We start from the raw sequence: 127840 nt of genomic DNA, 5'->3' as shown, positions 1-127840 counted from the left end.
ACAACAAGATTGGCTCAATCAGTTTGAGGTGGGATTATTTTCATTTAAAACTTGTTTGAGAACAACCATCATTTTTGTACGGAGCCACATGACATGCAGAAAAAAAAAAAAAAGATATCAACTTAATAATTTGTTGGCCTCGTTTAATTTAAATTGTTCTCACGATTTATTCATTTGTGGCCACATTGTTCTGTACTAATTCATCCTCCCTGTTTAATTTAGTATGTCTAAATTGTGGCAGTGATTTAAAGGGATACTCCACCCCAAAATGAAAATTTTGTCATTAATCACTTACCCCCATGTCGTTCCAAACACATAAAAGCTTTGTTTGTCTTCGGAAAACAAATTAAGATATTTTAGATGAAAACCGGGAGGCTTGTGACTGTCCCATTGACTGCCAAGTAAATAACACTGCCACGGTCCAGAAAAGTATGAAAAACATCATCAGAATACTCCATCTGCCAGCAGTGGTTCAACCGTAGCGACGAGAATACTTTTTGTACGGAAATAAAACAAAAATAACAACTTTATTCAACAATTCGGCACCAACCTCACCGTAGAGCCATTTTGGAGAGTATCGCTGCACACAAAATGCGTATGCTATTCCGTGTCAGCCGCGACATAGGGATGCGCTGTTTGCGTTCAAATCAAAGCGTAAATCCACGTAGAAGACGTATCCTTGTGTCGTGGCTGACATAGAAGAGCGTACGCATTTTGCGTGCAGTGATACTCTCCAAAATGGCGCTACGGTGACGCTACAGTGCAAAATTGTTGAATAAAGTTGTTATTTTTGTTTTATTTCCGTGCAAAAAGTATTCTTGTCGCTTCATAACATTACGGTTGAACCACTGATGGCAGATGGAGTATTCTGACGATATTTTTCATACTTTTCTGGACCTTGACAGTGTAATTTACTTGGCAGTCAATGGGACAGTCACAAGCCTCCGGGTTTTCATCTAAAATATCTTAATTTGTGTTTCGAAGACGAACAAAGCTTTTACGGGTTTGGAACGACATGGGGGTAAGTGATTAATGACAAAATGTTAATTTTGGGGTGGAGTAGCCTATCCCTTTAACTAAAACGAGAAACAAAGTGGCCTAGGACAATTTGGCCCCAATTTAGGTAAAATGAAGGAATGAAGTCATGAATGATCATTGCTGGGTAGTTACTAATTAGAGGTATTCGCCCTAATTGTTCTTTTTTTTCTAACTCTTTATTATTTAGAATTTCCTTTTTATAAAAATCTTACTGCTTATATACTTTTGAGAGAGAGTCACACAATTAGTTTAATTTGTAATTTTTATTATTTAATTAATTATTAGCTTTTTATCACCTCAGCAACCCCCTGCAGTTATTTAAAGGGACAGTTCACCCAAAAATTTTAATTTGATGTTTATCTGCTTACCCCCAAGGCATCCAAGATGTAGGTGACTTTGTTTCTTCAGTAGAACACAAATGAAGGTTTTTAACTCAAACCGTTGTAGTCTGTCAGTCATATAATGCCAGTCAATGGGCACAGAATCTTTGGGAGAAAAAAAAACAAAACATGCACAGACAAATTCAAATTAAACCCTGCGGCTTGTGACCATACATTGATGTCCCAAGACACGAAACGATCGGTTTGTGCGAGAAACTGAACAGTATATCATTTTTTACCTCTGGTAAACCTCAATGTCGGACTGTCACAACATCCGGCGCGTGACGCGTCAACCTGCTCTGGCACATAGATATATATACATAGATGCCTCATTAGATGTCTGTTTCTATGGGCTGCAATACGTAAGGATCTACGTATATATCTATGTATATATTGTATATCTATGTTCCAGAGCTGTTAACGCGTCATGCGCCGGATGTTGTGGATGAGCTCAGGAGAGTTGGACATTGCCTGTATCAGAGGTAAAAAATGATATAAATGCTGTTCAGGTTCTCGCACAAACAGATCATTTTGGTGTCTTAGGACATCAATGTATGGTCACGAGCTGCAAGGTTTAATTGAATTTATCTGTGCATGTTTTTTTCTCTCTCTCAAAGATTCTGTGCCCATTGACTTGCATTATAGGACTGACAGACTGCAACGGTTAGAGTTAAAAATCTTTGTTTGTGTTCTACTGAAGGAACAAAGTCACCTACATCTTGGATGCCCTGGGGGAAAGCAGATAAACATCAAATTTTCATTTTTGGATGAACTATCCCTTTAAGGAACCCCACATTGGGAAACCCTGGCATATGTTGGCTAATGTTTAATGCACTTCATGATGTTGATAACAAAAGAATGGAAACATTGGAAACATTTTCTTAGGAGTGAGGTGAAATGTAATGTACAGGTGCTGGTCATATAATTAGAATATCATCAAAAAGTTGATTTATTTCACTAATTCCATTCAAAAAGTGAAACTTGTATATTATATTCATTCATTACACACAGACTGATATATTTCAAATGTTTATTTCTTTTAATTTTGATGATTAGAGCTTACAGCTCATGAAAGTCAAAAATCAGTATCTCAAAATATTAGAATATTACTTAAGACCAATACAAAGAAAAGATTTTTAGAAATCTTGGCCAACTGAAAAGTATGAAAATGATAAATTATGAGCATGTACAGCACTCAATACTTAGTTGGGGCTCCTTTTGCCTGAATTACTGCAGCAATGCGGCGTGGCATGGAGTCCATCAGTCTGTGGCACTGCTCAGGTGTTATGAGAGCCCAGGTTGCTCTGATAGTGGCCTTCAGCTCATCTGCATTGTTGGGTCTGGTGTCTCTCATCTTCCTCTTGACAATACCCCATAGATTCTCTATGGGGTTCAGGTCAGGCGAGTTTGCTGGCCAATTAAGCACAGTAACACTATGGTCATTGAACCAGCTTTTGGTACCTTTGGCAGTGTGGGCAGGTGCCAAGTCCTGCTGGAAAATGAAATCAGCATCTCCATAAAGCTTGTCAACAGAAGGAAGCATGAAGTGCTCTAAAATTTCCTGGTAGATGGCTGCGTTGACTGTGGACTTCAGAAAACACAGTGGACCAACACCAGCAGATGACATGGCAGCCCAAATCATCACAGACTGTGGAAACCTCACACTGGACTTCAAGCAACATGGATTCTGTGCCTCTCCACTCTTCCTCCAGACTCTGGGACCTTGATTTCCAAATGAAATGTAAAATTTACTTTCATCTGAAAAGAGGACTTTGGACCACTGAGCAACAGTCCAGTTCTTTTTCTCCACAGCCCAGTTAAGATGCTTCTGACGTTGTCTCTGGTTCAGAAGTGGCTTGGTAGCCCTCTTCCTGAAGACGTCTGAGCGTGGTGACTCTTGATGCACTGACTCCAGCTTCAGTTCTCTCCTTGTGAAGCTCTCACAAGTGTTTGAATCGGCTTTGCTTGACTGTATTCTCAAGCTTGCGGTCATCCCTGTTGCTTGTGCACCTTTTCGTACCCAAATTCTTCCTTCCAGTCAACTTTGCATTTAATATGCTTTGATACAGCACTCTGTAAACAGCCACACCTTTCAGTAATGACCTTCTGTGACTTACCCTCTTTGTGGAGGGTGTCAATGTTCGTCTTCTGGATCATTGCCAAGTCAGCAGTCTTCCCCATTATTGTGGTTTCAAAGAACAAGAGATACCCGGAATTTATACTGTAGGGGTGGTCATTTATTCAAACTCAAATGCAAATATTCTAATATTTTGAGATACTGATTTTTGACTTTCATGAGCTGTAGTTTCTAATCATCAAAATTAAAAGAAATAAACATTTGAAATATATCAGTCTGTGTGTAATGAATGAATATAATATATAAGTTTCACGTTTTTAATGGAATTAGTGAAATAAATCAACTTTTTGATGATATTCTAATTATATGACCAGCACCTGTAATTAATTGTTAATATTAAAGTAACTTTAATTGTAAGTAATATTTACTTACACACTACATCACAAAAACAGTGTTTTGTTAACAAAAAAACCCACTATAAAATAAAGATATCTAGCTAACTGTGCCAGATGTTTTATCAAATTAGATAGCTTGTAAAAAGACACACACACAAAACATATCTGATCAATCTCTTTTTTGTAATGCGTTAATGATACCAAGGATACTCGATAGGCTACAAGTCGATTAGCCTATTACTGGCGACAACACGTTACGAAGGGTCACTTTGAGCTCAGCATTCATGAGCGTGACTATAACAACTGATGAATAGAAACATCGCCGGAGGTCATTGGCGTGAAAGCAGTAGAGTAGAGAACAAGCCAATGCGATGGTGCAAGACAGCACAGCTGCTCTGAGGGGCAAACGCAACAGATGAGCAGATAGACACAGCTGCTGCTCTACTGACTTACAAACGCTGCTCTGGATAACCGACAAGAATGAACACAAACGACGCGAAGGATTACCTCTCCAAACGACAGATCCCACACCTTTTTGAGGTAAGAATCACCTCCAGGCGAAGCCTTTTCATACATTTAATAGTAATATAGCAACGTCAATTAGAGAACAATACATCTGGAAACATCTGCCACTCTGAAATCTGATTATGTAGTCTGTTTTCAAGGTGAGCATATATATATATGTGGGGAAGCTTACTAGAGCTGTACATCAGATGTGAGATGATAGCATGAATTAATCAGAAGTCTGTGTCTATTTAGCATGCACAATTACATGGTAAATTAGATACTTCAAGGTGTCTCTATGGTGATTCTCAAGTAGGTTACTATAATGGCAAAGCGGAGGGTCTCAAGCTTGTCAGCAAGAGGGAAGATTCTCCTCAGACGGTGTCAACAAGTGCTTATGCTTGTGTGGGAGATATGTAGTTGCATACAAAATACTGTGTCCACAGAGGATCACAGAACACACTTCTGACAGGCTTTCCATCTCCAAATTGATCCTATATATGAGGAAGCTCAATATTGTAGGTCATCATCACCGTGTGTATGACATCTCCTCAGGCAGGACCTAAACGGTGAAGGTTGTAAACACGAGTTTCAGCACATCAACACTTTGACTGTCACCAAGGCAACAAGCTATGCACTTTATATTTACTTTATGTGACTCATCTTTGTAAATGTGGGCAATGGAGAGCAAGGGGGAGAAAGGGACTGAAACAATAAAATTCTTGCATGTGCCCGAACACGCAGTTTGCTGAGGAATGCAAACACACAGGTTTAGGTTCGTGTGCATTTCTCTAGACATACAGAACATCTCTCAAACTCCTCCGACTATGACCACATAAGGAATAATGGGTGAACTTCATTTCTGTGTATAACTATTATTTAAATTGTCATATAGCAAGTATATCAGCTATCCCATAGTAGGAGAAAATGGAGCTCTTTAGTGTCATTCAGAGGTCATTTGGTGCAGTTGCTGATGTTTATATGGCCAGAAAGTAAGATTAAGTTCTGTTAGTTTATAATGCAAATCAATAAAATCTTTATAACAGTATAGCAGACTACTTAAAATGCATATAAATGTCAGTTGCCACTCTATATGCCAGTAATATGTCTTAGTAAGTTAAAAAGCTGTGTAGTTTTTATTGTGAGTGCAAAACATATAATGCAATGCAATACTGTGACGATTGACTGATGAATCAAATTTTATACTCACTTGTAACATTTAAACAGAAACATTTAACATAAACAAAATGATCAAGTAAACTCAGCAGGTTACTAGTTTTAACAGTGTTTTTTTTTTATGTTCTTTCCCTGTTGAAAAAAAAACAGCATATGCTGGTTAGGTATGTTTTGAAGCATGGCAGCTGGTTTGAGCTGGTTTAAGCTGGTCCTTAGTTGGTCATGACTCGTGAGCTGGTTTAAGTTGATCATGTGCTAGTCCTTAGCTGGTCCTAAGCAACTAACTCCTGTTCAGGACCAGCTCAGGACCAGCTTGGACCAGCTTAAACCAGCTCAAACCAGCTACCACGCTTCAAAACATACCTAACCAGCATATGCAGGTTTTTCAACAGGGTTCTCCATATCGATACTGCATTAGTCCTTAAAAATGTTGTGGTCTGTTATTAAACTGATACCTCTAGCATTCAGGTTTCATGATACCTCATAAAATTCAGCCTTTTGTTTTGTTTCTGTTCGGACACTGTTGCTTTATTCAGGGGTTGAATGTGTCTTTAGCTGTTTGATACCCCTGAGGATTGTGATGTAAATTCTCAAGCAGTTTTATTTGCATCAAAAGAAGCAAACAGCTGATTATTTAGAGCTCAGATTTTCCATTCCATGTCCCTCTGAATGGCCCGCAGTATGAACTGCTAACACGTGTGGGATGAATAGAACAACAATTTGCAATTATTATTTTCTCCCCTGGATGTTATTCATTTTTTTCTCCCCGTCTTACCATTCAGAAATCGTTTAGCTTTGTTTGGCTAATAAAAAAAATATGTTCTTATATTCCTTGCCTTAAGATAAATAAGCAAAAAAAAAAAAAAATTGTCACAATTGTCAGTGATGTACAAAATTATGATGAACATAAGGTGAAAGAAGTTGTTTACACAAATAGATGCACTGTAATTCTACACCCTGAAATACAGAGTTGTATTTCAGAAACACTCAACTATAAGCATTTCATATAACAAAACTAAATGAATTCCGTGTGTATCTCACAGAGCATGTTAACAGGGCTGATGTACCACAGGCCCGAGGACCCTTTGGCATTCTTGGAGAGTTGCCTGCAGAAAACACGAGACCTCGGGGGTCCTGAATGTGTGGCCTGGGACACTTTCATTACATCTGATCGAAAACCTCTACCACCAATCACCCCTGCACAGGGAAAGAAAGCCCCCTGCAAACTTGGTAATTCAGCCAATTTGAAAGCACATTATCTTAGCAAACAGCAAAATGTCTGCTTGAAAAAAAAAAAAGTCTCGTCATACATAATGGATACAGTAAAATGACACTTTGCATTTTAGTTGCATTGGCTGTTTTAGTTAATGCCATTTTATTTAGCTTTTAATGATTCATAATTGCATAATGTCAAACAGAACACTAAACAAAATGAATTATATTAATGTGTTTTTATATTGGTCTCTTTCTTTAAATCACTAAAACCACATTTTCTAGATAAAAAGCCAGCAGCGAAGGAACCATTATTTAGAGTGTGAATCTGAAGGACAGCTGTGAAAATGAAAACTAAAGAGCATTGCAAAGAAATTTAGGAAGGTTAAACATGGTTCAATTGTTTTAAATACCTAAATATCTCAATAACGAAAATCTAACCACAGATGAGTGAATTAAGTGCATCTGAGGTAATAAAACAGTGAATGTAATCCGTTTCCTTCCACAGACAGTGGTCCTGGTCCAGGCCCCGGACCTTACCGTCGATATGACAGGCTGCCACCAATCCAGGCCCAGTTCTCCATAGAAAGTGACTCAGATATGACGGAGTCCTCAGGACTCATACAGGAATATGATGTCTTTGACCCATCAAAACCACGACCACACATCATATTCATTATAGGTGAGTGGTCATCACTGTCAGTTTGTCATTTTCAGTCTATTTCAATCATCTGATCTTTTCTGAATTCATCTTATTCTGAATTCCAACTCTTTGAGATAGATGAAATGCAGTTCAGTAGACCTTGACCTTAATTAATTTGAAGTTAGAATTTCCATTGTGCTATTTCTGTGTAAAGTGGGATTTGCTGTTTTATTTTCCAGGTGGACCGGGCAGTGGGAAGGGCACTCAGACAGCTAAACTTGCACATCACTATGATTACGAGCATGTGTCTGTGGGGGAAATTTTAAGGAACCAGTTGCTGCATCATGCTCCCAGTGACAGGAAATGGGAGCTGATTGCTCAGATTATTGCCAATGGAGAACTGGCACCTCAGGTTTGGCAGTTTGACCACCAAATGTGTGAATTTCACAGATATGGTGTATTTACAGCTGCTTAATTACTAAAATAACATAAATTACCATTCAAAGGTTTTGAGTCAGTATGTTTTTTTTTCTTAAATAATTTTTAAAAATTAAAATATATTTTCATATTATGTCTAAAAATAAAAGTAGTTCACCCCCCAAAAATTATTTATATATATATATATATATATGTGTGTGTGTGACCCTGGACCACAAAACCAGTCTTAAGTCGCTATTTGTAGCAATAGCCAAAAATACATTGTATGGGTCAAAATTATCCATTTTTCTTTTATGCCAAAAATCATTAGGATATTAAGTAAAGATCATGTTCCATGAAGATATTTTGTAAATTTATTACCGAAAATATATCAAAACTTGATTAGTAATATACATTTGGACAACTTTAAAGGTGATTTTCTCAATATTTAGATTTTTTTGCACCCTCAGATTCCAGATTTTCATATAGTTGTATCTCGACCAAATATTGTCCAATCCTAACAAACCATACATCAATGGAAAGCTTATTTATTCAGCTTTCAGATGATGTATAAATCTCAATTTCGGAAAATTTACACTTAAGACTGGTTTTGTGGTCCAGGGTCACACTACCACTCAAAAGTTTGGGATTAGCAAGATTTTTTATATTTTTTAAGGGAGCCTCTTCTGCTCATCAAGGCTGTATTTATTCGATCAAAAATACAGAAAAAAACAGTAATATTGTGAAATCTTATTGAAATTTCTAATATTGGTTTCCTATTTTAACATACTTTAAAATAGAATTTATTTCTGTGATGCAGTGCTGAATTTTCAGCATCATTACTCCAGTCTTCAGAGTCACATGATCCTTCAGAAATCATTCTAATATTCTGATTTATTATGAGTGTTGAAACTGTTGTGCTGCTTAATATTGTTTTTTGGAACCTGTAATTTTTCTTTGATGAATACAAAGTTAAAAAGAACAGCATAATTAAGAACCCATAATAGGGGCACTTTAAAAAACATTAAAAATCTTACTGATCCCAAACTTTTGAGTGGCAGTGTATACAGTATATATATATATATATATGGAGTAGGTTCACCCAAAAACATCCAAGATGTAGAGAGTTTGTTTCTTCATTGTAGCAGATTTTGAGAGATTTTGCATTACATCACTTGCTGACCAATGGGTCCTCTGCAGTGAATATAGCAGTGTTATGGATAGAATTCTCGTATTTTAGCTGGAAGCAATGGTTTGAAGTTAAAACATCGATAAGGGAAGATATCTTTATGATGAATTTGTTTATTAAAAACATGCTGCTTTTCATTTCACACGACATTAACTGATGGACTTGAGTCGTGTGGATTACTTGTGGATTATCGTGATGTTTTGATCAGCTGTTTGGACTCTCATTCTGACGGCACCCATTCACTGCAGAAAATCCACTGGTGAGCAATTGATGTAATGCTACCAAATCTCTCTCCAAATCTGTTCCGATAAAGAAACATACACATCTTCGATGGCCTGATGGCAAGTACATTTCCACTAAACTCTTTAAGCAGCACAAATGTTTTCAACACTGTGTGACAGTGAAGTTTTTTACTGCATTTTGGAACAAATAAATGCCTCAAACATCTAAGTTTGGTCCATAGTACTTTAGTCACCCTAGTGTTGTTCTGGCATGTTATCCTTCAGGAGACAACTATTGAAGAGCTGAAACATCAGTTTATCAAAAAGCAGGATGCTAAAGGATTCATTGTGGATGGATTCCCCAGAGAGATCTCACAGGCGTTCACCTTTGAGGAGCAGGTCATATATTCAGCATTCTGATGGTCTACTCGATACACTATATTATCTACAGGAAAAATTTCTTTGTACGCTACGAATGACACTCATACAGTATTCCTTCAGATTGGCTCCCCAGACTTGGTGATCTTGCTTGCCTGCTCCAATCAGCAACTCCGGCAGCGTCTAGAGAAAAGAGCATCCCAGCAGGGCCGTCCCGACGACAATACTCACGCTATTGAGAAGAGACTAGATACATTTAAACACAATATCACACTCATAGCCAAGTACTACCAGGAGAGAGGGCTTATTTTAAGGGTAAGATGCTGTTCTTTGCTTATTTTTATCTTAACTGTTGAATTCAGCTGGTTTTATGTTGTGAAACACAATTCTGTCTCACTGTGCTTGGTCAGGTTGATGCTGATCGAGAAGAAGATGACATTTTCACAGACATTTGTACCATTGTCAAGGAGAGACTGTTCCCTAGTGACACAAATGCAGTAGGTTTTTAAATAAAAGTTACCCTATAAGCCACAATTTGTACTTAAAAATCTATCTGCTTCATATTTCATAAACATTATTTTTCTCCCTGCAGAGCAGTACTGAAGATCTTTAGAGGAACGTCTAAACATCAAAACAGCTGCTGCCATTAAATCCAAAATGTCAAAAGCAGCAAACATTTTATTGTAGAATAATTTTTCATCAATAAACTTGTGGGTCAGAGTCGAGGATCAGGGAAAAGAGTAAAGAAAGAAATATAATATACTGTATATTTTACACTTGTTGTTGCCTCTATTTGTACTTCACTGCGAATCTTCTCTGTACAACTTTTTCAGTAATTTAATAAGAATGACTTTTTAGAGCAGAACATTTTTTCAGATTTTGTTTTTGAATTTTAATGTTTTGACTTGATATTATTAATGTATATTTGGAGCTCAGGCCAGAAATAATGTGAGCTGCTAAAAAACCCACCAAAGTATAAAATAATATCAAATGTTTTCAAACAACTTACCTTACCTATTCCTGCAAAAACATTAAATGGATTAAATAATTACTGATTAATAACTTATTCACTTATGAACACAGTGTTTCTTGTTTTATCTTACTCCACAATATGAGCACATTAAAACGAGACAGAGAGAGAGAGGGGCACTACAGACATGTCCTCTGGCTGTGTTCTCATTACTAGATGTTCATTCCAGCTGTGCCACTTTTTCACAGTAGGACATCAGTGAATTTAGACTCTCTGCCCTTGCTGACAGACCTTGACCAATCACGCAAGTGCCAAAATGCTGTTACTTTAAATATTAGTGGGAAAAGTAGTAAAGTCTATTAAACATCAATATCTGTTTCATGTAATCTCTACACTGACATTGCTTGAACATTTCCTGAACACAAATTCACAATTGAGCCACTAGATGGCAGGCTTTTATTCCTTAAAAATAATTTGTTCTATAGCCTCCCTGGTTAGAAAGAGTTCATTTATAGCCATCCAAAATTATACCCACTTCTGCCATTTTAAGACATTAAAATGATGAATTTTTAACTTTTGAGTCTGTGAACTGGTTAATAAAGAAAAAAATATTTTAAAAATGAGCTTGGAAACACATTAGTTTGAGTTTGCTTTTAACTACACTACATAACATTTACCATACAAAGACCATGGCATCTTTATTTTGTGCTAAGTGTGCTTAAAATACTGTGTTATCAACAGCATCACTGTGACAGAGTGCTGGTATGTGCTGCTTCTCAGAATAGAGCCACCCTTATCACCTGCCTGGCAAATTACTAGCAGCTCTGAGTGGCACGAGTAGGAGACTCCTATTGGCTTGCATATAATTCAGCTTCAGGTTTTCAGAAGTACAATTTAATTTACTGCATCTACACATTACATAAAATCTTCTCTTTCGTGTTCTGGACTAACATACAGAGCTTGAACCAAAAAAATATCACGGGACTCTAAAACCTTGGTGCATTTTTCACTTTTATTAACTCTGTTCTGCTGTATGTTCTTGAGCTTTTCCGCTCTTAATAATTATTTTAGTTTTCATATTTTCTTTCTTCTGATGAACATAAATGGTCACCAAAAATGTTACCAACATACTTCAAAACCTCTTCTTTTGTGTTCCATGGAAGAAAGAATATCAAACACTCTCATTTTGAAATTTGAAAAAAAAAAAAAAACACTTTGCACACGGTAGCTGTCCTTGGCATAGTTATGAGAGAAATAGCATTGTCTGATTCAACAAATCATTCTTTTTAGATCTTTTCAGTTGATCCAGTTTACAAAACTGATCCGGTTTTCAAGTTCAGTTCACTGGAAGTGAACAATATCAGTGAATAATGACTTACATCTTGGTCTGTTTCTCACATAAAGATATGTGAATAAACAAATTTTCATTTTTAGGTTACTCTAAGGTCTCTGCATGCTAAAATAATTTTCCTGTCGATAAAAAGCAGAAAAAAATAACAAGGTTTCATTTAAAATTGACTAGGGCTATTTAAGAACATTTATTGCATTTGTTCATTTTAATGAGATAACAGGGTGGTCAGTCTTGTTTTATCTACTGGACAGAAGCATTTCAGCATGGTATGAGCAGCACTCAAGTCTGTTCCAGTTCATTTCCTTATATAGTATGTCACTATTCCAGTTCTGATAAGGCTTATCACACTCTCTGACACGTCGATATAAAAGCCCAACAGGGGCTTTTACAACACACTTCCCAGCGTTTCCCATCTCCACTATTAGCCTCGGCATTATGGCACCTAAGAAAGTTGAACCCAAGAAACCAGACCCTAAAAAACCAGAGCCTAAGAAAGAAGAAGCCCCAGCTCCTGCCCCGGTTCCAGAGACCCCCAAAGAGCCCGAGCTGGACCTGAAAAGTGTCCCACTGGAATTTACCGCTGACCAGATTGAAGAGTTCAGAGACGCCTTCACTCTCTTTGACGAGACGCCAACGGGCGAGATGAAGATAAGGTATGCCCAGTGTGGAGACGTGATGAGGGCTCTGGGTCACAACCCTACCAATGCTGATGTCGTGACTGTGCTGGGGAAGCCCAAGGCTGAAGATATGAACACCAAATACCTGGACTTTGAGACGTTCCTGCCCATGCTGCAGCATATCTCAAGAGCCAAGGACCAGGGGACATTTGAGGACTTTGTTGAGGGTCTGAGAGTCTTTGACAAAGAAGGAAATGGAACAGTGATGGGTGCTGAGCTCCGTCATGTCTTGGCAACACTTGGGGAGAAAATGACAGAAGATGAGGTGGACCGTCTGATGGCCGGACAAGAAGACGCCAACGGCTGCATTAACTACGCGTCCTTCATCAAGCACATCCTCTCTGGGTGAGCCGGAGCTGCAAAGATTGCCGAATGAAATTGGAACTCTAAATGGCAACTGTCAAAACACTGGAAAGAAAATATGTCTTGTCTGTATGTCTTGGAAAGCATCAAATAAAAACCATCCAAATTTTGTTTCGTCTGAGATTTTTTTAGTTTTTTTTGTTCCGTTAATCTTGTTGTTGAGATGACAAACTCAGATGTGTGTAAAGAAGGAAGGTATTGAAAACATGATCTACAGTATGCACTCTTAAAAATAAAAGTTCGAGCAAAAACCAAAAAAAGGAGTTTTGGGAGCAATGTCCTTTAAGTATTTTTTTCTTAGTGCCATAAACAACCTATGCAACCATTAGTTCCAATTCTCGGATTAGCTTGGCTGTGTGGCGTATTGGCTGCATAAGAAATTGCATACTATACAGTAGGCCAGGCAAAAAAACAAAAAACAGTGAGTAAAAAGTCCCAGAGTAAACTATTTCTGAGATTCTGAAGTGTCTGATGGACACAGGAGAGCATTTTTAAGAGGTTTTGCTTATCTGCGTCTATCAGATATTAAATAATAGACATTTCAGAAAATGTTGTTAAGATGTTAATGATTTATAATGTACGTAAAACGTAGTTTTTAAAGACGTTTATCAGATGTTTGTACCCAGCAGGGTGAACGTGATTTCACTAAGTGCATGTACCTTTTAAGTAGTTATTAATTCAAAAGAAATACCTACTCAGAGATTATGCAATTTCCAATGCAGCCATCATGTCCAACAGCACTAGTTTTCACTGTTTGTATCACTGCGCTTGTCTATTTTTGTGCACTAATTTTTGCCACTAAATATGATATTATGGCCACAAATTAAGAATGTGTTCCCATGACTTTTTAATTGGTGGTCCATGTTTGATTAATTCATGCCCAATTTGTATTTTACTTATGTCGCGAATTCTTACTTCATAGTCAGGATAGGCCTATGTTTCTCACATGTCATCAGGGCTCTATACATAGTGCATTAAAGGAGACATGATGCCTCTCTTTACAATATGTAATTTAAGTTTCAGCTCAAAATACCCCATCATCACCCTCATCATTTATTATATCATTTTGAAAATGCCTATTTTGAGTGGAAGAAGAAACACACTGTTTTAGTGCATGTCTCTTTAAATGCAAATGAGATCCTGCTCCCCGCCCCCTTTTACAGAATAGAGCTGCGCCATTACAGCTTGTACCTGCTAAAAACATCTGTTTTGGTTCTGATTATCATGTTTATCGTGCGGAAACCATGCAATTTTAAGCCATATAAACTTTTGAAATACAGTTTTCTGAGTGCACACATCCAGAAAGCTGTCACAGCATGTGAGTACTAAACTAAGTTCTCATTCACACACAAGTTTAAGTTAAAAACTGTTGGTTATGTCTGTGAAGGTAAACAGCTGGGAAATAAATGGCATGTTTATTTTAGATCTGTGGCAGCAGCAATATACAGTAAATAAATCAATAAATGCACTGCTCTCTTGTCTCCTCTGAGACTGGGGACTCTATAGTGTTCTGTGCTCATCCGTGCAGCCCAAGGCAGAAAAGTTAGCATGTTTTGCTCAAACTTTCGCCATGAGTTAGAACTGGTACACCGCTGTCGCTTGAAATCAAAATGATGGCGCCATGGGTGGAAACTTACAGATAAGAGGCAGTAATATTATAATGAGATCCTTTTGCAACATGGCTAGGGGAGCGAAATCAGATGCACTTGTTTTTTCAGAGGCTTGTAGAAAAAGACTTACCAAAACAAAGTTACAGGGTTAATCTTTTTCACGTTTCTTTGGTTGGTAGATGCACCTGATTATAGCACTAAAAACCTGGAAAAGTCAGATTTCCATGACATGTCACCTTTAAAATAAACAGCGGAGTGATACAAACAGTTCTGGTGTTGTTACCTGATTAAACAATTAACTTAGGTGCAGACAAGTTTTCATGAATGAGTCTAAATTTAATTTTAAAAAATCAATTAATTCAACAGTACTATACCGAACAAGTCTTTAGCCCGATTTGTACGGTAATTATTTCTCATGTGGACATCAGTGATTTTTAGTAGGGGTAGGGGTTAGTCGATTGTATTGCTGCCCGAATCCTAATGCTGGTTTTTCTCCCACCACCCGCGTAAAAATCCCTGGCCGAATTAATTGCCGTTCGAATCCACATCTCTGAGTTTACAAGAAGAAATCGATTCAAAATTCAATGTCTAAATCCTATTTGACCATTGCAAACCCTTACGAAAAAGAAGTTTATTCAAGTGTGCTATTAGTATACTTCTTTTAAACTAAAAAAATAAGAAAGTATACTTTTAGTTTACTTTTTATGTACTTCTCAGAAATGGGCTTTATGTACTTCTCAGAAATATACTTAAAATGACATTTAAGTATACTTGACTTATACTTAGAAAAAGTCTAAATATATTTGAGCTATATTTTTGCTGCTAGAATCTATGTTTTCATTGTTATATGGTAGTACACATCTTCTGTACAGAATTTCCAAAAAAGCACAAGTGAAGAAGAAAAAGAAACAACAGATACTTCCACGTGTAATCTAACATGATCATCAGATATAAAACAGCATCAAAACTGTGTAACGTTATGGAATAAAATGTCGACCAGTGAAGAGGTAATAATGACTGTCAAGCTTTGGGGTGTTGATCGACTCCATCTACGTTTTGATTATCATTCTGAATCCAATTCAGTCTTTTTTCAGTTTTTTGTTCAAAATGTTGTTTATTCTTAGGAAACTTACCCACATTCAAGTGTTTAAAAAAGAATGCATAAAGCTAGAATAAAATGTTTTTGTTTACAAGCAGATACCCTGTTCTTTCTTTGGATGTTTTGTATGTTCAGATATTCATATAACAAAATATATACAAATTAATACCTAAATAGGGACATAGTAGTATACTTAAAATATGATGTAAAGTTCACTTACAAGAAAACTTACGAGTATTCTTGCAGTATAAAACCACTAAACTAGTAGTTTACTGAGACTGTACTTCAAAGTGTACTAAAAATGCTACAAGTATTTATTTAGCAAACTATCAGTATACCTATGAGTTCACTTTTAGTATAGTTGCAGTACAAGCTAAAAACATTGATGTAAGTTGTGTACTCAAAGTTTACTACTGTTATACTTAAAGCAGGGGTCACCAAGTTCGGTCCTGGAGGGCCGGTGTCCTGCAGAGTTTATCTCCAACCCTAATCAAACACACCTGAAGCAGTTAATCAAGGTCTTACTAGGTATGCAGGCAGGTGTGTTGAGGCAAGTTGGAGTAAAACTCTGCAGGACACAAGCCCTCCAGGATCAAGTTTGATGACCCCTGACTTAAAGTATACTTAAAGTATACTTTTATATACTAGAAAGTGGGCCAATTTAGTCCCAAGGAGTATTGAAATAGTACACTTACAAGTATACTACTAGTACACTGATATTTGTATACTTACTACATAAAGTATACTTAAAAATATACTTGAACTTTACTTAAGTATACTTAATAAAATAAACTTGAAGTGTACTTCTTTTTGGTAAGGGAAACACTGTATGGTAACTGCTGCACTTTGCTGTAATGTGCATGCTTATCACTGATGTTGAAAAAATACTTAAATATTTACGAGAACAATATTTCATAATTGCTCCACCACAGCAAGTATAGGAGCTGTTAAGAATAATAAGAAAACAGAGAAGTAAAGTATGTAAACTACTGAAATGTGTGATTATTATGGCAGCAACAGGTACGGAATTCAATTTTAAAATATGTATTATATAGGCCTACAATTACATACATAAAAATATAAACCGAGCAGCTTTATATTTACCTTTCAGCAGACAATCATGCGACTGGCTACATGGGCAGCGCGTTCCTGGGTTCAGAGGATCACAGAACTGGCTTCTCCATTGCGAATAAATCGCCATCCGAATCCATGAGTTTTATCCCTGAGGTGCCATGTAAATTTATTTTTACCGACATCCACATGACAAACAATCATTGAATCATTCGACCACTTACTTCAAAAAACACTTATTCATTCGTTGACGCTGTCTGTTTCTCGGAGTTGTTCAACTCTTCAGGGTTGTTTGGAAATGTCTCCATAGGTGGAGCGAAAGCAGAAAAAGGTAATGTGTGTTCAAGTTCCTTAATATCAACATTTTACGTGTTGCTTAAAAACAAGATCACAGTTGCTTTAACTCTGCTAGTAAATATTATATAGCCTAACTTTGATTATCGCAGAGTAAATTACAACCGATATTTGGAAAAACAGTGCTGTGGCGATATTGCTTAATTTTATGATATTAGAGTGTGAAGAATAGTTTTTTATAGTCAAAACAATAATTTTACACTACAAATAACCTTTTGTGCATAGTGAAAGTTCAAGTATACCAGTTTCTTTTAAGTTAAAAGCGATCAAACGTGTGAACTTTGAAAAGGTAGTATCGGTACAATACTGGCTATTTCTGCTATTGATTATTTTCCCATGCATAATCACTATGGTCTATTTGAAGAGCAGCACCATGTGATTAATTTTTGCAATCTTATTTTCTTTCAGATGATACATATCAAATTCATAAAATGCAGACCATCAGTACACATCCTCAAATAGGCACCCTAGGCTGTTCTGGGCCCTGCATTCAATTTCACTGTAATTAAGGTTAGGACATAGTGACTATAACATTGATTGCCTAAGTAGGGTACAAGTTGTACTTGAATCTGTATATATCAGTGTGTAAGGGGGGGGCTGGTGGGTCATATTACTAACTTTATGAGAGTCGAGCGATAAAGAAGGCAGATTTTGCAGCTTTGAACCTCCGAAAAATACCTGAGCCCATTTCCTCGTGGTTGTCACGCATCTTGTTCTTATAAATCCACCTTTTCCTCATTATATCAATGCTGTGAAAATAAACAAAAGTCGTTCATATCATAACATTATGTTTGGCGGGAATCCTCCACAGTCTTCCCATATCTGACATTTTTGTGATGTTCTCTGCATAACAACATTCTTTGTGATCTATAACTGCAGTAAATGAGTAATTTAGGCGCTTAGATGTTTCGCCAAGATTTAAATGCTTGTGAGTCCACGAGATTCGCTTTTCGTGCGATTTATATCTGTTTGCAGTTATGATGGCAGCTCACCAACCCTCTTTTGCTTGCAGCTTTGGCAGCTTGAAGCTCACTGGATTTTCCCCATCTATGCTCAATCAGGAGAGCAAAAACAGAACCGCAGGCAAGTCCAAGGAAGGATTTTATTTCATTGTTTATGAGAGGAGAGTTTGTTTATGGTGACAGGTAATGCCCTGGCAAGCCCGGTTGACACCACATCTGTACTTCCCCTCTGTTACATCCCAAACAAACCCAGAAAAAGCAGCCACCCATCAATCAGATACTCATTCCTGTCACCACACACATTATGTCTATCAGGCATGTGTCCTTTTCCATTTTCATATGCCACATCTCTCATGTTAAATATCCTGTGAGTCATTTAGTGTATTTCGCTTCTAGGTGGCCAGTTTTCCAAAGTGTGAGATGAAACCTCGGAGTTTGATTCTTATTTGTTGAATAGTTTGGATGAAAATGTCGTTTTGACAGGCCGCTCGGATTTGACCATCAGAGATTGATTCTTTAGGTTCGACTATAGGCCCAGAAGTGAATCTGTCCCACACAAAGGCTGTTTTCTTTGGCAGGACTGAGCTGTAACCATCCTTGTTTCTTTTCATCCCTAAAAGACAAAGGATGTTTTATTTTAGAGACGTGTATGGTTGTTTTTATACATTCTTTCAGGACATAAAGACCACTGACAGAGATAACAGTTTTAGTTGAGTTCGGATCCAAAGACAACGTCTGCCCAGCTAATGACTCTTTTTGTGCATGCATGTGGATATAGGTTCACATTGGGACGTACATATGGCAGTCGAGTTTAAGTTCACAAGAAACCAATGGACGTGAAACTGTAGTTAGTTCTGGGGGTTGTTGATCTTGAAAGACGTTTGGCACATGATCAAGGAAGCGTGGCCTTAAAGACTGAGCTTGAGCATCTTTATTATCTCAAACAACAGTTTATTATTCATTGATGTCCAGACGTATATTTTATTCTTTAAGTCTGGAGCGAACGGGTTCACTGAAAAACAACAAAAGGATCCTTATGTGGAGACCTCTCACAGGCGAGACTTTCTCCTCAGACGGCCCAAACGGAGATGTGAGGTGATAGGCTTAGTTTCAGCACGGTGCAAATATCATCCTAAATGTCAGAGAACTAAGAGTGCTAAGGAAGACTGATCTCTGAAGCTTACGTTGGGAGAGGGACATCAAAAGATATAAGGTATAAGATATTTCAAAAGAGTCTCCTTTTCAAGTCATCAGCCTTTGTTGTATTTCACTCACACATTAAATGCTCATCATATAGTTTATATGAATGAGGCATGAGTCTCTCTCTCTGTCTGACTCTTTGTAGTATTAGAGTTTTGATATTTATCATTAGATTTTACTAATTTGACTTTCTGCTTTCACTTCAATTTGGACGTTTTAGTAATTTTGTTGTGTTTTTGTAATACTGTAACTAATAAAATATAGCTTTTATTATTATTATTATTTTTTTTATTAGTTTTAATTTATTTAGTTATTTTAGCACTCCAAGTTAAAGTAAATGAAAATGAGAAATGGTGACATGGCAACTTTTTTAATTATAATAATATGTTTAATTTGTATAGCGCCTTTCCCAAGCTCAAACAGTAATTTCATACATAGAAGGTCAATAGACATTTGCCAAGTCCAAGACGTGTGTGATTGCAGTTGCATATCACAGTAGCAGTGCAAACAATCAAATATAGCAGAGAGCCATAACAGTTTAAGAAAAAACATATTGTGACTGGTTGAACAGATAGGTTTTGAGTTTAGACTTAAATTCATGCAGTGTGGTTATTGTCCGAAGAGTCCGGGGCAATGAATCCCAAAGTTTTGGAGCCATAATAGAGAAAGATCTGCCTCCCATAGATGATGGGCAAAATCTCAGAAATTAAATTATCATTTATTTTATTTCAAGAAGCAAAAGTGTTTATGGTTTTAGTAGTGAATAATAAAGATTTTGTGGAGAGTTTCCACAAAAATTTTAAGCAGCAGAATGCTTTTCAACATTGATAATACTAACAATGTTTCTTGAGCACCAAATCAGCATATTACAATGATTTCGGAAAGATTGTCAGAAATGTGTGACACTGTAAACTGGAGTAATGGCTGCTGAAAATTCAGCTTTGCCATCACTGGAATAAATTACACTTTGGAATAGAATAGAAAACAGTTCTTTTAAATTGTAATTATATATATTTGATTATGTACTGTATGTAATGTTTTTTTTGTTTTTTTTGTTTTTTTAATTCAGCCATGGTGAGCATACGATCATACTCTTTTGAACGTTAAAATATGTACAATTCATCTTGTTCCAAAGCTGGTTTAACTCTCAAAGATTGTTAGATAGAGAGAGAAAGCTTGGAAGAAATCAAAGCCTCCTTTGTCTCTTTAGAATATGTAGGTCTTATAAATGTATTTTGACATTATAGCTTAAATTTATATACAGCATATATGACGTGCATATTTATGACATTTGACATAAATAATCAAAATATAATGTCAAAAGTCATTATAAGAGCTCCGTGTGTATTAACGTCTTAAATAGTGTCTTTAAAAGAAATGCCTTTTGGGCTGAGAAAATGAGGAGAGGATGTTCCCAGCATACCTTAATCAGTACCATTGAGGTATCTCAGTGCACAAGCCCTCAAATCTGCACCGAATCTTCCTCACTGATGGGGGATGGGTCAGTTACAGATGACATCATCGGCTGGAGTTGTGTGCTGTGCTTGTGTGTTGCAGAGATTTTGCAGTCTTGTAAGAAGGACGAAGTCTCTCTCTGATGACCATGTCAGGACTGACTTGCAGCCACAATCGACAGTAATTATCATGAGACAAACGAGAACAAACACCCATTTGCATATTGAAAATGCACATATTAGGTGTTAAAATTGATGTGATGGCATGTGATATCACTAGAGGGCATTATTGCCCCAACACTTACTCTATATATGTCTGCTCTTCTTTATAAAAGCAACATACAACAGAATACAGAAAGTGTGATTACAGCCTAAACCGCTAGCTAGGAACGTACAGCACTAAGGTTGATCCTCAAAAAGATGCTAAAATGTCAATACCAGACAATTGTTAGAACATCACTATATCGATATCAAACTATTTCTTTATCTGTCTCTACGTAACATCTGGGATTGTGCAGGCAATATCTATTCTGTATTCACGTTTTCTGCAGTAGTTCAGGCATCTGGTCACCCGAATTGAAATGATTGAACCAAGATTGAACAAGATGTTTAGTCAGGCTGGACTATACCATTGCCTTCCCATCGAGATTTACAGTTTCCTTGCAGACCAGTCTGGTCATGACCTACATATATCCACTGTCATATATATATTGAGAAGCTATATTCAAACTCTGAGGAAATTATGACCAGCCAATTGATACAAGCCACACTGAGCGCAGTGAATCAAGCGTATTAAGACAGCACAGAGCGATGGTTGAAGTCAGTCAGATTCGGAGGCTAGTGTTGCTCCTGTGGGGAGATGAGCGGTTCGGCAGGCTGACTTTATGCACAATGACATGGCCACAGGAACCTGCCAGAGTCCATTAAAATCTTCCCCAGTCAGGTGTCTCCTCTGCTTCTCTACACACAGTCCTCCAGCTCACCGCCAATGCACTCTGCTCCTAGAACAATCAATATGTTAGGTTACGGTCCAGGATGGAACAGGTTGCTCCAGCCTGCTGTGCCATTTCAGCAGGTTTGGGTGGAGGTCAAAGTCAGTTCTTAAACAGATATGATGGTGCAGCTGTTTCCTTGAGCTTCCTGCGCTTGAGGGAATAGGGAATGATGGATAAACAAGCTTTGTTTTATGATAAAGTTTATGTTGAATCAAAACTTTTTGCGTGGCACATATGGCAGCTTTAAGCACCTCCAATGTGGGCTCGGAGGCGATTTTAGTGTTTTTGTGGAGTAATTCGTAACTTTTTATGTAATCAAGGACCCCACCTACTGCAAATGCCAGCTGAATATGGTTATTTGGATATAGTTTAGTGAATTAATGTTCGAAGGGGATCGAGAACAGATCGCAGTGTTTATTTTACCCCTTAAGCCAAACCATATGTGGACTTCCAGTTTAGTAGGTGTTGTATCCTCCATGACATAACATCCCACACAAGCAGCGCCAGATTGATAACTTACTGTGATGTTGTAAAAGCAGTAGAAAGAGCAGTTGGTGAAATTTCCATATTGAGAAACTCGGTTTTAGTTTAAAGGAATAGTTCACTTGAAAATGGAAATTGCCATCATTTACAACTTGCCCTGATGTCATTCCTAACTCAGAAGACTTTCATTCATCTTTGAAAGACAGTTTAAGATGTTCTTATTGCAATAAATCTGTCTAGCAGTAAAATGAATCAATCAGTTTAATTGAAATCTTCTAGAGAGACTTTATACGATGAACAGACTGAATTTAATTTAGGCTTTTATTTACATATAAACCAACGAGGTTTGTTCTTGTCTGTCACACAAACATGTTTAAGCTTCTGTTTGCCGTATTTAATGTGCTCCATGTGCATTGATGCTTATACAGTATGTGAATAAAAGACTGAATTACACCTGTTCATCATATAAAGCAATAATTGTTCTTCAGACCAAACTGCTCGATTCATATGGATTAAATTAACGAAGCATCAAAGTTTTTATTGGAATGGAGGCATAGAAAACTCTCAGGTATTATTAAAAATATCTTCATTTATGGTTGGAAGATGAACAAAAGTCTTATGGGTTTGTAATGCCATGAGGGTGAGTAAATGATGACAGAATTTTCATTTATGGGTAAGCTTAACTAAGTTAAGAAGTGCTCATTCCAGAAAGATGAGCCGTATTTTCCAGCCGACAGCTCGCCAGAAAGATTAGTATGCTAAGAGCTTTTAGGGCTTTAATTAATATAGATGTCAGTCATCCTATCAGATGTGTTGGTTTTGTAATTTTATATTTTTAAGTTCTGTCTTATAAGTTGTTATTCTATCCTAAGGTCTAATATCTGTTCTTTGTCCTTTCTATTAATCATTACATTACATTAATTCGCTCAAGTTCGAACAGGGACATGGAAATACAGCTTCTAAGAAATCTGTCTTCTCTCTGTCGTGTTTATTTAGTTTCATATTTCAGCATCTGTCAGATTTATTTTTCTTTTTGACAAGCAGGAAACCAATAACATAGTAGGTGTGGTAACAATGTCAAAATTGGAAGGATGTTGATGGGATTAGAAAACTAAGAAGACTGGAAAAACAAACTATTTTCAGATATTACATTGGAAACAATTCACAATTCATAAACAAATACCTACACTGTAAAAAATGATTCTCCAAAATTGTAAATAAAGCAGATCAATGGAGTGTTTTACAGGAAAATACTTTTTCATTCTTTCTGCTTCAAAATTCCATGTTTATTTCAATGGGGTTCTTGCCGTTTCTTTGTAATTGTGAAATTTACTAGCAATTTCTGAGTGGAAATAGTTTTTACACTTTTTTTTCAGTGTACGGATATAAGAGTGCTCTCTCTCTCTCTTTTTTTTTTTTTCTAACTAAATTTGCATGTAAGGCTCATGTCATGCAGTGCTTTGTTGTGAAGCAAAGAGTTGAATGTTTGCTAAAATTTCAAGCATTTGTTGGCATTTGGTCTGCAATACTTTGAAGTGCTTGTTTTGGTCAGTGGCTTCAGGGTGTGGGAGAGGGGACCCCTGTTTTGATGCATTTGTTTTGAACATTCAAGGTGGGCAGGGCCAGAAAGCATTGACTTGAAAATGAGACGTCCCATGTCAAGCCTCATGTCTGAGCGGAAGGTCATGGGGGTATGGAAAGAGCAGGGGCCAACACAGAGGAGCGGGGCACAGGGGTCAGTACTCTGGAGAAACACATGGGGTTGGGGGGTGTTTGAAGTGGGTGGTCTCATGAGAATGCCTGACAAATTAGGATGCAATCTATGAGTAACTATGGATACAACAACGCATGACTGGAATACGCACTGGAGCGACATTGACAACAACAACATACATTCTTCACTCCACTGACTCACTAGATGTTGATAAATGAAAGATTTAAAGGGAGCTAAATGGTCGTTGTTATAACATTTACTCAATCACATACATGCAGTATATGAGGAGGCATATGAGTGCTATAATTTATGACCATCTATTGTAACAGATTTCAGTTTGGACTTTTGAACTAAAGATAAAGGCTTACAAGATGCATACACTGTGATTATTGCAGGCAGTCCGTAGAATCTTTTTAAATCTGTGTTAAGTATTTGTATATTTTGACATCATATTTTCTTATAAAACAAAATAGGAATAGACAATATTATTTAGAATTTTATTCATTGAAGATGAGTAACGTTAGTAGTGAATCATGTTTGATTGCATTTGTTCATTATGAAGACATAATGTCAAAGAGTGTACTTTTGTTCTGGGGTCAAGTACTTAAAAAAGTTTGAGAATCATTGCTGTTGTCCACGAAAAATCATATTTAAAAATGGTTGCTGCACAAAAAGTCAAATGAAAAGGTCAGCTTAGGATGTAGAGGTCATTGGAAGAGTGGAGGAGGGGAGTGGGTGCATCTTGGGAGGTTGGAGAGAGATTGAGGAGGAGGTTTGGGGCTGTCACTACAAGATGAGTAACTTTTCAGACATTTTAAAGGGATAGTTCTCGCTAAGTTAAAATCTGTCATCATTTACTAATCGTTTACATGTAAGACTGACTTTTGTGGGACACAAAAAGAAGGTATTTTGAAGAATGTCCAAATGTCCATTTTGAAGGGGTCCAAAACAGTGTTGTAGAGGCCAAAATCTGAGGCTAGTCATACATTTCTTGGAATGACATGAGGGTGAGTAAATGACAGAATTTTCATTTTAAGTGAACTGTCCCTTTAACAGTTGTCCCCAGATACCCTAAACATTAAATGTGATGAACACTGAAGAAGCTGAACAAAAGTAAAATACAGAAAATGGGAAACACCTGACCTTACTCTGCAGATAATCACATAATGAATCAAAATATACAGCAAGAAAATGTCAGTGGCATTCGAACAAAGCATGGCGTATCACAATTTGGCATACAAACAACATAATGCAGGGATACACGAGCACTCAGGAGGAGTAGAAGGGACCTGAAATGCCATTTGCGGTGAAATGAATTCATTTATTGATGTCAACCTCTACCCATTGGCTTTGTCAGCCTCATGCACAATACCTTCAGGAAGAGCGAAGGAGATCATCGATTGACCTCTGTCGGGGTGGATAAGCTATGATCTCTATCCTCTCACTCACATCTGTCAGACATTGTCTCCTGCTGTTTATACTGTAGTGGATTTAATTCTCCCCCAGGAATAATCTTGTGATTTTAATTGAAACGGATTTGAGTAGTTTCAGTAAGATTTGTTTTGTGAGAACATACAGTATATGGGGCATGTTTACAGAGCTTGTTGTTGAGGCAACTGGATCACCAAAGGATAACTCTGATCAGGGCATTGTCCATTAAAATCTTTTTATGACAGTCTGAGAGTCGCTTGTTCCCTCTCATTCTGGATTTGGCTGAGGCCACTAGTTGTGTGTTGCTGTAAAAGAGCAACCTGTCCCATGAGCTCATTCATCAATTGATCAGTTGGCAGACTGAGCTCTTTCATCAGTTCGAAAGACAGCTGTATGAATTATCTTTATATCTCTATTCACTCCCCCACTGCCTTGTAATGCAAGACACAAATTAAAGATGAAGAACATCCCTTTATAAAAACCTCCATCTTCATCAGGACAATTACAGTAGTTAGATGGGAAAACCAATATTGTGTTCTTCTGTCCTTCTTACCTCAATACATCAATAAATGAAGCATAGATGACTGTGACTCACTTCTAACTGGTTTTCCAACTAAATTGCTTCAAATAATGCAATACGTACAAAACGTAGTCATTAAAAAATTAGGAAATCGCTCCCTGTCCAGGCGAGTTATGTTCTGGTCTGGCTGCTGTTTACCAACAAAATCTTCAACCAGTGTGATGATGGTCAACTTGCTGGTTAAGCTTTGTAACCACACCAGTATCTTATTCTGGAGTCCAAAATCCAAAACAGACTGGCCTTTTCAACAGAGATGCTCTGCCAGTTCCTCTGGCTTATCGTGCACAGTACAAAATTCTAATTATGGTTTTTAAAGCCCTTCATGGTGCTGCACCGCAGTATCTAGCAGATCTTATTCATCCTACTCCCCTGCTCAGACACTTAATTCCTCTGGAGCCAATTTATTAACAGGTCAAGATTGTCCTCCATGGGTGGTAGGTCTTTCAGTGGCCCCTAGACACTGGAATTCTCTCCTGCAGTATCTCTGTGAAATTTCATCTCTTCCCACCTTCAGAACTCAATTGAAAATGTGCTGTTTACTTAGTGTTGTTCAGATGTTTATGTGCTCTGCCTCTTTTTTTTGTGTGTGTGTGAAATGAATTGGTTGCACTTGTTTCGCCCCTTTTCTTTTTTCTATTTCTTTGTATCTTTGTTTGCTATGTTGTTTAAGATATTCTTTCTTTTTTAATGTCTTCTGTCATGTGGCAAGGATTTGTGAAATAATAATAATAATTATAATTTATTATTATTATTATTATCATCATCATAAATGAAATGCAAAATTATATTTTTCTGCTTCTTTGTATATTTCCCATTTGTGTCTCTCTTTTTGATATTCCTACTTTTTCAGCTGTTTTTCTGTCATGTAAAGGGTTTGTGAAATGCACAATAAATAATAATTGAAAAAAAACGTTATTATTATTGTTATCATTATTATTATTATTTGCAAAATTTATAATAGTAATAATAAACTCCTATGTATTATTGTTATTAGATTTGTGAAATAATAATAAATCATATTTATTGTTAATATTTATTATTATGTGTAATGCATACAGTAATAATAATAATAGCCTAAGTATTTTAAAGTATTCTAAATATTATTAATAATAATTATTATTAATGTACTACTACTTCTACTAACAACAACAATAATAATTGTTTTATTAGTTTTATTTATTTGGCGCTTTTGTAATGTTGCTTTTCAGAATAAATCAAAGCGACTAAATCACAATAACAACATGAGCTGTCTGTAGAAATAAAATCAATTTTTCATCCATATGCAACAATTAATGTAAAATCTTGTAGCCATGAACATCGTCATAAACGAATGAGGTTGAAGCTGTGAGGACTAAGTAAAGGGAGCAGGGAAGGAGGAACGGAGGGGGTTTAAAGGTGAAGTTAGTAGCAGGGCTAAGAGTGTAACAGTATCTCTTCCCTCAGCAGGCACAAATGTTTCCTCACATTGCCCTGTTTGGGCTGCAGAGCTGAGATCCATCTGTCTGCGAAGGGGAAACTGTTTATTTGAATTAAATGTCATTCCTGGGGTTCCATATGGAAATGGTATATCCTTCATTTTTATGTGGTCTGTTTGATTTGCGAAATCAGGAGCTGTCCTGCACTGCACTCAGGCTGAAGGCTTAGGTTAAGGTCTTTACAGTTTCCTATAGGTACACTTTCCAGACCACAGGGGGGAACTAACTTTGTGTAAATTGGCTGAGGTCCATCATGCTGTCTTCTTAGGGTTGGAGAAACAGACAAAGTCTGTGCTGCTGTCTAAAAGGACCACTTGTTTGTTACGCTTGAGTATGACCCTCATTAATACCGGCCACTTAAGTTCTCATGGATTCTGTGTGAACTACCTGGACCCCAACTTTAAAACAACATGGTTTCAGATTTTAAAAGTCTACTTTCCATTCAGCAAATAAATACATAACTAAAGCACCAATGTTAGGGAGAGATACTAGTTTTCCTACGGTACGGCTCCAGTTTCCACCTCTTTGGTTCATTGTCTGAGAGGAAAGGCTTCAGATCTGGTAGAAAGGTCAGATCCAGACTTCCGGGAAAAAGAATCACTCTAAACTAGCGGTTATGTGAAATATTAATAAAAACAAAACACTTTCACTGCAGTTATGCTAGGCTGCATATACTGCATTTTATTGGTTTATTCTTGGTTTTTGTGATGCTTCTCATTACTTCATGCTCACTCTGCTGTTAAACAGAATGATTGAGTAAATGCAAACCAATATTGCTAAACTCAACTTTCATGCCGATATAAAATCACTTCTTAAGTGCATTAGATGTACAGTTAGGTTTTATATTGATGCCATTGCAAGGAACCAAGGCTTCAAGTGCCTAAGGATAGGAAAACACCAGAATTTTAATGATTCTGTTTCAGATTCAGTTCCTATTAATGATTACAGTTCTTTTAACCTTTCATTTTGGACTACAGCATTTGTGCTGTATGTATCATACACTACCAGACAAACGTTCAGAATAATTAGGATTTTGATTAGGATAGAAGTCTCTTGTGCTTACCAAGGCTGCAATGGACAACACTATTTTCCTGTTTAACACTGTAAGGCTGCTTTGACACAATTTGTATCGACTTGATATTTATTTGATGCATAATTAACAATAATACAGTAAAACTGTAACATTGTGAAATATTATTACAATTTAAAATAACTGATTTCTATTTTAATATATTTTAAAATGTAATGTATTCCTGTGATGGGAAAGCTGAATTCACCATGTCATTATGTTCAAAATCATTATAATATGCTGATTCGGTGCTCAATTATTATTGGCAATGAATTATAATTTATTATTGGTGTTCAATTAGTAATCATGACTCTTATTATCAGTGTGGAAAACCTTTTTTTCTGTGGAAACTGATACTTTTTTTTTTTTTGGAAGAATAGAATGTTTAATGAAACAGCATTTATTTGAAATAGACATTTTTAGCATTATAAATGTCTGTACTGTAATTTTTTTTATTAGTTTAGTAGTTCCCTGCTAAAAAAAAGTATTAATTTCTTCTTTATTTCTGAATGGTAGTGGATCACGGTTTCCGCAAAATTATTAAGCAGCACAACTGTTTTCAACATTGGTAATAATAAGAAATTTTGTTTGAGTACCAAATCATTGATTTCTGATCATGTGACACTGAAGACTGGCGTAACGGCTTCTGGAAATTCAGCTTTGCCATCACAGGAATAACTTTTTAAAATATATGTATTCAAATATAAGTCTTAGGCCACTAAAATTTTCACCAGCTAAAAAAATGGTTTAAAGTCAGTTATTTCTATCTTTTGCTGTAGTAGTGTGTCAGTAGGAAATATCAGTTTGCAATTCTAAGCATTCATTTTGCCATTAGTTGTAATAATCCAGTGAGATTTTTGTTTGCGCAAGGAGTCTGACAACAGCCATCAGACGTCTGATGTGGAACACTGGCTGTTGTCAGATAATATTTCACAACATTACTGTTTATACTTCATTTCTGATCAAATAAATGTAACCGTAGAAGAGACTTCTTTCAAAAATATATATATTATTATTATTGTTTTATTTTTTTTTAATCTTTTAAAAATGTTTGATAATGTATCTGTGGTGAATAGCCGAACAGTAACACTAAACAGTAGCCAAACGATTCATGTTTTAAATCATAGATATAACCAACTGAATATAATTTGATCAATATCATTCTGTATTTTTTTCTACCCGTTCTTGCTTCCCATCCATATACAACTATATGCAAAATGACAGCTGATTTTAAATCTAATTGCTGCCTTTTACAGTTTTCTGCATAAGCCAGTAAAGTGGCCTAAATTCTGGTTATTTGTAAATGTCCTAAGGTCCCTGTGTAATAGGCATAGGCTGTTTTGAATTAATGTAAGACCTATTTTTTTAAAATCCTAGGCTGAACTATTAAAAATAAAAACACAAAACTGGTTTGATCGGCCTGTGCACTAACACACCATTGCATGTGTTGCCATCTGACCACTGGGAAGCATTTCCTTGTCCTTGACCCAGTTATACAAGTATGCACCTCTTGTGTCAAGGAGCTTCTTTTTTGTCCACATTGTTTTATCATTCTCTGATGTTCTGTCAATCCAGGAGGGAGATGAAAAGACTGTGTGATTGATGAATGAGGGGTATTGACTGCTGCCCGTGATTGCCAAACGTCAGCATCTTTGACAGGCTAATGTATCGTAATGTACTTTAAAGGGATCAGTCATAAACAGTAAGAGGCCATATGAAAACAATGAAGAGCATTTTTTTGTAGTTTCATGGTTCATGAAGAACAGTTCCCCAGGGTACTAGTTGCGTGGAAGATACATAAACCTGTGCATCAAGCAAATGTGCACACACCTGTTCTCCTCTTGATCAAAACCAGGACAAATCTGGAACTAACAATTATGTATGAATTATGCAAACTATAGGAATGCAGGTTATTTATGTGGATGAAAGTTCATAGTAAATGTTGTATGTTGAATTAGTTCTACGTCACTGGCTCTCAACTGCTTTTAATTCACAACCCAGATTTTAGGGAAACCAGGAAAAAAATCATTATTATCATTATCATCATCATTATTATTATTATTATTATTACATACCTTTATTTTTTCAGCAAGGAAAAGTTGTGGTAAAAATGTATGTTACAGTACACTAATAATGGTAGAAAATATTTCTATTCAAATAAATGTTATTATTGTGTACTTCCTATTAATCAAATAATCCTGAAAAGAAAATGCATCACAGATTTATAAAATTGATAACAATATTGGTAATAATATACTAAATATGATAATAGTAATATTTATAAATGTGATATAAATAGAATATTTATATATAATTTGTATCTTTAACACCAATTAAAGCTGAAAATTCAGCTTTTCCATCACAGGATTAAATTAGGCCTATATTTTAAAATATATATTTTTAAAAATACAACAATTCTGTTCAATTGCATTATTATTCCACTTTTTTTTTAAATATATTTTTGATCAAATAAATGCAGCCTGGTGAGCAAAAAAGACATTAAAAAATCTCACTGACCCCAAAGTTTTGAATAATAGTGTGTGTGTATATTTTTCTCTTAGTCTAAATGGTTTCCTTTCTATCTCTTTTCTATCTCTCTACAAGGTACTTAGCTCACTTTTTCTTCAGGTGCTGGCTTGACTTTTTTCAGTCAGAATCTGTGTGTTGCTCAGTGCCGGAGCTGGCACTATACATCACAGGGATGCGCTCTTTACGGAAGGATAACCTGTCACCCGCGCTGCAGGGTGACCTGAGGGAGTTGGGCTCTGAATGTTCCCACCACGCTGTACCCAAGCAGTATAACTGTCACACAGAGGAACACGTCCTGACTCATGCGTTCTCTTACGTCTTCCAGAGCAAAGGACACAGGTCTCTGAAGTGGGGACATCTAATGCCCTCGGAGGGATCGTCTTATGTAAAGAACTGAAATATTCATTTGTCCACATGAGGGGGCTTTTCACTGCAAACACCTTAGCTGTGCGCACACACACAATCTAGGTCAGCTATGTTCTACTGTTATGTCAAAAAAAGAAACAAACACAAAAACATTTATTAAGCCTAATGCCCATCAGAGACCTGCCATTATGGCCAGTGTAGTTATTGGTAATAAAAATGAAGTGTAACTGGAAAACTGTACTTAAAAGTAAAAAAGATTTTCATGACTATAAGATGAACTGTAAATTTAATTTGAAGAACTTGCAATAGTTCCACTTTAGCACAATCAAATATAATTAAGTATAACTTTAGTTGGACCTCAGCACTACTTCTGTGCAATTAAAGTGCATGAAGTACAAAATTAGTTGTTCCAGTTCAGCAGACTTTAAATATACCAGTTTATCATACTAAAAGTACAACTGCAGGGTATTTTTATTAAGCTCGTAAATATGTAAATATGTTAGTATAGTTAGAAGAAAATAAATTTCAAACACATTTTAGTATATAGCCTTTTTTTCACTAGGGTATTTGAACAGGACTAAATGTAAATTGAAGTAATTAAATTAAATTAAATTAGCAACTGGAAAACTGTACCTATACAACAACAAATATTTTCTTGACTACAGTTTATTTTATTTTATTTTATTTTATTTTATTTTATTTTATTTTATTTTATTTTATTTTATTTTATTTTATTTTATTTTATTTTATTTTATTTTATTTTATTTTATTTTATTTTATTTTATTTTATTTTATTTTATTTTCAGGCCACAAGTGTATTTCTTATTTTGTTTTAAAATGGCATTAATTTAACACGACAAAAATAAAGTATGTTAAAACATAACTGGACCACCAAATTAACAATTCAATTCAATTAAGTTTTAAAATAAAAAAATAATTTACAATTTAAAATGAAAGACTTTAAATCTTTAAAGTCTTTAGTATTTTAAAGTCAAATTAAGTTTAATTATATCACACTTTTCAAGTGTATTATTGTAATCTAGCAACCCGATCTCATGAAAGTGCGTATAAATAGTACGCCAAATAAAAATGAAAACTCGTGGTATTGATACGCAAAAATGGACTTTGGCGTGTATATGCTACGCGATGGGTAGGATTAGGGTTGAGGCGAAAACTGCATATCATATGCTCGTCAACAAATGTTATATCATATGCTCGTCAACAAATGTTGTATCATTTGCACGCGAAAACTATACGCTATTTTTGCGTATAAAAATACCACGAGTTCTCATTTTTATTTGGCTTACTATTTATACGCATTTTCGTGAGACTGGGCTCAATCTAGAGTATCTTTGGGTCTTTTCAGCAGTTATTATCATGTCCGAAACTAACTGATGTAGGAAATCAACACACCTACTATAGCACAGTGTGAGTAAAATGGGAATAGTGCATTAGAGGCAGAAGGGAGAGGAAACAGGCCCTAAAGAGGAGGGATTTCCAGGAACTGGTCATAATCTCACTGGTCTCCTTTATCAACTTTCCTCCCTCAGGGCTGATTGACTGGTCTGGTTGTGACATAAAGCAGAGTATAAAACAAACACATTCACATGCTGTACACCAGTAGTCACCAACCTTTTTAAGCCCAAGATCCCTGACCTCGGCTTTGATGAAAGACAAGATCTACCTACTGAAGAATTGAAAATGTACCTTCAGTGACACATTCATGGGGAAATGTATTTTTTGTAATTACTTTTGTGTTATTTTCGGGATGACGATCGACGGGTTGGCGACCACTGCTGTACAGCCATGTCTATACCATGAAGTGTCCCTGGTGAATTAAGGGTTTGTGTTGCTGCTCTATCAAAGTGTGCATTATCTTATTCTGGGAATCGGTGTTGATTGTGTTTTTAGAAAGGCCACATGGGTGTCCAGACTATGACACAGAGGTGTGCTTTTTTTGTCACTTTGAGAACTTTCCGTCTGTCAACGTGCCATAGCTTAACTTGTTTATTGACCCTTCGCAAAGAGCTTGATTGACAGGTGATCTGATCAATCATAACGCCGAATCGCCCATTTTGTCTGACAAGCAAATCAGACAGAAGAGTAAAGATTAACTTCAGTGGACTTAAACTTGAAAAATGATGTGTATTGACATCTTTCCGTGGTTGAAATAAAACACGTTCTGGCATTCATTCATGTTTATTTCGTGCCTTAAGTAAATATAAAAAGACGATCGAAGCATTACAGTGATCTGTCACGACATAAGAGCCACAAAATGTTTTTTTTTTTTTTTTAAATGACAAAATTTGAAAGCTGAGACTTGGCTTCATAACAGAAGTAATCTGTTCTGTCTTGTCTGTCGGTGTGTTGTCAGTTTCCTCTTTGTTCCGCAATGTATTTTTTCACTGCGTGAGAACATAATGTGTGGTGTGAGAGCAGCATGGGTTGTCGGACATAGCAACAGTAACTAAGGAGGGCGGGTTTTTGTGAAGGGTCATTGTAACTTCCCACACTAAAAAAAATTGATTCTTCAGCGGTTCTTTGTGGTATTTGAGGTGCTATATAGCACCTCTAAGTGGTTCTTTGGCTCGTAATCATAGGGGAACCAATTTAAGCGCTACACAGCACCTATACAGAACCTGTAATGGTTCTTCAGCAGTTCTTTGGGATGGTTAAGGTGCTATGTAGCACTAAGTGGTTCCCCATAATGATTACGAACCAAACTTTTACTGCTATTTAGCACCATTTTTTTACATTAAGTATTAGTTTTAAAGATTTTGTTTTTAAATATTTTTTGTCATGTTGGCTTTTATTTGGAAGGTTTTGTTCTTTGCATAGCCATACCCTGATGAGTGTATACAGTATAGTAAAAATATAAAGTATTGAAAATTGTTTTTCCTTTCATTAAATTGTGAACAAAGTATTATCTTAAACATACATAAAAAATACGTAATAATAGTAAAAATGGGTGATAGTCTGGATGTTGTCACACTCTTTACTGTTGTGAATTATTTCTTGTTTTGGGTTTATCAAATTCTCAATCAATTTTAGTACAGACACATACCTTAAAATCCAATGTGACACTGAAATACCTTTTTTCTAAGAACACATTTCAACCGTTGCATTAAGATTAAAATAAAAAACCCAGATATTACAACAATATGATAATATGATGATAAACCAACATACAAAACCAGTGCTCGTGTAAGCTATGTACACGCAGTTGTGTAATTGGACATCTTGGCCCAGTCTATAAAAGGTGTTACTTCTTCTTGATCAATGCTGCCAGAATGAATAAATGTTCTAGAAACAAAATGATGTCATATGCTGTTCTCTCTTTTCCTTCCTCTCCTTCCCTATCCAGAGAGTAAATACAGATCAAACTTGCCAACTTTGCAAAAGGAAATGGGTGGAGCAGATGTTTGTCTCAATGGCTCAGTGGTGAAATATTGATTCAGAAGTTGGGAGAAATTATTTGATTCATTAAAAGCTTTTGTTGCTTAGAAACATGGATCAATTACAGCAGTAATTAGAGACCCAAGCAAAGCCACTGTCCTCTGGGGAATTCTGTTTTTGTATCTTATACAGTCAGAATGTGATTATGAAATGTAAGCTGGCTCTGCTAAGCTGAGTCAGAATCGACACAGACTGATTTCGGCTTAATTTACAATGACAAAAAAGTCATTGATCATTGCTGATTTCATGCAAGCTTCATTCTCAACAGCATCAATATGAGGATATCGCTGCCCACTTTAACTGAGCTCTTGCCTTGGGCTCTGTTAAATATTCATCTACATCAGATGCTTGAGTTACAGGTGGCTGACTTTGTCCATCTCTGCTGAATTCAGCTTGAAGTGAATGAAATTAGGTAGCTGTGTAACGGGCTATGAATATGAAAACCAAATAATTTATCAGAAGATTCTGAGAGGACACAAATTGGGAGCTTTATTTCAATGCTTTGTACTTTTCAATACTTTCTCCATAGGCAATCTTTATTTATTTGTTAAATGAAGAGCAAAGCAACATGCAGATATTCAGATCAACATTCCACCAGCTGCTATTACTCCACCATTAAGATCTTCCGTTCAGTTGATATGAACCAAGTTTGCCAACAAATATGTGGACTAATTGCCGAATGTTCGTTGCGGTTATTTTGCCAACACCATCGTAATGACAACCGCTTCATACAGCTGAGATTAAATTAATACGTTGTTCCATCACTCATTACTAAATGTTGCATTGGCCTTAGTACAGGGTTTTTCCAGAGTCTCCCTAACTACAAATTGATCTTTTCCGTTGGAGGAACACCTTGATCTCTGGAATGAATGAGAAATGCCCATATTTTATTATTGGATCAGATACAATAGATGTCAGAACATGCATCCCTTCCCATTTTTGTGATGGTTATCTTTTTGAAAGATGGGTACAATAAACACCAGGTGGAATTTCCCCTACTACACGCACACAAACACTTGTTCACGCACGTGCTTGTTCACACATACACACGTGTTTGACTTGCATAAGATTCGGTTGCAAGCTTGTTTTTAATTACCATCAACGACAGACCTATTCATATTCATGAACTGACACGCTAATTTTGCATTACATTTGCTGTGATATTAGGAAAGTTGTTTGTTGGACAAGTTTCTGCATTTTCTCTCTGTACTCCCGAATTGCAATTCATCAGTAAATTCTGCTGATAAATCAGAAAAAGAATTCATTTCACAATTGTCATGGGGGATCACTTGCATTTTGCTTTTGAGTGGACAAGCTGTTCTTTTACTGCCAATGAATAGCATACCTCTTAATTATAAGTTGTTTTTTAATTTTAGTTGTTATTACACAATACTGTGTTAAAGCTTTTATCCGACCCAGCCCTGTGTGCAGGTGCTGGAAAATTCCATAAAGATTATTCATATGTATTTGCAGTTAAAGCAAAGGCAGTGTTGGTGTAAAAGAAGATCACGGTCTTGTAAAAAATTCCAGCGTTGAGGGAGCATCAAATACGTCACAAAATCCTTAGGCCTCAGCATCAGCAGAACGATTAAGTGTTTGGGTAATTGCTCTTAGACTTTTAGTTGTAGCAGGTCTTCAGGTAGGAGGCAAGCCAGGATCAATTCAAATGAACTGACTTGCATTTCCTGATTGCAGATGAGGGAGCAAAAACCAGGATGTGTGCGTCATTGATGACATCTTCAGCTGTCTACGCAACCTGCTATTAATCACAATACAGGACTAGTGCAGAGCTCTCTTAACATTATCTTTGAATGATTTGTAAAGTTTAATTTCTTTAATGCAGTGAGTACCCCACTAAAAATGCTGAATGTAAGGCAGTGAGTCAGTGTTCTATAATGCAATAGCAAAACCAAAGCAGATATATGATAAAATAATAACTGACTGCGCAAATCCTGTCGCAAATCCTGAAAAACCACCACAAACCTACATTCCTTTTTTTTTTTTTTTACACATAAATATTTCTTGCACTATATATTAACATTGAAAAAGGGGTGATCATAATACTGAATTTAATGCAAGAAGTCAAATTTGTAACCCTTTTGGGCAATTAACAAATGAATCTATATCTCACATAAGAGGGCACAAAATAATAATATAATTAATTAATAATAAAATATATTGACTGAAAGTATATTGACTATATATGACTAATCGCAAAGAAATAACCAGATATTTTAATGGAATATTTTTATTCACATATTTTGGATGTTCCAATAGGTTTACAATTAATTTGTGTCAACTTTTTGCCAACAGCCCAGAGATAAAAATAGATATAGCATCAGAAAAATAATGACTTTTTTATTTCAAAATCCGATTATTTTGCCGATCATTTCTCATGGTATGGAGTCAGATATGGAGAGAACTCTATTTAGAATATGCTAATATGATTTAATAATGTAGTGTTAAATGCAGCAAATGTTTTTATGCAAAGCACCATTGTGCACTTTTATAAATTCGATTTTTATTTGCATGTGTCCTGAGCCAATATTAACACTGATTAAAACACTCTTGCAACTATTTTGTTTGCTGCCCTTTGTCTGTTGTTGTCATTCATAACAAATAATGAACAATAAATGCAGCTTTCTTTCTGCACAGTAAAACCAATCGGTTGCTTTGTCTGAGTTCGTTAGCAGGGACAATAAACATTTTACCAAACTAGAAAATCGTGTTGAAACGAACTATTAAATTGGTTTGGACAAGTATGCCATCATTTAGACAGGAAGTATTATGCTAAAGCGTATATGCACTCTGTTTGTAGTTCATTGCTTTGCCTCCTGAGTTTTATTAGCAAGCCTGCATCTATTTTAAGTGATAAGAGATGAGGTACTTTGGAGTATCACTGTAAAACCTTCCTGAGCAAAGGGCTTAAAGTGATTTGGACATCCTGCTGAATAAGAATGGTTGAAAGTAACTTTGAGGTAAGAACCTGCCGAATGAGGGGCTCTATAGTGGCTCACCCCAGGTTTCCCGCTGGTCCTTTAGCACCAGTGCCCATTGATATTCAGCAGTATTGACGTCACATGTTTGCAAGGAGTCCCTCTGCAGCTGTGAGAACCAGAACACTGAGATCAGGAGCAGACAATGTAGGAAGTGCATTCAGTCATTTTCCAGGCTCCCTCTGCTGCTGGCATTCAATAAGGAAAAGCAATAAGAAGAGTCTGGCTGGAAATGCTTTGATACTCTTCTTGTAGGTGTCACATGTGTAATCAGATCTGTCACTACTGTCTGTATGCTTCCTATTATTCATCAGCGCTACAAAATATCCTACCTAAACTAATCTGTGTACTCATGGGAGGGTTATTTCACAAAATAAGTGCTTTAAGATTTTAAAACCTAAATTTATTCTTAAACAAAGAATGTCTTCAAGTGTTAAGTGTTTTACTGTTCATTTATCCATTATCTGTGTATTTAAGGTCACGACAAGGTGTTTATTAGAAAAAGAAGTTATAATAATAATAATAATAAAAAGAAACATTTACTTTAGAGTTCATCCTGAAAGGATGATGTCATTTGTGAGTGTATTTATTTATTTATTTAGCCTATAGAATTGCAGATATAAAAAAATATGAAAAATAAATCGAAAAATATGAACTGGAGACTGGTCACAAAGGCATCCTTGTGGAGAAATAAAACTAAAACACTTACCTTTTTATTTTATTATTATTATTTTAATTAATGTCGTTTTTGTTCCTTAGTGTCAGCTTTTCATCTTTAAAGTCGTTATTTACACATGCATTATCATTAAGCATTTTCTTTAAATCTTACATTCATACATTTTGTCTACTGTACCTTCTCGTTCTCTGCATCAGCATGCGTTTGGCTTTCTGTCAGTCTGCCTCCTCAGCCAGCGCTGCGCACGTTAATAGGTCGATGTGGACAAAGGAAAGAACAATAAAAATATTTAACGTGCCTGACCATATATATATATATATATATATTTTTTTTTTCTTGTGGTTTTTGTTGAGAGTTCATGGTGTAGCCGCTAGAGGGTTCTCAACGCAGCGGTGCGCAAAATAAAAACACCGTCCCGGTTCAGACACGCACTGAGAAACAAAACAGCACGCAGGTTACCTGCGACTCCTGTCAGAATGAACCCTGCTATTCGCACTACATGCTTTCTTCCAGATAAAAACAATGTGACGTAACGAGCGAGAGTTGCCCGAAACATGTAGCATTTGACAAATCCTGTCTTTTTCTTTCCAGTCTGACTGTTCGATTGAGCCGGGGATGTGAGGTGTTATTTCAACTTTAGTGCAGGCTATACGCGAATCCCTCGTAAGAATAGAAATGCACGCCGGTCTCGCCACTGACCCCCTTCAAACACTCATCCATGTACGCCTAGAGTCGTGCATGCGATATGTTTGAGCAACGCGTTTTTGCCAAGTTTATTTGAAATGCGGATGAAGAAAAAGTGAAAGGGAAATGATTTTGACCTCTCCACACTGATTGATTACTCAGTCATCCCTGCAGTTTAATGGGATCCATTCAATTGGGAAGGTGGAGCACTTGGGTGAATTAACATATTCCTTTCCCCCCTCAATCTGTGTTGAAGTGTCTTTGAAAGGGGCAAGGAAAGGGGGTCGTGGCTTAACATTATAAAGGAAAAAATAAGACAGCATTGCCGTCTTGGTTGGTGTTGAATACGCGTCTTGACAGGCTTTTGTAAAAGCAAAAGACCGGGAGAGATCTCCAAAGACGAGCGCTATTTAGTATTTTGAAATCATCAAATCCCCTATCCATTGACAAAAATCTCTTTTCTCCACTTGAAAATGAAACTTTTGCCCATTTGCACTTGGCTCCTATGCCTTTTGCTTTTTATCGTGTGCTTGGGATCTGAGTGTGGGACTCCACGGCGAATTGTAAGGTCTAAAAGAGACTTGGTACGCATCAGGGAAGCCAGAAGTACCTTCCCAGGACCTTGTGCCACACGCCTGCCTCGGGGCAAACGCTCACTTCCCGGGATAGATCGGCGCTCCCCTCGCCTGTCACAGGCGGGGGAAAGCAGCCCAGGTCGGCGGAGGGCTGTTTACTTTACCGGTCGAGGAGACCAACTGCGTCTGAAACCCAATGCAGAGGTGCCAAGGGGTAATTTCACCCTGGAAATGTGGATAAAACCTGAGGGTGGGCAGCGCTCTCCAGCTGTTATCGGAGGTTTGATTTGCTTAATTATGACTTGCATTATATTCACTGCAGAAATCATTTCATAGTGCAACTGCAGCATGCCCGCGCTTCATAAATCACCTCCAGTGTGCGAATAGTTGCATAAACACTTGCCACTGGCACTTCTTTATATCACTTTCACTATTTATGAGCTAATGCGAGCATGTACCGAGAATAGTTAACAAATAACCGATCTCTCTAGAGATGCGCTTTTGCTCTTGTTGTTTACTAGCAAAAACTCTCATGGGTTTTGCATGCGGTTGGCAGGTTATCGCCACCCAACTTTTGGTAGCATCTTGTAGTTTTAACGCTGCCGATTTAAACCGCCTTCCTAGTTATTCATCTTTGAACGGTTCGTGGAGGTGATGTGGAGTAAAGCAACTGCAATACCTCAAATATCGTGTTTGTTGGTGTGCTGGCGTTTAAAGAATTTGATTTGTTTATATATTATTGATTGACTTGTTTTATTTATTAAAACCTTTAAAACTGCATTTTAAAGTGTCTGCAAGAAAAAAACACGATAGCGGCGTAATCTGTAGATTTGTCTGTATGATTAAGTGTGTGTGTGTGTCAGAAATCGCTTAAACAAATACGTCATCCCTTTGATGCATAGGCTACAGTGCTCCTTGCTCTGCTCTGCACTAAATAGCCTACTACATATACACCCTATACACCAAACTGAACACTACAGCGGGTGCTTATTTTTCTTTAGTCTTTATGTATGCCTGTTTATAATTATAGGCTATTTGATTTTAAAATGTGCTTTGAAAGTATGCACGTACCACTAACGAAGCGCTTGTAGTTTACAGTCGTTTTTTTTTTTTCCTTGAAAAATCTCTGCTTACGCACATTACGCATTATTCTTATGGGGATGGAGTAGCATAGGTGGGCGTGTTAGTTGCTCGGTTGTATTCTCTTTTTTTTCTTCAAACAAATCTATGTGATTTCTTTTCCCCCCATCCCTTTCCCAGCCAACAGAGAGCGTAACACCCGTGGAGTCGGTTTATGAATCCTGCGTGCACCCCGTGAACCCCTATAGCATGCAGTTTTATGCGAACATAAACGAAAATGTACTGTAATGATATACAAATCAAATCATTTTCATTATCTCTCTAAAATGCTTGGGGGTCACTAAAAGTCTAAATAAAATGCGAACCCACGTGTAGTTTTTGAAAATAGCCTATTAGGTAAAGGGATAGTTTTGATAACTTCAGTTAGTTACCAAACTCCCTCCTGGTTTTTCTAACATGGATGTCACTAGAAATCTACAAAAGAACATGCTTAGTTCTTATTTTCTCAAATATTAGACAAAAAGTCTTACATAGATTCAATGCAAAATGTTCAATTTATATCCAAGATAAAATATGTGGCCCTGGACCACAAAACCAGTCATAAGTGTGACTTTTTTTCAAAATTTAGATTTATACATCATAAATAAGCTTTCCATTGATGTATGGTTTGTTAGGATAGGACCATGTTTGGCCGAGATACAACTATTTGAAAATCTGGAATCTGAGGGTGCAAAAAAATCAAAATATTGAGAAAATTGCTTTTAAAGTTGTCCAAATGAAGTTCTTAGCAATGCATATTACTAATCAAAAATTAAGTTTTAATATATTTACGGTAGGAAATTTACAAAATATCTTTGTGGAACATGATCTTTACTTCATATCCTAATGATTTTTGGCATAAAAGAAAAATCAATAATTTGTACAATGTACTTTTGGCTATTGCTACAAATATACCCGTGCTACTAAAGACTGGTTTTGTTGTATATATATATATACAAAATAATTAGTTAGTCATGCACATGCAATTCAGTGATAGATTTCAAGATGCATGATTTAAATTGCAAATTGTAGACTCAGGACATTGCAAATTAATGTAATTATATACAGTTGGGTACGTAGTCTTTAAATAAGCTTTATATCTCCAGAGAGCTGCATGATAATGGATTGATTGAATACATCTTGTCAGTGAGTCATCTAAAATTAGTCCACTCCTCTGTCCTCAAAATGATCTCCTTAGTCACAGTAACATTAAGAAGCAACGAGGGGGCGCTGGCAGAGTTTATATAGCTTCTCCAACTAATAGTGTTGTTCAGCAAATTTCGTTTTAAACAAAGCATTAAATGTTTGCGGTCCGTCTAAGTTGTGGCCCTCGTGTATCTGCTGTCAGGTTTTAACCCACAAATATGTGCTGTTTTGGAATCAGGATTCTTCAGGTATAGGATTATGAGAAGGAAATGCTTTAAGTGTCAGTCCAGATGGAGGAAGCTATAAAATTAGTGCCTTGTCCATCCTTTCTTCAAGTGGTTTTGTTATTGCTTGTTCTTGTAAAGATATTACAGTCCTTGCCACAAAACATCATGGAACGAACTCCTGCTTTCAGTCAAACAGATCCTCAGATGCAAGAGCACACAGAGAGGCGCTGAGCCTATTCTCAGACAGATGACATTTTTACTAGAGGTTTTACAGTATGTCTGCTGACGTAAGGCGGCAACTGTTCGTCCGAAGCTGTACGCAATCTGATTTTAAATGTAAATTCGTCCATTTTGCTTTTCATTGTTGTCATTGAGATCTCTGTGTAGTACACAGTGGGATGGGATATTTTATGGCACATTACAATAACCTAATAAGCACCTCATAAAACTGTCAGTAGCACCACTTAGAGGTTTGTAATGATGGCCATAACAATTTAAATATTCAATTATTATGTTAACAGGATGATTTATGATTAGTTGTTAACAGATATTTCATGTTTCTACAATGGTAATAGATACTTTGTGAGAAGATGTGATTTATTTTCAAATATGTTAATAAATATAGGCAAACAAAAATATAGTAATAAATAAAAATTATATATAAATTGAAAATATGTATGTATGTATACAAGATAAATTCATCTTTGTTAACATTAGTAAATAAAAATACAACTGTTCCTTGTTAGTTCATGTAAACTGAGGCCCATAAAATAATATTAACAGATACAACATTAATACATGTTTTAGAAATAGTTTCATTTTTTGGTAGTCCTTGTTAACTAACATTGGAACCTTACTGTAAAGTGTTACCTGTTGTACTGATAAATAACATTTTGTCTTAATAATACTGTGTGAGTGGAAATATAATTAAAAAAAATATATATGTTTGCATTTTAAACTTAAGAAAATTCTGTCTATCCTTACAGATGTTTTAATAAAAGTATAGACAATACAGGTGTATATCAATTTTTCCAAACAGCTGTTGCACTTGTCTTTCATTTCGTAATGCTCACTTTGTAGTGCACTGTCCATGGTGCTGGATACTGAGATTGAATGAACTCAAAATGGATGCTTTCTTGAAATATTGGAAAGGATTAGACGAAACGCCATATTTGGCATGAGGAGCCAGCTGCATTAATTTCCAAAATTACATTTTAACTTCAGCATGTACTTAGTTTAATGACTGGATTGATTTCATAAAGTAAGTTCATTTGCAAAGCAAGCAGCATTTGTATTTGCATGCAAGACGTTTTCTTGACGCTGTTGATCATACATTAGTATTTTATGCATTATCTCAGTTAAAGCTGTGTACGGTATTTATTATGCACTGATGGTTTTAATGAAATCTCAGTTGTGATCAGTATAAAATTTGCATTTTCTAGTGCATCCATCATTCATTGAAACCCATCCCTTTCCCTACACTGAGCCCCTTGCATGTCTAAAGTTTGGTGCTGGCAAGAAATGTACCTGTTTGTTATTTCCCACTTAGTGGTCTCATTCCAGGATTTCACAGATTGTAATTTCCTCAGTTTTATGGCACAATTTATTTTTATAGATGCTGGCAGCGGTTCTGCTGGCAGCCTAGAAGTGAGAGGGAAGTACATGCTCCTGTCTGCTCTTTAGTAAGGCACTCCCGAATGAATGATCTCTTTAAAGTGGTCAGTCCTAGCGGTCAAAAGATCCTCGTGCATTCAGCTTCAGTAAATGAATTGAAGCAGTTCGGTCCAAATGCGTTTCCCTGTTGCAGAGGCATGTGTAAATTTGGAGTTATGTTACATAGTGTAAGTAGTAATCTAGCATAGTAATATTTTCCTCTGCTACCCCGGTAACGCTTTACTGCTTATTCGCCCTAACCGAGTTTCACCAATTACCTCTAACAAACACACTCCTCTCCGCTGTGGGAGACGAGAGACTTCCTCATGCAGAAGACCGAATGAGGGTCACAGATCCTCACTTTCTGTCTACGACTTCAGGTTTCATTGCTCAGCAGCTCGCTGGATTAAGCAGCACTGCTCGTGTGGATTTGTAGGACTTAAATTTAAATGAAATGTAATACTTAAAAATTTAGAATGTGCCCTATATCTGATTTCTGCAGTATTGAAATATTCTACAGTGATTCCTATGAAATCCACTTTTACGCACTCGATTATGAAGGACGTGTACCCATTAAATGTTAGAATACGTTTCCTTCTGTAGCTCAGTGCATGGTTTCCAAACGAAACAGGAAGAAAGGGTTTTAGAGCCCCTATCATAATACGGACTGTGCCGAAAAAGGACCATTTTTGATTTCAAACATCCCTACTGCTGAGGCACATTTCAAGAAAATAGACTAAAAATTCAAGTAACCTTTGCTCTGTTGATACAAGACCACACTGTCTGGGCCTGATTGCTAGCAGATGCTTTTTCTTAGGCCTGTAGTCCTTGGACTGGACTGTTGCAATGATTTGATCATGGGAACCACGTTGTGTTCCTCATTTTTCTGGACAAACACATACAGTTTTTCGTCACTCTCCACATCAGGCTGCGGTAACTTACGTCTGTGGTGTTGCATCAGTCAGTTTGCTGAACTACTATTGTGCACCTTTCATTCTGGATAAATCCAATATGTGTTATTTGTGTCAAGCGTTTATTGAGCAGAAAACCTCAGGACTGATAAAAGATATAGGGAAGTCTAAAAGAACACAATGATAATCTGCAATTCAAAGTCAAATTAACTGTAAGTCTGAACAGAGAGGTTTATTAGGGATGTTTTAAAAAAATATATTTTTTAAAAACATTTAAACAAAGCTTTTTGAAAGAAATTGATACTTTTATTCAGCAAGGATGCATTAAATTGATCAAAAATGACAATAACGTTGAATTTTCTACTCATCAAAACCCTAAAACATATCACAATGTATTTTCAAAAAATATTAAGCAGTTGTTTGCAATATGATAATAATGAAAGATGTTTCTTGAGCACCAAATCAGTATATTAGAACAATTTCTGAAGAATCATCTGACACTAAAAACTGAAAATTTAGCTTTGCCATCATAGGAATAGATTACATTTTCAAGTGTGTCAAAAAAGTAAATAGTTATTTTAAACTGTAATAATATTTCACAATACCCACTGTGTTTACTTTATAAAAAAAAAAAAAATTAAATGAATAAGAAATATATACAATTTTGCACTATTTTTGTCACTAATTAGTCAGATGTTCTTGTTTCAATTGGGATCTTTTTGGATCATCTCAAAACATGCTGGAGAACATGAACATGTGGAGTTGGCAGAGCTTGAAAATGTCTGTCATTAAAGCAACACTAACATCAGATACTGTAAAATCCTAAAATTCATGTAAAAATTTTCATTTTCACTCAAATTGTGGGTTTTTTTGGACCGCACTGTACATAATTCTCTGCTTGTTCTTGTATCTAAAACCTGTCATCTTTCCGCAGGTCTCTATGATAAATGCTTCTACGCGTCCAGCGATAGAGGATGGTTACTTGGCATCAAAGCAATCAGCGACCAAGCCAACCGTGACCCTCGTGTCTTCTTCTCCCTCAAGACAGACCGAGCCCACAAGCTCACCACAATCACCTCCAATGCACCCTACACTCCTAATCAATGGTCACACGTGGCCGTCACCTACAACGGTCTCTTTATGAAGCTGTATGTAAACGGGGCGCAGGTTGCTGTAAGTCGAGATCAATCCGGTGAGATTTTTAGCCCCCTCACCAAGAAGTGCAAGGTGCTCATGATCGGTGGCAATGCATTAAACCACAACTACAGGGGAACGATGGAGCACTTGAGCTTGTGGCATCGGGCTCTGAGCCAACGTGAAATCATTAGATACATGGGTCACGGGTTGAGTCAGTTGAGTGACCTCTCTCAGCTGGTTGTCCATGAGAACTTTGAGAACATGTCAAGACAGTGGCTGACGGTGAAAGATGGCAGTTTCCCCCGGTTGGAGGACTCAGACCGGAACCTGGCGGCTGTCCTCAGCGATGCTGCACTGAAACCTCCACCTTGCGGACAGACTGTGTGTGACAATGTGGAGGTGATTACAAACTACTACCAGCTCTGGAGCTTCCGCAAACCAAAGACGGTGCGCTACCGAGTGATAAACGTTTACGACGATGATGGACGGTGGCCGACGATTACAGACCACCAGATCAACCTTCAGCACCAGCACTTGAACAATGCTTTCCGCGTCTACAACATTTCCTGGGAGCGCACTGTTCACAACGTCTACAACTCATCCTTACGTAACCGCCTAATACTGGCCAACTGTGATATCAGCAAAGTGGGAGATGAAGAGTGCGACCCAGAATGTAACCACACTCTTACTGGCTTCGATGCCGGATACTGTAAGAGGCAGAGCGCACGCTGCCCTGAATACAAGCAGGGGAACGGGGTTTGTGACCCTGAGTGTAACTGGGACAATTTCTATTACGATCATGGAGACTGCTGCAACCCCAACATCACTGATGTCACCAAGACGTGCTTTAATCCTGCATCACCCCACAGGTAACTCTCAACCGCTATTTCAGACTAATTCAGTGACGCACAGAATGTTGAAACTGATTAATTAGTTCAGTTATTCACTAATCATGCAAGTAACAGACTATATCCAATATAGCTTAACTCTGTAAAGCCAGACATACAAAATAAAAGTCTTATTTCAAGGAGCGGTTTATTTAAAACAACATCTAATAAAGATTGCATGGCTCATATAGTATGATATAGGAGAAAATGGAGCTAAAACTCAATTTTATTCAGAGGCCCAAACTGAGCAACAATATGTAATTTGGTGCAGTTGCTGATATTTATATGGCCAGAATTTATTATGAAATTGTGATAACTCATAATATAATTCAGCCTTTGCAACAGGCTAACTACTTAATAATAGTATTCATAATAATATCAATTGTTGCTCTATATCTCCCGATAATGTGTGTTAGTAAGATGCTGTTTAAATGCTTTATGCTGAAGTTTTAATCGTATTGCAATATATAATATAAATATAAATAAAACAAATGCAAAGATATTACAAATAAACATTCCTCAAAAGTCTTTAGTATCATATTTGTCACTTAATTTTTGTCAATTAATTCACTTAATTGATGTATGGATAATCAAGTAAATGTAAGTTGCTTCAGTCCAGCAAGTGCTCCGCTTGAAATATTACTAACGATATAAAAGTTATTCTTATGTTAACTTTAAGAATGATTTCACAGCAAAAAGACACGAACCACGACTTGCAAAAACAAAAGTAAAAACGATTAGTCAGACGACAGAAGGCATGTTGTCTATTGTGTACTACAGGTTTTTCAGCAAAGTTTTGATCATTGTCATAATTTAGAGACCTTAGAAATTTGTGTTCTAAATATCAGCTTAAAATGCTTTTAAATTTGTTAATATTACCTATTAATTTATTCAAAAATACTTTAAAATGCAGTTTTTTGGGGCCATAAAGTCAAACATTTTAGGATGATACTGTCCTAATATCATAATGAAGAAAAAACCTTGTTAAAAGGATGACATTATTAATTACTTCTTATGGCAAGGCTAGATTATATCAGGTTGTAAAATATAATGTGGTGTGATTCCCCAAAATCTGATGATGACATTTATGAACTAATCATATACAGTATAAAAATATTTTGCGTACCGTGTGTACATGTAATTTAAGGTGTAAGCAAAATACACTCTTAAAAATAAAGGTTCTTAAAAGGTTCTTCACAGCGATGCCATAGAATAACCATTCAGTCAAAGGTTCTTTAAAGAACCATCTCTTCCTTACCTTTTTATAATCTGAAGAACCTTTTGTGAAACAGAAAGGTTCTTCAGATGTTAAAGGTTCTTAATGGAACCATTTAGACAAAAAGGTTCTTCCATGGCATCGTGAAGCACCTTTATTTTTAAGAGTGTATGTTAGAACTTTTTACTTGATGGTTACACCACATGACATTTTAAGTCAAAACCATACGAATCCAACATGAATTATATATTCTCATTTAAAGATAAATTTTTCTTTATCTTGGGACACTCTTATTTCTCATTAACCCATATACAACATTTTTTTCTTCTTCTTTTGAAGCTCAAGGTTAGAAGTTCATAGCTGTTTAAAGATTTTGGAAGTACCAGACACGAACTCTAGGGCACTATCATTTTCATTCCTTTGTGTGAAGCTTTCAGCTATTTTAATTCTGTTCCATTAATGTATTATGACGTGACGTCCTGAAAACATCTTAACTGCTGAACCGGAGTCAGAGTTCTGGAGCATGATTTAACGTATACAGGGAAGGATGCAGTTTGAGGGACAATAAAACACGGTGAAGGATGAGCCTCGGCCCTAAGGTTTGGTGTATCTGTACTATGAGTCTCAGGCCTGTTCTTATGTGTTTCATGTGTCCCTGGAGTCTGTTTTGGCACCGAATCAGAGCTCGGCAACCAATCACGTTTTACTCTTGTGGGTGAAATGAACTACTCTCGTGACCAGATGTGAAGACTGAGGAGATTCTAGACATAGTTCTCCTTTTTTTGTAAGCTTATAAAAGTGATTTGATAGAGAGTAAGTGGGAATGGAAACTATGTCCCCCTGGACAAACAGAGGAGCCAATCACAGCTTAGAGCAGAATCTCCAACACTATTACTTACAGCATTAGAGACTCTTCTGGGAGTCCTGCTCAGGAAAAAGAACCTTCCAGAAATATGTTGAGGTTGTGGGGGCACTGGATACTGTTGGGGTAAAGCTCTGTATTTGTTCTCTGGATGGTGGGACAAATCAAAGATCTCTTTTCCACTCTTCTCAGCAACAGTTCCTGTAGCCATACGCACTCTGCAAGTTTTGTGACATACAGTGGTGTTCAAAAGTCTGAGATTACACTGACAATCTTTGTGAAGAAAAAAAATGTTATAATAAATATTTATGATTCTTCACTTCTTTTGTTCACTTATCAAATAAGTACATTTGTGAAATTGTGTTACAATCATGTTCTTTTAGTTTCATTATCATGGACTTTTAGGTTGTTTCACATCACCTTCCTGCTTGCTTTGTTCTAGTTTCCCACCACTTATCAGTATCATAGACATTCATTAATCAGCACACCTGTTCACCTTTTGGTTTATCTCTGTGTATTTAAGTTCCCCTGGGTTCACTTCTCGGTTTTTCGGTATTGTTTGTGCTATGCACACTGTTTCGTAGCTTGGTGTACATTTTGAATTACCTTCTGTTGCTTTCTTTAATCAACTGTGTTGTTTTATTTACTTTGGATTCACATGACTCAATACTGGAGTACATGATCATCAGGTTTGACACAATCTTATGCAGGTCAAGTGCTGCATGTTTCTGCCACGGGATAAAAAAAAAATACAAAAGGTAACTGCAACATTTTATCTCACAATTCAGACTTTTTTCTAGCAATTCTCAGAAAGTCAGAATTGTGACATATAAACTTGCAATTCAGAGAAATGCAAGACAGAATTGTAAGATAAAAGTCGCAATTGCTTGTTTTCTTTTTATTCCGTGTCAGAAAAAAACACAGAATTGCGAGATGTAAACTTAATTCAAAGGGGGAAAAAAGTCAGAGCTGCAAGATATGAACTCAGAAGTATAGCTTTTTTCTCTGTAAATTTCAGTTGGTTAACTTTACTTGAAAAAATCTTCTGCGTTAACTTGAATATATTGAGTAACCTTAAGTAGATTCTTTTGAGACCATAAGTTTGTAATATTTTTTCATGTAGCATTAACATATCGAAATGTCCAGTGTTCTCATAATTCCCAATTTACATTAGAACTGTGGGAAAATAGTATAAAATAGTGAAGTAAAAAAGTCGCAATTACCTTAAATCGCATGGTGGAAACAAGCATCCATTCAAACGGTTATAAAGTTCATGTTACGTTTTCCAATACAACATATCACTTAAATTGCTGTGCTGATAATGTGTTTGTAATTAAAAAACTGTTTTACATAAAGCATCTTCACCGGTGGACTTTTGAAACCCACTGTATGTCTGCAGCAGATTCTTGAAAGCAAAACCGCTGATTATCACTTAATGCGGTTTAGTGTATTTAATCAGAACAAACAAGGGTATTTAAGGACAACTAGGGATCTGTGCCAGAGAAAAAAAAGAGAGACATGTCAAGGTCCAAGATGAAAGTTTTATTCTCAGGAAACAGAAACTGAATATGGTTGAATGATTGCATATTCAATATCTGTAAATCTGAACAAATTATATATAAAAGGCATGACTTACCTTTGAGAGGTTCTATAAATTAAAATATTGGTTCCAGGTTTGTAACCTCATTGCATTGTGGTACTGTTTGCAAAATTGCACAATCATACTGCTTCCTGTCCGTCTGTGGTTACAGATCCTTAGTTCACTGTATTTGTTTTTTAGTTGCCATAATTGCAGTTTGTCCTATTGACGTTTGTGTGTGTTCGTGTGTGAGATGAGACCAGAGCGTGTGGTCAAGCGGAGAGCACTCCAGCTTGTTGCTTGTTTTGATTTGATTATGGTATGTCTGGAGAGCTTTGCCGAAGGCTGCATAACGAAGTGATTTGACATTCCTTTTTGATTGTACAAGAATGCATGAACAAAGAGTTGTGCAAGAACAGAACAATGAAATCAAATGCTGTGGTGAATTTGTTTTTGCCTAAGACTCATGCAGATGTTGCAGTCAACTTTAAAATCTGCAATTTTCAACAGGTTTTATTAACCTATTTTTTATATCTGTATTCTTTCAGCAATGTATGTCAGATATTGAATAGAGTTTTAGCTAATAATAATTTAGTTGCCTTTATCTTAAAGCAAATAGCTCAGAGACAGGTTGCTTTTATAAAGCAGTGTTAGTTCTAACGTAGTCTTGCATTGCCAGACCTTCAGACTGAAGGCAGAAGGTTCAGACTCCATAGCTGCTTTAATTGGCTAAAAAAAAAACAAAAAAAAACAAGAGAACATCTGACAGACATGTAAAAGCAACCAATCACTGTTCGCTTTGTTTAGTGTCATATTTACGGACGTGAAACTGTCAAATGTAAAGTAGCATATTTCAAATGCATTTTAGTATATTTATTTTTCACTAGGGACCACTGACCAAGACTTTAAGCTGATGCATTTAAATGATACTTTTGGGTCACCCCAAGACTGCAGAGCTGGTGAGAGAAACGATGGTAGAGCGAGACAGTATAAAAATGAGTCAAGTCTCACTCTGTATAATTGCATGAGTCAAGACCCGTACATCTGGCTCATTTTCAAGCACTTCAGATGAGCTATCAGTGTCAAAAAGAGAGTGACATCATCGCTTCTTTAATCGGTTTTGGTTCAGACATTATGCAGATTTTATATAAACATAGTCGTCTCTACCTGAATTGACATGACGTTCAGGATTTAGCTTAGGTGCAGTGCTTTCGCTGATCACTGAGGATTCAAAGGTCACAACACTGCAGGGAGAAAAAAAATAGCATTGCTTTCCTAACAGCATATCTCGAGTGCATGCTTGTTTGCTCCTGCTTTGCTCTCCTGCTTTGTCCAGGGCTCTCTTGAAGAGGAGATCCAACTCTACTAATAAGAGTATCTCTATTAGCCCTGTTTGAGACTTCACTCTGCAGCATAATCTAAGCCACTCGGCTTGTAAACTAAGCTGGCTATTAGCTGGTTACCTTATCAAGGATTTGGACAGGAAAAGCACACTCTTAGCACCTTTTTTTTATTCTTCTGGAGGCTTGAGAAACCACCTGTCTACACAAGTGGCAACCTAAAAAAGCGATGGAGATCTGTCTCGCTCTTCATTGCATGCAACGTCAGACACACAACCACAAGGTCCAACCCCTGATGTTCAGAAGTAGGTTTGGATAAAGAGTTAAGCCCGGGGGACAGAAGGATTTCCTCTTTTTAAACTGCAGCAATTAAATAGTCCTTTAACATGCCGCTGTGAGGCCAGCTGATTCATTTGTGTGTAGAGCCCTTTTCATTGGGGACTTCCACTCCACCGCATTAACAGCGCTGGACACACTTACTTGCAGTGAACTAGTTTCAGAGCTTTAATTGTGTTTCAAACATATTTGCCTTCTGAAATAAAGGGAGAGATTTATGAGGACCAGATAATGCTGATGTTTTGTGTTTGTGTGTCTGGCTGTCTGCATCAAATGCGATGGTACACAGCTCATGTTGAGTCAGTATGAATGTAGGCCTGGGATACAGCTTTCAATATTCAGTATATCTCTAGATTTATGTAATTGAAATAGCTCAAAGGGCTGATTTTTTTTTAAATCCTTTTTTTAAGGATAATATTTTTGAAACCGCCAAATTTATAGATTTACAGTGTTTACGGCATAACACTAAAATTGTCAAAAATGATCAAAGCGTGTTTTTTTTAGATTTTATATCAGTTCTTTTTCATTTGCTTGCATTCACTCACAAAAACAATGAAATATTATTTCCATTATAAAACTTTTGTGAGCTAACACAAGATTTGCAAGAATGTGAAAGCAGTGAAATATAATTTTCTCTCCCAACTAATTTTTTATTTATTTATTTTTTCCATGACCATGTCCCTTTAGAGGCTCCATAGTTTTTCACAAAAAAACAAAAAAAACAAGGAGTAATTATATTTAATCTTTTTATATACACATATATACACATAACAAAGGAATAAACAACAATATTTATATCCAAAAAAAAAATTACAATTAAAATACACTGATAATATACATGATTCATTGAAGTAGACAGTTTGAACTGATTCACTGTTTGAATGTGTATTAAAGGCACAGCAGAATTTTTTTTTTATATATATATATATATATACTATTATTTTTTATTAAATGTTTTGTACTATTATTTAACCATCAGAAGTTGGAAAAAGTTGCATTTTTGGTGCAGTAATATTACTAAGCTTGTAAGTAAACATCATGGGGGTAAAATAAAAATAAAAACATCTTTTGTTTGAACCATATTAGCCATATTTCTGAGAGGGTAGTATAACAGATGACAGAAGCTGGAAGTAATGGAGGACATAGGAATAGACCGTTCAGAAATGAATGTTTTTAATGACTTTGGGCAGGTGTTTCCTGTGGAAAACAGTCTCAGATGTACATAGGAACATCCATACTAAAGCTGTAAATTTTTTTGGAGAGTGATTGTTTACTGTATATTTCAGTACAATATTTCCCATGTTTTATCTACTTCAGTTCTAGTTCTCTGTAGACCTTGCATAAATGTGTCTTCCTCTCTTCTAGCCCCTTTTATGGTAACTGTCTGTGAATTATATTATTCCTGCAGAGGTCAGCTACAAATTATCCCACGAGCCTGTGAACTTCACGCCTGGTTGTGCACGATGCTAATTGTATAGATGATTGATCACTCCTCTTATGTACTTGGAGCTGATGAAAAGATCCATGAAAGGCTGAGAAAATTATAGCCCTCTCAGCCAACTGGTGAACACTGCCATGCCAACCCGCCCCGAGCAGCTCTACGCGAAACCACACTCGGTACATCTGGATGTAAGGCCGTCTTTACTGATTCAGATGAATAATACATGGGTGTAAATGGATGAAGCCATAATCACGCATTTAATAGGCATTAAATATAAATGCGTCAACACACCACTTGGAGCACTCTGAGTGCAGCCAGGCGGAACTGATCAGCAGTGACGTCTGTGCTTTTTTCCCCCTTTTTTTTGCTTGTTTAATGGACAGCCTTCCCATGACACAAGCCTGTACTCTACATGTGGAGATGAGAATGGACTGGCTTCTTTTAAGACATCCTAGAAGACTATTTTGGCATTCTTAAAGATGATCACCTCCGAATGTGAGCCTAGTGATTCATTATGTGGCTTCAAACGTTGTACTGCCAGTGTCACCCACTTCCCTACTCAGCAGAATCAGGAGAAAAAAATGCCTCAAATGATCCTGAGCAGCATTGTGCAATACATGACCACTGATGCCTGCATACTTTGGCTGGACAGATGCATTTTTTGGCCTGCTGTTTTTGTAGTAGGCCTACGTCCACATCTGATTCGTGTTGTGTTTTTGTAAGTGAGCCAGTGGATTAAACTTAATTGAACTCAGATTATGTGGCTTTGACCTACAGTAGTGGAACTTTTATTAAAGCAGAGGCCTGCGTTTTAAAAAACAAGTTCTTTTTGCACTTACTCTATAGCTGACTTATTTATCTCACCATGAAACTCCCTGACCCCTTTTTCCCCTTCTGTACAGCCAAAAAGCCAGCCAAATATTTTCATAGGAAATAATGAAATTCCTGAAATTATTAGGAGGGAAACCTTATATCATCTGTTCTCCTTAGATTTGTCCCCTGAGCTGGCTTCCACGGTTTCACAAGCGAAACTCTGCCGCCTTTTGATACTGCCCAACAGTTTCTTTTCTTTTTCCATTTTTGACTTTTTTTAATTTAAAAATGATGATGTCATTTCAAGTATTCCGCTATATAGGTTTACTATGGTGCATTCTCACTAGTCTGAGTCAAGATAAACCAGTAAGGTGCATGCTTATAAGTCAAAAAGTGAATGGTTCTTTACTGTGACCCTCACAGTAATGTTGCTTGTAAGAATATCTATTCTGTTATGAGTTGTTTTCTGAATATGTGTGGAATGAAGCAGGTAATTTGAGGTCTGTACCACACAAGATGTTTCCACGCTGTGCTACATCTCATTGGCAGCTGTGTTGGCTTGTAGCATCACCACCACAACTAATCATCAATGTTCTGCCTAGAGAACATCACACCCTCTGCCATGTTTTTTTTTTTTTTTTCATATTTGTGCAACATTATCACGTCCCTGTCTTTAGCTTTCAGTCACGGAGTGATAGATGGGTCAATAAAATGACAACTATATATTTTTTTCAGATCTAGTCATTTTTTCAAAAATATGTAAGTAAAATACATTATTTAAAAATGCATTTCATACATATACTAACTTGAATACACCACTTCCATAATGAGAATTAAAAAAAAACTTAAATTTTGTGTTAGAATTTTTAATCCTGTGTTTTTAATCTTCAGTTATTAGAATATTAGAATGATTTCTGAAGGATCGTGTGACACTGAAGACTGGAGTAACGGCTGCTGAAAATTCAATTATTTATTTGAAAAAATATATTAAAAGAAAACAGCATTTTTAAAATTGTTTTAACATTTCACAATATTACCGTTTTACCGCATTTCTGATCAAATAAAGTCTTAATAAGCATAAGAGAATTCTTGCAAAAACATTACAAATCTTAATTATTCCAAACTTCTGTAGTATATAAACAGTATAACTGCCTGATTGGTGTTGGGATGTACAACAACCACCATGCTTTAAAAATAAATTGTGTATGATTGGAAATGTAGTGCAAAAGTGTGTTTACTAGACGAACTCTCCTTCTTTTGAACTGTCATGAGGCTTCTAGTGTTTCTCTTTTATGACGGAGAGTGATGACTTTACAAGACGTAGTGCCACAGTATAAGGCTTACGAGAAAATAAATACCAGGAAATGGTCATCCTGTCTCCTTAACCCGCATCTTCCTTAGAAGGTTAATACATCAAGAACAACTACAAAGTAATACATACATTTCTAAAATGTCTCAGCTAACCCAGGGCTTAGCAGCATGACAATAGATACCGTGTTTGATTGGCCCTCATGGTGAACTAGCTAACAGATGTTGCTCTTAAGATGAGGAATGAGACCTGGCTGGGGTTTTTTTTCTCAATGAATAGTGGAGGTGGGTGTTTACTACATTTAAAAGCGTTGGAGTTAGGGACTCAGCACCGCTTGTGTTCATTTTTGTTCCAGCATTTTTCAAAACGGTATGTTTTGAGAGAATTAAGCAGGGCCTCCCGTAAAGACAGAGAAGGTTAGCGGAGAGGCGCTATGAAATACTATACGTCTGCACAAATATGAATATATGCATGGTTACATGCTGTTGTACTTATGGAAATGTATGTCTCCAGCAAGCCAGCATTCATCACTCCAGAGAGGCTTGTCTTTGTTTGACTTGCATGACAGTTATCACTGCAGGGGAAAGGCTTGCATGGGAATAACATGCCCAGTGTGTTTGAGGTGAAATAATAAGCATTTTAAGGGGGCCGTGTTTGGAACTATCCAAATGACACAATGCATTCCTAACTAGACAGGGCCAATGACCTCTGACCTCAGCGCTGGCTGCAGAGCGGGGCTCAGGTTTCCTTCCAAATACAAACTCTGTGTGACAGCCTCACTAGAGCCGTTAAATTACAGAACACTGCTTCTCTTGACAAACATTTATACAATCACACATGCTCTTTGTGTACTTTCTGTATGTACTTTCCCATCAATCCTGACTGATGTATTTCATTAATAAAATTACCTAAAAATTTGGTAATTACCCTAGTAAAAAATAATATATTTAAAATGCATTTATTTCATACTAAGTAGAGTTCAAATCTATTAACATATTTACTGACATATTGCTTGACTTACTGATATAAAACTATAATTAAACTTTATTTATAGTACTACTTGTGATTACTGCACATTTCTTAATATCAAGCCCAAGGACTGTATGGTCTTAATATCGGTCTTTAAATGCAAGATATTTAAAGTGTACCTGAAGTATACTATAGTATATATATATATTGAAGAGTTCAGGTGCAAACGCCTCTAAGTGCCATCTGAAATTTTCTTCTAAAATGAGCATTTTTTTTATCAGGCTTCTATATTTATGTTTAGTTATTTCACTTTAATTGCATAGAAAAGGAGATATACATTGCCATTAGAATACATTTACTGAACCTAAACATAGGAGCCTGATAAAAATGCTTATTTTAGATGAAAATTTCAGATGGCAATTTGTGTGTATATGTGTGTGTGTGTGTGTGTGTGTGTGTATATATATATATATATATATATATATATATATATACACTGTAAAAAAAAATTCCGTAAAATCTACGGTAAAAAACCGGCAGCTGTGGTTGCCAGAATTCTACTGTAAAAAAATACAGTAACAACATTTTAGGTTTTACAGTTTTAACTTAAATTTACAGTTAAATACCGTAATTTCATTAACTGACATAATGTTAATATACCAACCTACAAGTACTGAAATCTGTTTTGTACCTTTGAAATACACTGATAACCAGCAAATGCAGGTGGTGATGAGAAAGTCACTTGATGAACCAAAGCCCATCACAAGCAGATTTTAAATAATAACAGGTGCACAGTGTCATTCACACAAGCACTAAACACCATCATGGTGAGACTCATTAAACTGAAATATGCAATAAACATTAATTTAACAACATTAGATGTAACATTAACATACGACCCTAATAAACATAACTGATAAGAAAAAAACTAAGAAGAAACATAGTTATTTAAAAGAAAAAACATCAAATTCAAGAATTTTGGGAACGTCAGTTTACAGTTTTTCCCTGTAAATTTTACAGGAACTTACCGTTAACCATTTACCAGGTTTTTACCAGTGTACACATATACATATATACATATACATGATTCAGTTCTGACTCATAAACTCTCAATTCGATTCCAATTCATTTGGGTATGTTTTTTCATTTCGGTGAAATGTTGTGGGCAAAAATGGTCCATTGTATATTGTCGATAGTATAGAGATGTATAAAGCACAGCTCATACAGACGTTAATTTCAAAACAAGTAGCTTTCTGTTGGTTAATGTAGCAATTCTGTAAAAAGTCTGTGAAATGTGTGTGGGCATATCTTTCGTCCTCACGCAAAATTCTCGATTGTGTGAAGTTCTATTCAAACGACTGGATTTCATCCACCAAACAAATTGCTGAACAGTGGTAAATGTGACCGCATTTTTATGAGCAAGTTATTTTTTTAGTGACTCAGAAACACAAGTTGCGTGACCCAACAAATGACTTTAAAGATGTGGTCACAAGAGTCATTTGTTCGTGTATCAGCCAATACTGGTTACTTCTTGTTTGCATTTGGGTGCTCAACAGAAAAACGTTTTTGCATCACGTTCACAACCATGATTTCTTTTGCCATGGCACTTAAGATTCAACAGTGGGGGAGCAGTGAAAATTAATGAAGGCAACTCTTTCCTGGTACATTACAAACATTGTAAATGGGCATAAGAGATCAATATTGCCATTTTAATAATCATGATGAGTGAATGTTAGATGGTCGGAAACATAAAAAACGAAAGGACAAGCAACAGCTCAGTTAACTGGTCTGAAAATTATTCTATGTGTGATTGTAAGGTCCGGTTTACAGTATATATGATTTTGAAAACAGTCTGTTTTGAATATTTCATGTATTAAAAAGTCTTTCTTGTTCTATAGGGCTTACATGAACGTGAAAGAGCTGAAAGAGGTTTTGAATTTGGATGGATCCACACACTTGAACATCTTCTTTGCTAACTCATCTGATGAAGACGTGGCTGGTGTGGGCACTTGGCCCTGGGATAAAGAAGCTTTGACACATTTAGGTAAAATACATAAATGCATCACTACAATACACATAACAATCATTGGTTTAGCATAGTTTTGAAGAGTATTGCATATCAGGAAAGAAAGACATTAAATGGGTACCATAAAGGATGATGTTTATAATACCTGCTCTCGCTCTGTCTTTTTTGAGGTGGGATTGTATTAAACCCTTTATTTTATGGTACTTTCGGCCACACTCACACCATGATCCATGAGATTGGCCACAGCCTTGGACTGTACCATGTCTTCAGGGGAATCTCAGAGGTGGAGTCCTGTAACGATGCCTGTTTAGAGACTGAGCCATCTCTTGAGACGGGGGATCTGTGTGTAGATACAAATCCCACACCCAAGTACAAGTACTGCAGAGATCCTGAACCAGGCAACGACACCTGCGGCAGATGTCATTTCAAAAACACTCCCTTCAACAATTACATGAGCTATGCTGGTGAGACATACAGTATACAGTATCAACTCTAAATGTCTGCTGAGTAGAAGACTTCTGCAGACTCTTTTAGTATTTTCTGTGCTGATTTGGACAGGAAATCTGTGAAAGAAATTTAAAATGAGTGTAACGTCTGAGATTTCTTTGTTCGGTTTTGTTCCCATAAAGATGATGACTGCACAGATTCCTTCACGCTGAACCAGGTGGCCCGGATGCACTGTTACCTGGATCTGATCTACCAGTCTTGGAGACCTGGCAGTAAACCTGCTCCTGTTCCTCTACCTCCTCGAGTAACAGCGCAGGACCAAGACTCTATTACACTAGAGTGGTTCCCTGCCCTCACCGGCCATTACTTAGACAGGTGAAAAGAACTAGAAGCCAAGGCTGTTCCTAGATAGATTATTAATTCATTTTATTAATAAAATAATTATTTAGTGAAATATTTATTAAAAACTAATACAATAATAATAATATAATATATAATATGTATTAAAATGTTAACCATAATGAAAAATTTTTACATTACTTAAAATTGTGAATCCCAAGAAGTAACATTATTTGTATTGCAAGTTATTGAAGAAAAAAATTAAATAAAATGAATTAAAATGTATTAAGAAAAAATATATCTTGCAAATAATGACAAATATTTAGAAAATGATAGGTTGTACAACATTTGATTTCAATTTGAAAACCTGTTATCCAGTCTGGTGTAGTTTAAAAAATAAATTTTATTTTTTAATTATTTTTTAATGTTACAGTTTATTTTTGATTTTATTTAATGTTTATTTTTAGAACATTACAAAATCAGGATTTTAAACTGTATGTAGAAATCCCCCAACAAAAACATTCTTATATAGCTTTCATAGAAATAAAACATAGCCTTATCAAACTAATTCAAACTAAAGGGCAAGTTAAATGTTATATAAATTTTATCTACATAATGTGTAGTGTATTTTTTAAATAAATCTAATATTTAGTTTTAATTTAATATTTAGTTTGACTTATATGGACAGCCAGCATTTTTTGCTTCTTTCATGAAACATTTATTTAAAAGAAAAAAGTAGTTTTAGGCTCTTTTTTGTACAAACTACAATTGTTTTGTATTGATGTTGTGAAGTTTTGAGTGTCTTTAAGGCTTGTTTCAGTAGTTAATTTGTATGTTTAATTAGGCTTTATTAGTTCATTCTAGAAATGCTTATATAATGTAAGTACCCCAATAAAAATTTACGGTGAGATGCTAAACAGGTCAAAGTCAATCATGTCAATAAAGATGAAAGTTTATGTAGTGCAGTAGTGCATATGGCGCCCACAGGTCGTAGTGGGGCGAAGCTTGAGTCATCTGAATCTGAATTTCTCTCTCATAATCATAGAAACCGTTTTATCCATTTATAAAGGCATCAAGAGGTTATTGTGGTGTTGCTGTGTCTAAGTTGCTACCTTGGCTGTCTGTTGATTTCCTAGAGAAGTGGGATCAGTTTGTGACAGATGTACTGAAGTTGGGGTGATCCAACAGTATGCCTCGAACTCCTCTTCTCCCAGACCCTGCGCTCCCTCCGGCCACTGGAGCCCTCGTGAAGCAGAAGGTAAGACTCAATAATCCTGCTGAATCCTTAGCCTTAAATATTATCCATAAACCCCACAAGCATCGGTTTTATGGGGTTTATGCTTCAAAAATTGAAAAACGATGTGCCAGGGGTACTTGTAACACTGATTCCAGGTATCCTGAGAGGATAGGCAATATCATTTATTTTATTACATTTCCTGAATCCAAACAAAACAGAGCAAAATGTCCTGAATATTTTTGAAGTATTCACCCCAATACAACTGAAGACAACAACGTTCATTTTCTGGTTGTCACACACTCATTAAGATACAGTTTTCATCTGCTCAAGCAGAACGTTAATGTTATCTTGTGCTTCAGCAAGGTATCTCTGGCTAAAACTAGCTAACGTTAAAATTAGTGAGTCCATGCTAACGTACAAACCTAAATAGCGGACTGTTCTCGCATCTTGTACAGTGTAGGTCAAAAACACATAAACAAAGGTCTACATTTTAGTGCCTCTCCATACTAAATTGGTTAAATGTACATTAATTTAATCGTAGCCTGCGATACATGAACAGTGTTGGTCCTGCATGTTGTCGTCCTCGATCGTGATGACCGACCGTAATATGAGACTTCTCCCGCTTGCATTGTGATCTATAAACCCTCGCTTCGAGTTACCCACCGTATTTATTTTTAAATATTTTATAAATCCCTCCATGGAATATTTATTTCCCATTTGGTGGCCTTCTGTGTCCAAAATTGTGCAAAAACCGTGGGACATGGTTATCAAGGTTGTCCGAGGGAGCAACAGTAACTAAGCGGGGCGGGGCTTACTGATAGGTCAATTGAGGCAGTTACCAGCTCCTCATAGGACCCCGGGTTCAGGAGTCGTAGCACATACACACACAGAGAACGTAAACGTCGGTGGCACCATCGTTGTCTGTTGACAACAGTACAGCGTGTAGTGAGAACGTGGGTACAAAGTAATGGTGACCGGTAGATTATTATTGTGCGTCATCCTGCGTCTGCCCCGACCCGATTCTGAAGCAGTGGCGGCAATAATTAATGGTTCACGATTTTGCCAAATTATGTTGATATTTGAAAGCATCAAAACAAACACGCCCATACCCCAACAGGACCTTGCCATATTTTGCTATCTTCGTCCCACACGTACATACGCAACCATGGCAACGACGATCGCGGAAACAAGTGAAGATGACACACAAGCATATTCAAGCAAAAGCCAACACGGATAAGTTCTGTGAAACAAAGCAAAATCAACGTTACTCACCTATCAGAAAGAAACAACACAACCTCGGCGTCCGATTCGAGCCCTTCCCGCTCTTTGAGTTCTCTCCACCACTGGAAAGCTGCTCCAATATTTACGCGGGTCCTACCTCTTGCCTGATCGTAACCCTTCTTTTTAATGTTTTGTTTCTCTGATATTTTCCTCTTTTTTATCTGCCATTTCTCTCTATCTGTAGTCGATCTGCTAATATCCATCCTGTGCACTCAAATTGAGCACTCTCTTCTCTCTATCAGTACAAGATACGCTCCCTGACGGCTGATTGGCTACAAGTGTGTTTTGTGACTCGGTCAGACACTGCAGTCAAAAGCGTTTTTCAAAAATCGCTTAGTGCACGTTTAAGGAGTGGCGGGCCGGGCTTCCACTACTTAGGCTAATGTACATAGCGGAAACCCTGATTAATCCTCTGTTTACCGATGTCGCCTTTAGTAGAGACAGTGAGGGGGACGGATCGGGTCACTATGAATCTGGGGAGTCAGATGTCATGTTTATTACAGCAGCACCTTAGTAAAAAAAGTAAATAATTTAATATGCATATAATTAAAATCAATTAGCATATTTATTCACGTATCGCCTAAGACTTACTGATATAAAATTAAACTTTATTTGGAGTATTTCTTTAATGCACAATGCGCATTTATTAATGTTATGCCTAAAATGTGTTTTAATATCATAATAAATATGGATTGTATGATCTCTGTATAATATCAGTCTTTAAATGCAAGATATTTAAAGTGTACCTGAAGTATACTTGCAATAGTTCCATGTTAGCACAATCAAATATACTTATACTTACAATATATCCTTAGTTGGACCTCAGCACTACTTCCGCACAATTAAAGTGCATTAAGCACAAAATTAGTTCCAATTTAGCAGGCTTTAAGTATACCAGTTTTATAAGTACAAAAATATGTAAATATATTTGTTGTATACTTATAACAAAATAATAGGATCTACTTTTAACTATTTGTAATGATTTAAGCCCAGCACATTAAAGGCTTTTTATCTTACCTCGTGAGTGCCTTGGAAGTATTTTGTCTACACAATTTGATATTTACCTCTAATATACCCAATGAGCACCAGAGGCTTTATAAAGACACCTGTGTAGCACTCTCTGCTTCTGTTTCCTGAAATGTATTTTGAATTTGAATCTTGAATTGATCAATTACTATAAGTTATTATTCCTCCACCTGCGCATGATGTCATTAACAGCAGTCCTGTATCATTGAACCAATGTGGTTCAAATGTTAGAGGTTTGTGATACTGTACGGTTTCGTGAAAACAGTCATAGCCAGTTGGTTAGTTTCTCTAAAGATGCATTGTACTGTGGTAGTTAATCAATGAGTTACATTGTATAGTAAATGCACACCAGTCCAAAATCGTAGGTAGAACCTAATTTTAAAGGAACAGACGCTTTATTGATTTAACTAAAATTTTATTGCAGTGCTGTCCACGAAATGTTCTAGAACATAGCAATATGGTTGAATTGACAATCACGTTAAGTTATAATAAATCTCATTGCATATGATGAGACTTACAGGCCATTTAGTGGTTTTGTTAGTGGCCTACTTGAATCCTTTTAGGAGGTTTCCTGTTTGGATTTAAGCTGGCTACTTTGGCAAACTGAAAGAGACCTGTTTCTGTTGACACTTGGAAATTGTGTTCAATTGGTGAGTGCAGTTCAAAACCATTAATGTGCAGTTTTATTGAGTGGGATAAATGATTAAAGCATTGCACCCAATTCAGGTTGCCAAGTGAGGCCAATATTGGATGGAACAGCAAAGTAATCTATGAGGAGAAGAACTAAAAAGTGTGGAAAAAATTAGTCATAGGGGTTGTCGTAAATTTCGATTTTCTCATGTGTTTATTTTAAGGCAAGAAAAATGTGGACATATGGAAGAATTGGTCCATAGAGCTTTGTTCACATAAATGAATGTCTTTTACCACGGGGAATGAGTCATGTTTTCCTGCGTAGTATCAATGATCTTGCCCTCGTAGTTCAACCTTTGATCTGGTATCATAGAACGAAGCCAAACTGCCATGGTCAAGCTATTCTTATCAGAATTCCAAGGCATCCTTTTTTTTTATTCCGTTATTTTATGAGTGCAAAGTATCTGTATAACCTACCCAAGCGCTGAAGAAGCACTAGGCCCTAATGGCCATGACATATGCCCACTATTTTAGCTCAAACTGCAAAAGCTCTTGAAAAAGTGAATTGGACTTGACATTGAAATGTTGAAAACAACTTCAGAGACCTACATTCCAGAGGCCGGCTGTTTTTCTGTTTAATTACTTAATCACTTCATTTGGTTTGCTTTTAAAAATGGGTGAGTCAGACTTGTGGCGGGTAGAGCCGTAAGTACATGCTTGTCTCCCTCCAAGCCAAGTTGGCCCAGCAGTGGCTACACGCAATCAGCTGAGAAGGCATGCCCAGGCTTGCCATGGCCACAACGCTTTAACTATGCTTTGCACTTGGATGGCTTCCCTGGTGTACTCCATTGCCCGGGCCATCTTTCCACTGTTTACAATCATATACAAAACCTGACTTTGACGGCCTGCAGCTGGTTTGAACCTCTGCCCTTTACCGCTCTCAGAAAATCACCTGCCTGCAGTGCTCACCTCATCCAATGTATGCCCCCTGTCCTGTCCTCAGTCATCTAGATTTAAAAAGCCATTTTTTCCTCCCATTCGAGTGTCCTTAGTTGACTTTTTGGAAGCAAGCATATTTTTGGAAACGATGCTCTTATCGTGTTGCTGGAATTCAATAAAAGAACAAGACTGGCACAACAAATAGATGGATGCGAGAGTGCTGTGCAAAGTCAACTCCATTTGCTACGCAAATTACTCTGTGGTTTCTTGTGCTCATGAGAAAGATCCCACAGTTGATTGAAAACATGAAGAAGAAGAGAATGAATGTGAGACACAAAACCAGGAATGCTAGGAATGACTTGTATCTTCGTCCCAGTCTTACCTCAACACTTCGTTTGCCTGCCGTGCCCCCATTGCCCAGATCCTGATTGTGTCAGTGAGTCTTGCTGACCGGCAAGAGTTTCCAATATGACTATCAGTACTCTTTTTTTTTTAGATCTGAACTTTTTGGTTTGTTTGATGTGAGTTTAGTTCGTTTGATGAGAGGCTTATGATATAACTTATTGGTTTATTTTGGAAAGTCCAGTTCTGCTTGATGGCTTGCACTATTTTTGGCTTTGTCCTTTTCCATATAATATTTCTTCTAATATTCCCTTGATCAGCAGCTGAGGTACATGGGGGATCTATGTGGGAGACATTTAGCAAAAATTTGGGAAGTTGATACTGCAAAAATGCATCTAGTTTCAGAACATCCCAGTTTGTTTTGGCCATCTAATTGAGCAACAAATACCCACCCTAGAACAACGGTGATATCTGAGTCAGACATGCGAGGGAGGCTACCTAGATGCTTGGCTCAACCAAATAAACATTAACAAAACTTTTGCCCAACGCTTTTTCCATTTGTCATTTAACTTGTAGTCAGACTACAAATGAAGCTTGACTGAGGTCAACCAAAATAAACGTGAAAGAAGCTTTTACCTCACCTTTTTTTCCATTCGTCATGCAACCAGTCAGATCAAAAACTAACATTTTGAAAGCAACAGTGGCTTCAAAAAGGGATGCTTAAGCCACACTTAAAATGTATAAATGCCATCAAAGTAAATACAATTAATGATACATTTTTGTTTAGAAAATGTTTTTTTTTTCTTGTTGCTTTTATGCATTTTTCTCATCAAATGATGAACAGTCATACAGAATACATAAACTCACATTTTAGACAGGATCAGAAACAAAATAAAACCAAAGAAATAAATAACGGCAAAACAGATGTAAAATACAAAGGTATACATTATGGCAGTCATTGGACATCTTCAAGAAAATCCCACTTGGAACTTTTTCTAGTGCAAGAATATTAGCATGCTTTATCCATATTTTATTTTATTTGGGGTTTTTCAGACAAAAACAACAGATGTGCTGTTCAAAATTAAGATAAAAAAGTAATAAGACACTTTCTGGTTGTGATTCATTAGCCTTAAGCCGGGCTCACACTGCAGGAGTTTTAGGCCGATTTATATTTTCTTGTCAAGGCCCTTGGTCGGTTCCAATGTTCAGCACGGCAAATGTGAGACATTTCCTCCATCTCCACTATCCAACCGCCCGTAAAGCAGCTTGTTTTGTGGTTGCACATTGGTTATTGTGAAAGTACAAATGTAATTGCGATCATCCTGATTTAAAATCCTAAATATCAAACATGTTTGATATGATCGGGGAGGCCCCAGTTTGGGAGGTGCAAAATTCAATCTGTAAATGCCTCATATTACCAGATAATCCACACCGAACATCAGAACCGGTCATTGACAAGATTTTTTTCTCTGATTCTTGGGAGGAGAAAATTGGGGATAAATCGGCCTAAAACTCCTGCAGTGTGAGCCCGGCTTTAGTGAAACATGTTCATAGTTAATGTGATGAGCTACACCTGTGATTACTCTGCTAGGAAACGTTTAAACTTGAGGAGAACTGACTTCATACATCCACTAAAATCACTTCAACACCAGTTGGTTAAAGTCATTGCCAAAAAGGTTCAGGAAAATGAGGCTAGTTCTAAGAAAAATTCTAGCATCATATATTTTCAGGTGCCATTTGGTATTTTCATAGCCAATGCAATCACACATATTTAAGTGAGCGTCCAAATTGTATTGTTTGCGTCTTCTTAGTGGCATTTTAAATAATGTAACATTGAAGCTTATTTAGAAAAAAATTGGAAATATTTTAGAAATATTCATTTTGAAATATTTAAGCTATATATGTCAGCTTTATTCTGCAAGCCAGCAAAGGTGGATGGAATTAAATCAATGGTGCTCTACAAAAACTCATCATTGTAATATAAATGTATAATTATGTTTACTTAGTATAGCTGCAAGCTTGTAGCTGTTGACCACTGCTGTAGGTCTCATTTAAGCACATTTTCCTTCAGAGCTTCAGTGAGGCCTCCCTGTCAAGCTCACCCCCTCTCCGGGCCCATCCCCCTTCAGCTGCCTCACAATGACCTCTTGACAGTTTCTAAAAAGGAAAACTGGGCCCAGGGCCAGAATTCTCCCCATGACCTCCTGCCATCTCACTGAAGAACATCATTTGGCCCTCTTAGAAACTGTTTGTTTGTTTTTGAGATGCCATTCATTAATCCAAGAAGCCAATAATGAGATGTAATAGCAGAAGTCATTGCAATTGATATCGCTCAGGGTCATTTTTCTATCTGTAAATAATTAGCAGTGCTTGCTAAGGCAAACATGGGTATTACTATTGGTCATACTTAGGTTTAAGGATTCATCCACATTGCAGCACCTTGGCAAGGACACTAGGATCCTGGTGGCATTAATGTACCCCTCTCATTTTCAGAACCTCAAGGTGTTTAAGAAGAAGTAACATGACATTAGCTTGTACTACCAAGTTTGAAACATGTTGACTAGACAATGCAGATTGGTTTTCATCCTTTGCTGTCCTCCTTAGGTCCACCAAAAATAGAATGATTCTGTAGAAGGGTTGACTCATTTAGAGTAATGTGTTTGTGAACTGGACTTCACAGCGTGCACTTTATGTGTTTGAGTTACTAAAAATAATCAGTTCTTAAGAGTCATTTGTGTGTGCATCAGATCATACTTGTCACACAGTATGTGCTGTCTGAGAGGACATTTAGATGGAAAAACCTTTCCGATTAATCACCATTAAATTTGCTGTCCTTCTTAGGTCTGAATTATAGAAAGATTCAGTATAAGAATTGACTCATTTAGAGTCATTTGTTTGTGAATTTCATGGCTTAGGCTGTATGTTTCTGATTCACTAAAAATAATCAATTCATTAGAGTCATTTGTGTGCGGATGGGACGCTGTAAAATATAAAGTAAATTTAGATGTAAAAACGTATAAGTAATCTTCAAATTTTCCCTGTTTTCTTTCTCCAAACTCTAGTTGTGAACTTCTGCAATGAATTCAGGATAACTTCTTGAAATAACTAAACAATCATGAAACTTTAAGAAGCAGGATCCAATTTCAAAGGGCTTCTTACAATCTGTAAAAATGGTGGGCCTATTGAACATCCATTATTTCTTTTTGGCAACATTACCATTGCTCATACTTTAGTTTTAAGGCACGCTAACACCCTGGCAGCATCAATATACCCCTCTCGTTTTCATAACCTCACAGTGTATAAGGGGAAATAATGACATTAACTTGAGCTACCAAGTTGAAATATGTTGCCTAAAGAAAAGATTCTTGGTTTCATTCTTTGCTGTCCTCTTTAGGTCCACCAGACGTAGAGCAGGCCTGTGAAGCGAGTGTCAGCACTTGGAGCCCCAACGCCGGCCTAGACTCGAGTAGTGTTGGCTCAGCATCTTGCCCACCCCAGGGCTGTATGCTGCAGCTCGAGTTTGCCTATCCGCTTGTGCCTGACTCCCTCACTGTTTGGGTCACCTTCTTCTCTCTGGAGGAGACTGGACTGCCTGCAATCCATGACATCCTTCTGCTGACCCTCAGTGGTAACAACATCTCGCTGGGTCCACAGTATGTGTTCTGTGACACACCGTTGACACTTAAGCTAGATGTGAAGGAGGAGGTGTATGGGGTGCAGTTCTTCACCATGGAGCAGCACTTGGAAATCGACGCCACATTGCTTGCCTCAAAGGCAGACAATCCTCTGTGCCGGTCGTGTCATCCTCTGCGCTATAGACTGATTCGACAGCCACCGTTCACACATTCACCATATGGGCTGATCCTTCAGGAACCCACTCTGAGATATGTGGACAGGTAAGGATTAGGGGTGTATATATTATTTATAACTACTATAGTGTTTATTAATATTTTCTAATGAGCTATTTTTATACTTTCAGTTTTCATTTTCCTTTTAGCTATTTTTTTCTGTAATTGTATTGTGCTTTAGTTATTTTTATTAGTTTTCTTTTTAATATTACTTTTAAGATTTAATTTATTTGAGTTTCAGTTTTGTTTTGTTTTTTATTTATTTCCAGTTAGTATTTTAAATGCTTCCACTTAAACTAAATACAAATGAGACACTTAAAGTTTCTAAGATTAAGTTAAAATATTAATATATTTAATTTATTTCAGCTTTATTTCACTTTTCAAAAATATTTTCATAGTTTTAGCTCTAGTTTTAACGATAATATCCCTGGATCTAACACCTATACACTGTAAAAAAAATTTTTTACATTTTTTACAATTAAGAATTACATTTTGAAAAATTGTGGAAACTGAAAAATAAACATTGACTCAACAAATTGCCCCCAAACAAAAAAATACATTGTACTAATTTTATCTGAAGGTCTGAAGTTAAAATTAAAAATATATATTCACCGAACATATTAAATTGTGCTCAGCCAATCTATCAAGCAGAAGCAAAACATCTGTGTTGGCCCAACAAGCCTTGCACCAAAAAACGCGTGTACGCATGCGCCTGAGAGAAACCGTTGGTGTAGCGAATTCAAATGTCTGCGCGAGAGAGCAGAGCCCAATGCTGAGGAGCCATAAAACATCATTTCCAGACGGATTTTCCATCATTACAGTTATGGTGAGTACTGAACTATATTTATTATTTATATTTATTATTTTTTTATTTAAGGGACTTACGTTTTAGACACAGTATTGGCTGTTTTTGCTCTATTTTGCCAACAAAAATAATTACAATTACAATTTGCATCTCTGAGCAACATGTCGGTGTTTCGCTCCTGAATGAATCAACTGTTTAAATGATTTGGTTCAATCGCAATGACTCACTTATTAACAGTGACTGCCACCTACTGGCGGTTTTAATTTCACATTTAAAGTATCTTTTCATTTTTTAAAAATAATTCCAAATATCAGTATTCCATGTTTTAATGTTTAAAATATCAAAACATTATTTATGCAGTTGTAACTGTTGCATAAATGGTTGATGTCCTGCATTAAATGTTTCTAAATGCCACTTCAGATGCAGCTTCTGTGTTTCCTCTGCATTGCAAAGATGCATTTTGTTGATACTGATTTCATTTGCTTGGTAACAGCCCAAATGTCTTATTATTCTAATTCACTGATTAAATGTAAGAATTTGACTCAAACGATGATGCACATTTTTAGAAAAATGGCTTTATGAAAAGGTAAAACTCAATTTAAATGTATTGGAAAATATTATTTCTATGACTGCTGTGAACTGACCACCACACAGAATATGCAGAATATCAAAACTTTAGGAGTCCACGGTAGTCCTTAAAATGTCAGCACAAAAACACACTCAGCAAAATATTGTCTGTCTAATTATTGTTATCGATAAAATCCCAGAAAATATTGAGATATCATTTTTGTCAATATCGCACACCTCTATCTCTCGGTTACCTAAAGTTACTATTTATTGAACTAATTTATTTTTATTTCACATTATGATTATTATATTAAATGTATGAGACACAAGGAAAATGTTTCTGCTGTAACAATTTTTTTGTTCCCCTGAGTATTTCACTCAGTTCTAATTGAATATGTTAATTCCATATTAGTGTCAAATACTATGAGCTCTTACATGTAATTTGTGTGACGCCAGGGCTGTAGACTCATTCTTCCCACTGGTTGCACTTTTGCGACTATCTTTCTTAGTTGGTCGCACGAGCACATAATTTGGTCGCAATTTATTTTTTATTTTTTTGCTGCAACATTTGATTAATCAATGCATGCTGATGAACTTTTACCATAGTTTATAGTTATATGGTAACAAAAGTGTTCAACATTCAACCCGTTCTTTTTCATCAGTATTATTTGTGATTTAAATTTTGTGAACAGGAATTCCTTTGTTTGTGCGCTTTCACTTTCATTTTCAAATTCGCGATCTTGGTGTCACGTTTTACAAGAAAAGATAATGGTCTGTTTTGCTTATATCTAAGACTTTAAGACTAAAACAAAATATGGATTCATTGTTATTCTTAATTAAAAATCACAACAACAATAAAACAGTAGTTACAATAACAAACTAGCTTGCATAACATTTATTAACAAAAACGAATAAGAAGAGGCATGGCATATAGGACACATCACATGCTGTATTATATACCGACTAATAAATTACAGAATGTTTAGCAAACACTGAGGAATCAAATAAATAATATTTAAAAAAAATATAAGGAAAGCCTCCATAGCGTAGCTTGAGGTAAACAGCAAAGATAACAAGCTTTTCAAAACGAAAACAAAAAGAAAAGTAAAACTAAACTGGCTGTCGCTGACAGGACTTGCATGTTTTGTTTTGTTTTTTCTTCAAGAATACCAACATGTTCACCTTCTCTGGTTTAAGAAGCGGCCTTTTACTTTAGCTTAAAAACCAAATCCTCCGTTGCGCTCGGTCCGCTGCGCGCACCTTCACGCTCGTGCTGACGCAGCGAGTATAAACCAGGCTCTACAGCCGAAGCGCTCGCGCTGAAAGCCCCTCTCTTCACGTAATCAGTGAAATCTGACTCCTGCTACAATGCGCCGAAGCTCGGCAACGTGCACTGTATGAGGCAGATTCTTTGGAGCTGTGCAGACCATGCACTCGCACACATGCGACCATGTCAAATTTTTACTCGCACATTCTCAAAAAATGGTCGCAGTCTAGAGCCCCGGATGTGGCTCTGTGTAATGCAGGCTGCATGAGTTATTGAAGTTATACTGTATATAGACTTATATTGACATTGCTATTTTACATTTTTTTACAGAGTCATTGGAGAACCACACAACTGCAATGAAACTTGGAATAGTAAGCAGCAGCAGTTGTGCTTAATGTCTCCGTTGTCCTGGAAGAGGAGGTGGTGCTTCACAACTTAGGAGACTTTGTAAATGTATTTATTGTACTCTTTGGATTATTGTGTGCACTCAACATGAGTACAACAAGGATTTACAGTAAAAGGTTAGTTCACTAAAAAATGGAAATTGTCATTAATTACTCAAAACATTCCCAAACATTCAAGTTCCAGAACAGTAGGAAAGACATCATTAAACTATTCCGTGTGAGTCCAGTGGTTTAACCTAAATTTTATGAAGCAACGCAAGAGTTTTGTTTGCAGAAAAAAACATTTACTACTTTATTTACAAAATAATATCCAAAGTGTGGTGGTGCTTCCCCTATTGGGTTGCAGATCAATGTTTTAGTAAATAAGGTGGTTATATATTTATTTATTTATTTTTGCGCAAACAAAGCACTCGCGTTGGTTCCTAAAATTGAGGTTTAAACCACTGGAGTCACGTTGATTACGCTAATGATGTCTTTCCTACTGTTCTGGACCTTGAATGTGTAAGCTGCATAGCTTTCTGTGGAGGGACGGAAAGCTCTCAGATCTCATCAAAAATATCTTCATTTGTGTTCTGAAGATGAACAAAGGTCTTACAGATGTGGAATGTCATGAGGTTAATTAATGACAGAATTTTCCTTTTTTAGGTGAACTAACCCTAAAAAGTTCAAAGAACCTCTTATGAGTTTATTTATTTATTTTATTTTATTTTTTGGCAAACATTTGAAGTGTAAGTTTCATGAGCTCAGAGTACCTTTTGTGAGAATGGTAATATTCAGGTGACATTACACTAAACAGTGGTTGAAGTAACCTCAGATAAATTATTACATTTTATGGTGTTTTTGATATTTTTGCATGTTTGTGAATGTATTAATGTTTAAAGTGCAATTCATCAGCTTTGTGTATCTTATGAGAATTAAAATGCATGGTTTTGTAAGGTTTACTGTGTAGACAATTTCAATGTACTTATCATTGTAAGATATTTTTACAATATTGTTGTAGATTTTATTAAAAATGTATTAAAATGTGTCCGTGTTCAGTGTATCATCATTTAATGTTGTTGTTGTTGTTTTTTTTTATCATTTTCTTTTGGGACAACAGGGAATAAACAATTCAGTAAGGTTGCTTTAGCAATATAAATTTGCCAATATACATTTTTAGATTAGGTAAAACAAAAAAATGTATGCTACTACTATTTAAAATATTTAATTGGGCCAATAACATGGTTTGATAGACTTAATGTTTTTCCAATTGGCTCAACATATTATTTCTCATTGAGCCAATGTTAACAGACTGTTGCCACAATTGAAAAAATTCAATTAGAAGAAATTCAATTGGGCCAATGGAAAAATTTAGATGTAATCAGTCACTAGAACATTTTGAGTTGGGGAGGTCTGAAATTCTTTACAGTGTATGCAATATCGCGCTCATAATCGAATGCGATTCATCTGTGATTATGAATGTGATATTGCGTAGCTTGTCAGTGATCTACGGCTCTGTGTATTAAATGCTGCTCCATCTGAAAGCATATGATGGAGATTTACTACTAATCACGGAATCGGCTTTACTGATGAGATGCGCATGATCATCACATACGATTTATCATGCAACCCTAATTACAATATTATTTGCCTATTTTACACAACCAGTTACATTTTTATTAGCTAACAAATGCTACCAAAATATAACATGAACATGTAATTTAATTTAAATTGCAAATCCTGTTTCCCAATTGGGACATTCACAACAAAAACACTTCATGAATCATTTAATGACAGCTCATCGCTGGCTTGTTCAATGAGATAAGCAATGACAACAGTAAGTAAAGTCTTTTAGTCTTCTGTGCTTCCCATGACTTGAGTTTGACAGGAGAGAATACACTGTCTGGGTTTTTTTGGCTGCCAACAGCAGTGCTAGGTTGCTGCATCATGATCATCTGGCACTTGTGCATTTTAAAAGAGAATGCACATCTTGGTGGAAATACGTAGAACAGTCACTGAACTATGTGTGGAAATATGGCTAACATCAAAAATAAAAGTTCAAAATTTAATCTTAAAAACATCTATTTTAGGCGTGGCATCGATACATTGTATTGTTAGTCATTTGATTGATGTATCAGTCCATATCATTGTATCGTTATGGCTCCTAGTAAGGATGAAATATTTGTCCCTCTATTATGAATCATTTGTACTGGAAAACTTAGACGTATGAACTCTTAAAGAGACTCTGAAAAGTTTTCTTTTGCGCGTCAACATGACTGCCAACATAAACAAATAATGACTGAATGCGCTAACACTATTCAAGACATTTCTAGGAACACTGGCACATAATGTCTTTGCTTTTGCCATGTGTTGATGTGCTTTGCCGTTGTATGAATGTCTCTTAGGTACTATGTGTGAGGTCTTCAAACATATCCTTTACTCCTGGGCTGGGGGTTCAGGTCATCTCGAAGAATTTCACAGCCAGCTTGTTGTCATCTGAGAGATGCATGCTGAAGTGCTTCCAGGCAGTTTAACTTCATGGGACACTCATAAATTCTGTGTGGCCACAAAACAGTTGGAGAGTGTTTGAAGAGCCTCTGCCTCTTTGATAACAGCAGAAACAGACAGATTGTCAGATTGAAAGGCTGACAGATAGACTCCAACTAGATAGATAGATAGATAGATAGATAGATAGATAGATAGATAGATAGATAGATAGATAGATAGATAGATAGATAGATAGATAGATAGATAGATAGATAGATAGATAGATAGACAGATATATTTTATATAAAAGTGGGACTACACAGTTTATGCTATATGTTTTTAATTCACTACAAATAATCAGTTTATAAGAGTCAGATGTTTGTGAATAAGACTTGTGCTGTGTTTTTGATTCACTAAAAAGATTTGGTTCGTCTGAGTCATTTTTGTGTGACTAAGAAAATTCTTGTATATTGTGTGCAATGTGCAAGGACATTTACATGTAAAGATATTTCAGATTAATTGCCAATATTTCCCTCTTTTTTTCTTTATTATTCTCCAAACATTAGTTGTGAACGCTGTAAAAAAAAAAAACTTAAAATAATTTGTTACCCCACTGACTTAAATGTTTAGTTTATTCAACTAAAATATTCCAGTTGTCCCTTAAAGGGGTGGTTTACTGCAATTTCACTTTTTTCATTTTAAATAGTGTGTAATGTTGCTGTTGGTGCATGAACAGTATCTGCAGAGTTGCTGCGCTGAAAGTTCAACGTAAGTGCTCTCTGTGCTGCGCATTTTACGGAAGACAGCTTCCAGAATCTACACGAGTTCAATGCCGGATTCACACAGAAACTATTACTAAAACATGGAGCGGTTCCAACTTTAAAACCAGAGGCAGCAGTTGTTGGGCCACAACCTGTAAGTAAGATTTCATAATTTTAAATGTATTTGCATGCATAATTTCAGACGTAATGTTTTAGTTTTATCAAGGACGTAAACAAATGCCAACGCTGGCTTTAGTAGCCGTTAGTTAAATGCTATTTCGTGTGTCTATGACAAACGCGTACAAACATTTTGGACCTGAATTTGTAATTATGTACTAATTTTGTAAATGTATTTTCCATGTATACCTTATGACGTCATTTTTCGATTTGATCAAGAACGTAAACACAAGCCAACGCTGTTTGGTTTTAGTAGCCAGTTAGTTCGATGCTATTTTGTGTGTATAAGACAAACGTGTACGAACTTCAAAAAATTATATGTAATCACAACAGCAAACTTCCGTTCAGAAACGTTTGTAAGAGCCGTGCTTGCGGAAGTTCTGCTTGACTCTCTTCATTACCGCTTTCTGGGTCTGATTCTGGCTCAAACTGATACGGCAATATTGACACCATTATTTACATTTGACCGGCGCACATGCAACTGTCGCCTGTAAAGGTAATGGGCGTGAAGATTCCGGACAATGTGCAGTACGCAGTTTAGCCAATCACAACACACCGGCCCAACTAACCAATCTGAGCCCATTGCCTGTTTCTGAAGGAGTGGTTTCATAGAATCAGGAAGTCAACCGGTCGTTCAACATGACAGAGGAGAAAGCGGCTTACAATAAAGGTGAAATATATGAAAAATAAGGTGTTTTTTAACAAACGAAACACAAAGACATGTTATATTGCACCCCATAACCACAATCAAGCAAAGAAAAAAAGCATTAAACCACCCCTTTAAATTAACATTGAGTAGCTTAAAATTTCAAGTTGACTAAACTAAAAATTTTAAGTCAGCGCGGTAACAAATTATTTTAAGCTGAAACAACTTTTTTTTTCTTTTTTTTTTTTTTTTACAGTGAACCTCCACAATGATTTCAGGATAATTTCTTGGAATAACTAAAGTAAAAATCATGAAACTTGCTGAAGTGGTATCTAATTTCAAAGGACTTTTTAAAATCTGTAAAATAGCCTATTGGGCATCCATGTTTTTCTGTCAGGGAAATATGCCTCATTAATAGGACATTAATGAAGACTTTAGTCATTTAGTTGGCAGGCATTGTATCTGCTTGCTTTTGTGCGTTTTTTTTTTGTGTTGGACTTTTTTTTTTTTTTTTTGTGTTGGAGCTTCTGAATGCTGTGCCCTCCCAACAGAACAAGACCACACCTCAGTTGGCAGGCTGCCAATAATGTGTACATTAGCTTTCACTAAAAAGTCTACTCAGTGCATTTAAAACAAGACCCAGTGTGAACCCGCTGAACTTCACTGTCCTCACACTGGGCTGTTTTGGGTGTCTTTTCTTGTTTCCAAAAATTTGGCTGACAAGTGAAACTACAGTAAATACAGTGACAGCTGCAGCAGATGTATGTTAGGAAAAGACATGCAGATCTTCTCATCTTAACAAATAATTATCTAGATATTTTTAAATATATATATAATATTTAGAATTGAAAAAAGTCTTAACAAATCTTTGCAGAACTAAAGTTGTATTTATACTGACATATCCAAACATACATTAAAGCTGTGTTTAGTTTGTAGTAGCACAGTCCAAGTTGTGTTAGCAAGGTATCCAGATCCAGCCAACAGCTTAATATGCTCAGATAATATGGTTTTTAATTGAAAAAGTTTGTTTTATGTATTAATGCTACACAGCTGTATTCACCAGATGGTGAGAAAATGTATCAGTGTATCAGCAGGCTTGTACCGCTCTGGGATCAGCGAAAAACTCCCCGCGTCTGAAATTCATAAACGCAGAGCGAAAGTGCTGTTGAGAAAGCTGTTGTGAGTAATGTAGGATATTTCAGAAAGACTTCCACTTCAGCTAAAAGCTAAATCCAGGAAATTCATTATTCAGTATCAGCACAAGCGATTCCTCGAGTTAGGCTTCCTTATGGGGATTTTACAGTAACTTCTAGATCTCAGACTTTTTTAGTACTGTTATTTTATTATTGCACTGAGGCTAGTCTAAAGGAATTTACTGCAGTAGTTGCATTCGGTATGAACAACAATAAGGCCCAACAGTGTTGTGTTGCTCCTAAATCATACATTATTTGATCTTATACATGTTTAACTTGTCACCAAAGTGGTGTTATCTAGCATAGATGAGGTGTTGTTGTTGTTGTTGTGACTCATCCTTTTCCAGAAAGTGTATACGATTTTATTGCTTTCATGGAGTTTTATTATAGCGGTATAATTTGTTATTGCAAAGATATATATTTGTATATGTTTTGTATGGAAAGAGAAGTGTATAATTAAATTATAAAATAAATAAATCAGAATGAAAATCTGTACAAATTATAAACTACAATATAAATGATACATTTTTTGGGGGAGGGAGTTTTCGAATGCTTTGATTTGATCAAAATATAGTAAAAACACTAATGTGAAATAATTAATTGTGAAATAATTCACTAATTACTGAATCATTTAAATATTATTACAATTGAATATTTTTTTACTGATATTACAATTTAGTTTCACATGATCCTTCAAAATTATTCTAATGCTAATATCATTATAACATGATATTGAAAAAATATATATTATTTGAATATTTAACAGAAATATTTTGTAACATAAATGTGAATGTCTATATATTATTTATTTATTTTATTTTATTTTTTATTTATTTATGTATTTATTTTGTAGTGGAGCAAGTGAAAATGATGACGGGGCAATTAAAAGTTACTATGTAAAAATATATAAAAGGTTTAGCTATAAGCTGTAATTGAAAGTAATTAAAAGACTCCTAGGAAATGTTACTAAATTAACAGGAATCATTTGATGAGATTTGCTTGATGACTAAACATGATTCATTGTCAGTTATTTTGTCCTATTGTTATTGTTATCTGTTTTTCTCACTTCTTGTCCCTTTCAGTCCTCAATGTGGGTGGCCTTTCCTGATCCTTCATCGCTTTGTGACAATTAGCTAGAGATCGTTTTCATATCGTCCAGGAAAACAAGGGCCATAAAATGTTTTGTCAGCTCCAGAGTGGCGCAAAATTACATGGCCATTTCATCCTCCAGGTGCAAGCCTAGTTCGGCTCCAATAGAGGCAGGCAATCACTCATTGTGACCAGTGAAAGCAGCCCCAATCAAAGTGGTGTCTGGCTAAAAGAGGCAGACTTCCTAATGAGAGCTCTTCAGTGTAGCAGGGGAATGTGCTATAATATCGGATCTCAGCCAAAAAACAGCCGCTATAGATCACTGCTGCTACAGTATGGAGAGTGATTAAGCAGCATGGCCTCTGAGAACCTCCATGCTGCTTCACACACCCCTGTTTTCATTTGTAGATTTATCAATATGATTATGTCACAGGCCAACAAGACAAAGTGTTGTGAAAGAACACACTCGACCCACAAATCAGTGCTGCGTGTTGTAAGCATGCTCAGGTTATGCAAATTTAGCTTCATCGTGTGCATTTTAAGGTATAGTTCACCCAAAAAAATGTAACTTTTGTGATTTATTACTCACCTACATGCTGTTTCAAACCCATATGCTGCTGCTTTTGTTTGTAAAATGCAAAATGTTAACTTTTTGAGCATTCTTTACTCAGATATCGTTGCAGAATCTTTCATTTTTCCATACAACAATTCGTAGTGACCTCAACTATTAAAAAAAATTAAAAATTTAATGGCATGAGGGAATATGTACAGTATGTACTTGTGTATAATTATTTGATGAATAATTGCTTTAAAGCTGTGAAACACATGCATGATTCATGACTTCAGAATAGTATCCATTCACAAGCAAGACATTCTGGGTTAGACATCTGTGTTTGTGCAGTGTCTCTTTGTTTTCCTGTAGTAATCTGAAGAGATTACGTATTACCTACTTGAAGGTCAACATTGCAAGAATTTCATATTTTCCCCCAGAGCTGTCATGGATTCCAGCGGCGTGTTTCTCTTTCATTCATAGAGAATATAGTAAGCACCACTTGATGGATCTCTTGGGTTGAGTTGCGGTCTGACCAAACATCTGTGGTTCGGTAAATTATATGATTGAGGTTGTGTTGTTGTTTTATTTAGCCATATGAAATCTGATTTTGATTTTAAATGACAAATTATTTCCACTCCTTTGAAGTAATTAAGTTTTTAGATCGTCATTCTCCTCCTAAACACTTCAAGCAGCGAGCAGCTGCACATAGGGCTTGGCATCTCTTTGATTTCTTTTGAAGGTATACAGCGACTACTATAATATGATTTTTCCAACATCTGGGCTGAAAGAGAGGAGTACCTTAAAAAAAAAAAAAACTAAGGAGGATGAGTGTGCTCCTCTATAGAGCTCAATTACAAGCAACAGAAAAGACGGACTTGTGTCTTTTGCGGCATCTTGTATGTGACACAGCATTCTAAAAACACAGCACTCATGTTAAAACAAGACTTTTTTAATGCAAAAATACATTCTGTGTGAATGGCCCCTTATAAATCATAACCCATATGGTAATTTGGGAAAGAAAAGAAACTCTGGAGAGATGAAAACCTACAAGTGTTGATAGAAACCAACCCATTATGATTTCAGGAAGTGAAACCGGTCATATTTATACCCAGAGATTTTAGCTGCTTTAGTATCTGGTTACCGTCTTGCTTAACTAGCTGTGTGCTTCCTGAACATTGTCGGTGCTGCACGCTCCCACCCTATTGACTTAAGCGCTGCAATGTTTTCCCACACTACTGCGGGGTATCCCGCACGGGAATACTGATGATGTCATGAGCTACCACAAATTCCAGCACAGAGGCTCGAAAAACGTTGTTATCATCCGAAAGCACGAAGACAGGAAGGTGCTGTGACACATCGCGACATTTGAGCTCCATGGCTTCTCTGAATTATTACTCGTATGCAACTATGGAATTTCATTTGAACGTTGTCTTCTTGTACTGTGTCTTTATATGCAGGCTGACTTATAAAAAGTTATATCTGCGGGTTTATTTTTAAGAATGATCTTCTCTGTGTGTTTTTAGTATTGCACAAAAGCTCCAATAAATTATTATGATTTCACAAACAAACAGCCTCGCCGCAAAATCGTAATTTAGCCACAAGACATTGATGGCTAAATTGATACTCAGTCGATTCAACGGGCAAAATATCCTTTCCTCATTGTGGAAGCCAAGCCAACGGTCTACCTCAGGAGTCACTGTGGCTGTTAAGGATAGCAGCAGTACTCTTTTAGCTTTGCTCTGCCTCTCCACAACAAACATGTCTTAGAAAAACACAGCCACAAGACCACATTGCGGGCCAAGATCTTCCAGCTCTTGCCTTTGGGGGTTGGCTCAGACTCCGCGTGCAGTTCTAGCAAACTAAGTGTCCTCTGGCACTCGGCAGTTCTCACACCACTGAGGCTCTCTGACCCATATTTGACTGTTTGGGAAGTCTGCAGCTGGACGAGCTTGTGGGGTTTTAGAGCCTCATGGTGGAGCTGATTGAGTCGAGTATACCTGAACCAGCTGTGAGACTTTCCGCACACTGCGCGATCCCTCCAAGTTTGTGTTCCTGCAGGCAGAAAGTTAAAGCGGTGTAAAGGATCTGAGAAGCACATGTGCAGACAGAGGTTGATCTGAGTCGCGATTAAAATGTTTTCGTTAACCCGAGCCCCATAAGCGGCTGGGTTGATAACAGGAAGATATTTTATATATATATATATATATATATATATAATTAATTTTTATTTATTAATTTTTTTTTATATAAGAGTTAAGGACTAGTAACACAGACAAGATGGGCGTATTGTCCAAGAGAAAATCACTGTACCTCCCCCTCTGCCTCCCCGACAGATCCTGCGCTCCCTCCATCTCCATTCTCATTGTGAGGTGAAGATAAATAGAAGGAGAGCGGAAATGCATTTTATGGGACGAGGGGGTCTTGGGTCATTTGGGTGGTCCGTGTGACGGATCCTATGCTGAGCTTAGAGGCCTGATCCCAGCACAGATGATGACTAGAGCTTTACTTTGCTGAGTCTTGTGCTTCGTGTACCTGAAGGGTTGTATTACAGTCATAACGAGTGCCGAGAGCTCAGAGTGCGTACAGCACGCTTTGTACTCTATGTAGAGTCACATTACAATAGCCATCCTTTCTTAGCATCTAATTGTTGGTGCTTGAAGATGAAAGGGGACAGTTTGTTTCGCACGAAATCCCTCTCATAAACACTCATTCCAAAGCAATTTTCCATCTCTCAGTTGTAAATATTTAAACTATGTTAACGTAGGTAGAGTTAAGCAAATTGCTTTTAAAAGTATGAAGTCTTTTCTTTATACTAAAGGTTTTTGTGATATATGTTTGTGATATGGATATAATATAGAAAAGTGCACATTCAACTCAAGTCGGGAACAGGTGCAGATCTAAAGCAGTTCTATAATAAAGTGCTAATATATAATAAAGAGATAAATGATGACAGTTCTTGTCATGTTTTGTTGAAGTACTAATGGAAAGCATATGTACCCTACCATTCCAAAGTTTTGGGGTTGGTAAGGTTTTTATTATTTTTTTTTTTTATGTTTTTGAAAGAAGCCTCTTATGCTCACCAAGGCTGCATTAAAAAAAAAAAAAACTTTAAAAATGTTTTATTAAATGTGTCATTATTATCATGAATGTTGAAAACAGTTGTGCTGTTTCTTTTCTTTTCTTTTTTTTTTTTTATGGAAAACGTTTTTTCCAAACTCTATTAGAAAGTTCTAAACAACAACATTTTTCTTTTCTTTTTTCTTTTTTTACATTACACATTTTTACTGTCTCTTTGGGTAATTTAATGTGTCCTTGCTGTGTAAATATGTTTCGTTGACCTCAAACTTTTGAATGGTAAAGCCCCACAACCTTTTAATTGACTACAGTTTTAGGAGTGCAAGCATTGGGGGGGGTTGGGTTTCTCTAAACCACCCCATAACTTACATCCTGCATAAAAGTTTAAAAACATACTAATAGCCCTTGTTTATGTGTTCCAGGGACTTAAAGCCTGATGAGACGTACACCTACCACGTGCTGACAGTGTCTAGAAGAGCGGAGAGTGAACCATCTCCTCCTCTCTCTCACCAGCTGGGTTCACCCTACTGTGGAGATGGACTCATCCAAAAGTGAGTTCACTCTCTAAACTTTCACTGAATTCACTATAAAGCAAACGGAAATGAAAAATGTACATATCGTTGTGGTTTACTGCAACCACTCTGGGTGACAGTGGTTGGTTAGAGCCATGTTATGAAAATAGTAGGGATTTAATGATTCACTCAATTTACAATGCGATGTGATTCACAATACTGATTTCATTATATGATTTTCTCATGATTTATTTATTTTTTTCAACAAAATATAAAAAAAATTATAAATGAAAAGGTGTCCTTTTATAATGCATGGACAAAATGCTGCAAATTCTGAAATGAAAATATGTAGAATAACAAAAACAAAATTTAAATTTTAAAACAAACTCCAAATCAAATAAATAAATAATACAAATAAAAGAAATATCTTCATATAAACAAACTAAGGCTTTGCCTGTGCTCTTTCCATTTAAAATTAGAGGCAACCACTGCATTTTAATCTTGATCCAAACATGAGCAGTTTGTAATCTATATTAGATTGTATAATTGAGAATGCAGAATATAAAAGCAGAATGCCCTGCTTTTAGCTTTGTGAAACTATACTAAATAGTTCTGAACAAAACAACATCTGAACGAAACAACAGCAGCAGATGGGCAGAATGAGATGCAAATTCAGTCTCTGACAGCAGGTGGCGCTTATGGAACAGCAGCGATACTGTGTTTCCTTGGTTGCTGTAAACACAGCAGCGCTGCTACTTTAATATGCATTATACAGAGAAGGAAAGAAAATACCATCTAAACTTTCCTAAAGACAGTCAGTTCCCCTCAGAGATACATTTATATAAACTGTCACGATTCATTTAACATCTCAACCGATTTGAATCGTCACGTATTAGCGTCGATTTTCAACTGGCTCGAGATGCATCGTTAGATTCCTAGAAAATAGGTAACATAAACAATCTGAAATAAACATAATTAACAGAATGGTTCATTGAATTGAGTTGTTTGTGTACGATTGTTTACAGAGGCTGTATCTTTGTCTTCCATGAGCAGATTTCCATTAGCTGATTGGAAAAGTATAAACCTTGTTTTATTTCTGCTTATTTTGGTAACAGCTGTTTTGAACCATGACTGACTAAAGGTTCATTTTTTTATATATTTAAAACAGCTTTGTGGCAGTAAGGTTACTTGTGTGATTTAACTATTTTAATGACTTATGTCTGTATGCCTTTCAGATATCTTGGAGAGCAATGCGATGACATGAACTTCGCTAATGGAGATGGCTGCTCAAACCAGTGCAAGAAAGAGCCGTGGTTCAACTGTGTTGGTATGTGATCGTCATCTATAGCTAGAAATATTAAAAGAATAGTTGAAACATAAATTAAGTCTTTATTAAGCCTCTTGTCATTCCAACTCATATATGTATTTTTTTTTTCTAAAGCAAAGCAAAGGTTGAATTTGTGACGGTTCTTAGTGACCAGTTTGAGCCTGCTTCTTACACAAAGCTATTGTATGACTTCAGACAACTTGAAATAAAGTGCAGTAGTATTATGGTTCTTTAAGTTTTTTTTTTGTTTGTTTTTTTTTTGCTTGGCAAACATGGTCAAGCATTATATAAAAAAATAGATACTAAAGAATCTCTTTTCCATACAATTTCACACTTTGTATAGAAAAGAGCTGCACAATGATTCTTCAAAATACCCCCTTTTGTGTAAAATATAAAATAACACAAGCATGTGTGTTTGGAATGACATGAGAGTGAATAAATAATGATAGAATTTTCATTTTGGGTTGAAAATGTTTTTAAATGCTTATTGTTTTAGCGTTATTTTAACAAGAGAGTACAATAAACTAAATGTATATAAAGTGTAGCATCAGTTTGATTGATGTTTTGCTCCAGCAGCATTTAGCTGTATTGCTCATTACTTCTCAGTGCTCTATTGATGTCAGTTCTGCCCGGTTGCCCAGCCATCAATCTCATGGCTTCAGCTTGTCATCAGTGTCACACGGTGTCCTACACTGACAGTGTGTGAAAGACCAAGAAAGTTCTGTTGTACTATCCCTTTATAGCAAAAAACTTGTTAGCTGGTTGTGATGTTAATGGAGTGCTTTAAGTTGTTAGCTAATCTGTTCTGTCAAAACAATTGGCCGCATAATTGGACCCTCTTACGGACATTTAAGTCCCCTCACAAAAGACTTTACTCTTTGCTGTAGAGCTCTAAGATCTGCCTAACGAGCACTAGCAAACCTTTGTGGCACTTCTTCCTGTTAGCAGAAATGCAACAATCCCCTTTTCTTCTAAACGTGTGGACGGAAAGCTGGAGTATAGAGTAAAAAAGACAGAGAAGAAAAGGAGGCAGCAAAGAAGAACAGATAAGAAGGGCTTTTTGAAGTTCGCTGTTGAATGTAGCCAACATTCATCTAGCTGAAGTCTTGTCTGACCTCTAGGACACCTCTGGAAGTCTGAGGTTGCACTAGTACATGACAGTGCTTAATTGGCAGTTCCGCTTTTTTTTTTTTGGAGTAGGTTCAATGAGTTCAGCCTTCACTGCCTTAAAGGAACAGTTCACACAAAAATGAAAATTTGTAATTTACATCAAAAATGCTAAAAAAGAGAGTAAAAACAATAAATGTCATAGAGAAATCATGAATGAATCTTTTTTTTTTACAGTGCACACTTTAATTACATGATGTAGCATTTTACAGTGTCCTCAAAAATCAAGATATGTGGAAAAATTGTATTGTATTTAGTTTATATGGTATAATAATGCATTCAAAAGGGGGTTTTCACAGCAGTACCATAGACGAACCATTTCGGAATAGTTGGAATAGTATCTATTCTTAAGTGAATAGTTCTTTAAAAACCTTTTTTTTTTTCTTGTGAAGAATATTTTAATAATCACTGCAAAGAACCTTTAGTGCAATGGAAGGTTTCTGTGGATGTTAAAGGTTCTTCATGGAGCCATCAATGCCAGTAAAGAACCTTTATTTTTAAGAGTGTAGTTAAGCAATATAGCACAAGCAGGTCTGCTATTTTTATCATCACAATTGAAAATGATATTGATTTTTTTTGCAACAGACAAGTTAATATTTTAAACAAAGCCAAAGCAGAGCAGTTGTGCATTTCTGAGCAACATTACAGTGGTGTTTTATATTTGGTTCCTGAAAGAATCTACATTTTTGAACGAATCAAGTGAGTCAATGACTCACTCATAATGACACTTGCTCTGTTCCTGAGGGAATCAGTGGTTTGCCAACTAAATTAATGACTCAATGACTCTCTCGTTAAGACAGTGACTGCATCTGAAAACACATATTCTCTTAGAATATGAAATTACTTTTCGACTGTTACAAAACAACATTCAGTATGGTATAAATGTGTGCAGTATGGATGTAATCCGGACATACTAAATTTGTCATGTTCTCATTGTCATTGTGACCTATCTGTGTCAAATTCATCACTTCACTGCCATTCACAGCTCCTCTCCAATGGCCTCATAGTAGCCTGTCCGTTGGATGTGCTCTTCAGAATCTCACTAGAAATAGTGGACATCCGGGAACAGCCGCTGATTTGCCACAACCTATTGGTGGTTTTAGTTTCACATTTAAAGGAATCGTTCCAGGAATCATGGAAGACGTACTCAAAAATCCCAGAAAATATCAAGATCTCATTTCTTTTGCCAATATAGAACACCCTAGTCTCTGTTCATTCATTCATTGTAACTGCATGGAAGAGAGCAACCAGTGCAGTGTTCAAAACAGTGCATTTCACTGAGAAATATAAAGTTAGATCTGGAACAACATGAGTGTGAGTAAATGACAGACTTTTTAGATTTTGGCAGAACTATTTAAATATTCCTTTAAATAACAATCACAGACATTCAGCACATTCTACTTGCTTTGCTACATTAGTTTTGTACATCTTTGTGTGGAAAGTTGGAGCTTTCTATGTCACTTTCAACAATGTTACTTTGGCCAAAACAGCATAACGCTTGACAGAAGTAAAATGTCTTATCTCAGCTTAGTGTTTTTTGTGCAACTTACATTTATGTTGAACGAGCCCCAAGACAAACGTCTGATCAAGAAGGAAGGGCAAAGATCTATGGTTACGTCAACCCTGCGCTTCTTGATATTTTCCAGCGCTCTGTTTTGAATGTGTCACGCGAACCGTACACGGTAACACAGTATTAATAAAACACTTCCTGTGCTTTTTTAGCACAGGAAGTGATGTGACAAGGTGCAGCATGGATTCTGCTGCCCTTTACACATAGTAGCTTCCTCTGAATGATGTACTGCGGCTGCTGTGCGCCTGAGGATGCCTATAACTTTACATAGTCTGTCCTTGTTAATATTGTTTTGTAGCTTGCCAGGGAAAGAGTGTTTGATTTGATAAGTGCACATCTTGCAAACTTGTTTCCTGACTGCTGTTTGCAATGATTGACACCTCGTAGCTGTTGATTACCAGGATGGCTGGACTGAACAGGTGACAGAACGTTGCGATTCAAAGTGTGTTCCCTTAGTGTCAGCTATACGCGTTCAGATTTTGCTGACACCTCAGGGCCTGGGCAAAGACAGGAACGGGACACATCAGGGCACAAAACAAAGAACAAACAACACAAATCAACATTTTAAAAGGCTAGACCTTTTATTAAAAAGAAGCTTGAAGTCTTTCATCTGATAATGGTAGTGGGATTTTAATTGACGTGATCAATTTGCTAGAAAATGCGTCTGGGCTGCTGATACATGAAGTACAGTCATAAAAGATAATCAATCTGTCATCATGAATGCTGATTTATGACTGTCCTTGTTTGAAAGCCAGTTAAAAAAAAAAGGCCATGTATTAGCACTGTGAAGTAATGCCAAGTAAAACAATGAGTGCTCTAAACAACATTTACTGTATGACAAACTAAACAGAATGTCCCGTACTCAGCTAAATTAAATATAAGCTTTTTTTCTAATACTAATCAGTAAAATGTCTGACTCCTGTTTTATTTTTATATTATTCCTATTGCTTAAGTTTAATTTATTTTACTTCGCTTTAAGTTTGTCAAAATGAACAGTAAGTGAGATCATTTAAAACTGCAGAGACCTAAGATGTGTTGTTATCATTTTAAACTGTTGAAATGCCAACAAGTTATTACTTACCTGCAGAAACTTTATTTATTTGCATATCATTCAGACTGACTGATGAAGTGTAATTTATTTAGCAAATATTCAAATTAGCTTTTTTGTTTTTTTATGTACACAATTACAGTAAGTGAGATCATTTCATCATTTACTTACCCAAACAATTAATAATTTAACAGATTTCCTCCCAAGCAAATTATAAATTATAGAAACACAATCATCCCTTAATCCAAGGCAGAAAACAATATGTATGTATTCATGTGTGTGTGTGTGTGTATATATATATATATATATATATATATATATATATATATATATATATATACATATTGTAGTTAATTGCTTTAAGGTCAATGGGTAGAGTGTTTTAGGTGGTCTGCCATTATTGTTTCACTACTGAAATCGTCCGCTACCTGAAACTGTCTGAGACCCGCTGAAATAAAGTTAAGGACACGAATAACTGCTACCAGCTCAAACAGTCTGGTCATCTCAGCATTTGAAATGGGCTTTTGGTCCAGTGGTTCAATACTGCTCTCATACCGGTTCATCTCCACCTCTCTCCTCTAAAGATGAGCCCAGCTTGTGTTACTTCTACGATGGTGATGGTGTGTGTGAGGACTTTGAGCGCGAGGCGAGCGTAAGGGACTGTGGTCTCTATACTCCGAGCGGCTTCCTGGATCAGTGGGCCACTGCGGTGGAGGTGTCCAATGAGGAGAAGATACACTGTCCAGCGGAGGTGGCTGTTGGATATCCTGCGGTGACAAAGGTGAGCACTTTTACAAGCATACCAGCACATCTGTACATGCGTCGTGTAGGATGTGTCGAAGACCCCATGAAAGGTTGATGACAACAAGTGTTATATTTTTTTTTTTTTTTTTTTGAAAACTTTTCTTTTTTTAATTGGAGTGTCATTTTTTTGTTTTTTATATATATACAGTACATTTCTATTTTGGTTTAATCTATATTTACTTCAGATTTAGTCATTTTAGTGCTACAACTTTTTTCAGTTGGTAACATTTTACAAGTGGCTTTTTGAGTAAAAACACAGAAAAATCTCAGATCTAAAATATGATGTTTATATTGACGATGAAGTCAGGCCGAACTGCATTTTTTCGCAATAAACGGCTGAGAAGCAGATTCTGTTAAGGAGAGATTTGAGACACTTCTCTAACCCTTCACACATGGAAGTAGTAAAGAATTGGCTCTTTCTGAGGGACGTCTAAAAAAACTGTGTTGTTTTACTCCCTGGATATTTCAACATGATACATTTGTAATTTTACAGTTTTATTGGCCACTTCTCCTCCTCCTCTCCCCGCTCTCGTGATGTTTGTGGAGCGCGAGTCTCTTGCGCCCGAAATCGTGCAAGCTCCTGAATTAATCATGTCACAAAACTATTCCTATCACGCTGTGCGCAACCTAAGGATTTATGGCACTGAGAAATGGCCATTTTTCACAGTTGAGCTTGAACCTCATTGTTGCTAGAAAATGCGTATTGTGGCTCGTAATGGGAAATAGTGGCACATAGGTTACGATGACTTTGAATAGTCTTGCCAATACACCTTTGTGTGGAGTTTCTCTTCACAGTCTCACAAGTATTTCATATGAATGTAAATCAAGGCCTCGTTCAGGTTGGAAACAGCTCAAGCGATTCAGTTGGTGATCAATGGTAGCAGCGTATCGGAATGACTAATTGCTTCTTCTCTTATTGTGTGGCACAGTGGCCAACGGACTTGCAGGACAGGCTGCATACAGTAGTGTACTTGACTCAATGGAGGGTAGGTGGTGGAGTGAGGAATGGTGTCACTGAGGTTACTGTGGCGTGCTGAGAGAGAGAGCGATAAAGCGCGCGAGAGAGAGGAATCTCATGAGACTAAGCCAGGAGTGCAGAAACGAATATCCTCTCATTCTATTTTTTCACCCCATACTCCCTTTCTAAGTCTCTCTTAAGCATTACATCAGAATTCTCTAGTTTTGCGGCTAATTTTGTAATGGTTTCATTCAAATTTTATAAGGCATTTAGAGATGAAAAAGATGTTATGAATCCCCCTTCTCCAGTCAGCTCTCTCCCTGCAGAGCTGTCTCAGAGTGAATGAAGTGAATTGCTGGTGTCTTAGTCTAATTCATGTAATATTACATCACCTCTAGATCTGTGAACTGTAAGATGATTCCACTTCGAGAGACAAATTCATTTCTTTCCAGGAAGATTATGTACATGTGAAATGTAAGAACAACTGCTGAAATGTTTTCAATTAAAAAAATTTAAAAAAAAAACTATTACTGGCCAAGAATGAACTGTTATAGTGCACTGCAAAACTCGTTGTTTATGAGTATGTTTATGAATTTATTTCCATAAATAATATCCAAATGTGCAATTTACATGAAAATCATAAAAATGTCTTTATTTTATCGTTTATTTATTGTTATAACCAATTTCCAAGTAAAAAAAACAAAACTATCATCTAACTACAATATTTACATATATACTATTTTGTCATTATAGTAACTAAAACCATAAAAACATGTTCATTACTTGAAAAAAATAAACATTACCTGAAATACAGTAAACTAGTAGCCAGGGTAACATTTATAATTTTGATTTAGTTTAACTTGAAATAACTAAAAGTAAAAACTGAAATAAAATAAATAAAATCGAATAAACTAATAAAACTTACAAAAACACAACATAACTAAAAATTAAATGAAATGAAAACAACAAATTCAAAACATTAAAAAGGCTATATCTCGATTAGTAATATTTTAGTATCATTTACACCCACACATACGCATACACATGCTAATAAGGTACAAAAAATAATTTCATTGTAATAAACTCATAGTAACTCATTTTAATAAGGCATATGAGAACTTAATTACAGAAAATATCTTATCTGCAGTACTTTTACTTTTGCATTACAATTGTAGAAGTTCAAATGAATTTGAAAAAACTTGAACTAGGTTTGAAGCACCTTGAAGCTCAAAGTGTATGGATGTTAAATGGAGAGATAAATGTTTGAAGGGGAAATGAGGTCAGCGTGAAGGCCAGACAGTTAGCGGCACACCTGTACTGCTGACAGAGCAGAAAATAGCCTTTGCATACCACCCCAAAAATCCTGGGGACGTCTATTGCGCAGGCAGGAGACAGTCTAAGTGACAGCACTGCTGCCCTGATCTGCTCCCGCTGCTGTTACACATACACAAACATTGAACACATAATTAGTGCCGTTCACTCTGTGAGGAAGCGTGCAGCTCTCCAGTGTCACCTAGCGTTGCAACACTGTCACCCCACAGTTGGGTTCAGGGGGTTCAGTGAGGTTCGCTGTCACATTATTCTACAGTGAAATGAAATACACTCAATGCAATTCACCGTGAAACAAGGGCGAAGAGTGTAGAAGACTTGGACTTGGAGTTAGCTGTTGCAGTTAAAATACCACTAAAAAGGCATTTAGATCAGCGTTTATTTAAAATGAGAAAGAGGCTTTTACATGAAAACATCTAAATGTGGACTTGATGGAAATTAGGGAAAATAAAAATAAATAATACAAGTCAATAAATAAAAATTTGCTTACAAAAGCACTATGTGTTTATTTACTTAAGTATTTTATTCACTCAGCTCTGAAAAAAAGAAGTAGTAATTTTGAGCTTTTTTGATGATTAAAATGTCCTAAACTGCCCTTAATGTCAGAAAACCAACTTGTATGATTGGTAAACTTCACTCTCACACAGAGAGTCAAATGTCTTCATGGGAGTAATTCTGTAACTCAGCAGTCGCTAGAGTTCAGGCCACTTTTGGTCGCATTGCGGTTTGCTCTCAGTTCTCAGACGAGAGTAGTAGGTCAGTTCACCCTGTTCACCTGGACTTCACTGGCTTTAACCTGGCCACTTGTAAGGCTAATTGTGAGCTTCCAGATGGTCTAAATTACATTTTCATAGCAGACTGCCGGCTTGTAGCCTCATCATTACTCTGTTTAAGTGCCTTTGCGTTTATAGTCCAAAATATGCTGTAAAGTTTGGGGTTGGTAAGATTTCCTTGCTTTTGAAAGAAGTCTCTTCTGCCCAACAAGGCTGCATTTATTTGAACAATACAGTAAAAACAGTAATATTGTGAAATATTGTTACAATTTGAAATAACTGTTTTATATTTGGATGTATTTTAAAATGTAATTTATTCCTGTGATGCAAAGTCATTACTCCAGTCTTCAGTGTCACATGATCTTTCAGAAATCATTCTATTATGCGAATTTATTTGTCGCTCAAACAGTTGTGCTACTTGATAATTGTTGTTTTGGGGGTGGGGTTGTTGTTTTTTTGGAAACCATGATTTTTATTTTTTTTTGATGAATGGACAAGAACAAAAGAGCAACATTAATCTGAAGTAGAAATTCTGATCAATTTTAATACATGCTTGCTAAATAAATGTAGAATATATATATATACTGTATATATATATATATATATATATATATATATATATGTACACAACACAATTTAATTGGCCACATTCAAGGAGTTTAACTAAGGAAGAGGAAAAACAGTAAATATCTCTTATGTTTGTTTGCTCAGAGCTGTCAGTCGAAGGTGTTTGACCTGTCTCATGGCGTGTCCCAGTACGCTTGGTTTCCCTGTGAGGAGTCTCAGCAGCACAGCTGGACTTCACAGTATTGGTTGAAGGTAAGAGATGGCTAACCATGCCAATGTCTTTTTTTGGTTTCAGTTGAACAGATTATTGTCATGTAACATCAGGTGCATAAATATGATCATGTGACTTCACCAAGTGGTACATATTCCTGAAACAACATTCTTATAAACTAATTTAAACTGAAACAGCTTTATTATCAATTTATAGGTTTCCAATAGTAATTTAGAGATTTTTTTAAATTAGAAATTGGATATTTCTATAGTGAATATACATTTTGCTTGTTGAATAGTCTTTGAAAGCACAATTTCTATAAACTCCAGTAATCACAAATAACTGGTTGGTTGAGTCAGGGGAACCACATTGGACAATAGGTGTAGAACCCTGAATCTCAATTCCCTCAAAATTTTAGAGTAGCTAACGGTTAGGACTAAGATTGGGGTTAAAAATAAGTTTGAAGCTGTGTTTGATCAATACAAGATTTTGATCCAGGAGCACATGTTACTTGGTAAAGTCACAATTAGCAATGATAGAACTGACTGTCAGTGAGTATTTTTTATTTTTTTTTGTCTCCCAAAAGGCCTATTACGCCCATCCTATGGTGGCTGCCGCAGTCATTATCCATCTGGCTGCTGACGGAACAGCCGACATCGACCAGAGACAACACAACATTACTGTTCAGCTGGTGGACACTAAGGAGCAAACCCACCCTCTCGGTCAGTCTCACCCCAATCTCAATAACATTTCAAACACACCTTTTACTCCAAGCTGTGTGTGAAAGGTGATTTTTGTGTTGTATATTTTGCGATGGCTGGATGGTTGTAGGGGACTGGAGGTTGAGCTGCCGGAACAATCCACTGGTGATTCCTGTGAGTCACGACCTGAGCGTGGCTTTCTACCGGACAAAAGCCATTACAGTGAGCTTCAGCTCTCCTCTGGTGGCCATCTCAGGTGTTGGGCTGCGCTCCTTTCAATATTTTGACCCCATCACTATCAGCGGCTGCCAGAGCAATGAAATCTACAACCCCATGGGCCAAAGGTGAGGAAATAAATCTAGCATTGCTCTCTCTCATGTCAGTGTAGAGACTAAACGTTTTGCCAGTCCACTGCGCTTAGATGTGGTCTTAGAGCTGTAATTATACTATTTAAATTTGTGTGTGTGTGTGTGTGTGTGTGTGTGTGTGTCATGTTAGGATGTCTATTGCAGTAGTGACAAGTTTTGAAGATATGTTGATGACATATTCATTTAATCCACTATTGCACAATGTTATTTAATAAATCAATTTACTTCACTTTACAAGCACATGATGCATAAAAGATGGCAATAAAATGATTAATAATAAAGGGCTGTCTTTAAACCAAAACTAATAAAAAGCCTTTTCTCGGTCACGCTATATCCTCACAGTCATCAGCAAAGCTTTTGTTTTTCACCCATTAAATATGATTCACAATCGTCAGTAAGAAAACTTTAATTTAAACGCATTTATAGTGATTATAAATTATTTGTTTGGTATGAGAGATTGCATTCATTTGTTTTCCTGTTAAATAACAAAATGGTACAACAGCAGAAAAGATATGGATTGATTACTGTAGAGTAAATTCTGATGCCAATTTTTTTTTTTTTTTATATATATATTACCAATAATTAAAAATCTATTTAGTATTATCATTTAGGTGAAAATTAGGAATATAGTTGTAGCCATTGTTAAATTCTGTCATGTAGCAGTTAGTAAAGTAGTCTTTAATTAATTGGATGAATTTATTTTCATTGTTGCACAGATTTGCTTTCATAATGCAAGAGTGTTAAAGCAAACTAATTGTAGAATTGATAATTGCCATAATGTAAGTTCTTTCTGTAATCCCTCAGTTGCGTTCATTACTCATGTGACGCCATTGAATGTCAGAAGCCAGTGGTCAGTAATGCAGAGATGAAGTGCACTAGTCCTGGATACTTCAATGGAGCTCGCTGTACTATCACCTGCAACCGAGGATATACACTGAAGATACACCGAGATGACGATATCATTAAAACACAGGTAATACAGCTGTGCTTATTGCCTTTGAATGTGTATTTGTGGAGGCTACACTGTATGTGTGTGTGCTGTACTCTCTCTGTCTTTTTCCACGTATTTTGCCAAGTATTTTGACCAGGTTTGATAGAGAAGCTCACAGGCACACTCGCGCACACACAGCGGTTTATATTACATTAAACAATAATCATTTGACTCATGCCCTGACCACATACAGAGAAAGTAGCAGTAAAGATTTATGGCTTATGTAAGGTTTGCTAACCAAACTGTGAGACGGTAAGTGAATGGTCACAATAGCTGGCGCTCAGGCCAGTGGACTTTCTGTTATTGGCTTGATGTTGTTTTTATGTCTTTCCTTCTGCCTGGAACTGCTGGAATTGTCCATGTGGCTCAAATAAAAGAGAAGCTGTAGATTTTTCATAAACATTACTCTCACTCTCACCCTCCCTTCTGACTGGAAGCGTTTTTTGTTGTTGTTGTTGTTATTGTAATAGGCTAGAAAACAGTTTGACTGAACAGCAACCTCAAAAGTCATCTGTGAGTGATGGAAAGGAAGTTTCCTTCCAGAAATCACTGTCTGGTTAACACGAACATGCTCCTTTTTTCCCCTCAGCATATGGCTGCATCCTTTTGTGATTTAACATCAGTGGGGTTTGTCTTCCTTTTGGAAATTTCAAAACAAACTTGATCCTTTTGTACAGTTCTTTGTAATGATTCACTTAAATAATTGTGCCATTCATACTTTGTTGTTAGAAATACTATAGTAGTACTAATAAATGCAATGTCATTCAAAAGTTTAAGGTTGGTCATTTTTTTATGGCTTATTGCAATTTAAAATATCTATTTTCCATTTGAATGTGTTTTAAAATGTAATTTATCCCTGTGATGGCAAAGCTGAATTTTCAGTGTCACATTATCCTTCTAATATGCTGATTTGGTGTTCAAGAAAAAAAAAATTATATTTGTAAAAGTTGTGCTGCTTAATATTTTTGTGGAACACGTGATACATTTTTTTGTTAGGACATACAAATTGTGATTCAGTGACTTTTGGACAGTCACTTCAGTTTGACTTCAGCCATTGACTCGTGTTTAATTAGGGTGAATACAGATAAAGTATTGAGATGAATGACAAAGAGTCACTCACTTCACTTGTATTCAGCTTTCAGGTTCAGATTCAGGTAGAGTTTGCCAGACCTGATGCAGCTGAACAGTTCACTAGCTAAATGTTTTTGTCCTCTATAATGTTATAAAAGTATCAAACAGTCTATTCCCAAGGCTCTGCCTGGTATCTGTGTCGGCATGCGTACGTGTTGACGAAGGTCTGCTTGTGTCTTGCGTGTGTGTGTGTGCCATGCACATCTGTTAATTGCGCTTGCATTTTCTGGTTCACCACTGCTTGAACGTGTGAAGAAAGTGTCAGAGTTTAGTCGGTCAGGATGCAATTTGTTCAAGTCTATTTGACTTCAAAACAGTTGAGCACCATGCTCAGCCGCCACCGCACTCCCCAAAGACTCAGTTTAAGGCACAGCCACGGATCAGCGGCACTGCAGATCTGCCGGCCCAGTACACCCTGGCTAAGCAACGATCAGCGATTACTGCAACCCATTGACCCCGGTCTCCCACACAAAAGGCCAGTGGTGGCAATAGCAATCTTTTTCCCCATTCCAACTGGCCAAGTGTTTGGCGCTGTACTAACTCCACAAGCCCTCGGCCATCCTTCACCCCACCCATTCACAAAGAACGTTTTGGGCCATTTGCAGCTCTGGTCTTTCAAAAACAACTCTGTTCTGTTTTCCAGCGCTTGTTCTCTTGTGATATTGACAGAAGGAGAACAAGGGGAAGAAAGAAAAGGGAAAATGCAAACGTAAAAACAGAAAAGACGAGAAAGTGCTGTGTGTTCTTTGTAAGCACTTGGGCTCTACTGTATGTTGGGTGGGTTTCTGCCAGCAGCCGCAGTCGACTGAGAAGCTTGGCCTGTGAGTTATTACGCATTTGGAAGGAAGGAAAGGCAGCAGACAGTTTTTCTCTGCTTTTGGGAGGGCTCGGCTTATTTAACAGCGGTGCACATTGGGGTCCGGGGTTGGGGGCTTCAGAGGCCATTGGGGAGATGTCTGGTCCGGTTATGTAAGGTAAGAGTTTCATAAAGATGGCCACGACTGTTACCCAAACTGTAACTGTAGTAGTGCTACATTTACAGCACAGCAAAGTAAAACTGAAATAACATCACCCTCTTTTTACCATCACTTATCTGTTTAAAATGCACCCACAGTCAAACATTGTGCAGTGTTTAAACCTTAAAGTTGTTTAGTATTTGATGTAGTCTTTAAAACAGGCCCGTTTAATGCAATGTTATTTTAGTATATTTATCAATATTTTAAATTAGCTTGTATTTTTATATTTGCAGTTTTATGTATAAGTATTAATAGTTTTATGTGCTTTTGTCAGTTTTATTATTGTTTTATTCTTTAAATGTATCTATTTAACTTTATTTTTATTGCAGTTTTAGTCATTTTAGTACTTAAACATATTTTATTTCAGTTAGTTGCCAAAACAGTCCCAGCAGGCACAAAGCAGGCACACAACGTCATAAGACGTTGATATTTGGTTAAATTTTGGTTGCGACGTCGGGTGACCAAAATTCAATGTAAATTCAACGTCTAATGTCAATGTTAAATTGATGTCCAATACCGACGTCAGCTGACATTGAGATTTTGTTGTTTTTAGGTTGTGCAACCAAAATCCAATGTTAAGTCAACGTCAAATATTGCCGTCAACCCGATTTTCATTTTCAACCAAAATGCAACGTCTGTCCGACGTCATGTCCAACGTCAACCTTATGTTACATAGACGTCTGGTGCCTGCTGGGATATTTCAGATTTTCAGTAATTTATTTATGTTTCAGTTACTTTTTAATCTAATATTTATATTTTATTCCAGCTTTATTTCAATTAATGAAAATGTTTTTTAATAATTGGTTTAGTTTTAGTTTGAATGATAACAACGCAACAACAGGTTTAAATAGATAGATATAAATATATACATTTATAGATAAAAAAATATAACGTGGTACAAAAAGAACACATTTGTTAATTAATTTATCCATATTTTTCATTAAAAATAATTACAATAAAATTACATCATGCATATAATTAATTTTTAGGACATTTAAACATTGTACCATCTCCTTCAGTCAAATAGCTTATATATACTATATTCTATATTGTTTTATTTCTGTTCTTTTTTCAGTTCTTTACATTTAAATCCTTGGCATTTTAGATCGTTTTTTAATTTTATATCATATGTTTTATGTCTCATTCTGTTGTCGTTATGATGTAAAATCATTTGATAAAATGCTCAAAACAATCATTAGAATGTTGTTAAAGTAAAACTATTAGATTGATTTCATAATTGAGCAACAGTTGTCCCTGGCTACTTTGGCTTCTTTGAAACTACTTTGAGGGGGACTAAAATCTGGACACATTGTGTGAATGTGTACAGTAGATTAAATAATATCAAAATGTGCATGTGATCGTAAATAGGCATTTGTTTAGAAATGATATTATGACAGCTCCAGAGTTTATGTGACCATATAAAGGTTAAAAAGAAATTGGCGTGATGGATTTCCAAGTCTCACTTGCGTGTGAGCAGGAGAGCTGATGACGGCAGTGCGAGGGAGTCCTCGTACCTTTACAGAGCGAAAGTGCTGATCCCAGCACAGTCATTACAGCTTATCAGCCATCTCCAGGGAGCTCATAATGTGTGTTCCTAAAGGCTTTAGTCAGAGACAAATTAGCCATTTCATCATTAACCTGTTACCGTAACATCATTGAGAGGCTGCCAATACGGTCCTTTTGAAAAAAAAAAACAGCATTAGTAGCTGTTACAGACAGATATAAATGTCTGTTTATAAGGTTGCAGGCCAAGCCAAGCATCGAGGGTTATAATCTTGCAACCCATCATGAATGGAGGACAGTTTTGGGAGCAGATAACTACAGCAACAAGCTCCACTACAGTGTCATGTCTTTGTGTCCGCAGCTTCCTGGCTGCCGGCCGCTTGTTTTTGCCAAGGTGTTATTGAAAGCAGAGCATGTCCTGAAATCACTGTTAGGCAAACAACATTTCAACAGAGCAGAGGGAAGCGGAGAGTTCGAGGTTTGCTTTACCCCCTGTTTTTCCTCTTCTTTTTTTTTTTCTTTTTCTAGCGCTTATGCGTGTTTGTGTGTGTGTGTGTGTGTGTGTGTGCGTACGTGTGTCGAGTGTGTTTGCTTACGTGTGTTACTATGTATTCGTGCGTGCGTGAGTGCGCGGAGAGAGAAACACAGGATGGTGCTGGGGTGTAGAAGAAAAGCCAACAGAGGCATCTGTGTTGAATTAGGCACAGTAGTCAGTGGTAGTTAAATACTCAGTGGAGGAGGAATCAGCAGCTGTAAAGTTTTAAAAGAAGGAAACTCCGCACGCAGACACCCCCAACCCCTCTGCAACTTGCCACCCCCCGATGTGACGGCAGTCCCCTTCCCCTATGTTCACCAGAAGGAACGACCCATCATGATATAACTTCCAAGCAGGAGCGGCGTGTGTTTATGTTTTCGTTTGTGCCTGCGACACGGATTACGTACCGCACAGGTGGGCATTTAAACAGCCCCCTGCATGTGTGTGTTTCTTCTGTTCAACCACAACAGTTTGTTTTCCTTTTCGTCCCACACAGCCCATGTGACTGTGGTCATTTCTTTTACTGCTCCTGTAATGCAGCCAGTGCCGGCTAATAAACCTTGTGTCTAAGCTGCCATTGAGCTTTGAAATGGCTTTGAGAGAGCCAGAGATGTCTGGGCAGGGAAAGTTAGATGACACTTTTATGTACTTCTGTAGCCTCTCGCAAGTTTTATAAAGAAGCCAGGTATGTGGACTAACACGCTCTTTGGCATTGTTATGGCACAGACGGCGGCCTCTCTGACCCTAGGGGGAGATGTTGAGTAGATTGTGACTACCGTTCTGTTTGGGATTTTATTGAGCCAGTGATATGAGGTCTTTTATTACATTGCTGCCCTCACATGAAGAAGGCAAATAGAGACTTTTTCATAAACAGTTGAGTTACGCTTCATTTTGTTTAGTTTACATTTAGGTTTTGCTTTGCCTACTTTAGTTTTATCCTTTTTGTCTCTTGTCTTGTGCTCTGTTTAGCTTTGCTTTGTTGTTGCTGTTGTTGTTCTGTTTTGATTTGTTTTGCTTAATTTTTTACTTTTAGCTTTTGCTTCATTTCTTTTTGTTTGCTGTTTTTGTCTTGTTGTTTTATGCTCAGTTTAGCTTTTGCTTTGCTTTTTTGTCTGTTGTTTTGTTTGTTTGTTTTTTTCTCTTTAATTATGCTTCATTTTATTCTGTTTTGTTATTTTTGTTTGTTTTTCTTGTTTTAGTTTTAGCTTTTGCTTCACTTTATTTTTGTTTTGCCTAATTTATTTTGCTTAGTTTGTTTTAACGTAGTTTTGTTTTTGTCTGTTATTTTTGTTTTTACTTTTTTGCTCTGTTTTCATTTTGTTTTGCTTGGTTTAACTTTTGGCTCTGCTTAGTTTTTGTTTGCTTTTCTTTGTTTTGTTTTGTTTTTTCATATATTCACCTCAAATATTCAAGGCTCACACTTCCATGGTGAGCTGTTTTCAATAAGAGCTTCAGCACAAGAAAAGGAAGAGGGAAAGAAGGGGGCAAAAAGTGTTTTGTAACTGTGTCTGGATTGCATTTCAAATGCTTCCCGCTGCTTGCTTAGTTTTAGGTGCTGGTACATTTCCTGAGAGGGTACAGAACATTAGATAAGCTCACCACATTCCAGCCCATTTAAATCTGCAATTTCAAATAAAGAGAAAAGAGACGAGAGAAAGAAAAAAAGATGGGCCTGGGTCACAATAAAGCAGCAACAAAAATGCTGTTTGTACATCTGGATGTTTTGTTTTGTGGATGCAAGTTAAAGAACATTTGCCACAATAATCTGTGCCTTGCCAGCAAAAACTTTTGGCTTCACAAAAATTGTTTCAATAAACATAGCTGACATCTTTTTTTTTTTTTTTTGGAACCAACCAGCTTTCATCACTTGTCATAAACAAAAGGAGAAATCTGTGGAGAAGTGCATGTTTTACTCTGTGCTTCATTAAAACCGTCTGGACTCTAAGCCCACCTACGGCCCGTGTCCAAGCCGCTGGGTATGGTTTATGTTAAACATCACTTTTTACTTAATGCTTAATACCACACACAAAAATTACAACAGTCTCATAACCCACACCATGTTAGATCACAATAATTTTTTTGGCAAAGAAAAGTCTTAAATTTGCTGTCGTGCAGTAAAGGCACAGACTTTCTACATGGTTCACACATTTGAAGATTCATTGAGGAACTAGTAGAAGAATGCATTGTTGTGCTGCTGGTGACAAATTCATGACTGTTATTCCTGCTTTGTACACAGTACAGTTTGATTCGTTGGTTGTTTGCAGGCACAGTAAGGGATTTGTGTTAATAAAAGCAGTGATTTATGTATCGAGTCAATAAGAGGTCAGTAAATGTCCCTGCATATTACTCAAGAGACAAGGACAACTAAATAGTCCAAATGAACTATAGGCTGACTCTTCATTGTTTGACTGGATTTTGACAGAGTGAGGAGAGACAGAGAAAGAGAGAGTAAGGACTCACACTTTTTTAGTACTTTTTTAGCATGTTCTCATGCACCTTTTGAAATATGCAATGTCTATTTTGGTTAGAGGAAGGAGTCGTACTTTCTATGACCGGGATCATTCTCACGCTGGAATAAATTAATTTGTCCTTTTTGTAATAAATTGAGCAAAATTACCTATGGATGTATAACAGGAGCGGGAAATACTGCTATTACTGTCAACATTACCTTAAAACCACCAGCTAGTTCGTTATAAATGTCAGTGTTCAGCACCAAGGTTATTGTAATTTACTGTAAGTGTATGAACAATCATGAATTTGTGACAGTTTGTAACTTTACTCTTATGTGAAAATGAGGATCTGCGTCGTCAGTCTCATTTTCACGGAACTGGGCTTGGCGCACTTGGACTCGTTCAGGGTTTTCCAACAGAAAATCAGTTTCAAAATCACAAATGAAACACAAGTCACGTTATGTCATGGCAGTGATTTGACAGAAAGTTTAATTGTTTTGTTCTTATGTGGGGTCGGGCATGTGTGTGAGTTGTGGCTCTGCTATTAGCGCATATGTCTTTGGAGACATCACACAGGTCAGACTTGACTTGTAAAACAGCAGAAATGACCTCTGACTCACTCTGCCTTCAGTTCTGACAGCTTTATATACTATACCCGAGTCCTTTATTATCACCCACTCAGACGGTTAGCTTCCCACTGCTTCCTTTCACCGATAGATACATAAATACCTTTCATTTAATTTAGTTGTATTTTTTTGACTATATAGTGTTATTGAAACAGTGTATTATTTGATATGGTCTGGTCTGACGGATTGTTGCAGTTACAGTGAATTGACCTGGAGAAAACAAAATGTTCTTTTCCCATGTTTTGAACTATTGCCTTTGTTTTTTCCTTCTCAACAGTCTGAATCCACAGTGACCCTCACCTGCGCGGATGGGAAATGGAACAAGCAGGTGACCTGTGAACCTGTGGATTGCGGGCGGCCTGACAAGTACCACGTGCACCCGGCAATCTTTGAGTTCTCTGAAGGAACCACCTACGGCAAGAAGTGCACTTTTCAGTGCCGGGAGCCAGCTCAGTTAGTGGGTGGGTAGACCCTGACACATCCTAAAACTAAAGGCCCTTGGGATTGAGAGGTCAGCTCCGTAAAATGCCAAATGTAGTTTTGACACCAACTACAAAAAACAATGCACACTGAGAAAACAGTCCTGTGTTTTACATCAAATTGAAGTAGGTTCACTTTCGATCTGAAGTCAGCTTCTTTGTCCTTTTGTCTCTGCAGGAAGTAATAATGTGCTGACGTGCATGGAGGATGGCATGTGGTCCTTCCCCGAGGCTCTGTGTGAGCTGCGCTGTCCGGTCCCTCCTCCTGTACCCAACGCTGTCCTGCAGACCAAACGCTGCAATGCCACAGGCCTCAAAGTTGGGTCTTTCTGCAAGTACAAGTGCAAGCCTGGCTACCATGTGCCCCACATAGACAAGCCCAAGAGGTGAGACACCACTAAATGGACCTAAATGCATAATTATAACTTACATTAATTTACTTTAATGAGTTCCGTATTCAGACTGTATCATCCTCTTGTTTACTGCACTGCAGATTTTGTTAATGATGTTGTGGCAATTGAATACTCAGGGCTGTATCGGTTGTTTGAAAGCTTGGATAATTTTGTAGACATTATTTACCCTGTTGGTCGATTACTCACATGGCCACGCGTAGCCAGACATTTGACTATAGTCGTAAATCTGATCCTTTTTAAATGTCAAATTTAGATTATTCTGGCCAAAAACAACCCATTTATACAGGAAGCGACTGTTACCAACATGTAAAGAACCAACCACAGTTATATGCCATTTAACTCAAAATGAACGGAAATGGGACTTTGATCAGAATTTCTGTGTATTCAAATGTAATTAATACCAAACATTTCATGTAATTCAGAAAAGTGCAATATACCGTCTTTTTATATTCTACTTGGGATATTTACTTGGCCTGCGACCTATGTACGACAAGCGGTTTGGACAATGGATGGATGGATATTTATTTGGTGATAATTTGACTCACCCTGACTCCCAGAAGCTGTGGAAAGGCAGCCAATCAAATTAGAGCTTGTCATTTTGGACAGTGTTTGCCAGTTTTGAGTGCAGTATTCATCAGATGGTCCATGAACCTTTTATTCTGAGAACAGTCGATTATTAAAAGCTGTTTTAAGGCTGGAATACACTACACAACTTTTCAAATCTGGACAGATTTAAAAACACTAGGTATCATACACTAAACAACTGAAGCTCACGAATACCAGACTTTGAAGTCATTCCAAACAAAACAAACTCACAAACACACTGGATGGAATCATAGACTGAAGCTAAGAAATCTGGCCCCATCATACATTACATCATTTTCTGTGAAATCTGTCATCTCCGGCTACCCAAAATCTGCAGACTGTGACTCTTTCATACTGGAAATCAGTGCAAAAATCTGGGCAAAACTAGTGCAGTGTATTCCAGCCTTCCAGGTATTCAAATACTATGATAAAGAATTCTGCTCGATCTATCTCTGATTGTCTTAATGAACGTGTTGCAGGTCAGTGCCTGTGATGTACCACAGGCGTGCGTTTAAGCGGCAGTGTACGGAGGATGGAACCTGGCAGTCGGGTGAGTGTGTGGCAGTCACATGTGAGCCACCTCCTCCCATTTTCCACGGTACCTACAAGTGCACAAATGGCTTTCAGTTCAACAGCGACTGCTGGATCGACTGCAACAGGGCTAACCACACGGTGAGACAGCACAGCCGCTGCAAGCAGGTCTGTCGTGTTCTCTCTCTCCTCTCCTTGTTTTCTTTTTTCCTCCATCAACATCTCGGTCCATCACCTCCCATTACTGTCTACAGTGCTTTCCATTCATCATGCGCACCCTATCACTCACTTTTAAGCATCACGATTGCTCTGTGTCGTCCCTCTGGCTATTCGTCAGCAGCATGGCTGGTAGACTGATCTTGCATTTTACATGTGCTTTGTTTAATTTGTCAGTTATACAGCTTCTAATGCGTAATATGGACAACTTAACCATAAGGTCATGCCCATCCTTGGCCTCCACCCTTACATTCAACCATATATGTTTTTTGTGATGATGGTGATGGTTAGTGAGCTTCCATTATGATGATTAATAGAAATGTTGGCCTTTTCTCCAGAGTCCTTCCACCAACGTGATCCGATGCAGAAAGGACGGGAACTGGACCGGTTCTTTCCGTCTTTGCCCCAACCTGACAGGCCAGTGTTCTCTTCCGCAAAATCTCAGCCCAACTATCCATCTCAACTGCAAGGACGGACACGGCATAGGTCTCTGCCTATCTGCTTTTCACTTCTTAGGCCCAAAACACACTGCACACACAAGTATGCACTGCATTCTCAACATTGCCCCAAGGGCCGGTGCAACTACAACAACATGTTTTTAATTGGATTTCAAATTCTCTCTTAATCAGAGATTTTTTGAGTCAAACCCATCTGTCACATTGTATTGAAGAGCTGTTTTTTGGTAATAACTCAGTTGTGACTAAAATATGTAGTTAATGTGTTTTGTTTTTGTGGGGCAGTATAGTAGCTATTGACACAACCATCTCACTTGGTTTTATCTGTCAGGTTAATTACAGTCTTAGCGAAGCAGTTTGCAGAGAATCTGTGCAAGTTATTTAAACTGTCCTCATGTTTGTAGCTACACTATCATTTAAAAATTTAGGGTTAGTATGTTTTCTTTTTTTTAAATAAAAGGGATGCATTAAATTGATCAAAAATGAAAGTAAATACATTTATAATGTTACAAAAGATTTCTTTTTCAAATTAATGTTGTTTTTTTAATCAAAGAATTCTGAAAAAAGGGTCATTGTTTTTACAAAAATATTAACCAGCACAACTATTTTCAACATTCATAAGAAATGTTCCTTGAGCACCAAATCAGCATATTCGAATGGTTTCTGAAGGATCCTGTGACAGTGAAGACTGGAGTAATGTTATTTTAAACTGCAATAATTTCACAATATTATGTTTTTTACTGTATTTCTTATTTAAAACTTTAAACTTAAAACAGTAGCGTACCTGAATCACATTGATTTAATGGGATTTTTTTTTTTAGAAAACTTAATTTCCTTTCCATACTTAAAACTTATGTTAAGTATGTTTTATGCCTTTCAATGTAAATGTCTTTATGTTTGATTAATGTACTTTGAATACATGTATTAATGAATATAATTTTGTATTCAAGTAATTTATTTTAGTTTTAAAATTAAAAATGCTTATTCATTCATAATGACCATAAAGGTAAATTTAATTTGCCCTGAAGCAGATGCCAATATACCATTGTCATGAATAACACCGGTCTGTGATGCCCAACAGGAAAGGAGTGTGAGGTGGCGTGTAGAGATGCTAGCAGCAGTGTGGTCCTCCTGCCCAGCAACATGAGCGTTGCAGCTGTGATGAAAGACCACTGGTGGAACCCACCCAAAGTTAAGGTGAGAGCCCAAACATGGGAAGATTTGGGTGGGCTTACTTTACTATTATAAATGGTTTGTCTTCTTAGTTTTATCTGATATTCTAAACTTTTCCATTTTACATCCATGTTACACTGGATTTGTTTGGTGAATGTTTGAGACCTGGTCATTGTACAAGCTGAACCTTCAAACATTGAGTACCTATATTTAACACCATGCGGTGCTTTTTAACATACGATTATGACATAACTTTTTAGAAATAATCTACTGTGTAATAGTTCAGCAAAAGGTTGTAACCTAAACACTAAAAGTAAAATAAACACCTTAAGATGTAAATACACCAGAGTAGCCGGCAGTTGTTACTTAACTATTAATGATCAGATTGATCGTTAACAACAAAAATGGGAATGATAAATGTTTGCTCTAGGCTGCTATAAAGTCCAGTGTATCATTATATTTACCTGACTGAAATACACTGGACCACACACACACACACTCACATTGGTGACATGAACAATAATTAGATTGTCTGTTTGATGCTATATATATTAGTGCTGTCAAACGATTAATCGCATCCAAAATAAGTTTTTGTTTACATAATATATGTATGTGTACTGTGTTTATTTATTATGTATATATAAATACACACACATACGGTATATATTTTGAAAATATTTACATGTATATACATTTATATGTTTATATTATTATATTTTATATTATATATAAATAGTGCTGTCAGTCGATTAAAAAATGTAATCGCGTTAATCACAATCATGGACTGTGATTAATCATGATTAATCACAAATTTAAAATACTAGGATTTACCTGTAAATGTGTTGAAATAAAGAAATGCATGACAAACTAGTTTAAGGAAACAGAACCTTTCACTCTTCCGCCAGGTATGAGACATAATCCTTATTATTCTTTTATTATTATTATTTTGTTTTTATTCAGCCATTATCAGCTTTTATACTGGCAATAAAACGTTTACCAAGCCACATCGCTTCAATCCCAGTATACATTTACCCAACTATTATCAAAAGTATTTCTAAATAAATACAACAAAACATTTTCTTGCGACCTTGCGAGTATTATGACAAAATGCATTATGAAGAAGAATTGGACCTGTTCTGCAGGTGCATTAGAGCTAATATTAGCATCATGCTTCCTAAGACAATTTATGAGATTAATAGTACACTTTTACTCAGAACTCACTTCAAACAACCATTGAGTGTTTCTAATAACTTCCTTTTGCGATCACATGTGGAATTTGGTCGTTTACTGTTAAAATATGCTATTTATAGCCTTTTATATTGCTGCACAAATTAGCATAGATGTACACATTCATACAAATATCCTATCGTAATCGTGTGTTTATTATCTTATATAATCTATAGTGGCTGTTGTCATGTTTATTTCTGCTGTGTAAAAGCCTTAACATGTGCTCTGGCTGAAACTCACGTTGTTTGTGATGCTACAACCGCCTCTCCATTCTTAAGTTGCCAGGGATACATTCCAAGTATAATACACATTAGTAAAAGGATCTATTTAAATTTTTATTTGTCTATATACATTTTGGGCGGCCGCGGTACAATATAAAAGTAGCCAAAAAAACTGCAACCCACGGCTCTGTAATTTTTCCCACGACTGTATTTTCAAAATAGCCCACTTGTGCCGTTACCCTGGCAACACTGGTTTGCTGTACCCTCATCACACAATGATAGATACATCGCACTGCGATGACGGGAAGAAGTTGGGGTCTAACCTTATCAAACGATTAATTTGCGTTAAAAAAATATTAACGCGTTACATTTTTTTAGATTAATCGCATGCGTTAACGCGTTAACGTTGACACCCCTATATATAAATATATATAATATATAAACATAACATATTTTTCTTAAATATATACACATGCATGTATTTGTATTTATATATACATAATAAATATACACAGTACACACTCATATATTATGTAAACAAAAACTTTTATTTTGGATGCAATTAATCGTTTGACAGCACTAATATTATATATATATACAGTATATGGTGTATCTCAAAAATTTTATTATCATGAAAAAGTTTTGTAACATTTCAAAAAGTGAAACTTACATATATTCTAGATTCATTACATATAAAGTAAAACATTTAAGACATTTTTTTATTGTTGTTGTTGTTTTAATTTTGATGATTAGAGCTTACAGATCATGAAAGTCAAAAATCAGTATCTCAAAATATTAGAATATTTACATTTGAGTTTCATTAAATGACCATCCCTACAGTATAAATTCTGGGTATCTCCTGTTCTTTGAAACCACCATAATGGAGAAGACTGCTGACTTGGCAATGGTCCAGAAGACAATCATTGGCACCCTACACAAAGAGGGTAAGTCACAGAAGGTCATTACTGAAAGGGTTGGCTGTTCACAAAGTGCTGTATCAAAGCATATTAAACGCAAAGTTGACTGGAAGGAAGAAATGTGGTAGGAAAAGGTGCACAAGCAACAGGGATGACCGCAAGCTTGAGAATACTGTCAAGCAAAGCCGATTCAAACACTTGGGAGAGCTTCACAAGGAGTGGACTGAAGCTGGAGTCAGTGCATCAAGAGTCACAACACTCAGACATCTTCAGGAAAAGGGCTACCAAGCCACTTCTGAAACAAACAACTTCAGAAGCATCTTATCTGGGCTAAGGGGAAAAAAAGTAAATTTTACATTTCATTTGGAAATCAAGGTCTGGAGTCTGGAGGAAGACCGGAGAGGCACAGAATCCAAACTGCTTGAAGTCCAGTGTGAAGTTTCCAATGTCAGTGATGATTTGGGGTGCCGTGACGTCTGCTGGTGTTGGTCTATTGTGTTTTATCAAGTCCAAAGTCAATGCAGCCATCTACCAGGAGATTTTGGAGCACTTTATGCTTCCATCTGCTGACAAGCTTTATGGAGATGCTGATTTCCTTTTCCAGCAGGACTGTAGCACCTGCCCACAATGCCAAAACCACTTCCAAGTGGTTTGCTGACCATTACTGTGCTTGATTGGCCAGCCAAAATGCCTGACCTGAACCCCATATGGAATCTATGGGATATTTTCAAGAGAAAGATGAGAAACATTCGATCCAACAATACAGACGAGCTGAAGGCTCAATAGTGCCTCAGCAGTGCCACAGGCTGATCGCTTCCATGCCACACCTCACTGATGCTGGAACTTGTGCTAAAGGAGCCCCCACCAAGTATTGAGTGCATAAATTAACATACTTTAAAGAACTTGAACTTTTCTGTTTTGCAAATCCTTTTTTTGATTGAGGTTAGAAATATTCTACTATTTTGAGATACTGGATTTTTGACTTTCATGAGCTATAAGCTCTAATAATCAAATAAAAAAAATAAAAAAAATGTTTGGAAATGTTTTACTTTACATGTAATTAATCTAGAATATATGACAGTTTCACTTTTTGAAATAAGTTACATAAAAAAATTAGCTTTTTCACGATATTCTAATTTTTTGAGATGCACCTGTATATATCAGAGGTTGCGTTAGACTTTAACATTGTCCGTCATTTTGACGGACAGGTTGGTAAAAATTTCGTCATAATCTATTATTACCCGTCAATTTAATTTTCATATTTTAATTATTTAATTGCTTTAACACATTTAATTGCTTGTAGTTTTGTTCAAATTTTTATTTTTAATAATGAAACAACAGGACAAGCATATAGGCTTATGCATGTCTTTATTTATGAAGAGAACAGATGATCAGAGACTGTGCATAACTTTTCATGTTCAACACCACAGTGACAGCGGAGGCCATTTTTATGAACCAACAACGATTCTTAAATCCCAATCGATGCTGTTTTCAGTTGATGAATAAACCGTACAGCGTGCCTCCCATTCAATAAATCGCAATAATAGGCTAAAATTTGTGTGTTGTTATTTTTGATATGAAATAAAGTCTCCCATTTCAAATTCTGTCCATTTTATTAGGAAATTCAAGCAATAAATACTGTTTTGGTGCTCTTTAATGCGGTGTGATAGATCGCTGTAGACACCTCAGATCAAGCGAAGCGGCAGCGCAATGAATCTCTTTTGCTTTACTAGTGGATACTCGCCTGTGCGTAATCAAAGCAGTGCAAAAAACTCGTGACAGTTTTATTTATGTTCTGGGGGCTGATGATCCCGCGCTCTGTCGCCACACTGAAGTGCACTCGCCACCAACTGGACAGGGGTGGGAATTACAGTTATAAATTATAATAGATCGCCCTCAGTGTAATCTGTCAAAGTGACGGACAGCCTTCAGATTTTTCCATCACTGATAAAAAATTCCGTCAATGATGGAACATTTCCGGTTAATGCGACCTCTGATATTTATAGATAGATAGATAGATAGATAGATAGATCTTTTTTTAACCTCTTACCTTTTACTGGGTTTTGGAAATGCAGGTTGAGGTTATCCTTTTCCTTATCCGGGTATGTCACATAACCTGCTTTCTGGACTACCCCAGAGGAGTATGACTGGAGGAAGGTGTAAGAAACACAAGATGGAGGTTCTGCTCCAAAGCAAATAATTGTCAGACCCACAAACAAACATTTCATCTGTACGATAACAGCATGATGATGTGGCTGCATTAATGTGTTTGGACAACGGCAATACTTGAGCACTTCCCCTCAGGAAGCTTTTGTCACAAAATATGTAGTAGACACAAACAAAAGCTTGAGACAGTAATAACGCATATTTCCTTTTCATATTTCCTGAGAGGAGTCACAGACTAGACCTGGAGTACTTCAGAAATGATGAGTATGATGAACAGGCAAAACCTCAAACTGTGGTCAGTGATGACCAAAGAATGCTAAACCTTTGTCATGACAACATGGTGACTGTTTAAACCATTGCCATATTCCAGATGGGTTGTAGCATTTAAATGGGTCTTTCCTCTCACCAAAACATACTTTCACAGTCCTTTTAGTCTGCAAGATGAGAAACAAGTGATTTTATCTCAACAGTAAGGTCTTGCTTTGTGTCCTACTGACAGATGCCAACCACAAAACAGCCTGTGACTTTTTAAAACTCGTGGAAAGAGACAAAAGTGTGGCTTATTCTTCTGTATCTTTGTGGAAAGCAGTGATTTCATACGACAGTATATCAATAGCTGCGGCTAGGGTCACAGAGGCCAGACAGGTCTCAAGGAATATCCATTTCCGCATTTACTATGTCATTCATTTATATATGGACTACTGAATGACATTTTTGGGTGACGTCATGCCCGCCAGTGGTTATGAGGTTGTCTGGATTATTCATTCCATATTTGCATTTCCTCCTCTGTACTATTGTGGACGTTCTTTGGTGTGGTGGTGCTTTTCATGCTTTTTCGTTGTGGTCTGTGCCATGTGGTTCTTTACTTGATTGTTTAAGCTGCAGTGGAGCTTTAGGAAGTACAAAGAAATTTACCGCCCGCATCCGAGAGCGCTGCTATAGTTTCTTCCGGGCCTAATTCTCCATATCATAGAATTTCTCCAGGATAAATCAGCCTCGCAAGGGGATTGACCCAACAAGGTCCTTGGAGTTTCTTCATGGAATTTGTTGGAGCGCTGTTTATTTCTGTCAATTTTATTGATAGCATTCAAATGCCGAGACTTGGAAGAAAACATCCTGCTGTATGTATGCATCTGGTTTTCCATAAATCAGCCAACGTGTGGTACGTACAAGCTTGGAAGCCAAAAAGGAAATGTCGTGTCTTGACCGTATAGGACGGAAAATATGAAAGGCCTTAAAACAGTCTCTGATACAGATAGTATAAAAGTCTATTTAATAGAAGGCAGGTAGCACTCGTGCAGCTCAGGCCTGTGGAGAAGCTATAAAAACAAGCACAAGTTCAGGAGCAGACGGTTTAAATTAGGCCTTGAGTAAACAAGCCGCTTGGGTCCTTGGTGTGACACTGAATACTAAGCGTGTGTGTATGTGTGTGGATGGCTACAGTTGGCCAGCAGGCCAAAGGCCTGCTTTCTTGGAAATGTTCTGTTTATGCTCAGCCTTTCCATTCCTCATTGCATCTGGAGTTCCCCCAGACCGCGTCATTTCACCTCTCCAAACATCCTCACTACCTGTGCTAACCCAGGAGGCCGAGCCACCGAGGTCCGCCACCCCCCTTTTGCTCTCCTCAGCAGGGGTGGGAGCTGGGTAGCACTCCTGGAGTTTAATGAGTCCCCTACTTAGCCAAGCTCTTAAGACTGTAATCCTTCAAGCCGAGCTCTTTCATTGATTCCTAGCTGATTTAAGCATCACCACTAGAACACTGGGCTCATAGAGGATTTTATTTGTTTGTGTTCTGTGTGTTAAGCAAAGAAATCTGTCAACAAACAGAGCAAAGGTTCTCCACATTCAAACTGAAATCCCTGCCAGCCTGAAGGCTTATTAGCGATTTTTGCTAAGGATTTGAACAAACCCCTGACCCTATGTGCTGAACTTTAGCATGTAACTCGTCCTGCGCCGTGATACCTTGAATCATTAGTCTTTTTGAGGGAGGCTAGGCTGTTCGTTTTTGTTTTGTTTTTTTGAGGTAAACAAACTCAGGATTTTGGTTTGCTGGATAATAAAAGGGTCAAAAGAAATCTCTTAAATGTACTTGTAGAAATCAGAATATTACAGAGACTTTGGGGTCTGACATGCAAGCAACCACGCAGAACGCCAGAGAAACATGCTAAAATTGCTCAGAACACCTCTACAACTGTATAGCAACTAATCATTTATTAAGTTTTGTTTAGGCAAGCTTCACATACATTTTCTTGTCAATTTAACTGAAAGTAAATGGTGTAGAAACAATTTCCCTCAGAAATAAGTACATTTCACAATTAATTACAAATAAATGGCAAGTACCACATAGAATTAAACATTACATTTTGAAGTGGAAAGACTGAAGTAGTATTTTCTTTCTTGTTCTTTCTTGTCTTTTCTTGTTGAAAAACCCTCACAGTGGCTGCTATTTGTTTTGTTAATTCACTCTAATGGAACTGTATTGTCTGAAACCATTAAACATTGTTAACTTTGAATGTTAACTTTGTTATTCTGTCATTTTCTCTCATACAGAATATTGTGTGCACCATGGGACTAAAGTGGTATCCTAACCCAGAGGCCCTCCACTGTATTAAGGGATGTGAGGTAAGCCCTACCTCACATGTTTCTACACATTTATATAATTTTTTTAGTGCTGTCAAAAGATTAATCGCATCCAAAATAAAAGGTTTTGTTTACATAATATATGTATGTATATAAATACACACACATGCATGTATATATTTCAGAAAAATATGTTATGTTTATATTTTAAATATATTTATTTATAATATAAATTATATGAATATAAATATAGACCTGTAAATACATGTAAATATTTTCAAAATACGTACTGTGTGTGTGTATTTATATATACATAATAAATATACACAGAACACACACATATATCATGCGAACAAAAACTTTTATTTTGGATGTGATTAATCGTTTGACAGCACTAATATATTTTATTTAAATTAAATCGTATTGTTCATTTGCTTTAAATACATTTTTTTATCACTTATTTTTCTGCTATTTGTGTTTTGAAAATCATTTAACTTATTTGTTTTTATTATTTCATTTGTATTTATCTATTATTTAACTTCATTTTATTTATTTTGTGTTTTAAATTATTTTAAATGATTCAGTTAATTTTCACCATAAAGTTCACCATATCTAAACTCCCACTGTAAGTTTGCATGACAACAACATTATTCCGCTGATAGTCGTTTCAAGGTAATCTCCCAGCCATAGCTTTAAGCTCTCTGCAGTCATGGAGGTCTGTTCTCTGTAGCCTGACCTTGAACAGTTGTTTCTGCCATCTTCTCACGCTCTTTGAAGTCTAATACATAAATAAACATGCTGTGCTTAGTGTCTTCCTCTCCTTTGCTCTTCGGGCCAGTCTAGTCTAATCTGAGTCAGGTTTAACAGGGCCAACAACAGCAGACAAGTGGGATTTGTTACCACCTTTGTTTTTAAGGGCAGTTTGTTTTCTTTTTGCGATTTAGACGAACCTGGAAACCTCATTTAGAGGGTATCATGTTCCCAACTTCCTCAAATCACCGAGTGAGAATACTTTTTTTTTTTTTTTTTAAACAGCTACTGTGTCTTCTTGCAGAAAGAGCTGTTGAAAAATCATTTGCCACTGCAAAGACTGAACTGACGTTTTGACGTATACTATATATTGCTCTTTGAAGAAACGTCATTTCTTCAAAGCACATGTGACTCTTCTGCGCAGCTGTTCTGAAAGTGCGATTAATCTGCACCTCTCTCTCATTTATAACAAGTCTTGCTGTGGCAGAAAGATGACCAGTCTATTTTTTATTCGGGCCAGAGCTGCAGACTTTTGAACCCAGCTCATCCTGACCCAGTTTCAATGGGTGGTAATTAGCAGCCCACTGAAAGCTTTTAGGTCGGGCCAGAGAGATGATTTCAAACTGGAAAAGGTCACAGGTGTGCTGGGCAACCTTTTGTGCCTGTCAAGATGGAAATGTGTAGTAACTCCCAAGGGAGACACATATAAGTTTAATAGGGCTTTGGTTTCCCCATTAAAAGTGGCCTCCACCATCCACAAGCCCGGGAATACTAACTCAGTTTTTCCAGGGCAACATAATTGCAACAGACTCAAGTCTGTGTGTCTATTTTTACACAGTTGTGGATGTATGCAAGTGTGAATGGCTGTCTCTTTATTTCTTGCTTTCTGGTTTTACATGAATTTATTGATGGAGTTTATGGGGGAACTCATTATTATTTGACAATGAACTGCAAGAAGAACCACAAGAAGAGTTCATTTCTATGGCATTATATTGCTGCCGCTGCTGATGTTGTTTGTTTGTTTATATATTCAGTAATTTCATATTACAGAGCCGTATTATCTGTTTTTCACCAGCCGTTCATGGGTGATAATTACTGCGACGCCATCAACAACCGAGCGTTCTGCAACTACGATGGTGGAGACTGCTGCCATTCTACTGTTAAAACCAAAAAGGTATGTTTTTTTTATTCTTTAGACGTTTAATTAGTCGAATTCTTAGTTTACGCTTCAATAACTGGTAAATAAGCAGAGTAAAAAGCTGTATAATTACTACAGATTCAGACAGGGTAATACGTCTTGCGTTGTAATAATTATCTCCTTGGAGAGGAAACCCACAGAAGCGGGGGAAACTCTCTGAACCCTACCCACAATGCATTGTAGACGCTGTAGATGAAGCACGTGCATATATGTTTGGGTGTTTTTCCAAAGCCATGGCAACAAACGGTTGCATATAGCATTTCCATATGGACATTCACCTCACTTTCCAACAATGAGAAAGATCCGTGAGTTTAATCCCGAGGGTGGTAAATAGCCCTAGAAAGGCTTTTTCTGCACGCTTGTGTACTGTTCTTTTTCCAGTGGACTTGTCATCCACTTTCACTTGATCCTCCCTTGCTTTTTCCTTGAGCAAGTTTTCCTGGCTGCCAGAGAAAGTGAACTTCTCTTTGACAGACAAAGAATGAAGTAACTTCTCCAAAGTTACAACAGCGAACTCTGGAAGCTCACTGGATCGCTCTACCCGCGCGTGGTGCCAAAACAAAAAAAGTTGGCATGTGTGATGACGCATTTCCCGGCAGAGTACACAACTTGTTGTGAAAGGTCTAAAAACTGCAGTTGGAGCTGGACGCTTAACATTTAAATACGGCTGTAAATCATATAGAAACGTATAAACTCAGGGGGCCGTTTGCTTTGTCACGCCAGAGGATTATCCAAGCAAATAATAAAACTAACTGCACATCCTCCTCCTCTCAGAAACTGAGCTGCTGACCGATTCATTGTCAGTCCTGAATTGTGCTAATAAGTGGCTGTAAGCAAGGAATTTGACTTTCTTTGTAAGTTTAGAACAAAAGAAATTTGACAGTATTCTTGTATGACTTCTGAAAGGTTGCTGCCAAAAGCAAATAATTGAGTAAATTGCTCCGCCACAGGGTAAGTGCGTCTGCCCAGTGTAATTTTTGTATTTAGAGAAGCCGATACATGCTTAATTTTCATCTTTGTCATGTCATTTTAAGGAGTTTTAGGGAGTAATAATGTAAATGCCTTCATTATGTAATGGCTATCGTGTCCCCACAGTTGACCCTGTGCTGAGCTCCACCTCTCTTGGCTGTGTTCTCTACCTCAGACAAGCATTAGAAAAATGATTTTCAGTAACATGTACTAATGAAATAGTACAAACGTATTATTTTTTATGTGTACAGGAATGATTTGTGACATTGCAAGCATTTTAAGAAACTGTTCAATAACATGTTTAAACTGTAGCGATTTCAAACACTTCTCACAGTTAACTGAATAGAGAAAGGACTCATTTGAAAGTGATTACTCTAAGTAAACAGAACTGTTCCTAACATTTCTGCAATACATTCAATATGGCACTGTGAAATTAATTACTGTCCACACTACAATGATCTTGAGCCTTACATAAACGAAAACAAAAAGTGTTCACGCTGATATTTTTAATTTGGCAGTGAGGGTGGCACATAGTTAATTAGCATCAATTTAAGATTAAGATTTAAAAAGCAAAACAATAATTGTTTCATCCTTATTTGGTGAGTTGGGTACTGTATTTTTGTATATTTCTGTAAAATTGTGCTAAATGATGCTTTCACTTCAAATGAACCAGAAAAGGAACCATCTGCAAGTTACTCCAGTAATTTAAGTGTTCATAATGTACAGTAAGGGATTAAAAAGGGAGGTGTTTTTTCATTCATTCATTCAATTTTATTTTAATTTTTTTTTTTTTTTTTTTTTTTTTGAGTGCTCAAATGAATTCGATTGAATTAGCGGGTAAAACTACGCCGACAACCATAAACTTACACTACTGTTCAAAAGTCAGTAAGGTTTTAATACAGATATTAATGATTCAGCAACGATGCATTAAATTGATCAAAAGTGACAGTAAAGACTTAATAATATTTCAATAATTATTTAAGACTTAAATAATATTACAAAGGATTTCTATTTCAAATGAATGCTGTGTTTTTTTGTTTTATACTCTGATTTCTGAAGGATCATGTGACACTGAAGACTGGAAAAAATGGCTGTTGAAAATTCAGCATTTCTATCATAGGAATAAATTATGTATTTAAATTTCACAATATTACTATTCTTACAGTATTTTTGATCAAATAATGCAGCGTTGGTGAACGTGAGACTTCTATTAGGAAAGAGCCAACCTTTTTGCCCTGGGTATGACTTGTCAGTAGCATTTTTAGGGATGATATTTTAACCATATTCTTATGACTTGTTCCTTTTTTGGCAGGTACCTGTATTTTGGTTTTATTTTATGTGGGAGCCGCAAAGATATCATCTTCCACAATGACCTAAAAGAGGACACTTACTGTAGGTCAGGGTCATATCAGGTCATAACAGACAGCACTGAAATGATGTTTTGATCCCTCCCCCATTTGATTTGGTTGGTTTATTGGATTTAGTAAACACAAAATTAGGTGGCTTTCACGGGATCTCTGTGTTGTTTTCGGTGGTCTTTGGGGTCTTTGGTGGGCTGTTGTCATTGTTTCTTTGGAAGGACTGTATGTTCTTCAATCCAGTGTTCCAATAACTCACAGTATACATTGCTTGTATTTGTCAGCCAAGGTCTTTTCCTCTTAAATGCACCATCAATAGCGGATAACTGCCCTCACAAGCCCCACAGAGCAATTAGGAAAAACTAACCGGGGCCTCTGACGTGCTACGAGCAGACAGAAAAGCAACATTGACACAAAGCATCCTATTAGTTTGTTGGACTTGAGGATGACCAGGATTTGAATCCATGCCTTGTAATGATGAGGTCTTCCATTTTAGAGGTGAGGTCATGACGGGAGAACTAAATTCGCTTCCAGTTGATGTTTAGTGGTGCCGCTAAACAATTTTCTACCAAAGGCCTCCAGATTTCTGTTGAACGCAGACCTAAAACGTGCCCCAATATAAATCCTTTGCTTAAACGTGGAATTGCACCCTATATATGAAACTACATTGCCTTACAGAAGAGTGTACAGAGGAGTCATATGGAAATGGGATTTTGGAAAAATTGCTGGAGGTCAGTTTTAGGATCTCAGCTGGTGCATCCAACCCAAATGCAGAGTACGTTAACTCTCTAAAAATGGTTTGTTTGTGTATTGAATTGTAAGCTATAGTCAAATTTCAAGAGACATTTAGAAACCAAACAGTCAAATTATAAAGACAATGTGCAGCTGTATATGAGTATATTTTAGAGGACATTTTCTGTTTACTTTTGTGTCTCAAACTGTGTTGGGCTGGCACTTGATGTTCATTGTAAAATTTGAGTTTTGAAGCAAAACCAGTTGAAAACCACTAAACTTCATTTTTATGTGACAAAAACAAACAATATCAACTTGTTTTTGAATGAGCTTCATTACATTGTTGTAGGCAATTGTTCAAATCTTCTTGAATTACTACTGAGGCTACTGGAGGAGTCTCAGTTCCTCTACCACTGTCCCAATGACATCAATACAGAAAAGGTCAGATGTTGTGAGAACATTCAGCGGTTGCAAGGTTTGCTGAAGGAAAAGTGCACTGACAGCTCAGCTTACTGTCAAAAGCTTCCTGCAGACTTCTCAACTTCACTTCTTTCAAGCTTATGTCAGAGTTCGTCTGACTCTCGTGAAATGCTGATATTTATACTATCCAGATGTCATGGTCTCAGGGGCATGAACTGAACATTAAAAGTAAGTTTGCTTGCGTTGGCGTCACCTAACGTCAGTTTAGAAGTCATTTATTTGGAAGCAAACAGCATATTAATGGTAGCTGGACAAATTCATACTCTAATACCTTGAGTATTAAACTTGAGTGGATAACTCGTCCTGCACTGTTTGCTAAAGATAGTTGAACTTAATAGTATTCTTGCTTAATATTTCCATTTTAGAAGTAAAAAATAGTGTAAAATCTAAAATGTGAAAACAATGTAAAATAAAATTAAGTTAAAATTTCATAAAATAATAATGAATGTTTTTCCATATATTATTTTAATCACTCCTTTTGGCTTTGGTACAATATGTAAGGTTTTTGTTTTTTCCAAAAAACAATTATGCCGAATATTCATCACACATATTATAATTATGCCTTTTAAATGAGCTCCTTTTTTTTTCTTTGAAGCGTTTTTATTATCATTGATATACTATAATAGTTTTTTTTCAAATTAGTTTTATTTTAATATCATTTTATTTGCCATTTTTATTATTACTATTAATATGTCTGTATAGTTTTTATTCATTTTATTTCGGTTTTATTTCAGTTAAACTTGATGAAAATGAGAATTGTTGCCTTGGCAATTAGGTTTTTAAAAATGTGTTTTTTTTTAATATTTAAATTCAGTTAATGTTTATTTGATTTTATTTTATCTTTCTTTCTGTCTTTTCATGGTTTAAGTTTTAGTTAACTATAATAACTCTAGGTTCTTAGCATCAAAATGTTTGAAAACCCTGATTTAAGATACCTAATTTCTGGTACAACTCAGTTTTGATGAAATGTTCACTTTTGTCTTTGCACTGTACTGTTGTTGTTGAAACTTTTATTAAAAATGAACAGTATTTTTTCACGAAAGATTTTTGTTTTGCAGTGTTTTGTTTGTTTTCCCTGGAAACAATTCAGGGATGGCTGAGGGCAACGAAAACATTTTGAAGACACAGATACACACGCACACTTAACAATTGGAGAAGTGTTGGTCGGTTGTAATGAGGAGTGTGGCAATGGAGGGAATGTTGTCAGCCAGAGTTTGTGGGCACTATGAATGGACTAGATTTACAGATGGGAAAATCCCCTACAGTGGATGGGGACACCAAAAGGAAAGGCCTGTGTGTTTCACAGGGCAAGGAGAGGGCATTCCTTCCCTCAACGCTCCGAACACAAGAGATCCCTTGTTCTTCTGTACACATATACACTCTTGCGTTCTCTCTTTTTTTTCACTCTGCACTCATAGGGATCCAAGTGCGCTCGCACTGATCTGACAGTGCACACATACATAGCTCACAGGGACTGAAAAGATGCCGCTTTCTGTTTGACATCAAAAGTAAAAACAGGCTGAGATGAGCATACTGACACGTTGTTAGTGGCTCATGTAAAATAGAAGTGCAGGTGTGGATCACACTCTCAAAAATGTATTCCATTGTGTATACTTGTGGATATATGGAGTTGTTTTCACTGACAAACAGTGATTTAAAAACTTTTTTGTTTGTGTTCCAGCTCCAGTGTTCCGCATCCTCTTTTCCCCAAATGGTAGAACAGTCAGAACTAAATAAAAGGATAATAATGTTATTTATTAAATGAGAGCACGCTGTGCTTTGGTCAGCGACATCATTAAACCCACACACGCATTCAGCTCTCACCGTATCTAATTTGACAAAAGCGTAAGAATAGGTTTAACTGATGTTTGATAGATAACATCTCACCACAGTATCAACCAAGGTCAAGTGTAAGGACTTTTGTTACCGTTTTCAATGTTGTTCTTGAAAAAACTTGGTTTGTTTCCCCCTTTTTTTTTTTCATTTGAACTGTTGACATTTACATTTATTCATTTGTACTATTAAAAAAATTTAGCTTGTAAATTTTCATTCTTTGAACTGCTGACATTTGCATTTATTCATTTGCACTATTAAATAAAATTGAGCTTGTAAATTTTCATTCTTTTAACTGCTGACATTTACATTTACTCATTTGAACTATTAAAAAACTGAGCTTGTAAATTAGAAAAAAAAAAAGATTTTTGTTGTAACTGTTATGTTCTTTTAGTTTCATTACCAAGGACTTTTAGTTTGTTTCTCATCACTTTCCTGTCTCCTTTGTTCTAGTTTTCCCACCAACTATTAGTGATGGGAAGTTCGGATCATTATACTGACTCGGACCTTTGAGTCTCGTTCAGCAAAATGAACGAATCTTTTTTCGAGTCATTTCGTTCATTTCGTTCATTTTAGCTAAATATTATTAAAATGTTACGTGCTACTTCCATAACACATCTACTACTTATGCAAACGTTGATCACACTACAAACAATACAAAACTAATGCTATAAGAAAAAGAAAAGATTAATTCATTGTTTACCTGGGTCTTCTATTATTAGTTCACCTCACCTCTTATCTGACAAGTCTTTGGGTTTGAGTCGTTCGTTCATCACGTGACAACCTCATAAGCTAAACCTATGCAGTCAGAGCCGGAAAGAGAATTGATTAGTTCATATCCCGAGTCTTCGGGTTTGAGTCGTTCGTTCATCACGTGACAGCCCCATAAGCTAAACCTATTATTATTATTATTATTATTATTATTATTTACTCTTACAGTTACTTGATGCGTTTCTGGTCTCAAATTGTAGCTTTTTAATTACAGTTTATAAATGTGAATTTCTGTCATGATTCTTTTCCATAACACTGAATGTGGTAACAAAGGTAATAAACTAAAGAGTTGGTTATTATTATTATTATTAAGTATTTTTCCCTCAGACTGAATAGGTTTAGCTTATGAGGCTGTCACGTGATGAACGAACGACTCAAATCCGAAGACTCGAAACAGGTGAACTAATTCAGTGCAGAACCTATAGGATGTTGCGCATGCGCGACTGAACGAATCACTCTCAGAGACGACTCGTTCAAAAAGAACGAATCGTTCAAGAACGACCCATCACTACCAACTATCAGTTACCTTGGTTAAGGCTAGAAGGGATACGTATGGCGCTACTGGGCATGCGCACATCAATACAGCGTAATTTTTGTCACACTGTACAACAATAATTACTATTTTTTTTATTCTTGTAAGGGGTTGGTTTAGGGTTGGGGTAGGTATAGACGTTAATGAAACACAATCTAATAGGTAGAAAATTAATTTCACTGTTCATTTCCGGTCGGAGCTGTATCCCTTCTAGCCACAACCAGTTACCTTGGACACTCATCAATCAGCACACCTGTTCAACCTTTAGTTTGCTATCACTGTGTATTTAAGTTCCTCTTTATTCACTTTTCATTTGTCCGGTATTGTTTGTGCATTGCGCACTATGTCTCATGCCTTTGGCTTATCTATATCATCTTTGTTTTTGGAATTTAATAAGAAAAAAAATCGACTTTTTGTTATCATCTTTATCTTCATCTGCTTAAAACGTGACAGGAGTAGGTTTTACAATAAAATACTGTTTCAGTCTTTCTACTTCAAAATATTGTATTTAATTGATAATTACTTGTCATTTCTGTGTAATTATTTGTGAAATTTAAAGACATTTTTCAGTTTAGCAGATGTATTTTTCCAAAGCAACTGACAATTTGCAATTTATATAATATTTGCTGACAAATATTGTCATTAGAGATTTTAATGCCAGTAGAAGCTTTCAACTGGGAGAGAATAGATCTGAGATTATGTTTTTTAATAACTTAATAGTTCACACAAAAATGAAAATTATGTTGTCATTTACTTACCCTCACCATTTCAAATTAATCTGCCTTGTGGAACACAAAAAAAGGTGTCTTTAAAAAATGTTTCAGTGTTTGTTTTTTTCCCAGTCTCTTCAGTATCCCAACATTCTTCAGTACATCTTCTTTTATGTTCCACAGCAGAAAGAAAGTCATACAAGCATGAGGTTGAGTAAATTATTGAAAATTGATCATTTTTCGGTGAACTATCCCTTGGATCAGAATCTCTGAAATATAATTCATAAAAACATTGAAACCTTTTCATAACACTGCTGTATTGTGGTGAAAGTGATCATCACTTCAAGCTCTTGGACTCAACCCCTTTTGATATTTTGTCTGTGCCAGGTGATTCCATTCCCAATGTCATGTGACATTCGAGAAGACTGTGCGTGTCGGGACCCCGACGCCCAGGAGAACAACAAAGGAGTCCGCCACCGGTCCATTGGCTGAGCTTGGTACCCCCTGTGGCACCCAGGGGGCCTGCTGGGAAACCATTCTTCTCTACATGCTGCTTATAAGAGGGCCTTTCCACTCACACCGCACTCCAACATGCCCTCGTTTCCTCATCAAACAGCAACAACTTAAGAGGGTATGACACTCAAAAACAAACAACCAATCAAACACATCAACAACAGGTTTCGCAAAGGACAAGAAGTGGAAGTTTTATGAATGAGCAACAATAGATGTCATCAAACTAAAGCTCAAACAAGCCTGGGCTGACAGTTTTGTTGTTTTATGTTTGCTTTCATTGATCATTATTTGTAAAATGCAACCATGGCAATGTTGTTTTTATGTAAAGCCAGAGCAAGAAGGGGGGGAAGGAAAAAATGCAGCTGTTAATGTTTGCCTGTAGTCAGAAAATGGGATGATTCCAATCGAGTCAAATCAAGAGCTCCAAACTAAAGCGAATCGATGAATGAGAGGACCTCTGATGTTTTTGTGATGCCCCTTTACACCTGACCTCCAAGACTGTCTCGATGACAGTTTAGCCATTCACTGTGTCATCGCATATCAAGTGTTCTCCGCGTTCTTATATTTATCAGTTCAAATATCAAAGAGGAAATACCTAGAAATGGACCTTAATATCAAATCCAAATTTGTGTCACACGAATGGCTTGCACTCCTCTGGATGTTTGAGCTGCTCTTGCTCACTATGAAAAAAAAATATTTGGCTGCCGACCTCAGAGCCTGTATGAAACATCGAGGGATGATGGGAACGTTTCACAGTGCATAGGAAGATGTACGAGTGCAGCTGCTGTGGGCCTAAATCACCAAATCCTGTATATCAGCAAGAAATGCACAAATCTGATGCCGAAAAATCATCAGAGGAGGTGTTGATCCAGTAAGTTACATCCAGAGAGAGAGAGAGAGAGAGCTCGTGAAAGAAGTTGTGTTAGCACAGCTGTTGCTGCTAGTTTTGCTGCTGTGGCCATGCAGCCAATTCTGTCTATGGACAGTTTGTAGTTTAATGCAAGTGCAGTCTGCCATAGATTTTACCTCTGGTCAAAATGCAGTTATATCAGCTTTACATGAAATATATATATTCATATACATGCAAACAGCTTTATACATGTAGATCTACTAACAGGTTCCCCTCTGCCTTCCCTAGGGCTGTCAAAGTTCACACACTAATTGCCGAACATTAGGAGCTAATTGAAATGGATCATGCACCCGTGTTTCTATCAGCAAATGAAGAAAGATTTTGAATGGATAATTTATTTATAACCAGTCCCTGATGGGATGTTTAACAAAAGTTGTTTGCATGCTTGGTGAAATTTTATTCCTCAAACCGAAATTCATCTTTTACTTAAGAAAGATCAAATCCATTTGTATTTCCTGTCCTGTTTAGTGCAGTTTGATAATTAATATTAACAATTAGATTGACTATAGAATGAATTAAGAGCACGGCTGCATACATTTAGCTCTGTCTGGTGTCATTATATAGACATACCATCCACATAAATTGCCAAACTCAAATACACACTCTTTGGAACTGAATGCATTAATGCTATGCATCATAACTATGAAACAGACTGATAATTTTAATAGATTGACAGCCTTATTAGAGACACAATGGCCACTGAGATGATTGACTAAAAGAGAAATACAATTAATAATTAATAATTCAAATAAAATGGGCAGTCAGTCAGTATTTGCTTGTTGATGAAGACCAGCTAAAGGGCCTTTGTCCATCAGGATAATAACATATTTTATTAGGAGCCAAGTGTTCATTCAAAAGTAATACCAAATTACAAGAAAAGTGAGTAAAGTATTGACACAAAGAATGTAATTTAGGCTTCATTGTGAATATAATAAGCATTTAGCATCAAGGTGTTTGTGCTAGCTCAGTCTAATGTAGCATTATATTTGTAAAAGAGCAGTAAAACTATGTATAAAATAGATGAAATCATTTCAGGCTTACCTTTGCAGTCCATTTCATCTGACATTTTGTAACAAAAATATCTTATTGGCAGATATGCCATCGGTGCTCCCCTTTTTGTGGTGCTCATTATTTTTGTGAAAAATAACTAACAATAACGTTAGCGCATAACAGCAGTATATGTAACAACTAGCTTGAAGTTCAACACAATAGCAAATGTCTTATATTGTAGTAAGTGTACACCAGTGTAAAACTGGAGATTGTAGTCTATGGCGGTGTGGTAGTTAATGGCAGTCAGTACGACCCCATTAAACACATAATCTTTTAATATCTACACATTGGTTTACAAACCACTTTTAGAAAGTATTGAAACATCAAAATGACTTACAGTAGAAGCATTTATCAGCCACCCTCACAATCTCCCTGAGCTCTTATAAATACATCTAAATGACATCTTTCTCATTACATTAGCATTAGCAATGTAGCATAGAAAAAAAAACAACAACAACTGTTGTGATAGCAGAAGTGAGGCTACTAATCAAACCAGAATATCCCAACAAGTTGTGTCAGCCCAGCCGATGATAAGAGGTTATTTCTATGGCATTAATGTCTAACGATAAATATTATGTTTTTCAGAAGTGAAGAGTTTAAGGTAGGAAGAGCCTTGTGTGTATATTTATATCTGGTGGTTTTGTTCAACTGTATCTCTGTCAATCAATATTTTTATCTTTGACCACAGTTGCTGCACTTGTCTTTGTACAGTTGTTTTGTTGATGAAATAGAAAAAAAAAAGAAAGAAAAGAAAAAAGTTTACCATAAAAAAAGCTGCTATGGTCAGACAGGTTATCATAATTGTTAAATTAAATAGTCGTGTAGTGTATGACATCATTGAATAGTACTTTATACTGTGTGTTGTTGTTTTCTTCTCTTTTCACTACCTTTGGTTAAAATGGCAAGTATTAAAGAGAGATGTGTGTAGTCCAATTACAAATACAGATGTTAAAAACATAGATGTTAAAAACACAGCTACCATCAAAGGATATCCAAAGTAAAAAAATCTGACCTGCAAGAGACACGGCAAGAGTGAGATGACAGAGTAGGTCGTCACAGTCGCTGATGACTTATTTATTCATGTACACAAGCAGCTCTGTCGTCATTTCTTTCGATGTAAAGATCATGTCATATTTAGTCTCTATTGATGTCTTTGTTCCTAGTATTAAACTGTATGCTATTATTGCATAGTAAATGCTAAAATACTGCTGCTTTTATTCAGTTATCACTTGGAAAGAGTGCCTAGAACAAATACCAATATATGTGCAATCTTATGAACCAGTATCACGACCGGTTTCAGACATCACTGAAAATGGACCTTTACTGAGCTTTACAGTACATACAGTTCTTTACTGGGGTGTTGTACACAAACAGTGATCAACCTTTTCTGTCCTTTTTTTTTTTCCTGGAAATGTTAAGAAAAGCTGAATGCATTCTAACGCAACGTTACTTTTTTCTTCTGAAGCCATGAAAAACAAGATCAAATCAAATGAAGTTTGGTGAAACAGTCTACTGTAAACTTAACAGGATCTTTTTTGCTGTACCTCATGCCTGTAATGTTTGCTGCTTACTTGTTCAGTATTTTAGTAATTTAAATCTCTTAGCAATATACAATGTTGTAAATAATATAATTATTTATTAAGAATGTTGTCTTTTTATTTATATTTACACAGTTCATCTAAGTTATTTTTATATGTCTCCAGTGTTACTTGGTGTGATCAAAAGTCTTTTTTCCCCCCCTTACTGTTTACTTCTCTGTCGGTTCCTCTGTTCCGGTTAGAAAGCAAAGGTCTGGCGTAAGAAATGACCTGTTTTCCCAGCCACTCAATTTGTATGAGTAATAAATAAAAGTCTCTAATGCACAAGGAAAATGTTATAGAAATGTCACCTTTGGAAAATTGTACAAAGTGTTCCTTTGCCGTATTGACTTCCACCCGTGTTTTAGATTCCATATGTTTGTATATTCTGGGGAAATTGGTCAGAGAGGTTCCGTTTCCAATTGCTGAGTAGATACATTGAACCGGTCTGGAGCCGTGGGGCTCGTGTGGTTTTGTGTAAATAGTAGAATAGGTGAGAGAAACTGAAAGACTGCTTGTGGTGGCTCAGCTGCTGATGTTTGGCCACATATAGAAAGCCTCATGTATAGATTCCTTCTATAATCCAACGTGTGTCCCTACATTTTCATCCTCACTGCAGAAAGAGGCATGTCCCCATGACCGTACATGCAGACAAAGTTGTACCTCAGCAAATTAGTGTCCTATTTTGTACATCCAATTTTGTGATTTAAAGGTTTCAACCTATTTCAGATTTCCCTAGTGCTGTGTTTGCTTGAAGAATAGCCTAAAGGTCACTTTACATCATGGGATTTTTGCAGTAATTTCACTTTATACAGCTTCTGTATTTTCACACAGCTGTGTAGGTTTTGTACATTGCTACCAGTAACATGACTGCACATCAATATTAAGCCAGTTCAGCATGCTTTTCTCAAATCTCATACTCTGAAGATTACAGTTGCATGATCAAAACCATGGTCCCAAAGTCTGAGATGTAAAAATTTGATGGTGTGCTACTTTCATCTAAGTAGTATAGCAAATTTAGATGTATTTATCATACTTTTTTTGCAACGAGAGATAATTTACCCCATTACGTGTCATTTGAGTATTCATTTTGTGTGTTGTTTTTAGTGTTCTTTTCAAAACCTTTATATCGAAATCAATTATGTTACATGTTATTTGATATATATTTTTCCTGAGTGTTTCTTTTCGATGCCCTGCTCCATTTTGTGTCATTGTTTGGTCTCCAAATTTGCAAATTCTTCTGCGACTGCACTGACATAAAATCAAGACCAGACATGATGACAAACCCATTGTCCTTCCTGGCATATCTCCAAATACAAACCTAAAAGGCTTGACCTCTTACACTGACGGTCTCCGTAAGCACTGGTTAGTCTCAATAAACCCACTGTGCTCAGTATAAATACTAAATGCACTGTTTTGGGCACTTACCACAATATTATTTTAATAACCAATTGATTTGTACCATTTTTCATGATTATTTCTGATGTGAGCAGTTTGCCACTGTTGTTTGTTCATTTGTTTGTTTTTATATATAATATTGTGATATTATTTGTCACAGAGCAGACTAGTGTACTGTATATTTTCATGAACTCCTCAAGCATTATTAACAGTAAGTACATCAATGTTATTTTTCCTGATATGTATTATTTAGAAAATAAACACTGGTTAATGAAATGTAATTGTACCACTTGTGTTTAATTGCTTTGTGAAACCTGATGCTGGCACTTATCCATAAAACTGCTCCTCCTGTAAGTATGTTTCTTAAATGATCTCTAAATATTGTGATGGGAAGTATGGAAGAGCAGGGTTACTGTAACTCTAACACCTTTCGCGATTACCTCAAGCATATTTAGTCATTACAGTGTCAATTCAGTTTATAGTGTTATACATTTGGATATACTACATGAAAGCCAAAGTTCAAATTCAAAGCACTGCTGCATAATTGTATGATATGTGATAAATGTAACAGTTAATGAAAAATCTGTGCAGTATATTGTATAATGGGCGTATAGTGCACTTAAACCTCAGTTTATTCCACTGCATGCAGTGAAAGTGATCCTGGCACTGGAATATA

General features: G+C 36.6%; 3 protein-coding genes across 4 annotated transcripts; all 3 read left to right on the top strand.

Annotated features, from left to right (window-relative positions):
- Positions 1 to 4143: 4143 nt before the first annotated feature.
- On the top strand, positions 4144 to 11074 carry ak5l (adenylate kinase 5, like). Its single transcript, XM_058776754.1, has 8 exons — positions 4144 to 4430; positions 6614 to 6800; positions 7291 to 7464; positions 7665 to 7837; positions 9538 to 9651; positions 9754 to 9945; positions 10041 to 10127; positions 10223 to 11074. Exons 1-8 carry the CDS (start codon positions 4371 to 4373, stop codon positions 10241 to 10243), a joined length of 1008 nt encoding a protein of 335 aa, XP_058632737.1. The 5' UTR covers positions 4144 to 4370; the 3' UTR covers positions 10244 to 11074.
- A 1261-nt stretch (positions 11075 to 12335) lies between these two features.
- On the top strand, positions 12336 to 13102 carry cmlc1 (cardiac myosin light chain-1). The gene has a single exon (XM_058776253.1). It carries the CDS (start codon positions 12387 to 12389, stop codon positions 12975 to 12977), a length of 591 nt encoding a protein of 196 aa, XP_058632236.1. The 5' UTR covers positions 12336 to 12386; the 3' UTR covers positions 12978 to 13102.
- A 26566-nt stretch (positions 13103 to 39668) lies between these two features.
- pappab (pregnancy-associated plasma protein A, pappalysin 1b) lies at positions 39669 to 127426 on the top strand. Of its 2 annotated transcripts, none has more exons than XM_058777714.1 (22): positions 39669 to 40050; positions 45761 to 46832; positions 58614 to 58759; positions 58912 to 59205; positions 59371 to 59563; positions 60664 to 60785; positions 68377 to 68878; positions 82256 to 82384; positions 83581 to 83672; positions 88042 to 88238; positions 92033 to 92140; positions 92686 to 92821; positions 92931 to 93144; positions 93973 to 94141; positions 101698 to 101881; positions 102078 to 102285; positions 103377 to 103569; positions 103983 to 104130; positions 105181 to 105296; positions 112354 to 112425; positions 114209 to 114307; positions 122104 to 127426. In XM_058777714.1, the coding sequence occupies exons 1-22, from the start codon at positions 39669 to 39671 to the stop codon at positions 122206 to 122208; spliced, it is 4881 nt and encodes a 1626-aa protein (XP_058633697.1). In that variant the 3' UTR covers positions 122209 to 127426. The 2 variants fall into 2 exon arrangements, with proteins under 2 accessions (XP_058633697.1, XP_058633696.1); XM_058777713.1 differs by having other exon boundaries at positions 103377 to 103596.
- Positions 127427 to 127840: the final 414 nt, after the last annotated feature.

The sequence above is a fragment of the Onychostoma macrolepis genome, chromosome 05 (assembly GCF_012432095.1).
Source record: "Onychostoma macrolepis isolate SWU-2019 chromosome 05, ASM1243209v1, whole genome shotgun sequence".
In the NCBI taxonomy this organism is placed as follows: Eukaryota; Metazoa; Chordata; class Actinopteri; order Cypriniformes; family Cyprinidae; genus Onychostoma; species Onychostoma macrolepis.
The sequence above is the reverse complement of the archived record's forward strand: the minus strand, read 5'-3'. Positions and strand labels throughout refer to the sequence as shown.

Coding starts and splice junctions, on each gene's coding strand:
- ak5l (XM_058776754.1), top strand. CDS start 4,371: ATGAACACAAACGACGCGAAGGATTACCTCTCCAAACGACAGATCCCA. Junction 7,465..7,664: donor ACACATCATATTCATTATAG/GTGAGTGGTCAT, acceptor TTTATTTTCCAG/GTGGACCGGGCAGTGGGAAG. Junction 9,652..9,753: donor CGTTCACCTTTGAGGAGCAG/GTCATATATTCA, acceptor GTATTCCTTCAG/ATTGGCTCCCCAGACTTGGT.
- cmlc1 (XM_058776253.1), top strand. CDS start 12,387: ATGGCACCTAAGAAAGTTGAACCCAAGAAACCAGACCCTAAAAAACCA.
- pappab (XM_058777713.1), top strand. CDS start 39,669: ATGAAACTTTTGCCCATTTGCACTTGGCTCCTATGCCTTTTGCTTTTT. Junction 59,564..60,663: donor ACCGGCCATTACTTAGACAG/GTGAAAAGAACT, acceptor TTGATTTCCTAG/AGAAGTGGGATCAGTTTGTG. Junction 60,786..68,376: donor GAGCCCTCGTGAAGCAGAAG/GTAAGACTCAAT, acceptor TGTCCTCTTTAG/GTCCACCAGACGTAGAGCAG.